The 114,996-nt window shown below is 42.1% G+C and overlaps 5 protein-coding genes, 1 long non-coding RNA gene and 1 pseudogene across 7 annotated transcripts; 3 read left to right on the top strand and 4 right to left on the bottom strand.

Annotated features, from left to right (window-relative positions):
- Window positions 1-34,401: 34,401 nt before the first annotated feature.
- dhrsx (dehydrogenase/reductase (SDR family) X-linked) lies at window positions 34,402-44,409 on the bottom strand. The gene is made up of 7 exons (XM_029451025.1): window positions 44,232-44,409; window positions 38,136-38,243; window positions 37,645-37,713; window positions 36,336-36,437; window positions 36,043-36,250; window positions 35,734-35,941; window positions 34,402-35,599 (listed from the first exon to the last, which is right to left on the bottom strand). Exons 1-7 carry the CDS (start codon window positions 44,329-44,331, stop codon window positions 35,417-35,419), a joined length of 978 nt encoding a protein of 325 aa, XP_029306885.1. The 5' UTR covers window positions 44,332-44,409; the 3' UTR covers window positions 34,402-35,416.
- LOC115020929 (zinc finger BED domain-containing protein 1-like) lies at window positions 38,646-44,367 on the bottom strand. Its single transcript, XM_029451015.1, is given in 3 exon segments — window positions 38,646-41,298; window positions 41,300-41,489; window positions 44,232-44,367. Coding segments are annotated over 2 exon segments (2,049 nt in total). The 5' UTR covers window positions 41,441-41,489; window positions 44,232-44,367; the 3' UTR covers window positions 38,646-39,390.
- A 3,557-nt stretch (window positions 44,410-47,966) lies between the features above and the next one.
- LOC115021114 (uncharacterized) lies at window positions 47,967-50,582 on the top strand. Its single transcript, XR_003833700.1, has 9 exons — window positions 47,967-47,997; window positions 48,379-48,426; window positions 48,666-48,698; window positions 48,994-49,047; window positions 49,218-49,247; window positions 49,470-49,499; window positions 49,719-49,757; window positions 50,309-50,329; window positions 50,449-50,582. It is a non-coding gene; the product is annotated as an uncharacterized LOC115021114 (long non-coding RNA).
- A 1,200-nt stretch (window positions 50,583-51,782) lies between these two features.
- Window positions 51,783-64,850, top strand: cd99 (CD99 molecule). 2 transcript variants are annotated; one of them, XM_029451088.1, is made up of 13 exons: window positions 51,783-51,957; window positions 53,818-53,850; window positions 54,727-54,786; window positions 55,175-55,207; window positions 55,401-55,445; window positions 55,603-55,635; window positions 58,219-58,272; window positions 58,361-58,441; window positions 59,373-59,405; window positions 59,512-59,532; window positions 62,548-62,664; window positions 62,752-62,805; window positions 63,216-64,850. In XM_029451088.1, the coding sequence occupies exons 1-13, from the start codon at window positions 51,894-51,896 to the stop codon at window positions 63,242-63,244; spliced, it is 657 nt and encodes a 218-aa protein (XP_029306948.1). In that variant the 5' UTR covers window positions 51,783-51,893; the 3' UTR covers window positions 63,245-64,850. The 2 variants fall into 2 exon arrangements, with proteins under 2 accessions (XP_029306948.1, XP_029306955.1); XM_029451095.1 differs by lacking the exons at window positions 62,548-62,664; window positions 62,752-62,805; window positions 63,216-64,850 and adding an exon at window positions 59,913-62,505.
- Window positions 64,851-65,297: 447 nt separating this feature from the next.
- On the top strand, window positions 65,298-75,431 carry gyg2 (glycogenin 2). The gene is made up of 9 exons (XM_029450455.1): window positions 65,298-65,377; window positions 68,202-68,340; window positions 68,432-68,606; window positions 69,684-69,846; window positions 70,653-70,779; window positions 71,801-71,969; window positions 73,046-73,162; window positions 74,243-74,374; window positions 74,802-75,431. Exons 1-9 carry the CDS (start codon window positions 65,371-65,373, stop codon window positions 74,925-74,927), a joined length of 1,155 nt encoding a protein of 384 aa, XP_029306315.1. The 5' UTR covers window positions 65,298-65,370; the 3' UTR covers window positions 74,928-75,431.
- Window positions 75,432-81,140: 5,709 nt separating this feature from the next.
- Window positions 81,141-93,468, bottom strand: mxra5a (matrix-remodelling associated 5a). Its single transcript, XM_029450444.1, is given in 10 exon segments — window positions 81,141-84,115; window positions 84,731-85,057; window positions 85,164-86,082; window positions 87,408-87,666; window positions 87,668-89,430; window positions 89,536-91,386; window positions 91,511-91,901; window positions 92,424-92,553; window positions 92,735-92,960; window positions 93,380-93,468. Coding segments are annotated over 9 exon segments (7,422 nt in total). The 5' UTR covers window positions 92,926-92,960; window positions 93,380-93,468; the 3' UTR covers window positions 81,141-82,524.
- Window positions 93,469-105,219: 11,751 nt separating this feature from the next.
- Window positions 105,220-106,112, bottom strand: LOC115016685 (uncharacterized; annotated as a pseudogene).
- Window positions 106,113-114,996: the final 8,884 nt, after the last annotated feature.

Below are 114,996 nucleotides of genomic sequence, written 5' to 3'. Positions count from 1 at the left end.
AATGGAGAAGGCGGAGGCATGATAGGATGTAGGGCTGAAGCCAAGGAGGGACCAAGCAGGCTGGAGACCTAGGAGGCAGGGGAAAAGCAAGCAGAAGCAGGGGCAGGATCCAGGAGATAAATGAGGTCTGGAGACAGAGGCAGGAGTCAGGCTGGAGGAAATGTAAATACAGAGTCAGTACCGGAGCATTATAGCAGAGTTGATTGGATTGTTGGCAGCTGGTGGCCTGCACACCTATCTCCACTCCTGCAGTCACACACACAGAGGGGGAGGAGGAGAGACTGCAGGCTAAGCCAAAGTGGTGGTCATGAAAGTACTCCCATCCACCTGCCACACGTCTGGGGAATCCCGGATACACCTGACGGAAATCTCTGTTGAGGGATGGGTCCAAACTTGGCTGCACAGAACCCAGCAGCGTTCCTCAGGTACGTAACCCTCCCAATCCACCAGGTTTTGAATGCCACGACCCCTGTGGCACATGTCCAGCAGCCGCTTAACTGTGTAGCATTTTGCATATTGGTTTGACTGTCGTCATTGCCTCTGATTCTTCTGATAGGAGCTTGAGCAGGCTGTCACACTGCTTTACGGTAAGTGCGTCAATTCCGGTTTTGTTTATATTTCTGTGTTGCTGGTAGCATACTTCAGCTGCTCTAGCTCGACTCAGTTAATGTTGCTATATTCTTGATCACATCGGCTAATTACCTGTCATTTATCTAAACCTACACTTGTACTCATCTCTGTGTGGTATGCTGGATGCTCAGCTGTGGACAAGAAAGCCCTGCAGAGAGTGATTAGGATGGCAGAGAAAATCGTTGGCTGCCCCCTGCTCTCTCTGGAACACATCTCCACCTTCCGCTGCCTCAGCAGAGCAAACAAAATAATAAAGGACAGCTCTCACCCAGGTCACAGACTGTTCTCTCTCCTGCCTTCTGGGAGAAGATACAGGAGCTTCAAATCACGGACAAACAGACTAAAAAACAGTTTCTACCCCTGGGCCGTCAGGCTGCTTAACCACCACACCTAATACAATAACCATAACCATCTTCACACATATACACACTCTGATTGCACTTTTAAAAAGTATAAACTATTTTCATATCAATATTTTTAACTATTTATTCCCCCGTATGATTGCTTATGTTGTCTGTCCTACTGCCATATTTTTAATGTTATGTATGTCTTTGTATTTTGTGCACACTGGGACAAAGTTGCACTCTGAATCTCGTTGTACTTTTTATATAATGACAATAACAGGCTTTAACTTTAACTTCCTAAGCACTTACAACTCTCTCCTTATCTCTTATCTCTTAGCGACTCTCGCTAAATCCTCAGTTCTTTACTCTCGTTTCGGCTCTGGTAACTTTAGCTGCTGTAGCTTGGCAGCTAGCGATGGCATCTCCATCTTCATTTTCTGCTCTCTCCTGCTTGCTGTGTTTCATGTTTAGCCATTGCTCTGCCTCCTTTAGTGATAATTATACGTGTATTAAATGTAGTTCATATGCAGGGTTGGAGGTGAGTTGTAGAGGGACAGATGAGCGGCTCCGCACCATGGTTAGTCAGTGGTTAGCAAATGTAGCTGTTAGCAAACCCCCTGTAACCGGTGCGGGCCAACCAGTGGTATCTCCTGTTAGCTGTCCCTCGGCAGGGCCTGAGTAGCCGGGAGACTGGGTGACTGTCCGAAAGAAGTATTATCAGAAGCCCACACTTCACCACCAACCGCTTGCTGTTTCTAACAGGTTCTCCCCACTCAGTGACACACCAGCTGAGAAGCCAACTCTGGTTATCGGTAGCTCAATTTTGAGATGCGTTCATTTTGAGACAGCGACGACAGTCACGTGCATTCCTGGGGCCAGAGCGGGTGACATAGAAAAACTGCTGGCTAAGGCTAAACGTAAATATAGTAAAATTGTTATTCACGTCGGCGGTAATGACACAGAATTGCGTCAATCAGAGTGTACTAAAGTTAATGTGGAGTCGGTGTGTACATTTGCCAAAACAATGTCGGACTCCGTAGTTTTCTCTGGTCCTCTGCCAAATCTAACGATTGATGACATGTTTAGCCGCATGTCATCATTCTGTTGCTGGCTCTCATGGTGTTGTCCAGATAATGATGTGGGCTTCGTAGATAATTGGCGGACTTTCTGGGGAACTCCTGGTCTGATTAGGAGTGACGGCATCCATCCTACTTTGGCTGGAGCAGATCTCATATCCAATAATATTACACAGTCTATTAGTGGACCTAATCCATGACAACCCGGAGTTGAGACCAGGAAGCAGAGTTGCAGTCTTACACACTTCTCTGTGCTTCTTTCCGGGCAATCACCCACTCAAATCCCCATAGTGACTGTGTCTGCCCCACGACCACTGAAATTAATCAAATCAATGGTTAACAGAAGAGGAGTTATACATGAAAACCTAATTAAAATAAACACCACCGCTGCAAAAGTGCAACTAAATCAAAAAATGTAATGTGAGCTTTTAAACATCAGATCTTTATCAACGAAAGCTGGATTGGTAAATGATTTAATTTCAGATAATTTGTTTAGATTTATTTGTCAGATTTATTTATTTTGTCTCACTGAAACCTGGCTGAGACATTATTAAAATGACCAGGTGGAGTTGATTCATTTAGACTGACATATTCTTCTTCACATTCCTCGAGGCATTGGAGGTGGAGCTGCAGCCATATTTGACACAAACCTCTTGATCAATCCGAAACCTAAACTAAACTATAACTCTTTTGAAAGCCTTGTTCTTACGCTCTCAAACCCAACATGGAAAATAATAAAGCCAATTTTATTTGCCCTCCTAGTCCGTATTCTGAATTTCTATCTGAATTCTCAGAATTTTTATCAAGTTTAGTCCTTAAAACAGATAAAGTAATTATTGTAGGTGACTTTAATATTCATGTGGATATTGATAGTGACAGCCTTAATAATGCATTTATCTCAATATTAGATTCAATTGGGTTCAGTCAAAATGTACATCAACCAACTCACTGTTTAAACCACACTCTGGACCTTGTTCTGGGATATGGTGTTGAAATTGACAGTTTCAGTGTGTCCACATAATCCTCTTCTGTCAGACCATTTTTTAACAACTTTTGAAGTCCTGTTACTGGACTACAAGCCAGTAGGCAAAATATCCTACCCTCGATGTCTATCTGAAAGTGCTGTGACTAAATTTAAGGAAATTATTCCATCAGCACTTAATTCAATACCAGGAATCAATATAGCGGAGGACTCCAATACTAACTTTATCCATCCATCCATCCATCCATCCATCCATCCATCCATCATCTACCGCTTATCCGGGATCGGGTCGCGGGGGCAGCAGCTCCAGTAAGGAACCCCAATCTTCCCTTCTCCGGGCCACATCCTCCAGCTCCGACTGGGGGATCCTGAGGCGTTCCCAGGCCAGTGAGGAGATATAATCTCTCTACCGAGTCCTGGGTCTTCCCCGGGGTCTCCTCCCAGCTGGACGTGCCTGGAACACCTCCCTAGGGAGGCACCCAGGTGGCATCCTTACTAGATGCCCGAACCACCTCAACTGGCTCCTTTCAACGTAAAGGAGCAGCGGCTCTACTCCAAGTCTCTCACGGATGGCTGAGCTTCTCACCCTATCTCTAAGGGAGACGCCAGCCACCCGTCTGAGAAAATCCATTTCGGCCGCTTGTACCCGTGGTATCGTTCTTTCGGTCATGACCCAGCCTTCATGACCATAGGTGAGGGTAGGAACGAAGATCGACCGGTATATTGAGAGCTTTGCCTTCTGGCTCAGCTCTCTTTTCGTCACAACGGTGCGGTAAAGTGACTGTAATACCGCCTCCGCTGCTCCGATTCTCCGGCCAATCTCTAACTCCATCGTCCCCTCACTCGCGAACAAGACCCCGAGGTACTTGAACTCCTTCACTTGGGGTAATGGCTCATTCCCTACCCGGAGTAGGCAATCCACCGGTTTCCTGCTGAGAGCCATGGCCTCAGATTTAGAGGTGCTGATCCTCATCCCAACCGCTTCACACTCGGCTGCGAACCGATCCAGTGACTGTTGAAGGTCACAGACCGATGATGCCATAAGGACCACATCATCTGCAAAGAGCAGCGATGAGATCCTCAGGTCACCGAACTGCAACCCCTCTCCTCCACGACTACGCCTCGATATCCTATCCATGAAAATCACGAATAGGATTGGTGATAAAGCGCAGCCCTGGCGGAGGCCAACATTCACTGGAAACGAGTCCGACTTACTGCCGAGTATCCGGACACAACTCTCGCTTTGGGTGTACAGGGATTGGATGGCCCTCAAAAGTGACCCCCTCACCCCATACTCCCGCAGCACCTCCCACAGTATCACCCGGGGGACCCGGTCATACGCCTTCTCCAGATCCACAAAACACATGTAGACCGGATGGGCGTACTCCCAGGCCCCCTCCAGGATCCTTGCAAGAGTAAAGAGTTGGTCTGTTGTTCCACGACCAGGACGGAATCCGCATTGTTCCTCTTCAATCAGAGGTTCGACTACCGGCCGAATACTCCTTTCCAGTACCTTGGAGTAGACTTTACCAGGGAGGCTGAGAAGTGTGATACCCCTGTAGTTGGCACACACTCTCTGGTCCCCCTTTTTAAATAGGGGAACCACCACCCTGGTCTGCCAACCCCTAGGCACTGTCCCAGACTTCCACGCAATGTTGACGAGGCGTGTCAACCAAGACAGCCCCTCAACACCCAAAGCCTTCAGCATTTCTGGACGGATCTCATCAACCCCTGCGGCTTTGCCACTGTGGAGTTGTTTGACTACCTCAGTGACTTCCATCAGGGAAATTGACGATGATCCCCCATCAGCTTCCAGCTCTGCCTCTACCATAGAGCGCGTGTTAGTCGGATTCAGGAGTTCCTCAAAGTGCTCCTTCCACCGGCCGATAACCTTCTCAGTTGAAGTCAGCAGGGTCCCACCCTTGCTGTACACAGCTTGGATGGTTCCTCGCTTCCCCCTCCTGAGGTGCCGGATGGTTTTCCAGAAGCACCTTGGTGCCAACCAAAAGTCCTTCTCCATAGCTTCTTCGAACTTCTCCCACACCCGCTGCTTTGCCTCTGACACGGCAGAAGCTGCCGCCCTTCTAGTCCTTCGATACCCTGCAACTGTTTCCGGAGTCCTCCCGGATAACATAACCCGGAAGGACTCCTTCTTCAGTCGGACGGCTTCCCTGACCACCGGGGTCCACCACGGAGTTCGAGGGTTACCGCCCCTTGAGGCCCCTTCAGCAATAGAGGTTTTGAACATCGCCCACTCAGGTTCAATGCCCCCAACCTCCACAGGGATATCTGAAAAGCTCCGCCAGAGGTGTGAGTTAAAGATCCCCAGGACAGGGGCTTCCTCCAGACGTTCCCAGTTCACCCACACTACCCGTTTGGGTTTACCAGGTCTGTCCAGAGTCTTCCCCCACCCCTTGATCCAACTCACCACCAGATGGTGATCAGTCGACAGCTCCGCCCCTCTCTTCATCCGAGTGTCCAAAACATGCGGCCTCAGATCAGATGATACGATTACAAAATCGATCATTGACCTTTGGCCTAGGGTGCTCTGATACCACGTGCACTTATGAGCATCCTTATGTTCGAACATGGTGTTTGTTATGGCCATTCCATGACTAGCACAGAAGTCCAACAACAAACAACCGTTCGGGTTTAGATCAGGGAGGCCCTTCCTCCCAATCATGCCTCTCCAGGTGTCTCCATCATTTCCCACGTGTGCGTTGAAGTCTCCCAGCAAGACTACGGAGTCCCCTACTGGAGCCCTCTGCAGGGCTCCATTCAGGGTCTCCAAGAAGGCCAAATATTCAGAACTGCGGTTTGGGGCATAGGCACAAACAACAGTCAGAGTTTTCCCCCCCATAACCCGAAGGCGTAGGGAGGCGACCCTCTCGTCCACCGGGATAAACTCCAACGTATCGGCGCTCAGCCGGGGGCTAGTGAGTATCCCCACCCCGGCCTGACGCCTCACACCTTGGGCAACTCCAGAGAAGAATAGAGTCCAACCCCTATCCAGGAGTACGGTTCCAGAACCAAGACTGTGCGTGGAGGTAAGCCCCACCAGATCCAACTGGTAGCGATCCACCTCCCGCACTAGTTCCGGCTCCTTCCCCCACAGAGAGGTGACGTTCCACGTCCCCAGAGCCAGCCTCTGCTGCCCGGGTCTGGTCCGTCGAGGTCCCTGACCATCACTGCCACCCGTGTGACAGCGCACCCGATCCCAGCGGTTTTTCCCATGAGTGGTGGGCCCACAGGATGGATGGATGGGAGGCACCACGTAGCTTCTTCGGGCTGTGCCCGACCGGGCTCCGTGGCAAACCCGGCCACCAGGCGCTCGCTGTCGGGCCCTCCCTCTGGGCCTGGTTCCAGACGGGGGCCCCGGGCTTCATCCGAGCAGGGTCTCTCCATTCCTTTCCCTTTCTTTCATGAAGTCGTTTTTGAACCATTCTCACCTCACCTGAGACCAATTTGCCTTGGGAGTGTTGGGTTTTGAAGCCCAAAGGGCGCTGAGATAGTCTTTCAATTGAATCCAGTAAACTTCTAGTTGATCAAGATACTTATTTATTTAAAGTGATGATGACAGCAATGTCAAAAAATACCCTCAGCCGAGGACACTTTCGCACACCAAGTCCACAGTCCGAATCAATAAAGAGCCAGTTAGCTGTCTGTTGGTACAAGTGAAAGTGTTACAAAAACATCATAAATATTTTGCTATATTCTCTACAGAAGGGTGTCGTCATCTCTCATTGGTCCATGTTGGCGCGGTTATGCCCCTTGGTGGGCCGTCTTGTTGTGGCGAGATGGAGGTGGACCTGAAACTCTTTGAAGAGAACCTACAGTGCTTCACATTCATAACTAAATAGTGCTCGTTATACATTTGTGCAGAAATACATGTTGTGCAATAATACATTTTGATTGAGGTGTACGAGTACATGTGATAATCATTAAATGTGACACAATACATAAGGAGTTTATTTACTTCACAAATTCCCTCTGTACACACCATTTATGGTGTGTATATCATTCAGTAAATATAAAGCACCAATTGGTGCAAGAATACAGCATATGGTATGAAATAATACATTCTTAGTTGTTTGGTTTTTATTTCAATCAAAAACGTACCAGAATTAGACAACAATGACTATAAAATAGGGAATACTTCAATCAAATAACGTACCTGAATTTAGAGAATGACTATAAAATAGAGAATACCTCAATCAAATAACATATCTGAATTTAGAGAACAATGACTTATAAAAATAAGTATAAAAAATACCTTCGGTAATGTGACTTTGTCTTTGATAAAAAATACCTTTAGTAGCAGCCTTGTCTTTAATAAAGAATACCTTTAGTAACAGCTTTGTATTCTAGTATAAAAATCTCTTTTAGCTTCACCTTTTATTCCAGTATAAAAATCCCTTTTAGCTTCATTTTTTATAAAAACACTTTTGGTATAAGACTGTAAATTTCAGCACACTTATAACATCAATAAAAAACAGTAGAAAACAGTAGAAAAACAGTAAATCTCAGTATACCTGGAACATCAGTAAAAGACTGTAAATATAGGTAACTTGCAATGTCTATGTAAGACTGAGGTAGCTGTATTAGACTGTACCTACAGTGTGAGACTAACTACAGTAAAATCAGTAGCTGAGGTATGGCAGGAGTGATCATTTAGTGGAATTTATTCACACGAAAACATCTACCTGCAGACTTTGTCTTTCCTCCTCTAAGAGGAACTCGCCTTCTCCGTGCATCAAAAACTGACCTGCTTCAGCTCTCTCTTTGGTCAGGGCGGTGGTGATCAGCTTAGTGGTTAGGGTGCGGATGCATGGGATGCAGCAACATTCACACAGGATTAGTATACCTATCATTATCGGTTTGATCAACAGAACGCTCAACACCATCATCTTATACTGACCAAACCAACGCTCCATGGAGCTTGTGAAGTAATTCTCTACCCCACTGTTTGAGGCTAGCTCTTTGCTGAGTGCGCTGAGTCCTTCCAAGGCTTTGGTAATGGATCCATCAGGGGCTGTGTTATTTGGGATGAAAGTACAACACATAGATCCAAACAATTAGCAGACACCCCCTTTTTCAGCCAACAACATGTCTAATGCAATTCTGTTCTGATATGACATCAGGCTAGTCTGCCCTAATTGCTCATGCACTCCAGTGAAAGCATCTACGGTGTTGTTTGCATATCTCTGCTATAATAATAATAATAATTAGTAATAAAGGTAATTAATCCAAGCTACATTTTTGTTGACAGTCACTTGAACGAAAATGGACTCAAAACCCGCTGCAATTTCATTTCTAGCTTTGAATTCGTCAGGGACACCACGTGGTACTCCCATGGAGTCCATGTAAATTGTGGAGCTGAAACTTCCACTGGGAATAATACGTTTACCTCGACTCAGGAGCTCATTCCCACTAGACCGACCGGAGAGTTCTTCAGCAGAGATTGGCAGGATGTAGAAAGGCATTACCAACTGTATCAATGCACAGGTACCTACCCAGTCTGGCGGTAGGGCTGGATGCAAAGTGTTTGTACCACCATACGTCAGCTCTGGCAAATTCCATGACAGACATCTTTGCTCCAAACAACATCCCTCCGTGGGAAACCCTTAGAGTGGAATTACACCATTTCAAATGTCCTACCTGAGTGCCTGCGCCACTGGTCTTGGTGATACACTCATAATCGCCATCATAGGCCGAAAAATGAGGTGGAATGAAGTCAATTCTGGTCACTGGATACAACAGGGCCAGAGAGGTGCATCCTGCGGGACTGACAAGAGTGTACAAAGCATACATACACTGGAGACCTGCTGGGTCATTACTCAGATTCAATGGAAATGGAATAGTAGCTAAACTAGGTCTAGCAGCGGCGCATGCAACACAGTTTGCTTGACCACTCTGTTCAACGGAGTATCTCACCCAATCCAGCCATGCATTACTGTCCTGATATCCTGTCTCCACTGCCATTGTTTCTTTAAGATTAGTGATGTTCAGATAAGTCACACTCATTTTCTTCTTTGCTAGTTCGGTGTACGTTTTCTGGGTCTTTTTCTCAAGAGGGATTAAGCTTGGCTCTATTACCTTCAACCAAAACATGAACAGTGGGTCTTTGGGATTCTTTGATTCCATTATCTGATCGTATGCAACGTGGAACTCCATACCTTAGTTCATTTTTTAACCATTTGATTACAGAATTGGCATCTTCTTTTTTGCAGGGAATTGCTTCAATCCACTTAGTGAAACGATCGACCATTACCAAAACATATCTGTACCCTCTTACCACATTTTCTGCTCCCATGTCTGTATAGTCAATACATATCTTTTTGAATGGTGCATCTGGCACTGGAAAACGACCCATAGGACACTTGTATGTTCTTTTATTGTTAAATTTACAACAGGTATCACATTCTGTTACAAAGTTTTCAACCATCTCTTTCATAAATGGGTGCCACCATTCTACCTCTATGTCCCTTGTTGTTCTTAGTTTTCCAACATGCGTGGGGTCATGGGCTTGTTTGATCAACAGGTGACATAGTTTAGCTGGTGCCACGAGTCTGCCATCATGAGCTCTCCAGATTCCTTCAGTCTTGGTGGCTCCCTTATGAGCCCATTGATTATGCTCATAGACTCCTGCTTGTGCTTGCATTTCTTTGATGCTCTCCAAAGTGAGTTGCTCTTGATTTTCACTGTTCAAAAAAATCATTTGCTGAGTGTAGCCGCCTGCTACTTTAGCTGCCTTGTCTGCTGCATCATTTCCTTTTGCCACTGCTGTATCAGTTTTCTGATGACCTTTGCATTTCATTATAGCAACATGTGATGGCAGCAGTGCCGCTTTCAGTAGGGCTCTTAATGCTTCAGCATGTTTGACAGGATTTTTGGATGAAGTCAGGAAACCTCTTCTCATCCACTGGGGGCCGTCAATATGGACAGCGCCATATGCATAAGCAGAGTCTGTGTATACATTTATTCTCTGGCCTTCTCCGTGTTTCAATGCTTGTGTTAACGCGACTATTTCTGCAAGTTGTGCAGAGGCTGGCTGTGGAATGATGTGTGCTTCCAAAGTTTGTGTGTTTTCTCCACTTTGTTGCACTACAGCATAGGAAGCTACATTTCCTTCATCTCCTTTGTAGCAGCAGCCATCACTGTATAGAATTTTATCTGGATTATTCAATGGTTCGGTTTCCAAATCTGATCTAATTTTAAGATCTTGTTGTGAGACAAATGCACAGTCATGTGGGTCATGGTTTTCTGAATTCAGTCCTGTTGCCATGTTGATTGTCCCTGCCACATATGTGATGTGGGGCTTAGTTAGTGTTTCTTCTATCTTTACTTTTCTAACTGGAGAAAAAGTGAACGCTTGTGAGTTTAGAAACGCCACTACACCATGTGTAGTGTTTACTTTGAGAGGGTGGCACATCACCACGTGTGCAGTCTTTTGAATTGTCTTTGCTAGAGCAGCCAGGTGTCTTGTACAACCTGTTTGTCCTTTTTCAACATTGTCCAATTTTGAGCTGTGATACATCAGTACATGTCTTTCTCCCCCTTTTTTCTGAAACAGGACTCCATTTACCATCCCTCCTGTTTCAGAAACATCCAAATGAAAATCATCATTGTAGTCTGGGGAGCATAGATGTGCAGCTTGTCCCAAAGCTTGTTTAGTCTTAGTGAAAGCTTCTTCGCCTTCTGTAGTCCAGATGAGCTCAGCAGTGAGGTTTCTGTTTCCTGCTTCTGAGAGCATGTCTCTGAGTAGTTGAGTCAGATTTCCATAATCTGGTACATGAGTCCTACTGTAACCCGTCAATCCAAGAAATGCCAACATGTGTTGTACTGTCTTTGGTTTTCCATGTGATAGGATTGAGGTCCTTTGTGCATTGGTTAGAGTCAGGCTGTTTGCAGAAATGAGTCTTCCCAAGAAAGTGACTGATCTTCTTGAGTTTTTTCTTTCTTGACTTTGTATCCTGCTTCTGCAAGTAGTGTAAGGAGATTTGCTGTGGCTTCCAGGCAGGATTCAGCACTAGTGCCTGCGAGCAGCAAATCATCAACGTACTGTATCAGAGTTACACCTGGTGGCAGTTGTAAGCTGCTTAAGTCTTTTTTCAGAGCTTGATTGAACAGTCCTGGGCTGTCTTTGTAGCCTTGTGGCATTCTGTTGTAGGTGTATTTCTGTCCTTTATATGTGAAAGAAAATATGTCTTGGACTTCAGGGTCCAATGGTAGACAAAAGAAAGCATTAGCCAGATCTATGACTGAAGTATTTGTGTTCAGGATTGAGATTTTGAAGCGCCACATATGGGTCTGGAACAGGTATATTTTGTGACACTGTAGCAGAGTTGATTTTTCTTAGATCATGAACCATTCTCCAGCCTTTGTTGCCAGCTTTTGGGACTGGTAAAATGGGTGTGTTCCAGATGGAGTTTGAGTGTCTGATTACGCCAGCTTCTAGGAGTCCATTGATTGTTGCTCCTATTCCTTCAACCTGCTCTCTTTTTAGGTTATATTGCGGTAACCAACATGATGATTGTTCTGTTTTGAGAGTCACTGAGACCTCATGATGAGGCACAAAATCTACATCATAGTCTCCAGTTGTCCACAAATATGATGGGATATCTTTGAGTGTTTCTTCTGTGTCAGGATGGTTGGTGTGTTCTCTTCCATGGTCTCTTTTCAATTCTTGTTCTTCCAAGATGCCAACATCCATACTGTGGTGAGTGATTTTCCACATAGTCTCATCTTCTGCTCTCCATACGCTGGCAATATTGGTTGGGAGCCAGTTGATTGACAAGGCTCTCTTTATCATGGGACCTAGGGACCTTGCTTCAGATCCTACTGCCAATGCCAGTGTGATATGTGGCACTGCTTCAGCTGATAATGCATACCATTGCAGTTGTTCTTTAGTGAGAGCACAGAATGCAGCTACACCTTGAGGTCCCACGTAGATGTCCTTGACTTCTATTTGCTCCTTTGTCATGTTTCTTTCTTCCTTCCAGGCTTGTTGATACTCTTCGTCAGGTTGACGCAAGTAGTTATAGGTGCAGTGTAAAGGATCAAGTGGAGGTCCATATGGAGCTAATGTGTTGATCCAAGGCTTCCATTCCATGTAAGTCTTCTGGACTCCTGGAGTGTCTTGACCTTCTGTCAACAGGCGGCTCCAATACACTGTTGTGGTAGTTTCTTCAATGTCTTGGGTAGGGCTTGATGTCATCACCAAGATCCTTTGATCTGTTTGATACTGTCCATGCAGAGGTATTTGTCCAGGAAACTGTAGAGTCAGTCCATCACTGGAACATAGAATTTGTGCTCCAGTTTTAACCAGCAGGTCTCTACCCATCAGGTTTACAGGACACTTTGGGGAGAAGAGGAAAGGGTGTAGCAGGGATTGTTTACCAAGTACAGTGACCAATGGTATGGTATACTTTTGTTCTTCTGTTCTTCCCGAGTATCCAACGGTTCGAAGGGTCTTTGTAGAGAGAGGTGGTGTTTTTCCTTTCAAGGAAGTTATACAGGACGCTGTTGCTCCTGTGTCCACCATCAGTTCCATTTTTTCTCCTTCTATCGTACAGGTGACCATTGGTTCATTCTGAGCTGGAATAGCTTCACCTGCAGTTGGATCCTCTGGGCATCTTCATTGTGAGGAACCATCCCATTCCTGGGAATGTTCCCATGCAGAGAGTGGCATTTGGTGAGTGTTGGGAGGATTTCTTCCTCTTCCTCTACCAAAACTTTGCTGTCCTCTTCCTCCTGCAGGACCTTGCTGTCCTCTTCCTCCTCTTCCATAGGTGGGATATCCTCCTCCTCTACTGTTAGGGAATCCTCCTCTTCCTTGGTAGGGGTTTCCTCCTCCTTGGTAGGGGTTTCCTCCTCCTTGTTGCCCATACTGGTGGCAATCTTTGACCCAGTGAGATGCGCTTCCACAATTAAAGCATCCCTGTGGCGGAGCTCTTTCATAATTCTGTAGCGGTTGTTACCCCCTCTCCATGCTCCTCTGTTTGGTACTTGCCATGGAGGTCCATTCTGAGGAACTTGTTGCTGTGTATGAGTCTGTATTGTTGTTTCTGGGAATTCTCCAGTTTTTCCAGGCTGTCATAGCCCGTTCTATGGCGTGTACCAGCATGTTTGATGATTTCTCCCCTTCTTATTGCATCGTCTTTGCGTCTTTCATCCATTCGTACTGCTTCAGCTACCAGTATTTGCTGTTTGTTTGAAATGGTGTAATCATGGGAAACTGAGTATGAATCTGGGGTGTGTAGTACCTCTTTATGTGGATTTGGAGCAGGGTGAGCAGAATGAGAGGGAGAGTGAGCGTTGAGTAGCTTTTCCTCGAGTAGTTGGACATGTTTCATCAGGTGCTCTAGTCGTTTCTCTGTTTCTCCCTCCTCAACTTCCAGACATCCTCCCTTTATGCCCATCATGGGTGCCTGTATTGGAGTGGGATTAACAGGATTGTGACTGGGTGCATATGCTGGAGGGGCAGAGACTTGTGTCAAATCTGGGTAGAGTTGAGGTGTAGGCTGGATAGGTGTAGTTTCTTCATGTTTGGTGCCTTTTTCTTCTTCTTTTGCTTCCCTGATTACACAAATTGTCTCAGGTGCGGTCTGAGGTATGTTCTTGAAGAGTAGAAGGAGATGCATAGCTCTGGATTTTCTGTTTGCAGCTTTCAATGCGGCTTTCTTTACAGCTCCAAATCTTTGTTTTTCTCCTGTCTTCTCCCATGCTGCCATCTTTTGTTGATATTCGCCATTTTCAAATTCGTAAACTGCCCTTCTTTGGTCCTCACTTGGACCTGGTTGATCATCAGTTGGAAACAATCCTCTTTCTTGCCATGCGAGTAGTAGCTTTTCTGTCTTTGCTCGAACCTTTTTTCTTTCACTCGGTTTGGTGCAGGCATCCAATCGTTGGTACATTTGTTCTTTGTACTGTGCTGTGGACACAACCTTGACTTGCTTTGAGCTTTCAGATGGATCCATCATGTTGAAAATTTGAAATTCCTCAAATGTCGTTCAGTCAGTGGAGATACTCAAAATTCAAATAAATTGAGCGCAAAATGAAAATAAAAATTAGAAATAAAAAATGTTTAAAGTTCAAAAATTAATTGAGCGTGAAATAAAATTAAACGCAAAAAATGTTTACGTTTTAAATCTAAAATAGAAATGAAATAATAAAAAAAAATGTTTATGTTTAAATCTGAAATAGAAAATAAAAATTGGAAGTGTAAATTTCCTAAGTTTAAATCTGGAATCAGAAATAAAAAGAAAACATGGAAATCAAAACCATAAAATGTAAATCTGAAATATAAGTATAATCAAAGGTAAATCAAAGACAGGACTTATTCAAACTTTTTCTCTAATGGGCAATTTGTGACAATTATTATAACTCTTAGTAGTTATTTGAATTTTGGGTGTAAATTCAATTTTGTCCACCAGATGGAGGCATATGTCCACAACAAGAGGGTCAAAGTTCAACTTAAATGTACTCGGTCAAAGGTCAATGGTACCGGAAACCAAAAAACTTTTTACTCCTTGTGGAGAACTTACGGAAATACAAAAACAGGAAATGGACTACAAGTCAAATCAATGAAGCTACAAATTTTCTTTTTTACTCCTTGTGGAGGACTTACAGAATTACAGAAACAGGAAATGGACTACAAGTCAAATCAATGAAACTACAAATTTTCTTGCGGCTTTGTCCCTTTGGAACTCCTAGTGGAGAACTTACTGTATTACAAAAACAGGAAATGGAATCGAATCAATGGAGCTACTGTTACAGCAAGCACACTCCGTCGTAGGAGTACATTCCCTGGAGCCGGAGCCTTGTATTCGTTACTTTTTATCAATACACAAACTCTTTGTTGTAATGCCCAACCCCAAATGTTATCAGTGTGAGACTCAAGGTTCTGTTTGTTCCGAGGTGCTTTCGAAAGTCGAACAGCTTCTTGGCGTTTGTATACGCTCAAGTTGCTGGCCTTGTTAAGCACTCGTACCAACTAGTTCCTTCTGGTGAGACTTTTTTCAACTTTTAATAACACCAACACCTTCCCGTGATTCCCCTTTATCTATCGATAGTCAAACAGTCAGTTTGCACGGTTAAATCTTCCGCTACAAACGTAAATGTAACCCCAAACAAGCGTTAGCTCCACGTTAGCTTCAGGCGGGCGCCTGGAGCTGTATAGACGTTAGCTCTAAAATAGCTTGACTTTGACGCCTCAATTCATTCACTTACAAACAACATTGCTTTTCAACAACTCACACACACATTCATCAACATATAGTTTCCAAACCACACTGCATTGATACTCGTTCTATGCCGTTATCGTTGGATTAAATAGGGTTTTTATAGCCCCCGCTAAGAGAAGTTCACTTTTCTCTCACACAGCCGAATTCCGCGATCTTTTAAACCACTTCAAAATGCTTACTTACTTTAAACTATGTGTCTATGGTCGTCTACGGAAGATGAATAAATATATAGTGAGACAATGGGGAATTCGTCAACCTCCTCCACGCAGTCACATCAAAATATTCACTGTTAAGGCTCTCTCTTTTTAGCCAGAACAGGCCGCGTTGGCCTTTTCCTCCGCAGACACCAGCAGTCACTCAGACTGCGCTCTCTTTTCCCAAAGACTTGATATTCTAACTTTACACTATCAAATCGAGCGCTACTCGAAAACCTTATTTCTTAACCTTATTTCTTACACCGGTGTCACTTTTTAAAACCTTTTCTGTGCACAGTTTCATATGGTATTTTTCAAAATTTTGTCACCATCACTTCATCAATATGCAAACAGCATGGATAGTATATTTTATGAGACAGCGTTCAGAGTGTGTTCTTTGACATTTACAAGTACTATTATTCTACAATAAACTATTGCAATTTCGTTTATAACAGGTTTGCTCACCTTATCGTTTGTCAGGCCTGTTGTAAATATCATTGAACGCACTCCTCTGGCTTCTCTTCCAGTCGCCCTCGTGTCCAGAACTTTCAGATCATCACGTCGGGGTCACCAGGTTTTGAAGCCCAAAGGGCGCTGAGATAGTCTTTCGATTGAATCCAGTAAACTTCTAGTTGATCAAGATACTTATTTATTTAAAGTGATGATGACAGCAATGTCAAAAAATACCCTCAGCCGAGGACACTTTCACACACCAAGTCCACAGTCCGAATCAATAAAGAGCCAGTTAGCTGTCTGTTGGTACAAGTGAAAGTGTTACAAAAACATCATAAACATTTTGCTATAGTCTCTACAGAAGGGTGTCGTCGTCCCTCATTGGTCCATGTTGGCGCGGTTATGCCCCTTGGTGGGCCGTCTTGTTGTGGCGAGATGGAGGTGGACCTGAAACTCTTTGAAGAAAACCTACAGTGCTTCACATTCATAACTAAATAGTGCTCATTATACATTTGTGCAGAAATACATGTTGTGCAATAATACATTTTGATTGAGGTGTACGAGTACATGTGATAATCATTAAATGTGACACAATACATAAGGAGTTTATTTACTTCACAGGAGACCCTACCAGGAGCACTAGGCTCCAGACAACACAGCTCTCAGGTTCATAGGGACACACAAACCTCTCCACCACGATAAGGTGATGGTTCCCAGAAAGAACTTTAGTCCCTCCCAAATTAATCATCTTGTTGATAGCGCTGCAGCCTCACTGCGAATAACACTCGACTCTGTCGCTCCTCTAAAAAAGAAGATAATAAAACAATAAAAGAAACCTCCATGGCTAAATTTACAAATCCGCAAACTAAAACAAAAGTTGAGAAATCTTGAAAGCAAATGGCGTTCCACAAAATTGGAAGAATCTCGTTTAGTCTGGTTAGATAATCTTAAAACGTATAAGAAGGCTCCGTAATGCCAGAGCAGCATATTACTCTTCATTAATAGAAGAAAATAAGAACAACCCCAGGTTTCTTTTTAGCACTGTCGCCAGGCGGACAGAGATCCACAGCTCTACAGAGCCTTCTATTCCTATATCTCTCAGCAGTGACGACTTCATGAGCTTCTTTAATGATACAATTATACTTATTAGAGACTAAATTAATCTCCTCCTCCTTCAACCTCCGGAATTTCAAAAACAGCTGTAAGTCCTGAAATATATCTAGATTGTTTTACTCCAATCAACCTTAACCAACTAACTCATCTTCTAAGCCATCAACCTGTCTTTTAGACCCGATTCCAACTAAACTGTTTAAAGACCTTTTACCCTTAATTAACACCTCGTTATTAAATATGATCAACCTGTCTCTATTATCTGGCTACGCACCACAATCCTTTAAAGTAGCCGTAATAAAACCACTTCTTAAAAAGCCTACTCTTGATCCAGAGGTTTTAGTCAGCTATAGAATAATATCTAACCTTCCCTTTCTCGCTAAGATCCTTGAGAAAGCAGTTGCAAACCAGTCGTGTGATTTTTTACATAATAATAGTTTATATGAGGTTTTTCAATCTGGATTTAGAGTTCATCATAGCACAGAGACGGCATGGGTGAAAGTTACCAATGACCTTCTAATGGCATCAGACAAAGGACTTCAGTGCTGCTTTCGACACTGTTGATCATGACATTCTACTACAGAGACTGGAACATTGTGTTGGCATAAAAGGATCCGCACTAAGCTGGTTCAAGTCCTATTTATCTGAGCGATCTCAATTTGTACGTGTTAACGATAAATCCTCTATGACAGCCAAAGTCAGTCTTGGAGTCCCGCAAGGTTCTGTACAAGTTGCTGCCGTGCCTCCACCGTGTTCTGTTTGTTTGTTCTGTTCTGTTTTTCTTTGTTGTAACTTGTGTTGTTTGTCTCATGTCATCATTCAAAAGATTTGGCAGAGGACCAGAGAAAACTATGGAGTCCAACATTGTTTTGGCAAATGTACACACCGACTCCACATTAACTTTAGTACACTCCGATTGACGCAATCGCGTGTCATTACCGCCGACGTGAATAACAATCTTACTGTATTTACATTTAGCCTTAGCCAGCAGTTTCAAATGTGTTTCTATGACGCCCGCTATGGCCCCTGGAATGCACGTGACTGTCGTCGCTGGTGTCTCAAAATGAACGTATCTCAAAATTGAGCTACCGATAACCAGAGTTGGCTTCTCAGCTGGTGTGTCACAGAGTGGGGAGAATCTGTTAGAAACAGCAAGCGGTTGGTGGTGAACCGTGGGCTTCTGATAACACTTCTTTCGGACAGTCACCCAGTCTCCCGGCTACTCGGGCCCGCCGGGGGACAGCTAACAGGAGATACCACTGATCTGCCCGCACCGGCTACAGGGGGCTTGCTAACAGCTACACTTGCTAACCGCTGACTAACCAGGGTGCGAAGCCGCTCATCTATCCCTCTGAAACTCGCCTCCAACCCTACGTATAAACTACATTTAATACACGTACCATTATCACTAAAGGAGGCAGAGCAATAGCTAAACATGAAACACACCGAGCAGGAGAGAGCAGAACAGGAAGAGGAAGATGCTATCGCTAGCTGCCGAGCTGCAGCAGCTAACGTTAGCAGAGCCGAAAGGAGCGTAAAGAATTGAGGATTTAGCGAGAGTCGCTAAGAGAAGGAGGATAAGGAAAGAGTTGTAAGTGCTTAGGAAGTACAAGTATATGTTTAGATAGATAAACATGTAGACAGGTAATTAGCCGACGTGATCAAGAATATAACAACATCACTACAACAACCTGCTAAACTAGTGTTTCTAACAAAGAAGTCTCTATGCGGATGAAAATGTACAGGGTACCCCAACTTACCTAAATCCACAACCTCACACCACACACACATTACTACATTGTATAGAATTTGCTTGGTCAAAGACGTCAGCAGCAGACCACGACGCAGGCTGAAGAGAGTAGGCCAGCTCTTCCTGGTCCTCCTTTATTGAGGGCCATTCCTCCATATAGGCCAGCCAATCAGGTAATCAACACCTAATTAGAGCACATGTGAGAGAAGAGGGGGAGGAGAGAGAAAAACACAGCAAGACCAAAATACAACCTGCCTGGCACGTAACACCCCCACCCATATAATTCCAAAACCTCTTTGGAACTGCTAATTAACATATACCAAGCACGTGACAGTGCATCAGCGAGAATGTTGTCAGACCCCTTTTTATGATTTATCTTGAGATTAAAGTGCTGCACAATCAGTGCCCAACGCATGAGACGTTGGTTGCTGTTGTACATCCTGGACAAAAACACGAGGGGATTGTGGTCAGTGAACACTTTAATAGGATTCACACTTGAACCAAGATACACTTTGAAATGCCAACAACAGGGCCAAGGCTTCCGTACTTCAGTTGATGCGTGTTAAACTTACGGCAAAAGTAACTCACTGGGTGATCAATGCCCTGGGCGTCTTCTTGCAGAAGGACAGCCCCTCCCCCAACTCCACTGTCATCAACCTCAAGCTTGAAAGGTAACGAGAAATCTGGGGCAGTGAGGACAGGAGTACAACATAGTACACCTTTAATAATAATAATAATAATAATAATAATAATAATACATTTTATTTGTAAACCGCCTTTCTAAGCTAAAAGCAATCTCAAGGCGCTACAATGCAGGACAACAACAACAATAACAGACATAAGATTTTACGGAAAGGCTTTTTTGAAAAGAAAGGTTTTAGACTTTCAAAAGATTGTTGGCACTCACTGGACCAGACAAATGAAGGACTAGCCAAGGTAGACAGTGGTGCTGCCACAGAAGAAAAGATTCTGCAGAAATGCCGATAGTACCCATTAATTTCAAGGAAGCGGCGAAGTTCCCTCCTGGTGGTTGGCACCGGAAAAGCAGCAATGGCCTTTACTTTTGCATCAACGGGACACACCTGCCCTTGACCAACAAGTTGACCAAGATAGAGAACAGTTCCTTTTCCAAACTCACATTTGGCAAGGTTAAGTGTCAAGGACGCAGCAGACAAGCGTGTAAAAACTTCTCTCAAAGTAGACCACTCGTCAGAATAAACAACATTGACATCTAAATATGCTTTACAGTTTGAAATATCTCCCAGGTTTACTAGCCTCTGAAAGGTGGCAGGTGAATTGCACATCCCAAAAGGCATTACTGTGTACTGAAGAAAGTTGTTAGGTGTCACAAAAGCTGCCTCTCTGGGAACCATCACCTTATCGTGGTGGAGAGGTTTGTGTGTCCCTATGAACCTGAGAGCTGTGTTGTCTGGAGCCAGGCCCAGAGGGAGGGCCCGACAGCGAGCGCCTGGTGGCCGGGTTTGCCACGGAGCCCGGTCGGGCACAGCCCGAAGAAGCTACGTGGTGCCTCCCATCCATCCATCCTGTGGGCCCACCACTCATGGGAAAAACCGCTGGGGTCGGGTGCGCTGTCACACGGGTGGCAGTGATGGTCAGGGACCTCGACGGACCAGACCCGGGCAGCAGAGGCTGGCTCTGGGGATGTGGAACGTCACCTCTCTGTGGGGGAAGGAGCCGGAACTAGTGCGGGAGGTGGATCGCTACCAGTTGGATCTGGTGGGGCTTACGCACAGTCTTGGCTCTGGAACCGTACTCCTGGATAGGGGTTGGACTCTATTCTTCTCTGGAGTTGCCCAAGGTGTGAGGTGTCGGGCCGGGGTGGGGATACTCACTAGCCCCCGGCTGAGCGCCGCTACGTTGGAGTTTATCCCGGTGGACGAGAGGGTCGCCTCCCTACGCCTTCGGGTTATGGGGGGGAAAACTCTGACTGTTGTTTGTGCCTATGCCCCAAACCGCAGTTCTGAGTATTCGGCCTTCTTGGAGACCCTGAATGGAGCCCTGCAGAGGGCTCCAGTAGGGGACTCCGTAGTCTTGCTGGGAGACTTCAACGCACACGTGGGAAACGATGGAGACACATGGAGAGGCGTGATTGGGAGGAAGGGCCTCCCTGATCTAAACCCGAATGGTTGTTTGTTGTTGGACTTCTGTGCTAGTCATGGAATGGCCATAACAAACACCATGTTCGAACATAAGGATGCTCATAAGTGCACGTGGTACCAGAGCACCCTAGGCCAAAGGTCAATGATCGATTTTGTAATCGTATCATCTGATCTGAGGCCGCATGTTTTGGACACTCGGATGAAGAGAGGGGCGGAGCTGTCGACTGATCACCATCTGGTGGTGAGTTGGATCAAGGGGTGGGGGAAGACTCTGGACAGACCTGGTAAACCCAAACGGGTAGTGTGGGTGAACTGGGAACGTCTGGAGGAAGCCCCTGTCCTGGGGATCTTTAACTCACACCTCCGGCGGAGCTTTTCAGACATCCCTGTGGAGGTTGGGGGCATTGAACCTGAGTGGGCGATGTTCAAAACCTCTATTGCTGAAGGGGCCTCAAGGGGCGGTAACCCTCAAACACCGTGGTGGACCCTGGTGGTCAGGGAAGCCGTCCGACTAAAGAAGGAGTCTTTCCGGGTTATGCTATCCGGGAAGACTCCGGAAACAGTTGGCTTTCGGTTGGCACCAAGGTGCTTCTGGAAAACCATCCGGCACCTCAGGAGGGGGAAGTGAGGAACCATCCAAGCTGTGTACAGCAAGGGTGGGACTCTGCTGACTTCAACTGAGAAGGTTATCGGCCAGTGGAAGGAGCACTTTGAGGAACTCCTGAATCCGACTAAGGTAGACCATGAATCCCTCTATGGTAGAGGCAAAGCTGGAAGCTGATGGGGGATCATCGTCAATTTCCCTGATGGAAGTCACTGAGGTAGTCAAACAACTCCACAGTGGCAAAGCCGCAGGGGTTGATGAGATCCGTCCAGAAATGCTGAAGGCTTTGGGTGTTGAGGGGCTGTCTTGGTTGACACGCCTCGTCAACATTGCGTGGAAGTCTGGGACAGTGCCTAGGGGTTGGCAGACCAGGGTGGTGGTTCCCCTATTTAAAAAGGGGGACCAGAGAGTGTGTGCCAACTACAGGGGTATCACACTTCTCAGCCTCCCTGGTAAAGTCTACTCCAAGGTACTGGAAAGGAGTGTTCGGCCGGTAGTCGAACCTCTGATTGAAGAGGAACAATGCGGATCCCGTCTTGGTCGTGGAACAACAGACCAACTCTTTACTCTTGCAAGGATCCTGGAGGGGGCCTGGGAGTACGCCCATCCGGTCTATATGTGTTTTGTGGATCTGGAGAAGGCGTATGACCGAGTCCCCCGGGTGATACTGTGGGAGGTGCTGCGGGAGTATGGGGTGAGGGGGTCACTTTTGAGGGCCATCCAATCCCTGTATGCCCAAAGCGAGAGTTGTGTCCGGTTACTCGGCAGTAAGTCGGACTCGTTTCCAGTGAATGTTGGCCTCCGCCAGGGCTGCGCTTTATCCCCAATCCTGTTTGTAATTTTCATGGACAGGATATCGAGGCATAGTCGTGGAGGAGAGGGGTTGCAGTTCGGTGGCCTGAGGATCTCATCGCTGTTCTTTGCAGATGATGTGGTCCTTATGGCATCATCGATCTGTGACCTTCAGCAGTCACTGGATTGGTTCGCAACCGAATGTGAAGCGGTTGGGATGAGGATCAGCACCTCTAAATCTGAGGCCATGGCTCTCAGCAGGAAACCGTTGGATTGCCTACTCCGGGTAGGGAATGAGCCATTACTCCAAGTGAAGGAGTTCAAGTACCTTGGGGTCTTGTTCGCGAGTGAGTGGACGATGGAGCGAGAAATTGGTCGGAGAATCAGAGCAGCGGGGGCGGTATTACAGTCACTTTACCGCACCGTTGTGACAAAAAGAGAGCTGAGCCAGAAGGCAAAGCTCTCAATATACCGGTCGATCTTCGTTCCTACCCTCACCTATGGGAATGAAGGCTGGGTCATGACCGAAAGAACGAGATCACGGGTACAAGCGGCCGAAATGGGTTTTCTCAGACGGGTGGCTGGCGTCTCCCTTAGAGATAGGGTGAGAAGCTCAGCCATCCGTGAGAGACTCGGAGTAGAGTCGCTGCTCCTTTACGTTGAAAGGAGCCAGTTGAGGTGGTTCGGGCATCTAGTAAGGATGCCACCTGGGCGCCTCCCTAGGGAGGTGCTCCAGGCACGTCCAGCTGGGAGGAGACCCCGGGGAAGACCCAGGACTCGGTGGAGAGATTATATCTCCTCACTGGCCTGGGAACGCCTCAGGATTCCCCAGTCGGAGCTGGAGGATGTGGCCCGGAGAAGGGAAGATTGGGGTTCCTTACTGGAGCTTCTGCCCCCGCGACCTGATCCCGGATAAGCGGTAGACGATGGATGGATGGATGGACAAAAGCTGAAATGTTGGACGAACAGGGAGTTAAAGGAACTTGCCAGTATCCTTTTAACATCAGCTTACTGACACATGTTGCAGGACCAATCTCATCAATGCAATCATCAATGAGTGGTAATATATATGCATCTGGGACAGTGACCGCATTGACCTTGCGAAAGTCAGTACAAAATCTGGGACCTCCATCCGACTTTGTGTCTAGAAGACAAGGGGAACTCCAAGGACTAGAACAAGACCCTGCAAATCCATTGTGCCGAAGATATTCAACCTCCCTTTTCATGACCTCCCTTTTAACTGGATTAACCCTCTAAGCACGCCGTTTGATTGGCGAAGGGTTAGTCAATACGATGTCATGAGCTATTACAGAAGTTTCGGTAGGAATATCATTAAACAGGCTTGGGAACTCAATTATGAGGTTTTGAAGATCAGAACGCTCTTCATCAGGGAGATGAAATAAGTAGTGGGATAAGTAGTGGGGTAAATCAGACAATACTTCTGTATTACTAAGCCTTGCCCCCTGTGGAAATGCATTACGCATAACCAGGTCATCTTCATCAATACTTGAGCTCACCTTGGTAATAGAAACCTGATGGGAAAAATACAGATACTGAGTGCTTAGCACAGCAGGAGACAGGAGGTGAACTACTGACAAACTGCTTATGAACTATAGATCAAAGAACAGTCCTCAGTTGATTGATCAGTACAATGCTTTGGTAACTGACCCGTCTGGGGCAGTGTTGTTTGGAATAAAAGTGCAACATGCATCACCGAAGAGCGCACACACCTCTTGCTAGGAGCATGTCCAGTGCCATTCTGTTTTGCCATGCCATAAGGGTGGTGGCTCTAATTGTAATATATATAATTTATCCAATCTACGTTCTTATTCGTCGAGATCCAGTGAAAGAGAGATTCGAAGCCGGCTGCAATATGATTCCGGGCTTTGTATTCGTCCGGAACGCCCCTGGGTATTCCTATGGCGTCTAAATATACCTTGTCATCATAATTACTAAAGGGGACGGCTCTTTTGCTACGAGAATGAGCCTCCTGGGACGCACCTGAAAGTTGTCCAATGGCAACAGGCAAAACATAGCATTATTGGTGTACAGGTTCCTGACCAGTTAGTGGGCAATGTTTGTGTCATTCTTACTCCCACGCCACATGCCCACCAGATATCCGATCTGGCTGAGGGTGCAAAGGATGTAGTGACGGGACTATAGGCTGTACTCACATGGGAAGTGTTTCCTGGGACACGTGCAGTCATACCTCCTGCTGAGTTCATGTACCATGTTAGGGTACAAAAAGGAACATGTCCTCTAGGGACTATTTTTGGGCCGGTACGACTAACTGAAAAACAATTTCCTTTTTCCTGGGGCAAATTCGCAGGGCGGAGGTGTTTTTGGATGTTTCAGGATGGGAAATAAAAGGTGTAAGTCATTACATTCTGGAGCGATAAGGCCTGCGGAGGTCAACATGTAGCATTTACAGAATTGGTGGAATTGAGTGGAAATGGCATGGTTATTAGATTTGGTCTACCTGTGGCGCAGATATAACAGTTTTCTTTAGAATGTTGTTTAGCGGTGAATTTTGCCCACTGCAACCCGTGGTTAGAGGTTAATACAGTCTCTGGTCCATTTGAGACTACATCAGAAAAATCCTCAATTTCTAATGTCTTAAATTGCGCCAGTTGTGCGGCTGAATTTTGGCTATCCTGCGTGTTTGGTCTGGAGGAGGGTTTGTTGGCGGTGGGTTCGGGTTTACCCGACGGAAGTGGGTTTACTATTTTTACTTCTATTTCGGTTAGTGAATCTTCCCATATCCTATCTACCCCTACGTAATAAATTCCTGCGTCTGAATCCTGGGGATTCTTTTACTGTCACTATGACTTTATTACATATATTTTGGTTTGGGCAATGTTTTCTCAACACCAACCAGGAATTTCTGCTACCGAATGCGTCCAGAGTCCATTTATCTGCCAGCCTATGGGCTGAGTTTATGTTACTTGGGTTGGATGCAGCGAATACGTCATTCCAGCTTTTACAAAGTCTGGTGCACAAATATTTGCCCCTTGGTGCCATTTTTCTAGACAAGTAGAGTGATGCTTCAACTGCCTGCCCTATGTCAAATGAGAAAACAGTATCTTGTCCTTTAATGAGAGTAATTGTTACTGGTTTTGCATCTACCTGTGATGGATTTGTCAATATAAAAAATAAGCAGCAGAGGAAAAGGGTTGTTGTTGTGTCACTATGTCCTAGTGCTCTCTGTCTCTGCTCTCGGGTGTGGGGACATTGTTGTAAACATTGAATTATCCTTACGGTGAACTTTAGAAGTAAAAAGAATATTATCGTGCAGGCTGCTGTTATACCAAAATCGGGTAGAGTTGAATCATTGTGTCGGTTGTGGCAATAGACCTGGTGGTGTCTAGGTGTGGGAACATTATAGGTAGGCAAAACCATATTATAGGTGTCAACAGAATGGTTGGTACAAATGCAGCACATAGTATCTTACTCCATGGTAGAAGTGGACGGTTCAAACATTTTTCAATCAGTCTGTCTATCATACGACCTGGGTGAGGGTTATTATCCTCAGTCATCTTTTCTTCTGTTGGAGATCCCTCGATGATGACACAGAGTCTCGTCTGCATGTCACTTGATGGCTTCTCCTAAGTTGGATGATTTTGAGGGCAGTGTAACTGCGTACGTCAAAAGACGCTTGTTGCTCAAACTGAGGCTAACCCCTTCCAGTTAGGTGCAACGACACCCTCTGCGATTCTCTAGAAGTTCAGGCAGTGTGAGGTGTTTCGGGATTTGTGAGGAGGATTTGAAACGGGCCCAGGCACCTCGTGAAACGTCAATTATTTCACCTGAAGTCCTTCACTACCACATAGTCACCGGGCTGTAACTTGTGTAGTGGCTGTGTGGCCGGTTGGGGTAGGGCTGCTTCAACCTGTTTTCTGATGGAGGAGAGAGTGGGACAGTTTGATACAATAGGTTAGCATGTCATGTTCACAGAGAGTGGTGGAGAGAGGGAGAGCGTTTGGAGGTCTCACACCAATGTGAGGAGGGATCACAAACAGGACTTCAAAGGGTGAAAGGTTTACTTTTGTACATTTCCGCATTCTCAGGTACATCAGCACAATAGGCAGTGCCTTGATCCATGGGAGACCTGTTGTCACTTGAAATTGTATTCGTGGTGTTATTTTTCCAACAAAACCATAGGAGAGACAGAAGTCTCCACCTGATGAGATGGGGAAGATCTCATTTGGTCTTCTCGGGAGCAATACTTTTTCAACATGTTGACATGACACACTCTGGTACGACGCCTGTGGTCAGGCAGGTAGTTTGTGTCACTGAGCCTCTTACCTACAACATAAGGACCAACACATTTAGTAGACAAAGCAGAACCAGGTACAGGCAAGAGAATCAAAACTTTTTCACCCGGCTGAAACAAGCGAGCTTCTGTCTTCTGGTCGTAGTGTTTCTTCAACTTCTCTTGGGAAGATTTCAGAGCATCTTTAGCCAATGAGAAGGCCCAATGTAGGCCCAATATCTGACCTCATGTCCAAATACTAGCTCAGCAGGACTAAAACCTAAGGACTCCTGAACTGCTTCACGGGCAGCAAAGGGGAAGACCATCATCCCAATCTTTTTGAGATTCATGGCAATGTTTTCTTAACATAGATTTCATAGTCTGATGAAATCTCTCTAGTGCCCCCTGGCTTTCAGGATGATACGGACTAGATGTTACATGCTTAATGCCTAAGGTTTCAAGTACCTGGGCAAACACTTAAGACATGAAGTTGGTACCTTGGTCAGTTTGAATCACTTTAGGTAGACCAAACAGGGAGAAGAACTTCACAAGTGACTTGGAGATGACTGGAGTAGTGATCTTACGCAATCTCTCGCTCCATCGTGCCCTCACTCACGAACAAGACTCCAAGGTACTTGAACTCCTTCACTTGGGGTAAGGGCTCATTCCCTACACGGAGCAATCCAACGGTTTCCTGCTGAGAGCCATGGCCTCAGATTTTGAGGTGCTGATCCTCATCTCAACCGCTTCACATTCGGCTGCAAACCGATCCAGTGACTGCTGAAGGTCACAGACCGATGATGCCATTAGGACCACATCCTCTGCAAAGAGCAGCGATGAGATCCTCAGGCCACCGAACTGCAACCCCTCTCCTCCACGACTATGCCTCGATATCCTGTCCATGAAAATTACAAACATGATTGGTGATAAAGCGCAGCCTTGGCGGAGGCCAACATTCACTGGGAACGAGACTTACTGCCGAGTATCCGGACACAACTCTCGCTTTGGGCGTATAAGGATTGGATGGCCCTCAGAAGTGACCCCCTCACCCCATACTCCCGCAGCACCTCCCACAGTATCACCCGGGGGACCCAGTCATACACCTTCTCCAGATCCCAGCAAGACTTACGGAGTTCCCTACTGGAGCTCCCTGCAGGGCTCCATTCAGGGTCTCCAAGAAGGCTGAATACTCCGAACTATGGTTTGGGGCATAGGCACAGTCAGTTTTCCCCCCATAACCCGAAGGTGTATGGAGGCGACCCTCTCGTCCACTGTGGTGAACTCCAACATAGCGGCGCTCAACCGAGGGCTTGTGAGTTTCACCACACCCGCCCAACGCCTCACACCTTGGGCAACTCCAGAGAAGAATAGAGTCCAACCCCTATCCAGGAGTACGGTTCCAGAGCCAAGACTGTGCGTAGAGGTAAGCCCCACCAGATCCAACTGGTAGCGCTTCACCTCCCGCACTAGTTCCAGCTCCTTCCCCCACAGAGAGGTGACATTCCACGTCCCCAGAGCCAGCCTCTGCTGCCCGGGTCTGGTCCGTCGAGGTCCCTGACCATCACTGCCACCCGTGTGACAGCGCACCCGACCCCAGCAGTTCTTCCTGTGAGTGGTGGGCCCACAGGATGGATGGATGGGAGGCACCACGTAGCTTCTTCGGGCTGTGCCTGACCGGGCTCCGTGGCAAACCCGGCCACCATGCACTCGCTGTCGGGCCCTCCCTCTGGGCCTGGCTCCAGACGGGGGCCCCGGGCTTCATCCGAGCAGGGTCTCTCTTTCTCTTTCCCTTTTTTTCATGAGGTAGTTTTGAACCATTCTTAGTCTGGCCGCATACATCCCCATACATTATGGTGTTTACATCAAATTCAAACGAGGTGATCTTGCCTTTCTCTACTGTGACGGTTATTCTGCCTTCCTTAATATCTACGGCTTCGTCGCGTTTCATGCGTTTCATTAGTAGGGTGTTAGGGGGTGAAGTCTCATTTTGGAATTGTTTAGTTGTTAGATTGTCTGGTTCTTTACTTGATTCATGCAGCCCAAACTCCTACCATGTCAAGGGGAGTACTACAAGAATTGCAAGCAGTGCTAACCCAGCTAACACCAAAGTGTTTCCCCACAGAGAAATATTCTTTTTAATTTTGTTGTCTATTTTTGGTTACTGGTTTTATCTGCTTACTTCGACGGACATGCAAGTAATTGTGACAGGTGTAAAATGTGTGTAATCTAAGGAAAATGTATCCTCTGATGCTGATTCTAGATTCACAAATCAATACTCATACTTGTTCCAGCAGGTTCAAATCTTGTCTAACTTCTGCTAATGAGTGAGAAGGCGCCAGTGCAGGTACACAATGTGTGAGGTGGTGCCAATTAGCTCTTGTTTTACCTTTTACTCGGAGCGCGTGTGAAGTGCATTCTGTCACCTCCCAAGGTCCACCTCCCGAGATCATATTTCAGGTAATGGTTACAGTGAAAAACACTGGCTGTCAGAAGTGGGATTTTGAACCCATGCCTCCAGGGGAGACTGCGACCTGAATGCTGCGCCTTAGATCTCTTGGCCATCCTGACTGTAAAATTAGTATCTACAGTAAAACAAATTGTAAAATTACATCAAATACAGTTAAAGTCTTTGTGCATTTTGGTAAGAGCAAAAAATAGGAGTTTAAAATCCCAAAGAAAATAAGACTAGAGATTCTGAATTTTACCAAACCAAATAAATTGTACTAGCTACAAGGGACGTCATAAGAAAAGATACCTCCGAAGATCATATTTCAGGTAACGGTTACAGTGAAAAACACTGGCTTACATTTTGGTAAGAGCAAAAAATAGAAGTTTAAAATCCCAAAGGAAATAAGACTATGCAGAGATTCTGAATTTTACCAAACCAGGTGGGTCCAGGCTCAGTGTTACAGGGGCACTGGCCCCTGTTGGTCCCATTCTCCAACCTTTGTTACCGGCTTTCGGGACTGGCAAAATAGGAGTCCAGAGATTGTTGCCCCTATCCTTCAATCTGGTCTTTCTTGAGGTTGTATTGTGATAAACAACATGATGGCTGTTCGGATTTCAGAGTGACTGAGACCTGATGATTAGGTACATATCCCATGTCATAGTCTCCAGTGGTCCACAAATAAGATGGTATTGTTTTGAGTATTTCTTTGGTGTCGGGATGATCGGTGTGTTCTCTCCCGTGATCGCTTTCCTGTTCTTGTTCTTCCAGGATGCCAACATTCACACTGTTGAGTGTGATTTTCCACATTGTCTCGTCTTCTGATCTCCATACGCAGGCAATAGTGGTGGGGAGCCAGTTGGTTGACAGGGCTCTCTGTCAACCAACTGTGGTCTCTTCAATATCATGTGTGGGGCTGGTGGCTATTACCATAATTCTTTGATCATTTTGGTAATGTTCATGCAGGGGTATTTGTCCTGGAAACTGTATGGTCAGCCCGTCGCAGGAACATAGCATTTGTGCTCCTGTTTTGACCAGTAGGTCTCTGCCCATTAGGTTTACAGGACATTTAGGGGAGTAGAGGAAGGGGTGTAGCAGGGATTGTTTGCCAACTACAGTGACCAATGGTATGGTATACTTTTGTGCTTCTGTTATTCCCGAGTATCCAATTGTCCGAAGGGTCTTGGAGGAGAGAGGTGGTCTTTTCCCTTTCAGGGAAGTTAGGCAGGATGCTGTAGCCCCTGTGTCCACCATCAATTCCAGTTTTTCTCCTTTTATCGTACAGGTGACCATTGGTTTATTCTGAGCTGGAATAGCTTCACCTGCAGTTGGATCCTCTGGGCACCCTCATTGGGAGGTGTGATTGGTTTAGGTCCAATCTCACGATGGACAGTGAGCCGCATGATTGGCTTAGGTCAAGGTACAGAGGAGTGAAGGGAGAGAAACCCGGAAGGGCGCGTATTTTCAACAATTATTAAAACAGAGGCAGAATAGATTTAAAGCTTTGTCTTATTTCAGGGGCTGCAGCCTTTTTCATTCAATCGTGGTTGAAGAAATGGTTTATCGCCAAAGCCACTGGCACATGATATATTTTAGGCTGAGACGAGACCATTTTCAGGTAAGCCTATTAAAGTAATATTGGTTAAGCCCTGTACTTTTAGCTAACATGAATGATAACATTAGCATTAACAGTCAGTAACGTAGTTTATATGGTAATGTCATTTAACTTTGACATGTTAAAAAACAATATATACACACACTTCCCATTATTGTTTATTTAAGTTTGCTTGTCCTTGACCAGCCCAGACCCCAGTACTGCAGGATTAAATTAAGCGTCCCTGTCCAGTTTTTATATTGACCAGGACACACGCCCTGACTTTCAGCTGATCAGGGAGGCTGTGCTGTTGGACCTTCTGAACCAGCATCAGAGGCATGGATGGGGTGTCACAATTGAAACCTTGGTGTTTCTGTACTGGCTGGCAAGTGGGCCGTCATACAGGGTGGTCTCGAGGGTGTTTGGGATGCCTCGGTCCACTGTCCACCGCATTGTCCACAGAGTCACTGAGGAGGTGGTGGCCATTCGCCACCAGGTCATCCACCTCCCGAAGACTACAGAAGACCTGGAAGCAGTATCTCGTGCGTTTGCAGAGCTGGCAAGACACAGAGCCTTCAGGAAAGCTTTTCAAATTTTCAGAATAAAGCCCAAATTTCAAGAATAAAGTTTTAATGTCCAGAATAAAGTCAAAATCTTAAGAATAAAGTCCTAAATCATGGTTTCTTCTCAAAAATATGAATTTAAAATGTAATGAAATCCTTAGAAAAGACATGTTTATTTCCTAACTTGTCTTTCTTCCTTTCTTTATCCATGCATACATGTGCTGAATGCATATAGAATATGTTCTTTTGGAGTTGAATTGATGGATTAAAATATGTATTCATTCACTTGTGTATTTCAGCATTTGCATATGCATTGGTCCACACTGTTTGTTGTCACTCCATTGAAGAAGGACCAGCGCCCTCTGCTGGTATAAAGAATCAAATGAAAAGCTTATAGAACTGGGTCTCACATCCAAGTACTAACCCGGCCTGAAGCTGCTCAGTTTACGAGATCGGGCGTGTTCAGGGTATCATGACCGAAAGCGAAGACTGAGCACATACACAGGCTATTTATACAGGGTGAAACACCTCTCGTGCTTCTCCACACACTTGGCTGACATGAGTAAAATGTTTTTTCTTCGTCAATCAAGTCTCATGAAAACAACAAAAACTCAAATGTATTCATCCTTCTAACACATACTCTCTACAGAAGACTAATAGGGCCGAGCATAAGGGGAGAGAATCAGAGGATATCAATAATAAAGTCCAAATGTCCAGAATGAATTCCAAATATTTAGAATAAAGTCCAAATTTCCAGAGAAAAGTTCATATTTCTGATCCTGAGGCAAGTACCGGTGCCATCACCACCCTAGTCTAGTTAGTTGGAAAAAAAGTCTATAGCATGTAGAAAAGAAAAAAAAAAGTCATAGTCCCCTTGGAGCAACAATGAAAAAAAGATCATAGTCTAGTACTAGTCTAGTATGGATTAATTTAAATAACGAGCAGCTACAGCTGTGACAAGCTGTTGCTTTTTGTATTGGCACTTTTACTTGGTAATACCTCCTCCACCACTGGTAATAAAAAGTATCAGGGTCTCATCTGTAGAGCTGAGGGAAACGGATCATTCTTGGTGGGGTTGTCACCATGGTAATTTGATCCATTGTTAATATAAATCATAGATATTGATTGAAGTGCAGCTTTGAAGTTAAATGATTAGTTATCATTCTATCACAGTTTCACCTAGAGGAACTGTGTGTGTAAGAATTTTCTCGAACACGTTTGGACACTTTTCCTCTACATAATTTTTGTCAGTTTTTACACTTTGTACAAATTCAGTATTTTAGAATTGATTGTCAAAGTAAAAGGTTCGATAGGTTGGATCGCTGCAGACTTCAACCAAATAAACCTTTACATTTCCTGGAGTTATTTCATTTTACATATTAAGTAAAGGCCCTGTCACACATATCCGTATGACAGAAACGTATGCCGGCGCATACGAAATATCGGCAATAGATTAATATAAATTAAGGGTAAGTTGTGATCGTTTGAAGGACGCAGACGATACGCCGAACATGCCAGACATACGGCCCTGTCACACAGTTCCGTATGTGTATATGCGTATATGAAAATTAGCTCAAAATGTGTCAGAGTCCAAATACGTCCAACTTTTCCACAGCGGTATTGTAGCTGACGTATACATAACGCATACATAACAAATTATACGTATACGTATGTCAAACATTGATAGCTTATCACTTTAAAACGTATCAGAGCGTCTGGCCAACGGAGCTGGAAAAGTGCCATCTGGTTCACGTCATGCTGATGCTGGAGAACGGCTAAAATGCTGAACGCTAGCTGTACTGTAGAAACACGTTTAATAAGTTACTCCGTCGTCAGGCATAATGTGAACATAGGGTAGGAATAGGGTATCCACTCGTTATCAATAAATTGGCTGTAGGATTCACAGTCAGCCGATGTAGCCTATATCTAACGTACCTCTAACGTAGTCACATAGGTATTCACGTAGGTATTTCCGTACTATATTTCCGTAGGTAAGTATTCACATACTGTATTTACGTAGGTAAATATTCAACTACGTATTCCGTATGTCTAACGTCACGTAACGTCTGCATATTTTATGAAACACATGGCGAGTAAGTCCGGTAATTTTGAACATGCTCAAAACATCAGCGTTCAACAACGCACCCCAGCGTAACGCAGTGAGCTCTTAACGAATACTAACTTAAAATTAACTTATACCTTCCCTTATATCAACGTAAACCAGCGTGTTGCCGATGTTTTGTATACGCCATATTTTTGTATATCCTATGCATTCGTTTGATACATTTTGTATTAGGAAGTGATGCGCTATCAATAGGTTAGACATGCGTATCTGTATATGTTCACCTTTCCGATGAAAAGTTGGACGTATTTGGATTTTCGTATGCGCCGGCATATGTTTCTGTCATACGGATATGTGTGACACACAGTTTACCACACATTCTCTGGCTGTGCGGAATCAAAACAGTTATTTTAAATTACAAATGGCACGTTTTTAATCTTTTTGTATTAAATCTTTGCACAATTGAACATAAACAGCTCTTAGACTATAAGATATTACCTACGTTTACTTTAAAAGAATAGTAAATATTTACTCTAGTTTACTTGTACTGGGTTTTAATGATGTTTTTCCTCTGATTAAATAAATAATACTGCACATCAGTTCAGATTTATAAACTGTGTCTGATTGTTGGTGCAAATGTGAAGATATGGATGAATATTTCATCACCTAAACTCAGTATGTGAACATGTAGCTTATTGGGATGGAGGTCAGGGCTCTGTGCAGGCCACTAGATGGTAGCAGAGAAATCATCTTCTTATTACGAGTTAGCAGAGGTGATCACTGGTTCTGCACATGAAGACAGTTTGTGTTGAATAAAAGCTTTTCATTGTATCCTTAACTCTCCCTTAGTGCAGTAGATTCCCAGTGAGCCGGCCTTCACGTGATCACAAACACCAATGTTTGTCTTGAGGGAAATCTGAGCAAGACTCTGAAGAATAATGTAATCAGTGTAAAGCTGAAGGTCAACAGAAATGTGGAACAATTCTAGTGAAGTAGATGAATGAATCAGCCAGAGGCAGAATTTCGAAGGAAAAGAAAGCCTGATTTGACTCTTCAGCCAAAAACTCAGACATGATATTCATGATTATCCTCTAAACAAATGGATAAAACAAAGCAAAAGAAAATTCTATATAGGCGTAAAATATTTACAAAAATAGGTAAAACATTAAGTCAAAAACATCAGATAGATGGGACTCTCAAAAGCAATTAGTTTAATAACATATAGTATATATATATAATACATTTGACATCTTAATCTGTTGATATAATAAATATAATAGACATTAATGCACACTGGAAAAAGGCATCATTCACAGTGATCGTGGTAAACGTGTGCACTATACTGTATCAATAAAATGGACAATGGTGAAACAGTGAAGTGTATAGATTATATTATAGAGAAACAGTCTTATATGAATGATTTTTATAATGGAAAGTACAACACAGCCTTTAGTTTGGCGGATGACTTTGGTAAGTAACAATCTTTTTTTGACTTCATCTGTTCGCTCAGACCTTTGCTGAATGGACACCTGCACGTTAAATAAATTAATAATCACTTTAAGCAGGCAGGAAACACTGTGCGGCCCTCAAAAGGGCACATAGAGGCATATCGTGATGCAGCAGCACATGTATCCATTGAACAACAACACTGGAATTGAGATTTGATAGACAGTAATTCATAAAGTTATGACTAACATATTTTAAATGGATCAACAAAGTAAATGCTAAAGGTTAAGGCTGGAGTTATTCTTTATTTCTCTCAGTACTTTCTTGGTTCACAAATACATATCTTATCTTTAAAAAAGACAATTTCCTAAGAAGTTACTAAAACAGCTGCTCATTGTAGTTTATAACAAAGTTACTCAAACAGAAGGAAATAGTGCATTTGCTCGGGACTATTTCAGAGGCGGATTAATCCACATTTTGTGCTTTAGTGAGTATTTCCAACAGCAGCATGGTGTGTGTGGATTGATGTTTTGTTCTCTATAAATAGAAAAATATATCAAGCCTTAGCCTTATTAATTATAGTAATTCTAATCTTTACCACACGCTCTAAGCAAACATTTTGGATTGTCAACTAAAGATAAAGCCTTTAGTATGTGGGGTTTTGCACTCTAAAAGCTGATTCATAATATGAATGTAATAATTAGTTAAGGCAAAAAACATAGAAGTACATTTTGTGGGCTCCAAATGGGAAAGTCAGGCCTCCTGAAGGCCCACCAGCTCGCAGCTCTTCTTCCACAGCTCGGCCTGGAGCTCAGAGTCATAGGAAACGGAGGACGACTGCATCTTGTGGCTGTTGTACAGGTAACAGCCCCCCACCCCCTCCATCTCACAGGCAGCCGCAGCGTAGATGGAGATGGACGCTCCTTCTGCTGGAGTCTGAGAAGACATGAGGAGAAAAGAACCATGGATCAGAAAATACGTTTAGTTCCTGAGAAGTCTACCTTAAGAAGCAAAACTAACATGCAAGAACATTCAGAATCAGTAAAAAAAAAAGAAAAAAAGAAAAGTACCCTGAACAGGATCTTGGCCACAGGTCTCTTCAGCGTCTGTGCGAGGGTCCACAGGTTGTCGTACAGCGCTGTGTCCACCATGCCAGGGTCCACGGCGTTGACGATCACTGGGAAGCCGCCGGCAGTCAGCTGCTCCTGCAGGTAGTATGTGAAGAGGACCAGAGCCAGTTTGCTTTGGGAGTAGGCGCCATGGGAACTGTAGCAGATCCTGTAGAGAGGGAGAGGATGTATCATCAATCTGACATCTTTGACGTGCGATTAAAAAAAACAAAAAAAACAGCCGTGCTAGCTGCTCGGCTGACGACGTACCTCCTGTTCAAGTCGTCCATGTGCATCACTCCTGCGAAGTGTGTGGCCGAGGACATGTTGATGATTCGGGAGCAGCTGCCCTGCCGTCCCGACCTCTTCAGCGTGTCCAGCAGCAGGTTGGTCAGCAGGAAGTGGCCGAGGTAGTTGAGCTCAAAGTGGAACTCAAAGCCGTCGTCCGTCTGCCTCTCAGGAACCATCATGGTTCCAGCTGCACCAGAAGATAGAAAGGTGTTTCTTTTTTTTAACACTATGTTAGTACGGGAGTAGTTACGACGACCATCTCTGCAGCCTACCATTGTTAACGAGCACATGGAGGGGGAGACGTCGCTGCTTGAACGCCTGAACAAAGTGTCGTACTGACTTCAGGGAGGTCAGGTCCATGTAGACAAACTCAGCTGTGAACACAAAGCAATGCGTTTGAAGATGAAGATAAATCGCTCATTATACGCATCGTCAGTGCTGGAACACACAGATACAACACAAGTCATAGTATAGTACAGTATGTCCAAAACAAGAAAAAAAAAGTGCTTCGTATGGGATATTGTCTTAGATTTGTTCATTCTTACATATCCAGCAATCAGAGCAACTTTCATGTAAAAAATCCAAAACAAATGTACGCACAGATTTGAAGTACTTGAGTATTTCATTTTTTGCTACTTTACACTCTCACTTACATTTCAGAGGAGTAATCTGTACTTTTCATTATTACTAATTTGATAGCTATAGTTACTAGTTATTTTACAGATTTAGATATCCTTTTAAAACATTATGTTTTGTGACCTCTTCCTAAAAGAAAAGTAAAGCTTGGACTTCTTGTCATGTCTCAGATATGTATGAGTGGTTAGCAGTTCCATCAAAGAGACATTCTTCCTCTAAACTTCTCACATGGATTCATTTAAATAACTGCGGCCCGGAGGTCAAATTATCCAACATATGGAGCAGCTACAGCTGTGACAAGCTGTTGCTTTTACTTTACTTTAACTACATGTATTTACAGCCGTACAATAGTTACTTCTATGCAGAACAATTATTAGTTTTTAGAATTTCAAAAATATTGAACGCTACATTGTTGATTAAACTACTCCGTAAAAAAAAGAAGTTAAAATACACCTCAACTAAAACATGTTTACGTATCAGTAATAGTAATCAAATTATAATTATAATAATATGCCTAAGGACTACTTTCACATTTTGTTTTGTTTCTAATATTTACACACCTTTACTTTTTTACCTAAAATGTATCAAAATATATATATATAAAATAAAAAAGCTAAATAAGGTGTAATTGAGCATTTTTACATTGTGGTAACTACTTTTATTAGAAGTAAAACTATGTAACTATGTCACCAGGGCCACAGGTGCTAATTTAAAAATAAATGCACATTTGATTTATATTCAAAATCAGCGGAATATAAAAGCTTTTTATTAATTATTGATATTATTGATTGAATTGGGTTGAAAACTATTTTAGATTTAGATTTTTTTCTGGCTGTTTTCAAAAATAGAATTGAATCTGAATAATTCAGAGCACTTCAAATCTGCATTTCATTAAAAAAATGTTTATGTATGTATTTTATACCAGAGCTGTTGACAGATGATTACCTTTCCCCTCGCTGACTTCGTCATTGATCCTCCTGACGGCCACTGCACCCTCTTCTCTCTCGTTCCCAGCTGGAGATGGAGATCACAGAGACTTGTTGGGCTGATGTGCAGCAGAAATCTACTCTAACTCAGCTAAAGCTCATGTCACCCGTTTACAGCGCTACTAAAATATATTCTTTTTAACCGTCAAATGTAAAACTTAAATCAAACTCTGATACATTGTAAATACAAAACATTGGGTTTGGCCAGAATACTTATTACATTACAGTTTATTTGTAATGTAATAAGTCAATATGATGCTCAAGCAATATCTCAAATTAGCCACCAATCAGGAGCATGTGCAGCTATAAGCTACCTTCCCAAAGAGGACAGTGAGTGTCTTCTTTTGACAGCATTTGTTTATTCATTTACAGTTAAGATGACAATAATTGCAATTTGAAGCTAGACTGCATTGAAGCAGCTCTATGTAATGTGAATGGACAGTAGCCTACCTATAACCACATGCATGCCAAGGCTTGCCAGGTGTCTCGCCGTCTCAAAACCCATCCCTCTGGTTCCCCCAGTCACAATGGCAACCCTTCCATCCTGCCTGAGTAGGACTGTGTAGGAGGAGAGAGGGCACCACATGATTTTTATGCAATCGTTCATTTCCTGCTTTTTTTGGAATTTTTTGTGTCAATATTCGTTTTTTTCTTAGGGTTAAATGTAGTTACATTAACTATGTTAGGGCAGGAAGGTGTCATCTGTAATTAAGACAAGAATAAATAAATACAATTAAAAATGTGAAAGATTAATAATTGTGATTGGATTCATAGAAAAGCATCAAATGTTGAAAACAAATATTTAACTTTCCTAAATTAATTTTACATTATAAATGTGCCAGTGTGTCATATTTTCAAAACATATCCATTACAATGCAATATCCATATACAGTAAGTATTTACAAAATCCAGCCCAAACAATACGAACAAATTTGAATCCTAGAACAGATTGATCCAATATGAAGGTATCAGCATTTTAATGTTCTTATCTCATTTGTGCAATAGCAAAAATAAGAAAAAGTTATTTGTATAGTTGATTTATAATCTTTAATATACTGCTTCCATCTTGAAGTTTTTGAGATGGCAGAAATCTGCGTCGAGTACAGAGCTGGCGTCAGGACGTGGTTAGCCTAGCTTAGCATTAAGACTGGAAGCAGGGGGAAACAGATAGCCTGGCACCTCAACAGCTAATTCACACGACAGGTCTTATTTTTTTAACCCGAAACATGTACAGAACTGTCGCGTCAGCAGCCATGCTAGGGGCTCTGTAAATGTGTACTTCTGCACGGGATCTATTTAAGCTACATGCTAACATCAGCAATGCCAATGCTAAAATTGAGATGTTGTCAGTTAGTCTTAGTTTAGCGTGTTAGCATGCTAATTAGCACTGAGCACAGTGTATAGCTGAGGCTGACGGAATCAGTTCTGCAGGTATTTGGCCAGAAACCAAATTATTGGACACGTTAAAACTTTCACCCGATTATGGCGCTAGATGGAAAAGTAAGAGGATCATTGAGATTCATCCACAGACATGAGTTATAACAATCTTATCTCTGGAACTTTCTTAAAGAATACAAATAAGCATTTTCTCCCCAAAATATTACAAAATGCTTTTAATACGACAATATAGGAAAAACTCTTTATTATTACCAGTAGAAGAACAGGTCCATTATAATTTCATACTACTGACATGTAGGCCACACAGTCATTCAAGTGGCTGACCCAGACTACAATTTCCCTCCCAAACATTGTCCAAATCCTCTTCACAGGGTTCCGGCTCATAATAGCTGCGCGAGTTCTCATACAAGAAGACCTGCTGATCTACTAAAGCTGGAGCTATGCGGTTCCTTTTCCCACACAGAACAGTCCCAGAGGAGCTCAACAGCCTGTGACAAGGAACACTTGTGGCGGGAACACACCAGTACTTTTGAAGCACCTTGGGGAGGGTCGGGAACAAGAGTGCATGACTCGACCACCACAGCAAAGGGTCTTCATTCAGACCCAGGACTCTTTGTGATTTGTAGTTGCTCAGCTCCTCTACCACCTGTGCATGCAGCTCCTCCTGGCTCTGGTCAGCATTAGACTGGCAAAATATGGCAGCCAAAGGGTTGTCTTGGGTTGCACTGCTAGCGGACTCTCTTAGAGGCGTCTGCTTCTTGCTAGGTGGCTCTTCGGATACCAAGGAGAAATCTTCGTGGCATGGTCGCTCTGCAATCTGCTTCTCCAGAAATGCTTTTGCCTCCTCTATGATGTTACTCTCAACTTTGGAGCGCTCCTGAGTGGACAGGAAAGGCAACTTCTTGTAACGAGGATCCAGGAAGGTCGCAATGTTGAGGAACGTTGAAATTTCTTGCGATAGTTGTGTGTTTTGTGAATAAGTGCTTGATAGGACCTTTGCAAGGACTTCTTTGGTCATGCTGATCTCTTTGAGGTCCCCTTCATTGACCTTGAGGGTAGTGTTCAACAACATATGAAGCACAGGCCTAACCATGCTAATGGTTGGGTACCTGCAAGAAGTGAACATGTTCGCCACAACTTTAAAAGGCTGGAGGACTTCAATCAAGCACTCTAAAAACGTCCAGTTGGGGCCATCAAAGCTGAAATGATGGCTGTTGGAACTCTCTATAAGTGTTGCAGTTACAGCAACCTGTTGCTCTTTCAGTCTTTGTAACATTGCCAACGTGGCCAACCAAGACCTGCCCCTGTCTGTGATGAGCGCGCATTGAGCGAGGCCGTGCTGCTTCTGCTTTTCCCTTAACAGATAGATCGCCGGTTCTCTGAAATGATCGACAAGTTTGCGGCAACATCCCAAAAAGCTGTCTACTCGCGGCAGCTGGAGCGCTTCGTCCATCGCGCGATTGACGGTATGTCCGAGGCATGGCATTTCCACCGACAGTTCCAGGAGCGAGCATGCTTTGACAATGTCCACTGAACCATTCGTGGTGGCCCCGCTGACTTTATGAGTTATCCCCCATTCAACAAATGCTTCATACATCGCTCTGGTGATATTCTCAGCGATGTTGTCCTCTTGTACTTCAAACGTTTTAAGGCACTTGTTGGTCATAGAGAAGCCAGTTGTACTGTTGTAATTAACTGAATGCATTGAGAGGGAAATATATGTCCTGTTCTGGGTTTGGCTTTGCCAAAGGTCTGTGGTAACGCCACAGTTGACAACCCCAGCAAGCTCATTGAAGACCATGTCCCGGGTTCGGCAGTACATCTGAGGTAGCATCTTAACTGCCAGGTCGCTTTTGCTTGGGGGAGAGAATCCAGGATCGACGGTACTCATTAAGGTTTTGAAAGTCGGCTCTTCAACTACAGATACAGGGTACAGCCCCTCACAGATGAAGTTGATGACAGCTATAGTCAGATCATTGTGTCGTCTGTTTTCATAGTGTAAGCTCTGCCTTAAGTTTGTGTCCTGGGATTGTTGCTGAACATGTAGACCTGAAGGCTCGGTCTTTATCCTAGAGAACGCTGTGGCAAACGCCTCGCGCATCTGATCAGTGTTGCTCTTCACGAACTCGCTGAACTCTACTGGGTGGTTCTTTTCGAGGTGGTACGAAAGATTAGACGTGTTTCCAGAGTAAGCTATTTGACTCATGCATACGCGGACAGTATATCCGTTTCCAGTGCAATATGCAGCCATCTGCATCCGTATCAAAGCCAAAGTATTTCCAGACTTTGCTTTTTGCCCGTGGGTGTGCGACCAGATTGAGGCCAGAGCATGAAGGTCCTGAATTTTTACCCTCCATTGGTTCCTTTGGTAAGTAATCCACTTGAATGCCTTCACTTATTGAGAACCTAACAAGAATAGTGAAATAGACATTTGAGGATATTGATAAAAAACATTATTGCCACTTTAGAATTGTATTGATCGTAAGTTGTACAAGAAGATAAAAAAACAACAACATGGAGGCCGGAATATATTTCCCATATTGTTATCATATTATTTTTTGGTTAGTTTCAATCTTAGTTGATATCAAATTCAGGATTTATTCATTTTTTAACAGCTCAACAAAAAGTCATATTTTGTTTACTGCAGGATTTTCCTTTAACACAATGTAAAAAATATCTAAAGAGTAAGTCCACAGTAGATTTCAGAAGGAGGAACACATTGCTGCTCTGAGTGCAACGCCAAATAATCAGTTTTCTCAGAAAAATGCGCATTTGCTTTCTTGAAAACAGTTAAACAATATCAGTCTCATATCTGTCCGTGCATTATGAAGCTGCAGGCATGAAAACAGAGGGAAACCCAGCGTATGACATGTGTGTGTTTTTTACACTTTGTACAGAGTAAACTGTATTAGTGAGCTAAAAAAGGAGCTGATTGGTGGATTTAGTGACCTTTGGACAGAGCCAGGCTAGCAGTTTCTGTGCTAAGCTATGCTAACCGCCTGCTGGCCGTAGCTTCATATCTCACAAGAAAGCCAATTTCCCAAAATGTTGAACTATTTATTTAATTTAATTTAGATATTAAGATTGTTGTAAAACATGCCTGACTATCTCATTCAACAAGACAAACTGGAAGACACACAGGAAGCTAATCTAATAAGTAGTATTTTATAAACTATTATTGAAATTGTACTTTCTGTAATTTTTTTCTTTATAACTTTTTTAGTAATAAAAGATTTTTAGGCACATTTTGGGGCAAAGCTAAACACAGCTTTACAACGCTGTTGGGTGAACATTGCAAAAACAAGAACCATTTTATCTCGAGATTAACTGATTAATTATAAATAAATAAGCATTTATTTGAAGGATAAAATAGAGTTAGATCTAACTACTTCTACACTTTAATTTCCAATGTTGGACAAGTGGTTTTAAATAATTGGCTGACTTATGTGAATGTTGCCCAGAGGATATTTCCAAAAGAAAAACACACAAACGGACAGAAAAAAAAGAAAATAAGCTGGGCTGTAAAATTGGAATTTTTGCTTCACAGATTATCTTTTAGTCATGATGCGGGATCATTCGTGCACAATAACAAGAATTTAAGAAATCCACTTACTTCTTGTTAAATAGCCTACATTCTTTGTGAGATTATAAGAGCATAAACCTCATGTCTAACCCATTTCACAGTGGTCAATGGTCTTTTTATGACTCTCACTCTATGATCACATGCTTTAGAAGCTACATTTCCTCTTGGTTTGTAGCTTTAAATGCAGCCGTTCATGTGTTCAGTGTCATCAGACCCATTTGATCTCAAGGTCCCCTCACTGGCTTTTTCCACAGCTTTTAAATCACATTTAATATGTGTGTAAGGTTATATGTAATGTATGTATGTGTACATACATACATACATACATACATACATACATACATACATACATACATACATACATACATACACACACACACGCATATATATATATATATATATATATATATATATATATATTCATTACTCCTCAAAAGCTATACTTTTGATATTTTCCTGTCCATGTTCAATTTAAATCATTTGCAATACTGTATATTACTTTACTTATGTTTATATTGTAGCCCTATGTTTTAACTTGCACTATTTTATGTGTTAGATTCTTGCTTTTACTTGCATGATTTAAAAAAAAAAAAAAAAAAAATAATAATAATAATAATAATAATAATAATAATACATATATAATGAGCATTGTTGGAGGGTACTTGAGATCTCAGATTTGCATTGCCAAAAACTGCTGTATTTGTTGTGCACATGATAATAATGAACTTCATTCTTGATTTTTTAAGTTTGGATTTCAAAATCGCATGATGTCAAATGAACTCAGTATGTAGCCTAAAGTTCACATGCTTCTAGTTACTGTTATACCATATAAGGGCACGTTTAATTTATGCCTATTTGACAAAAAACACAGCATTATTCTAGCAGCTAGATACAATATGAGATACTGCTGGGCCTCAATGGTATATTAGCTATTCTGACATTAACTGTGAATTTTTCAATGTTCATATGGTCACCTGATTATTGTTTTAAGACAGACCAAAGACATGTGAACCTGTCCTTTAACTGTGACCATAGCCGACAAAGTAGATTGGTGACGGATTGTACAAAGTCTCACCAAACTCCTTTAAGATAATCACCAATTTAACGTTGGCTTGACGTGCCTTTAACCGTAAAACACATTCAAGAATTTGGCTTTATCTCTTACAATAGTTGCTTTTCTAGTTATCTATCTAGCTATCCCTCTGGCTGTATTTATGTCCACTACAGTCGCATTTTTTCAGATTTAGCTCACAAGGTTCCTGTCATTATTTTTGTTAGAATATTATAATGAGATAACGTTATATCGAGTGAACCAATCCATAAGCTTTTATCAGATGCATACCGAAATGTTCAGAAGACACCGCTATGACACTTTTAGCTCAGGTTCCATCAACTATGTTCACTTGTCGATAAAATAAGCTAATCTATTTGTAAACGGTCACATTTGTAACGGAGTTCGGCATGGAAACGGCACGTACTATGGACACCGGGAAAATTAAACTTTAAAAAAGATAAAGTTAGATAAGCAAAGTAACAGACATTTGGGAAATATGAATTGACCTGACCTGGTAGCGTAAAAGACCTGTTGAACATCTGATAGAGAAGCACTTTCATGCCGCACAAATAGAGCCTGAGCAGAGGCACCAACACTGTCACCAGCCACATCCCTCTGTTTGTTTCAGAAAGAACAGCTTCCGCGTCCCGCAGTGCTTCACTTCAATGTGTCCGGTTCGGAGCCTGCATGATTTATCTGTCCATGGTTCCGCCTCCAAGCAAATTGGGTCACAAGATTATGCACAAGATGCCATAAATAGTGCAGATTAAATGTTGAGACAAGAAAAGCTTTTATTTGGGGGGGTGGGGGTAATTCTCTTCATCGTACTACACTTTATCAAAGCAGTGCATTGTAATGCAGCCTAAAGCGGTTGTGAAGTTCTGAATAATCAATGTATTACGGTGGAGGGGAAACTTCTTTAAATCCATATTCACATCCTTTCATATAAACAATGAAGAAAAAATGTAAAACATTATTATGATATGCAGACTCATGAAATAAATGTACAAGTTTCTAATATCTATAGTGTATTGTACTGAGCAAAAATATAATTGTATTCGCTTTACACTGCAGCTAGATGAATGCAAATGCTGGACAAGGTCGTACAAGTACAGTCATCACAGATTGGTCGCTTTTTCGCACTGCTGCTGCACTTTGTACTGATGTGCTTTCACTGAGTAGCAGACACAGCGTGAAGACTGATCCATTCAAAAAAAAACCTGTGATTGTGCAAATAAAAGAAGTGATTTCACATCAGGCTGCCTTTTCCTGTACACTCTTTAAAACGACAAATAAATGTTTATTTATTTTTAAAAAATGTTTGTTTAAGGAGTTTGGATATTATATATATATATATACCCATTCCTATCATGATTTGAACAGAGTCTTTTTTTGTGCAACCGTTTGCTTCAGGGCAGTCTTGGTCTTGATGAATGAATATGAATCATTCGTTATGGCGATAGAGTGTATAATGAGTGTAATACATTCAGGCTGTATTTGACATTTGGTACCATATCTACATATATTAAGCTTGACATATTGATAAACACCAGTTGAATTGTGACTTGTCATGCTCATGATTTGTTCATGTTTTCTGTGGATTCATTTAGACTTTCTCACTGGGAAACGTACGAGATGATGAACACTGATGATGCGTTTTAATCATCAAAGGTTTAAGTTTGTTGTTTTGTCATTTGGTCGGTCGATCAAACAATTTGTTCCAGAGCAAGCTCTCACAACTACAGGCCAGAGAACTATGAAAATAGGTGTTTATATTCAAAGTCCCCAGAAGATGACCCCCTGAACTTTCCTTCCATTTCAACTTTTTGTAGGTCGCTTTGGACAAAAGTGTCAGCTAAATGAACTGTTATGTAATGTATACATCACCTCAACATCACCCTCTACTGGACTATACAACACTTTATTTGCCATTATTTGCCTTTCACAACCTTCAAATATTGTCTACTTCTTCGTTTGTCTTTTTTGGACTGGCACCTTCCTTATGGAGACATTCTCCTTTAGTTCCTTTAGAATTAACTATGTGTGTCACACTAAATGAACTAAATGAAATGTTTTCAGTGTCTTCACCAGCCAGGACAAACTGACAATGATAATTCTTTTAATAAATAATTGAATGTATCTCACATTCCCACAATTTACAAGACACGAATAATAACCCATTATTGTGGTGGACAGCGTTACACAAAGTTTATTAAGTTTATCCTAACTCAACAACTCACAAAGCGATGTGATTGTTGAGGGAGTGTGGGGGGATTCTCCCCACCTGCGACCCAGTGGTTTCTGTTTATTGTGTTATTCGTTACATTTAGCATGTTGTGATGATAAAACCAGTTGAAACAGGGAATGTAAAACATATTTTTCGCTTCCAAAGTAAAGCCTTTTTTATAAAAGCAGGCCTGCTGTCGAAGCTCCGCGCTCCGATTTCCCCAGAATCATACACAGTCCCTGAATGAAGACTATGACATTAGATTTACATGTCTTACTTTAAATGTTATCAAAGCGCATTTTAATACAGACACTATATTAAAATATATAATAAATAAAATATTGCAAGCAGAGGCTACCTTTAATGATTATATCAGGTCAGCTCATGAAAACATTATGCTGCATTATTATTCTTTTTTTGCAGTTTGGTCAACAAGTTTGTGTTTTCTGTTTTTGTTTAATACTGTATTTTATCGGCATGTTTTTATCACCTATTATAGCTTGTTTTTATTGTCTGTTAATGCAGTCTTGTGTGTGCGTGTGTGTGTGTGGTTGTGTGTGTGTTTGTGTGTGTGTGTTTGCAATTACTAACTGCTATATAAATAAAATATCAATATTTTTTTTATTTTTAACATTAAAAAAGAATGAACAACTAAAGCACAGGATCGACATTACAGAATAATACCTGCTAATAAATTAAACATACAAAGTCATTTCACAATGGTTACCAATGGTGCATAACATAGAGAAGTAACGAGACCACAGGGCGTTAATGTTATATAATAAGTCATTCTAACCACTAATTGTTCTGTTTGTTTTGAACTAATCTGTTTTTGTCTGGTTTGTTAAGAATTATTTTTCACAATCTCCCTTTTGTAACAGACCGCCAACACCCAGTGTGTTCTTTAAAAGGTGGGAGTCAGCTGCACACCTGAAGCTCCTGCTGCTGTCCAGAGAAGAAGCTACAGTGACAATGAAGTCTGGTTTGAGGGTTGCGTTCCTTCTACTCCTGGTTACAGTGACAGTGAAAGGTAAGATATGCTTTCATCTTTACTCCATTATCATGTTGGTTTGTTATTCTCATCAGGTCATCACATCATTACGTAAGGTGTTGTAATGGTCAATGGACTCAGGACAGGTAGAAGCCCACAGTAACTCAGAGACACACAAGTAAAAGTCCAAATCCAAAGATTTGTTTTAAAAACAGGCAGGTGTCAAATTTCCAATCTTTCCAATTGCTTTACAACACATGTCAGCATTCTCACAGAATCAGAGGCTAGCTCAGGTGCACATCAGCTCATCAATAGCGATAATCATTCACACACCGTTGCAATTTGGTGTTCAGTATCTCCCCCAAGGACACTTCGACATGTTGACTGCAGGGTCTGGGGATCGAATCGCCGACCCTGTCGAAGAGAGTGCCGGGAGGGCAGACAGAGAAAGAGAAACTTAGCCAGGTAGGTAGTAGAGAGAGGTTTAGTTGGTCAGAATCGAGGCCAGGCTGAAGCTAGTGATGCTGAAAGCTCAGCTAACACACATCATCATCAACAAAGATCATTTGTGTATGAATTGCTCCGCCCATTGTTCCGTTTGAATTCTTGACGAAAGCCTTGTTTTTCGGTGAACGAAGAATAATTTAAAAAAGAATAATATATTAATATAAACGATAATACGACAAACTCTCACACAACTCGTATAGAATAACAGTCTCATTTATCCTGTCGTATGCTCACTACATCACGAGCACTGAAACCTTACTATTTAAAATATTTTGGATGAGTAGCGCGCGCTCATGCCGAAGTGCTTTAAATAGTGGAGGCAAGTGAGAAAAAACAAAACGTTTTCTTCAAGAATTCAAGGTAAACGAATGATTACATGTGAGGATCAAGTTAAGAATCTCATTATGAATTGAAGTATTTGAATGTTTTAGTACTCAGTACTTGGTAGTACAGGCAGAGTGTTGCAAAGACACGGACAGTTTATACCAGTCATGACTAATGTGTTTCCTTGTCTTACAGGATCGGACCTGTCTGATTCCGTCAATGACGATGGTGAGTTCAAAACCATACTAAACATATCATTTGGTCAACTGAGATATTAAAGGTAGTATAACTACATCTTGTGGTTCAGTGGAGCGTATTGCCTCACACACACACACACACACACACACACACACACACACACACACACACACACTCATTGTCACACAGACACCGTTTTGTAACACTTTTTCTTGAGAAAAATATTTCCCTCACGCGGTCAAAGGCGATAAATCTAAAGTAGAAGTAATGTGACTTCATATAACTGTCTTTATCAATGTCAAATCCATCAGTAATATTACCTTCATAAGAACACCTGTTAGGGCTAAACTGAAGGAGTCAAAAACATGAGAAGCAAAAAGCAGCAGTTTGTGTTTTCTGTACTTCTCCCAGATTCCAACCACGAGGCGGCGGCTAACCGACTGAAGCGCTGGAGTCCTAGTGAGTGTGCAAATGCATCTGTAATAGATTACTCAAATGCATCAAATGCATTAAATGTAATACATTTCATAGATACACGCCCTGATTTTTCCAATAGCAACCACATATCCCTAAATCCATCCCAGCTCCCACACTTGTTTCACAACATCCCAGAGATTACTGCAGGATGTTGCACCTGAAGCAGGGAGGGGATATTTAAATGGTGTTTTGTAATAAATGTTCACGTCTTTCTCAAACAGGATTCAACCTGTTTGATCATCTTTCTGGCAAAGGTGGGTAGTATATTAACAAACACTTTCATTTTTGATTTGCTGGGGTTGAATTTGTGATTCCATCCCCCCCTCTGGTTAAAGACTTTGCCAATTTATTTGCCTGTATTACAGTTTAATTTCATTAAATTAAATTGTAATAATCTGGAGCATTTGAATGTCTTTTTCTTAACATTATCGGAAGAAAATAAGAATAAAATGACAAGATCGATTAGTGTTTATGTGTGTTTGCTAATACAATTAAATAAGGTATGTCATTGTTAACATAATGTTGTATTGATGCGTCTGTATCTTACAGGAGCTTCGGCAAATCCCAAACCTGCGGCTGCTAAACCCACTCCCGGAGGAGGAGGTGAAACGTCTTACTAATACTAATACATTTCCACCTTATCACACACACATATATATATATATATATATATATATATATATATATATATATATATATATATATATATATATATATATATATATATATTACGTTTTTGAAATTTAATTTAATAATCATTCTGTATTCTTTAGGGTTCAATCTGGCAGATGGTCTTCTCCCAGGTAATGATTCTCTGATAAAGAAAACTGCAACTGTTTCTAACTAAGCGTTGACTAATATGGATTTATTAATTGAGTTTCTGCCCACTAGGGGGCAGCAGAGCAAGCTGTACACACAGCACTGACAGACCTTGACTGTGTTTGACTGAAATATTTACTGGTTAATAACAGTCATTATACTGCAGTTTGAATGTTTATCATACTTTGTCTGTTTATGATCCATAGAGCCCAAACCTTCCAAGCCTTCTGGAGGAAGTGAGTAAAGCTCCCACTTGCTAATTTCTTACCGACTGTTGACATACAGACGAAAATAAAAACATGAAGTGTATCTATGTCAGCTATTTTAATGATGGTGGTCATTTGTCATCTGTCTGTGGGTCTTTATTGCGTTGTATTACATGTAATAACACCTCAAATGTATATGATAAAGTTTTGCCAAGAAGACATTTATTTAGAGTCAATTCTTCATTGCAGATGATTTTGGATTCAACCTGGACGATGCTCTCCGTCCAGGTAAAGTTATGAGTTCAAGTTTTATAAGGACTTTTTTCCTGTTAGATTTCATATTGTATTTTGTAAATTTAATTAGCTCACTGACTGAAAGCATTGATTTCCTGATTGTTATTGATCAGTGATTATGATGATTATAATATGTGATTATGAGGATTATTGATCAGTTATTATGATGATTATAAAACATGATTATGATGATTATAAAACAGGATTATGATGGTAGAAGCACTTCATGCTTCTTTTTCTATGTATGTGCATGCATGTCCACATACATAGAAAAAGAAGCATGAAGTGCTTCTACCATCATAATCCTGTTTTATAATCATCATAATCATGTTTTATAATCATCATAATAACTGATCAATAATCCTCATAATCACATATTATAAAATTGAAAATGTGTTTTCTTGTGTGCTGTAATAGTTGCATGATTATAACAAAATAAACATAATCAACTGTGTGATGGAATAATACGAGGTATGTGCTCACTTACTGCCTCCTGACATAACTGGTGTTATGTCATAATAATGTAAATGTTCTTGTCCCCACAGCTGTTAAACCCAGCGGTGGCGGTGAGTCTTCTTTTTATTCATTTACATAAAACTACCTCTCTTTTTTCTTATAGTCCTGTATGTAATCTCTTCCTATACGACCGAATGAATGATACTTTTCTAAACCCTTTTTTTCTCAGATTACCAGGAAAACCTGGTCCAAACACTGAGCAAGGTCATCGAGAATCAGAACCAGGAGCTCCGCCTCCTGCAGCAGCTCATGTCTCGCTCTTCCCGCTTCTGTGGAAAACGTTAAATGTGGAGATGCAGGAAGACATTTGCAATCAATAAATATTTTGCCATTTATATTCTTTTGTCGTTCATTCCTTCTTTCAAAACACTAATCTAAATTATGACATGTCATAATGAAAGGAGGAGGATCCTTTATCAATAAAGATGATCTGTGTCCAATTGCATTCAACTGAATTGTATGTGCCTAAAATGTCATTTACAGGGGTTGTGCATGTATGTATATATTTTGGCCAGAGAGCTTTCAATGAGCTAAAGATAATAATTTGAATTGAATATGTTAATGAATATTTAAAGTTAATTTTAAGTTAATTATTTAGTGGGGGGGGGGGGGGGGTATTTTAGTTCACCCCTCTCCTTTCCTCCACTCTGTCTCTGACTGTAGGTGTGTGTCGCGCGGAGGGCGGAATGTGAATGCGCAAAGCAAAACAAAAAAATTGTAATAAAAAAGAAAATACTTTAACTTTTTTTTTTATTGCTTTATCTACAATCAATTTCGCGACCCCGCTGTTGAAGACCTATGCACTAGATGGCACACATGTTTCAGCAGAAAGTGTTGGTTCATGTTGCCAGCTGAGCAGTCCACACCCATACAACTCCTCCTACTTCTATTCCATGTAAAAAATAGGTTGATTTGAATAGTTTGGACTATGCCCATAGACATTTTGGCCCCTACCTGCATACCCTGCAATGTGACTTCAATGTTGCATGACAAACATTCATGAATAGCCAACTATAACTCAAAAAAAATCCTTACCGCCATACAACACTTAGTTACGCTGTTGTGCCCTTGTCAAGTCTGTAGACAAATTATAACGTGAACATTTTATATGAAAGTTGTAATTTCATCAAAGTAAGAGCTGCAGTAACATACGGATGTATGCCGAATCGAGTACCATCTTGTATTAATTTGTTTGCAAATGTTAAAGTTTTCCAAAGTCTGTATTTTTATTGAGAACACTATTATTGCACTTTTTGTAAATACAGTTCGGCGTGAAATGATAGAATACATTTTGGGGGCGGTAACCGAACTAGGTCAGTAAAAAGTTAGACTTAAATTGGTTTTATCCTTACGTATGTTTACATGTGTCTCATAGATAAAGTAACATTATGCTCACGGGTTAATTTAACATTCTTTAATAGTTAGTGACGCCCCTCTGAATGGCTGCCACACCTTGTCCGTCCTTCATAGGCAAAGTTGACTCATAACTAAATGTAACAGGACACCAGACGGGCTTTGCTGTGCAGTCTAGTCCAGAGCTGTGTGCACAAATACCTGCCAGCTAAAGCGAGACACAGTTTTAAAGTAAGCTAACCTCGTATAATTATACTCAACATGAAGTTTTGTTTGAGGATTGGTTTACTTCTGTTTCTTGTTACTGGAACATTAACACAGAACGGTAAGCTCACAGTTCTTATTTTTATCAGAAATAATAGATCATGTAATGATTACTTTATGGTTATGGTATGTATTTTTGTGGTCTTGTCTTTTTAAGGTGAAGCAGGAAAGCTCATTTAAGTATCTTGAGTATTTTAGCTAGGGGTTAGGGTCTAACAAGGGCATTTTATATTAGCATGACAGAGGCTGCAAAGTGTAATTCTTGTAGCATATGCTACACAATAATTAGCTATGTAATTATGAGTGCTTATTAGTAGTCATGGTTGTGAAACCTGTCCCATTGTCCATCATGTGGAGAGTTAATGTCGGCTACAGTACGTGGTTCATTGTGTTGAATGATGCCTATTACTGAGGACATGCTAGTATTTGTATACTTTATTTATTCAGTTTAACTGTTACATTGGGTCATTCTCCAATATGAAGGTCTAGATGCTATATATATATATATATATATATATATATATATATATATATATATATATATATATATATGTTGGTTTGTATGTATGTTTTACATATAAAATACCCACTATTTGTAAGTTCTAAGTTCTGGACTTAAAACTCCACCCAGGTTGTTAAAACCCGCGAATACTTCAATCGGAAGAAGAAGAAAAGAATCACTTAAAATACTGAAACCACAACAAAGAAAAAAAAAAAAACATGTGCAGAACTCAACTAGAAGCAGAACATATGACAGATTCCAGGTAAAAGATATGAAACATCACAGTCTATCTTAGTTTAGATAACAAGTACAGATAATTGTCTGTGTGCCTCTGCTTCCTGTTTAGAGGGCTGGTAGAGAAAACCACAGGCATGCAAGTTGGAGGAAGATGGCATGTTGTCTGGTTGAAGTAGGTTAGGCCGATATTTTGTCAAGGCTGATGTTTGAGATGTAATTTCTGTCAAATTTGGCCATATTCATAACTTATTATACTTAACCTTTCACTGAGATTTTGTCATTTGTTCTGGAATAGCATCTGGAACATATTACACATAATACTGAACTATTTTGGTCTGGTTTCACTCAGGAGAGGAGAAAAAAGATGTCTTAAAATTAGATTTAAATAACATCAACGGTGTTAGGAGTGAGAGAGACATTTATTTTAATTTTTGAGGTACATACCTAACCCTAACCTCCAAAAACATATTTAAATCAAGAAAACTACTATAGCTTCATATGGAGCCTGGGAAAACATATTTCAGGTTCAACCAAATAAAAATAGTTACTCAAACTTTCTTCTCTTGTGAAAATCCATTGTCAAAAAACCAGTAACTAAATATTCAAATTTGTTAAAACCTACAGCTGTGACTCATGAGCAGAAAGTATAAAATAATGGAAAATCTATAAAACTTAAGAGGAATGTGCTCATTTAGAGTCGGGACCATACAAAATAAGTGCAATAAATTGCTGATGATGTTATAAAAGTACTTCAAGACTGAAATGAATACATTCATAACATTTCATTTCAGTTTTCCTGCAGCTGCTTTAATTGTAAAAGCCGGTTATCATTTTTAGTTGCTGGAAGGCTTTGGATTGTGAAGGCGCTTTAAGAAGTATTGTATTCTGAACATGGTGCCGCGCCTGCGTGTGTACAGTTATGACACAGAACCAGAATGTGCTTGTAGGATTACCCTGTGAGGTAAAAAAAAAGTGTTGACGTCTGCTTCTCTGTGGGGAAACAACTCAGTCGTGACTCAGTGTGTCAGTCAGAGTTGCCATAGCTACACACGCAAACACACTGTCTGACTCCCCGCAGCAGCCAAACACACAACACGTGTGCTTCCACGGAGCACTGGTGCCGTTTCTCCTGGTGGTCTAAATGTGTGATTAATGGTGCTCCTCGTGTCTTTCCTCACACAGGATTTGACCTCTCCGATGCTTTCGATGATCTAGGTGAGCCACTTTCTCTGTAATGTCATCATGTTTTACAGCCATGTTTTTACATCATGTTTTAAGGTTTAGGTAAATTTAGGATTTGAAAAACACAGTGTCTCACGTGTAGGGCATGTACTCTTTTCTAAAAATCCCACAATGCAATCCTCTGCCTTTTGTTAGGCGGCTCCTGACAGTGATGAAGCAGAAGGATGATGATTCATTAGTGTATGAAGGAAATGTATCTATTATTAAAGGGAATTGAGGCAATATAAACCGCACACTGGATAACTTTTACAGCAGACACTATAGAGAGAGAGAGAGAGAGATTTTAATACAGTACAGATATCCCTTTAAGGGTGCTTCAAAGTTAAATAAGGCTGAGTTTAATTTAAAAAAACAAACACATTTTTTTTTTCCCAGAGCTTTCATCCACATCTCATGGTTGTCTTTAGGGGATGGATTTTGCTCAGTTGTCAGTGTGAGTCATGTCCTAACATGTGATAAATATCTATCTCCATGACATCTGAGCAAACTCTGTCTGCTGGGGAAGACTGAGAATGCGGCGGAAAAAGCTGGTCGGTGGACTCAAGTTTCCTAAAAAAAACTCAGAGAACAATAATCTCTCTACAAGACCAGAAGCGTGTGGCGGCGTCTGTATCTGCAGAGACCCTGCAGGATTTTCTTAGTTTGCTATTTTCGGGAATGTTTTTGGGTGTCAGCCTCTACAACAATATTATATACAAAGAGGAAGCTACGAGAACGGCGGACACAGCGCAGGAAAATAACGCAAATATAGCGAGGCGAAACAGCAAGCGGACAAAGCTCTCTCTGTGACAGCCGACAAATCCTACGAAATGTTAATTATGTTAATGCTCAATTATTTGTGTTCCTTAGATCCGACACCTGCAAAGCCCAAAGAGCAGCCGAAGGCGCCAGAGAAGCCCAAACATGACGGTTTGTATCCTTCCACCATCGATTATCAGTATTACTATTTATCAAAGCGTCTGACTTTCAACGTGTTCTGGGCTGTTAAAGCTTTTCATATTATTGTACATCAATAAGGATAAAAGTAGTGACATATGAGACTGCGGCAGCACAGTGTGTTTCACCAATGGCTCGTATAACTCAGACCTACTAACTGTATACCGACTGCACCTGCCACACTGTATCGACTAAGATACAAACCATGCCCACATGCTGTCATGCAGAGGGTGGAAATGTGGAAGTGACTTATAGGATGTGGTTAAACCTGATGTAAAAATGTAGCTTCATCTACACATCTCAGCCATGAACATACACTAATCCATGTGTTTAAAGCTCTTCTACTTCCTCTTCCCAACAGGTGGACTCGACCTTTCTGATGCATTTGCACCAGGTAAAGTTAACGCCTTTTGTTTCTCTTGAGTTTTCACGTGTGTCAGTTAAAATTTGAACCGTAACGCAAGTGTGAGCTGTAGTTTCAAACACATGATGAAGCTTCTTCCTTTGACATTTCTTTCTATATCGTGTTGATATCATTTAAATGCGATATGCACGTTTTAGACTCAACGATGGTTTAACTTCCACAGATGAGCCCACTAAGGAACCCAAGAAACCAAGTTCTAGAGATTCTGGTAGGTTTAATATTTTCCCACTCACCTCTCCTGGTGATCCATATACATATAGATACTGGGGCTCCAGCATCTCTCTCCTCATGTTTCTGGTCTCAATAAAATCCCATTGATATCGATATTGATACAGTATTATTTGATGTGTGTTTGTGTATTACAGGTGGCTTTGATCTGGAGGATGCTTTCGGCCCAGGTAAGGCTGGGTCAGAGTCTCTGATATGACATTTTAAATGCTTCTAATTAGGAGTTTTAATGGCTGATGCTTTTCCTGTTTGTATTTTTGAAAAGCATACATACGTTTTTTGCACTGTAATGCCTACAGTAGTAAGCGTTACTTTCACAGTTTGTCCATTCTGCAGTACTGATGCTCCTGGATGCTCATGTTACTATTACCAGAGTTATGCTCAAGTGTCCTGAAGTTCACACTCCAGCAGCCCCAGTCTCATGTGTTACATTTGTTACATAAAGCATGCTTTCTATTTTAATCCAAATATGTAAGCTATGTAGCCAAACAGGGAGGTGTTAGAGTGAAATAACTAGGAAACAAAAGAACAAGGCTGTTTTCTTTAATTCCATTTATTCCGCATGGAACTGCTGAGCCCTTTTTGCCTCAGATATGTAGCTTTAAGCTTTAAAACATTTCACTACAGTATCCCATGTGTAGCCATAATTTGATTGATTTACAATTAGCAACTAATGAAGCTCATTAGCTAGCTAGAGCTGAGTTTACTTTGTCTTATTCTGTCTGTTACAAGAACGGCTATGAAGTTTGAATGTATATATGCCACCGTCATCTTTAGAAACTGCATATTTGCCGTGTGAAAATGGAAAGGGTGTGACAGGTGTAGTTATCTAAGTAAGTGAGCGGTGTCTTTAAACCCCACTATATATTTACTTTTCTTATGCCTTAAAGCAGGGGTCGGGAACCTATGGCTCGCGAGCCATATGTGGCTCTTTCGATGACGCAAAATGGCTCGCGACAATTTTGAGCTGACATTTTTTAACATGATTAACAAGTAATAAATAATTATACTGTGTAATTTTAAAGTAAAACATTTAGCAGCGGATTTTCTTTAGTTCTCCCCTCTCATTTCCTCCGCTCTGTCTCTGACTGTAAGTGTGTCTCAGGGGCGGATGCCTTGCCCTTCGGGAGAAACTGCGCAAAGCAAGTAGTAGACCGGGCGTGTCAAACTCAATCACAGAGAGGGCCAAAATTAAAAACTGGGACTACGTCAAGGGCCAAACACGGTCCACATTTATTGAACAGGATAGACACATTGGAGAAAGTGCAAATAGATATGGAACATATTTAGGTAGTCTACATTCTCCTAGTATGCACATGTGTCAGAGCCAGATGTTTGGGATCTTTTCTTAACTGCCAGTTTAATGTTTGGGGTTCTGTGGAAACCCTCAGTGAGTGAAAGTGTGCATCAGTGAGACTCCTGTGTGGGTTTTTGTTCATCTTCATCACAGAGAAAAGCTGCTCACACAGGTATGTGCTTCTAAACATGCAAAGCATCTGAGCGGCATGAAGGAAGGTTGAGGCATCGTTTCAGAGATGAACCTTGGAAACTGTGCAGCGCTCACCGAGTCATACTTTGCCTTGAGTGTGTCATTACACTGGAGGTCAATCAGCGCCATTTGGATGTTCACATGTGCTGTTTCCACGTCAACTGCAAACGGATTGCTGAGCAGTTCATTTCTGAGCTGCAAAGTCGGCAAATGCGCTCAGTTTATCAGCAGAATGCGGTCGGGAACACAGCGGTGGAGATGGTTTGTCAGTGTTTGGAAACACGTAGTGACCAAATTTTCCTTCTGCATCCGAGTCTCCCACAGGCCGCTTGGCATACATGTCCGTGATCACACGGCCCTGAAGTTGGAGGTTGGAGCTTGGTTATGTCGCACAAAAAGACCAGCTCACATCGACACTTTTCGTCGCAGAGATCTGTGGTGTCTTTCCCTTTGCTTTCCAAAAACTGACAGATTTTCTCACGCAACTCGAAAAATCTATTCAGCACTTTCCCTCGACTCCGCCATCGCACCGCCATGTTCAGAAAAGACTTAAATGGTCTCTTATAAAGTTTCCTGTCTGTGTTACGGTGCTTATTACATGTTCCATCTCCAGAGCTTCCTGGTGTATGATGCAGTGATACACCGTCAGTTCACCTGCACAGGTCTCCCGCTGCATCTTCTCCCGCATCCTGCCCACTAATCTGCTCTTTTCACCGCATCGCAGACTCTCCATCTGTCGTCAGTCCCGTCAGTTTGTCCCGGGGCAGTTTAATTTCTCACACATTTAGATACTTCCTCAAATATGTATTTTCCCGTGGTTGTGCCATGCATTGATTGAATTACCAAAACCGGCGGGCCAGTTATGATTGACGTATGATATTTTCTCGCGGGCCGGATATAATTGCCTTGAGTTTGACACCCGTGCAGTGAACACTGAAACGTGCTCATAAATGAGATAAATAACGTAAGCGTTTAGTTTATTTAATAAAAGAGCACCTTTAGTACTCGGAGACGTGTTATACTTAAAAAATGCACGCATAAAGTTGCATTCCATTTTATTAAATATATGGCTCTCAATGAAATACATAAAAACATATTTGGCTTTTATGGCTCTCCCAGCCCAAAAGGTTCTCGACCCCTGCCTTAAAGGTATAGACTTCTCTCAAAAAAAGAATTTCTCCTTGATGCAAACGCACAATATTGCATCTGCTTTCTTTCTGTATGTACTTAATGATTGTTGCTAATAAAGTTTTTGTACCTACAGACCTAAACCCCAAAACTGACAAACCTGCTGTTAAACCACCGAACAGCGGAGGAGGTGAGTCAGTCCCACAGATCCATGGACTTGGAGTGAATTGTATGTGAGATGTGAGATTGATGAGTTCTTTTCTTCTTTTCTTAAAAAGGTGGAGGAACTTTTGATGACTCGGACTTATTTGATGCTGGTGCTGACGGCTACAAGCCTGACGCAGGCCGCCCAGGAGGAGGTGAGACATCAGTGCCTCCCTCAACATTTTTCATTTGGCTTCGAATTCCTCTGCTTCTGCTCTTTTTTTAATTCTTGCTTGATCAAATGCCACACGAGCCAGTGTTCACACTGCAGAGCTCTGTGGTTGAATTTACACTGTGTGATTTATTACAGCACCCTCACGTTCTAAAAGTGTGAGACCCTCAGACATCAGAGAGACATCATATCTGATTGTGTCTTGTTATTATGCTTATAGAAGATGTTAGATATATATGTATATAAATACCCCTGAACAATGGTTGTAGTTTTCTTTCCCTTTAATTCTTTCATTTCTTTAATTTCACAAATGGCAAAAATAACAGCATAATTATTCAAATTGAAAATCAATCAAATTAATCACAATTAGATAATTGTTCCGGCTTAATGACCAAAGAGACTTAAATATGTCAATCTGTAACAGATTAAAAAACAAAACAGTTATTGTCAGATAATGGAAACCTGTGTGTGTGTGTGTGTGTGTGTGTGTGTGTGTGTGTGTGTGGACAGTTTTGTTTTTAAAACTGTGATAGGATTGTAAACGTGCAAGATGCATTCAGGAAACTTTACGTGTGCGTAGTTGAGATCAAAATGATAATGCTCAGACTGGTGCACTTAAAGGAACAGTGATACTAACACACAGACGCTGCCTTTGTTTTGTGGCTCTATACTGTTGTTTGGTCAGAGCCTGGAAGCCATTAGTTGTTCTTCTACCAAAGGGAGAAGAAGAAAAAGCCACAGGCTTTCAGCCGCCATTAGAGCCACATGGTTGGTTTTCAGATCAGATTCTGCTGGATGGTACACGAAGCAGCAGCGACACTGCTCTGTTATTAACAGCTGGAGCTTTACTCATGGTGAATACACTCCTGCCTCGGGTCTAACGTGACTTTTCTTCTTCTGTTCTCTGAATACAGGCGGTGGGGCCGACCCTGACTACAATCCTAACGGTACGTTTGCAAATGTTTGCCATAAGTAGGATTAAACAGTATAAATCTAGCAATTATTCTGTATAATTCACAAAAATATCTGACAATGGTTGTGTCTTCCTCACAGGTGGTGCTGATCAGCCTCAAGGTAAACCCTGTTCTGTACTTCCTGTCTTTGCGTGGTTGCTTGGTTGCGTAGGCATCGTTATTTCTCCCTGAAGAGTTTGTCGTGTTCTTGAGTTCTTGTTGGGCATTTCCTGTTTATTGTCTTAGAGGAAGTTGTGTAGGCCGCTTCAGTTTCATTGCTGATCCATCACTTGCTGTGTTGGTGTTTTACTTGGGTTAGGCATCCTCGCTGTACATTTGTCACACTCTAGTGTAGGAATTGTCAGCTGGATCACGTCATATATTGAATCAGTTGTAATTTAGTTTCATGTCTTTGACGATGAATTGACGCTTTACGTAGTTTCATATTAGAACCCCGGTCTGGTGTCTTTGGCTAAAACACTGCTACGATTGTCGTTGCAGATCCAGACCTTCTGTGGGGCCAAATCCTGAAGATGCTAAATGCTAACATGCCAGAGGAATTCTATATGTGGATGTCCAACTTAAAGCAGATCGTGACCCCTCTGTTAGAGCGGGCCATGGCTCTGCTGCAAGCTGTGCCCTGAACCATTTCAGATCGTACGGGCTCTCAGGTGTACATTGACTGACGGACTTGGTCTAGAAAAAGAAATATAGTCGAGTGTTTAAACAGATGAAGCTAAGAGTGACGTGATCTCTGGGATACTTTTTTTCTCTTTTTTTTAATACTTTCTCACATTTGTTTTGGGGGGGATTCTGTGCGCTCTGCAATGCTGCCCCCACTTCCTGTGCCCTTTGACCTCTGGCGTGTTACGGACACTCACAGCTGCAGGTCTGAGCTAGAAAATCTGTGTTTGGTGAACCGCCGCTCTAAGACTAAAAGTGCTTTTGTGTGTGAGGTTAAAACTAGCAGCGCGGCAAGAAATAATAAAGCGTTGACTTTGTCCTTGTTATTCCAGATTTACCAGACACCCTGCTGTATTTGGGCATGTACATACATTCAGATTTTCTCTCACTCCACCCAGCAGTGCCATGACTCATTCTGTTGTTAGTTTACAGCAGTGAGAACTCTATGATATGTGACTACACCAGACATTTATACATGGAGCCGGTACTTTTTCTGAAAATGGAATATATTTGTTATGTTGGTTGTTGTCCTGGTGTTTTATTTAGCACTTAATAATCCCATATGACTCTGACTCTGTTACTGGATTATTAGATGTTCTGTTTTGAAGGAGTTCTGAAAATAACGTATGTTTTTATAGAAGCAAAGTGTGTCAGAGCAGCAGTCTGCACACATTCTTTACACAGCCAGCACTGTAAGCACTCTGCTGACAGATCTTCTCTTCTAGTCCTCTCTTTGTCTTTGGATAAATGTTGAAATATTAGATCAGATGATGGGTTTTCCCTGCAGCACTTTTCAGCTCATGAGTAGCTCTCTGTGTACTCTTCGGTTACGGTCAACATATTTATTTTTGGTGGGTTCTTTGTAGTTGAAGCTTTTCTTACTTCTGCCCCGAGTCCTTATGGAATCTACAACGTTGCTGCAGTGAATGCGATGTTAGGTAGAGATGTACGATGCATAATGAATAAAACAAACGTGGAATCAGAGTTTGTGTGTCTGATTTATGATCCATGGAAGGCTGGAGAACCAGACCCTCATGTCGTCTGTCAGGCAGTTACTAACTGATTGCATTTTGTTTGGCATAATGCATCACTAAGCACATTTTAAAACTATTCTGTCAACCGCTGACCATAAACTGTAGAATGATGATAAATATGAGGATGTTTTTATGTCATGCAATAACAATCTTCTTTTAAAACCCCACTTTGTTCTGCTGCTCTGTCCCGCTTCACCTCAAATGACCCGTCGCAGGATTCTTATTAGTCATTAATGTTTGGTGTTTTTAAAACTTCTACATAAAAAAACAGTCCCAGAACACATAAAGCGCAACCCTCTAACCCCTAACTAATGAAAACAATATGTTTGATCATATTATGAGCTCAAACAGAGAGTGTGTGTGCGTGTGTGTGATCACATAATTACAGCAAACGTGGGCAGTTTAAGACTGATCCCCTTGTGGGATCATGATTGACACAGAAGCAGACACTTCAGGTGTCTTGCATGTGTGTGGGGAAGAAGAGCGCTGACTCCATGTCGGCATCCTGTGATTCTTTTATCTGCTTTTATGTCGAGGCAACGCCCTATTTTTACACACTGCACAATCACAAGACACACCTCTCCCTCATGACTCACTGGGGTGTTAGCCAGCAGAAGAGACAGGCTTATTATATATGCAGCCAGTGTGTGTGTGTTTCACTGTGTGTGTGTGTGTGTGTGTGTGTGTGTGTGTGTGTGTGTGTGTGTGTGCCCCACCCTGCCTTGGAGCCTGGGTGTGTTCACTTTTAATCCAGCTCTCTCTCCCTTTTTAGAAACCATGTAGATTTGACCACTTTCTTTTAATTCTCTGTTTGACATTCAATGTCTTTGTGTTGCTTTTGTGTTACTACATTTTAACTTGAGTCTCTCTGTACAGTGTGTTCTGGGAACATTTTGTCAGAGCAGGTTTATCCAGAGTTATTGAACGCCCCCTTGTGGAAGACTGAGGTTATGACAGGTCACAGTTTAGTAACGATGACCCTACTGTAAGAGTTACACTTAAGACTGATATTAAGATCATCTTTAGGAGTGATCACATGATTAATCACATGTGTGCACAAGGATTTAACAAACGGTTTGCATTTTTTTGAAGAAGAATTCTTAAAAAAACTTTTTATTTATGATCATTTCTGAAAACAAAAGAAAATATATTTGAAAGTAAATGTTTTCTGAATTATTTTACATCTCAGTAGAAATGAACTTGTAATAGGTTTACACTATAAATGTATATGAATACATATAAAATTGTTGAAAAATTGCTGAAATTGTAACAAAAATAACTTTAGTAAGGATGATATTGTAGCTGGTTGAGGAGGTACGTCAGAGAAATAATAAAGATACTGTTCCTGTGTGTGTGTGTGTGTGTGTGTGTGTGTGTGTGTGTGTGTGTGTGTGTGTGTGTTTGTGTACGTGTATCAGAAGCTGGATCCGGACAGATTGCAGGTATTGCCAGCGCCATAGGAGTCGCTCTGTTGGGAGCAGCAACCAGTTACTTTGCTTACCAGAAGAAAAAGCTCTGCTTCAAGTTACAAGGAGGTCACTACGCTTGTCTTTACTTATAGAAACAATATATAAAAGTCCAATAAAACGAAGCATATCACTGATTAAATGTTCTGTATTCAGGTGCAGATCCAGAGAGCGGTAAAGGCCGTCATAATACTCAGAACGATCCTCAAGGTAGGTGAAAAAGATCCAGGATACTTACTGTAAAACACTGTTATTTCTTCCATGGTGCGTTTGAGTGACAAAAGGAAAAATCAGTGTTAGTATGATTAAAATATTTCCCTCCTGCCATCCTGATCTGAAAAGAGGATTCTTACTTTATCATGTCGTGTTATCTGTATAATTCGTTTTTAAATATTAATCCACCCAATTTATTCAAGTTTGCCCTTTAATTTCTCACCTTGCATTATCAACGGGATGTGAACAAATCTTGTGGTTGAAGAAGTATCTACTCATTATGCAGATTGGCCTGTTGTTGTAATTTAAACTACTTTAAACACTGGTGGGAAGTTTAATCCATAACTATGCGTTGTCATTATGTTTGTAAAAAGTCAACTCTTTAACTCAGTCACACTCTTCTTCAGTTTTCAGCGACCTGCTCAGGACGTCCTAGACACCTTCTGGTTTCTGCACACGCACAAGACAAGTCAGTTTCCTTCTCTACAAAACTCAACTTCATCCAATCAACTGTCATTTGTCATCTTTTCTCGGGGTCTTTCTGTAGCCTTAGTATACAACTTAAAGGAGCAGTGTGTAGGATTTAAAGGGGATTAAACAGCAGAAATATGTTTGAAAAAACACGTTGCACCGCCGTAGTTCTCTACACGCTCCATGCCACTTAATCCTACACACTGCTCCTTTAAACCTAACTTGAAAACTTTAAACTTTAGTACTATGTAAGTTGCGTATCGTTATGTCTCTGTTGTTACGTCAGTGATGATAGTGGTTTCGCACAGAGCTCTGAGCTGTGTAACTACTGTACACACTAATACATTGTCTTACAATATAATAACAAAGAAGTGTTTCCTTCTATGGTATCGAGCCATTCGTTGCATGTTCCCAGATGCTCTTGAGTCTGCGATTTCTACTCCAACATTTCTTTCTGTTTTCTGTGTGTCAGAGTGTGCCTAAATACTTCTCAAATAAAAGGTATTCAAAGCGAAATGTCAAAAGGAACAAGTATTCAAAGAACATGCATGGACAGATAGAGGCTGGCTGTGGAGTCAGCTGTACCGTAGTGACTCGCTTTCAGTCATGTGATGTTCACCCAGAAAAGCCCAGGGTGTATTTAATAATAATAATCACCATTCGAGACGACATGTATTAGTGTACAGATATCTTCAGCATGACACAACGATTGTTTTCCAGTTGTGTGTCATCGTGTAACTGGATATAGAATCCAGCAGAAGGAGCTTTTTAATATGAAATGCTGATTGTGATGTGAGCAAATGTAGGTTATGTAAGTAGTTGAGTGACATCGCTTAAGATCTTTTGTGACACATAAATGTAAACGTACACTTGTTTGTTGTTCTGTTACAGAAGTTTGTGCACTGCAAAATTCATTTTGTCTGTCATTTGATTCCTTTAAAGTTTTATTTTTCTTAAAGCTGCACCAATCAATATTTTTATACTGACAAAGAATCTATTGTATCATAGCTCACAAATACAATAATAATACACAATGTACTTCATTAACATAACCACTGTATAAGGTTCAATGCTTTACTGCCCCCTAGTGTTTAAAAAGTGCAGTGACATTTGTTTGCCACACTTTACTGTGTTTCTTTTAGGAATCAACCGTAGACAGAAATGTGTTGATAATGGAGAGTCTTTGCAGTGTGTGTGTGTGTGTGTGTGTGTGTGTGTTTTATCAGTTGTTATTTCTCAGCTCTTACTGCTTGCAGAGCAGCACCTTCTCATGCTCTTTGATCCACAGTTATGATAATCACCATCGTGTCATCAAATCTGAACATTTGTGTCTCATGATGCTCAAATATGTGTAAATACAGGAGATGTTTGCTTCAGGCTTCATGCTGCAGTGTGCTTTGAGCTTCAGTATCAACAACCATGATCTCAATTTGAAGTGTTTTCTGGTTTTTTTGGGAGATTGTTTTGTCATTGTCTCAGTTTTACGAGCATATACTTAATCCAGGTATATTACATCTGATGTGTTACTTTTGTCTGTGTACATGTTTTCAATAAAGTGGTGTTGTACAGTTTGCTGGTTGTAGAATTTGCTTTATCGTGTTAAAACAAGAACAAGTGTATATTTCTATAAACACTACACTGTAAATGTACCGTATCCTGTATCCGAATACTTTCATACTAATTATTTCCTTCAGAGTGTAACAGTACGGAGGGAAGCGAGCAGAGCTTTGTGAAGGTCCACACTGTTGCACAACACCAAAGCTCGCTATCTTCTAGTTGAATGACCAGTTGAGCAAACAGACGCACACACACACACACACACACACACACACACACACACACACACACACACACGCTTCACTCTCAAAGCAGAATAGGGATGTGACTTCACGGTGCAGCGTCAGATACTAAACTCATCCTCTCAGTATTTAAGGTTCTGGGAGCAGCTGCTGGTGCAAAGATGCGATGTACCTCGGAGCCGTCTTGACTTGACCGTTTCCTCAAAGCCCGTAAGAGAGAGAGAGGACCCTTCTGCGGGCAAAGTGAAGCCAGCTCCTCTTCTTCTTTGTGGATTCTGGATCTGCTCCAAAAATGTCAGGTGGGTGAATGTCAATAATATAAACAAGGATTTAAATTTGTTTTTGTAAAATGCAAATTGCACTCTTCATGTTTCCTGATTTTCAGTTGTGAAACCTTTGGTACAGAATTGTTAAATTATAAAAGGAGCGCACTGTAGTGACCCAGTTTGACTTGGAATCAGAAGAGACTCTGCAGACAAACGCTTCACAAGCCTCTGCTTCTGACTGCAGGCCAGGAACACGACACTGTCATGACTACACTTAATATTCTGCTTTTCCCCCTCGCGGGAAAACCATTATGGGGAAAAAAGAAAAGAAAAAAGCATCAAAAGAACCATTAGTGAGAAGCCTTTTGTATGAAAATGCTATTACAGTCTTTATAGAGCCAAAGACATTTTTAATTAAATTGGTTGGTATGACACTGATGTTAACACGTTCATGTCTGGACTGATGTCGGCTCTCGGTAATAAGAGTTTACTCGTGGGAGTAAAATCAAAGTTACAGATCAGAAAGTTACACAGATAGGACCGGGCATGTTGCCACTTTTGCCATTTTGCATGCTAAGGGAGGGAGGGAGGGCGTCTGAATAAAGAGTTCCATTGGAGAGCCGTTCTGCTCCTGAATTGTGCTTTTAGATGATTCTGCAAGCGTCCATACGGAGCAGAATCTGAGTCCGTGTGCTTCAGTGCTGGCAGGCTGCATAGAGCTTTTAATCAGGGAAGAAAAGAGAAACTCTTCCATTTTTCCCCCTTTAATTTTGGGGTTTCTTTTAAGAAGTTTTTCCTTGTGCGATGCGAGGGTCTAAGGACAGAGGGTGTCGTAACCTGTAGAGTCTGTAAAGCACACTGTCACAAATGTATAATTTGTGAAATTGGGCTATACAAATAAATTTGATTTGATTTGATTTGAAACTCTTGCACATGGGCCAATGTTTAGCTCGCATTTTCATTTGCACAAAAGAAATTTAGCAACGATGATGGAATAGAAAGAAAATATTAATGGGACTGTAATATTATTTCAATGGAAGTGTAACCTGATGATTTTATAGTCACGTGCAAGTTCCAATATCAAAAGTCCAGGAATAAAGATGCTGCCACTTCAAAACCTTGTTATTGTTCTTAATGTCTTTGAGTTTATAGAAAAGCGCTATACAAATCTAATGTATTATGATTATTATTATTATTAAATGATGATGATTTGAAGATAATGTGCTTGTTAGTTGTATCCTCATGATTGTTTGCACCTTTTGTAAGTCGCTTTGGACAAAAGCGTCGGCTAAATGAACTGTAATGTAAGAAAGTAGATATTTTGTTAATATCATATTTTTGCCTCACAATTGTGTCATGCAGAGGTAGAAAGATAATACAATTAGTGTAAATTAAATAGCGTAGTTTAGGGATACTCGACTTGTTTTGTCCGGGGGCCACTTCTGCAAAATGACAGGAGGCCAGGGGCCAACATGTGGGACTTAGCTCCTCTGGCACTTTTTTCTCTATTCGTCTATTTTGATGCACTCCAGCGTTATTTACATTAAAAGTACAAAAAAAAGTCCCAAATACGAATAATAAATACATTTGTCTTCATTGTTAATTAAAAAATTATTGGCGCCCAGCAGCACCCTGTCCCATACACCACAAAGTCCTGGCCTGACATTGGGCTCGAGATTCGGCCTCATTACTACGAAGAGAACCAGTTGTACCAGCTGTTCCTAACTTCAAACTTTGCCTGGTTCTAACACAAGTGGAGTTTTTTTTACACATCACTGAATTAAACATGCGTTGCCCCACACAAACTAGTTGTTAAAAAAGGTGCTTACTAAATACTTACAGCTGCTGTATCTGACTGGCAAAGCTAACGTTAGCATGTTAACATGTGACCCGTTCAGAGTAAGAAAGTTCATACGGAGCCACGTCTCACCTGAAACGAGACAAACGCTGTTTAATAATGACGTACATTTTATTCACAAAGAAAACACTCAAATTGCCAAACGTTCTGCTGATAACATTTAACCAACATTGAAAGAGTAAATAATGCTACGTCAGTTATCTTAGCGTAATCCTATATGTCTATCCTATATGTATATATGTAAAGCACACTGAGACAAATGTATAATTTGTGATATTGGGCTATACAAATACATTTGATTTGATTTGATTTGATTTGATATATATATTTCTCATTCTAAAGTGTATAAATACTCAAACTGAAAAAAAGATGTACGTAGACGTAAGGATCTACTGAAAAGACCTCAGGTACAAATAGGTGGAACCCAAAAGCACGACGCGGATACGGACAGGTTGTATGATGAGAAGTTTACTTGGTCAAAAAAACAGACAAGGTCAAAACAGGGAGATCAATCATAAAGGCAAACAATATCAACAAGAACAAGGCAGGTAACCCAAGATCCAAAAACAGGCAGAGTCAAAACAAATCAGTAATGCAGGCAAAGATCAAACAGGAAACACTGGAGAGCTTTGCAAAAACACAAAACAGTCTGGGACCAAAGGGAAGTGAGCTGGTATATATGCTGATGGGCTGGGAATGAGCTTCAGGTGAGGAGATGGGCGGCAAAACCCAGGTGAAGGAATGAGGTGATTGCAGGGCAGGAGAATAAATCTGAATGACATGAGAGTTAGTGAAACAACAAGAAACAAAAACCAGATGAAAGAAAATAACTAAGAGTCAGTAGTATTATTCACAGTAGACATTTATATTTGTGCTTCCTGTTTACATCCTCGCAACCGATTTACAGACATTTCTTAAATTTTAATGGCGCACATATTTAGCTACAAATAACTTTATATTAAAACAATGACATCACCCTGTCATGTGACCATTGTGTAGGTGGGGAGGCCTTCGTCACCCTGGCAACCACAGACTCATACTGCATGGGTGCCACGGTGGTTGGCAGAAGTTTACAGCGCCACAGGACGACGCGCAGCATCGTCGTCATGGTTACACCAAACGTTTCAGAGCAGTCGAGGTGGGTGATAATCAAAAATGACTGTGTGAATATTCAGCATGTGTTTCAGCTGGATGGAACTATTTAAATGTTTACACGTCATCACCACCAGGCTTGCCCTCGAGCATGTGTTTGATGAGGTGATCACGGTGGACGTGATGGACAGTGAGGACCGTCTCAACCTGTCCCTGCTGGGACGTCCCGAGCTCGGTGTCACCTTCACCAAGATCCACTGCTGGTCTCTGACCCACTACAGCAAATGTGTCTTCCTGGATGCTGACACGCTTGTGAGTTGTGAACATACAGAAACATAATGTGACCGCTATGCGTAATATTTTATGTCAGAGATACCATGATTAGCAGCTTTCTACAGCTTGTGCCTGAATCTATATTTATATATATATATATATATATATATATATATATATATATATATATATATATATATATCTCAGAGCTGTTAACCTACAAACCAAACATTTCCTGTTGCAGCTCCTTCACAATAAAAGCATTCCACTGGCAAAATATCAAAATTAGATCTGCTGTTAAAAACAAAAGCAGTTTTATACTTGAATTAAGAGAACTAATTGTGCTGTAAGCTTAGCAGAATCCCAGCGTATGAAAAAAGTCAATATATATTTTATGCCTAATACACTAAAATAGATCCGATCACTATTGCTAATAACCAATAATTAATCATTTATTGACCATCAATTATTGAAACCATTAGTTAAACGTTATAAATGTAATAAAGGAAAAATATCAATGAAAGTGAAAGAAATAATATTAATAAGGTTCCATGTTTCTAACAACAATAATACACATTCGCTACACATTACTGTCTTCATAGCAACACACACACACACAAAGTGATACAAAGAAGATGTTCACATGTAGCACGTGAGCATGCCGGCTCATTGACCCTGCTATACTATCTCATTACTCAGTCAGCACACAGTCAGTCTCTTTTAAGTGTCATCCATTCATGTTGTGAACTGCAGGCCGGTGATGTCCAACATGTTCATTTGGAATCAATACCAGCGTGCATGTTAGTGGACATTGAGGAGCATGTTCCTCAGTCTCTGTGTGCACAGTGTAAACATGTTCTCATGTTAAACACAGATGAACGTAGAGTTCAAGGTTGCACATACATCTGTACTTGTGCACACACTCGGTGTTGTTGCTCATCTTGCTCAACCAAATATCTCTACTCCCTTGGATCTACATTACATACAACTGTTGTTATTGGTATCTTACTTCATTCTTAGGAAATACAACTGGAATGTTTCCTGTTTCTCCCCCTAATCTCTCCATCTACACTATTATTTTATTTATATATGTATATTGTATCCCTCCTCTCTCAGGTTCTGTGTAACGTGGACGAGCTGTTCGACAGAGATGAGCTGTCGGCGGCTCCTGATCCCGGCTGGCCCGACTGCTTCAACTCTGGCGTGTTTGTCTTCAGCCCGTCCCTCCACACTCACAGGAGCCTCCTGGATCATGCCCTGCAGCACGGCAGCTTTGATGGTAAACACATGACTTGCACTGTGTGCTCTGAATACCCACAACTCAACTGAATACAATCCTACAAAATTAAAAGAGGACATGTTTGTTTGTTAATCCCAGGATTTTGAGTTTGAATACTCGCAGTGACTGATCCTCAGGGTTCCAAAAACCCCAATACTCCGAAAACAATGCCCATTGTTCCAAAACAATCCACACTCTCCCTGCAACAAACAGAAGCACATGGCTAATTATTATGCAGAATGACAGGGGATGCTCCCGCCCTCTGATTGGCTAGTATTGGTTGGGTTGTTTAGGTTTAGGTATGAGCAGTGAGATTAGTTAGATAATTATTATTAGCAATGTGCTTCTGTTTGTTGCAGGCAGAGTGAGTATTTTCAGAGAAATGGGCCTTTAGTTTTCGGGGTAACGGACAGAGGGACCAATGAGCTTTAGAGCCAATGGGACATTTTTCGGGCATTCGGGGTTTCGGAATAATGTGCCTTTATGACCCAGAATTTAAAGAGTAATTTCCCCTGTAATTCCTCTTTACTTAAGATGTAATATCGTTGTTGGAATCAGTACATATTTACACGTGTATATGTACTGATTCATAAGACGATATTTCACCGTAAGTAAAGAGGACTTACGCGTTAAATTACTGGATGCATGTATTATAAAGTATTACCTACGTTTTGTAACTGATGCATATACTGCTACATATATTATATGGGAGACATCTACTGTTAACCCACATTCAACTTTACATCAATACATCTCCATTTACACACATAGACATGGCAGGTACATATACTTGTTTTATGTACTAGGAGGGGACCAGGGCCTGTTGAACTCGTTCTTCAGCAGCTGGCCGGTGGAAGACATCAATAAACATCTGCCGTTTGTCTACAACCTCAGTGCCAGCTCCCTCTACAGCTACCTGCCCGCTTTCCAACAGTGAGTGTGTGCACGGCCTGTGTGTGTTTGCACATTTACAGGCCGACACAAAAGTTTCACGTGCATTAGCCCATTTCAGTTCATACCTGTCAATCCTCCCGTTTTTCTCGGGATTATCCCGTATTTTTAACCTTTCAAAAAAAAAGGCCTAATTAAAAAAAGTGTAAAGTGGCCTCCGGTAAAGCAGATGGCAGTATTATGTTTAACATGAGCTGAAAAACGTTATCCGGCAGTAAACACACAGAAGAAGAAAACAGGAACAATAACACAGAAGAAGACGAAAACATATGATGAGAGTCACAGTGAACGGGAGATAGATGGAGACGCAGTTGTACCTGCCAAACAAGTTAAAACGTTATGTAAGTACCTAGCCAAATGGGAGGAGACCTTCCCTTATTTAATAAAAAGCAGAGTCGGGCAAACTCGTGCTTTTTGTAAAGTGTGCCATTCAGATGTTAGCATCGCACACGGCCGAATAAGCGATGTTCGCCAGCAAGAAAAATCGTCCAAGCACAAGCACGAGGCACAAAAACATACACTGTCAATGACTTCATGCGTGACAAGAACTGTGTCGGAGGCAGACCAAGTGACCAAAGCTGAGGGAAAGATGTCGATGTTTTGCGCCAAAAATAATGTAGCCTTCAGCTTCTGCGTTGATTTCAGTCGCAGTGTAGCGGACATGTTCCCCGACTCTGACATCGCAAGGAAGTCCTCGTGGGGGAAACACAAGCCACACAACTCATCAATCATCAAATAAATTGATGATAATAACTAATAAATATAATACATACTTTACATAAACATGCATTTCCTGAATGTATGGGCCTATACCCGTCCCTTATGTGTTTACATTTACATTATATGGGTGGGGGCTGGGGGGCTGAGAGCTGTTAAAATATGGACGGAATCCGCCAAAAAATTTCCCTTATTTTGAAATTCCAATGTTGACCGGTATGTTTCAGTTACACCATGTACTTTGTGACGTACAAGCACAGTGTTTAGGAAAGTTTTGCTCCTGCAGGTTTGGCCACGATGCAAAGATCGTGCACTTCTTAGGAGCAGTGAAACCCTGGAGCTCCAGCAGCCTGAGGGGTGACAGGAACAGCTCACACCTGCAACAGTTTGTGTCTCAGTGGTGGAAGGAATACCTCAGCTACACAACATCATCTGTAGCAGAGACACCACAGCAGGTACCAAACATCTATGTGATCTGAAATCTCTAAACCAGACAGGGAGCCAGCATACACAGTACCAGGGTGGTGGAAAAGTCCCACCTGAATGGAATACAGCCATGATTCATGTTATTAGTAAAAAGAAACCTGGTGTTTTTCTTTCTATGTCAAAATATCTGCGTGAACAAAATACATCAGTCTGGTAACTGGAAGGTTCCTGCTTCCATATCCGGCTCTTCTACTATACAGTTTCATTTCTGTTAATATCTGTCATTCCTGTTTGAGTTAACAGGGGAAAACAGTGCATTTGTCGTGGGACTATTTTTCAGCGGCGGATTAATTCCACATTTGGTGCTCTAATGAGTATTTGTGTCAGCAGAACCGTGCGTGTAGGATTGAGTGAAAATAAAGTGTCGCGTGTGTGTTCATGGTAATGAAGGAACATGTCAGTGCTACAGTGTGGCTCACTGATGAGTTTTTAACAAGAAGATACATCAGGCTGTGATACGCACACAGTAGTTGTCAGGACATGCACAAGGGAGTTGATGACAAGAAGGAAAATATATGACAAAAATATGACCTCACTAACCCACGTACATATTCAGGCACTATTAATTTATTATTGGACTTTTTTCTCCTCCACATCTGTCATTAAACAGCATTAATTAACTGGAAGTGAAATCTCTATCTGCCCTGTAGTCATTTCCAGGAACTTTAATATAAATATACGGTAGAATTTTGAAAATTATGGGCTGGGACCAGTAAAATAAAGTGATAATTTCCCTGTAATGCATTGTTAAAAAAATGTCTAGGTATTAGTTTGACTAACTGGTTGTGATCATAAATGTAGAGTTCAGCAGTAAAGTCAACCATGTGCCATATCTGGCGGACGCTCTGCAGGTTCTCTCCAAACACTCGAGCAGAACATTTCCCTGATGTTTACCTCCCCTCCCTCTGTAGTTAATCAGTCACATAAGCTGCTGCAGAGTTTTGGCGGGAACATAAACACGCAGCCGGGCAGCCGGGCAGCCGGGCAGCCGGGCCCCACACACACACGGCTGCCCAACACTCAACATCCTCCATTGTCTTCGCAGATCCAAGAAAGAGAAGCCGAGATGCCAGTGAGAAAAAACTTGGACAGTTCCGATCCACCGCTCGCGCATCTTCCCCTGCCTTCAGAGAGGCTCCATTCACCGCCTGAACCAGAGACAGTGAGCTGAGCACCAACACTTGGATCTGTGTGTTCAGGGGCCAGAGATTAGTTCAACATGACTAGTGGAGGGGCAGCAATCACACCTTTAGCAGCTCGTCTGTCAGAAACACAGGGCAAATACATATATCAAGCTTAATATCCAGTACGGAGACTGTTAGGATCTCAGACACAGGGCAGGAAGACTCAAATGCACAACACCAGAAACAGTAAAGTGTAAACTAAAATACTTCACTTGCAAAACACTGGTTCATGACACAGGAACATAACAAGACAAACTGGCACAAGACCAGGGGAGACTATTTATACATGAGTTGAGTGGGAACAGATGGAAACAATCAGGGGCGGGGCAGACCCTGATGATGGTGGGAAACCACAAAGACAGGAAGTAAAGGGATCTGGAATGAGGGACAAGATGTAAGTACAAAATAAAACAGGAAGTGCAATGACAGACAGTGACTGACGAGACTGGAAGTAAAACTTTAACAAACTGGACGAGACATGATAGAGACGGGTCTGGGGCACGTTAGCCTAGTTTAGCACAAAGAATGGGAGCAGGGGGAAACTGCTAGCTTCTCCAAAGAAAAGAAAATCCTTAACTCAGAGTTCAATTGAAGTCACAAATATTCTTTGTGAAGCCAAGTAAGTAGAAATTAGAAATATTTTCAATCAATCCATGAATTAGCTTAATGAATGACCTTATTAGCGTGGCGGCATTTGTTTATAATACATCATGGTGATTGTTATTGTCTGGCAGCTCCAGGGCCTCTTGTTAGTTCCTGTTAATTTACTTTTTCCGCTTGACTGCATTTGACTGGAGCAAGAAAAGAAAAAATGAACACAGATGCCATTATCTGTCACAGGCCTCTGAGCTTCATTTTCTTGTCACTTGTTTCATTCGTTTCCACTTGATGTATTGTGCTTAAAAGGGAGCTTGTAAGATAAGCCCGAGCACACCGTGAACATACATCAACACAGTTATCAAGCACTCCGCAGTGAGAGTGAAGCAAGAAGTCAAACCTCTCGCTCTGCCGCTGCGACATGAGTGCACTGAAGAGTCACGCGCCTGTGGTGTCTGCAGTGTTCCCACACAGGGAGCACAGCGGTGGAGGAAGAGTCCGGGACACCTGAGAGGACAGAGGTCCAGGACTCAGCTTTAGGAGCAGAGGGGCTGGAGGACAGCGCTGAGCCCTCCGACACTGACGCACATCCTGTATGTTATGTGATGTCTACATATTTCCAACCGCTCGCTATTCATATCTTGAAACTTTGTTTGTGCATTTGATGATAAAGTACAAAAGAAGTCAAACCCCAAGTAGAGGAGTTAACTATGACTCCCAAGTTGCATTGCGGTACGAATTGATGTAAATTGCAAAAAATGCACTGCAGGAATGCAATACTGTTTTTGGTTGTTTTGTCATGTTTTTAATGTGTATAGTGGAATCCCTGAACTTTATATTTTGTTACATAACGACACATATTGAACGTAATATAAGACACTGGTTAGCTGTGTAGGTTAGTGTTCATAAGATGAGGATCTTTCATTTGTGATTTTAACTTTCTGTGTGTGCAAAAAGATAAGATGAGGCCTGTGCAGAGATTCTGATGTTTCTTCTTACTGTCCCACTTGATCACGGCAGAGTGCTGCGGAGACAGAGGCAGAGCGACTGCAGCATCGCAGGTTGTGGGAGGCCGGCCAGGCCGACTACCTGGGCAGAGACTCTTTCCAGAACATCCAGATGATGCTGGACCGCTTCCTGGATTGACTGATCACACGCAGGAACAACTCGAACACACCCGAGGCCAGAGTTCAGTTTGACTGATGTGTGTTTTACAGGCAGACAAAAATACAGATTTTTTTGTATCAGGATGTATCAACAGGATTGTTTTATTTTTCTACAAACAACAACGTTCGATCAATTAATTTGAAATATGATGAAACAGGAGAAATTCTACTCATATGGGCTTTGACACTGATATTTTGTGACACTTAGTAAATTCATGAAGGGTAGAAATCAGTGTGTAGTACCTGCTGAACATTTCTAATACCACCCGATTTATCTTTCAAATTTATATAGAATAACTGTTTAAACATATTTATATAGTTAAAACATACATATTTAAAGTACTCCAGGTAAACCTTTGTCATGTCTTTATTTTGTTAACAACCACTGATAGGATTTAGATTATGTGTTGTAGTATCAAACAATCATCTTTCTTCAAACATCATTTGGCTTCAATGGACCTGGATTAAAATTCTAAATCGGAATAATTAGGACTAAATTAAATTGTTATTATTCCCAAAAAACCTTCCAGGAAATGATGGGATTCTTAAAATAAAGCATTAAAAAATGTCCAAAAAAATAAATAATTTAAGTTAATGATTCAACATCTCTGTACACATGTATTTATGTTTGGCATGTTATATTCTTTCCTTGAATTACCTCATGTCAACATGGCACATAGCATTGTGTTATCTCCTCCAGCAGGGGGCACTGTGGCTCTTCTTTTCAGAACTCTCCCCATCATGGCAGCAAACGAGATGAATAGATGTCTGACTGTGGTCGACAGTCTGCCGTGTGATCCTGATCCACCGGGCACATGGTGCACTTCGTTTTCACGGGCATCCCTACTCATAATGTTGTGACACAGTGAAGGAAGACCGTATACAAAGCAAAGCAGGAGGTGAGCAGATTAAAGTGCGAGCACCGATCTGGTTTCTCTTGACTAAGCTCCGAAAAACTTATTAACTAATAGAAGAAGCCGCAATATCCATAAATATGCAGGTTTTATTCTAACAAACAGACAGCACCTGAGTCGCCTCCTCTCGGGTTGAATGTGTGTAAATGTGTGAAATCCGTCCCTGTGATGATTAGCTGGCAGGCTACCTCTGCGTTTGTGTTGTGTGTGTGATTTAGAATAAATACGAGCTGTCAGCTGGGAGAAGTCTTCATGTCAGCCTCCTGGTGCTAATTACAAGGAGGGATTGACAAAGTGTGTCAACACATGCAGCACACACTGATGCTGATTAACCCAAAGTGGCAACATAATCGCACATTCTGCATAATCACAGGAGTATTATTTAAAGCAGCGAGGAATGTCAAGCAAAGTCTGCTGCAGTCTGTTTATGGCTCCAGAAATTAAAGTCACTTTGGATTGTGGGTCACTTCCTGGCTGAAATGTCCGCTCAACCACTGGGCCAAGAAGTACTTCCAAAACGTTGGGGGGACAAACACGGGTTTAAAACAAAAACGGTCAAAATCGAAGCAGCAGAGGCCGAGATGTCCTGCCTTAATATAAGTTCAGCTCCAAATAGATCTAGTTCCTACATTTCCCATGATTCAATTTGTTTGCTGTCGCTGGTAAATATCCATGTAAACCTCCAAACCCCCCTTCTGTTAAATCAGTCTCCAAGCTTCAACTGAGAGGACCCTGATGACATCATCATGACATCATCTGGGTTCTTTTTTCTTCCAGAAGACATTAAACAACTGTTTCCACATGTACGTTCAACATCACTGAAGAGTTATGTGTCAGCCGTATTATTGATGTGTTATCATCTATCCCCAATCATGACTCATAATCAAATACATATTCAGACGGTGAGTGTGTTTTGGTGAGCTCTATGAACTTCATGAATCACACAAACACTTAGACCCAGATACCATAAATGCACACCCAAAAACATTAACAGAACATAATTAAAAAACTACAACAGTAACAGTCCATAACAAAGTCCCATGAGCCTTTGCATTTACTGGATGACCCCACAGTGTTGCATGATGGGAAAATGGATTTAAAATGTTATTTCCAGTCCAGGAAAGTGTAGGTGACCCTCGACCCTTATTGAGACTTTGAATATGGAGTTGTTGTGTTTCTCTTTGGGCCCTCTGCAGTCTGCTCAGTGTTACAGTGAAGAGGTTTAACCTGTGACTCGTTTCTATAGAACGTTCCGCTGATGTTCCAGCAGTGCTAAACCCACACTCACCTTCTGTTTGTGTTGTGAAGTCTGAAGAAGAACACACTGGCATTATTCCAGGCATTATTGTGCACTTGACCCTGAAACAGGAAGCTGCTCCCGTTTTAAGCTGCACACATTTTGATGCTAAGCTTCGTATTCAACCGTTTCTTCCCTTTACATTGTCTTCAGACGTATAGAGCGGTCCTCTCATGACCACTAAACTGATCTTGATGTTTAAAATTGGTAGAGTGACCCTTTAACAAACCCTCCCTCAGTCCCTAAGGGAAAAATCTTCCATTACTTTAAAAACTCGACTACATCGACCCTTCAATGGATCATTCTAAATGACTCGCCCTGCTTGAGGGTAGCTTTGATTTCCAGTCCTCCGCTCTCAGACCATGCTCTGCTGCTCCGTATGATGTATGGAGCTAAGAATTACCAAGGCTGGAGGAGGAAGTAACGGAGGTTGATGTTAAATGATTATTAAATTGCACCATGAGTCACAACGAGAAAAGGAAAATTATATTGTAAATGCCTTCTACTTAAACTGCAGTCTGAAGTGTCTGCAGTCGTGTTCGAGGCTCACACACACACACACACACACACACACGATGTTCAGGTATAATGTTAACCATGTAGGCCAACAACAACAACACTGCTTTCATATCCGGATGTTCTGAAGGTAGCCTACCGTGTGTTAGAATGCTAACGTTAGCTAATTAGCACTAAAGAGAGGCTGATGGGAATGTCATTAGTTCTGCAGGTACTTGGTGATGAACTAAAGTATTTGACACATTAACATGTTGATGGCCGATAACAAAGGCCAGTTATACATTTGTCCACCTTTTGTCGGGGAAGATTTACAATAAATTAGCAATCTGCTGCTAGTTTAAATGTAATCAGATGCATAACTCACTGAGAGCCTTCAGCCTCACTTACGTCACTCGCACTGACACCTCACTGACCCCAACAAAGAATTTGCCTTGTACTGACCCCGTCTCTTTGTTTTGTTTCTGTCTGTTTGAGTGGGACTGACACCCATATGTGGGGTGCATCAAGGTAAATCTCAAGGAGGATGGAACCAGAACAACACGCTTGGTCAAATAACCAGGAGCTCTGAGGTTCTCTTCCCCTTCACTTGTTTATTCTTTATCCCCCTGCTCTCCCACCACTTTTCAGTGTGTGTGTATATGAACAAATAGTCCCGATAATGTCCCCATCTGGAACTCCTCTGCGGCTTGATGAGTACACTCGGGGACGATTGCGATTGTGTGTGTGAGAGAGAAGAGAGGAATTAGTGTGTGTGTGCAGGTGTAGGCTCCAGCTGGCATTTAAGACAAACGCTGTAAGCGCCTTTCAGGTACACAGTGTGGACGAGGAAGAAATGCGAGAGAGCCGTCGGATAATTCTAAGCACCTCCGTATGTTTTCGGGGTTAACAGCTTTGCACCGCCTCCTCCGTGTGCGGGAGCCGTTGCATGACTCTGTTCACGCTCAAACTCGTGCGGATAATTTGATCAGCGGTCAATCGGCGGCTTCAGATTCTAATGAACCACAATCTGTGCGATCAGGCTAATTGGGGATTGCAGGAGTAATGACAGTCAGCTGTGAAGCAGATTTGGATTCGAGGCTCCTGGCGGGGCGGTGCAGGTGGGTGGAGCTGCTGATTGAAACTGGGCCACAAACCAAACCCGTCTTCCCACAATTACACCAGCAAGCACTCTATTTAATGGACATCTTTTGGAACATTCAAGGTCAATGCGTTATCTCTTGACTTAGCGAAGATACATTTTTCAGAAGATTTCACAGTTGGAGTGTTTGGCTACAGGCGTCCAAAACTTGTAAATTACAGAGCGGTTCTGTAAATCCTTTCTAACTCGGGCAGAATAGAAAAACAACATTCAGCTGCTTGTTGGCCTGCAAACATGTTCACATCTGCCCGTAGACTTAGACACTAATTCCTCAAGGGGCAGATGAACCAAAAGGTCCAAAGTTTACAGCACAGCTGCTGGAACCTGAGAGAATCTTTGGGAAAGTATCTGTTATACAGTTGAAACAACGTATCACAAAGAAACTATGTGGAAGGTTGGAATTTTAAGGCTCAATTAACGTTGTCTTTATTAATTTTCTTTTACATATGTGACCAATAAATTGAAAAACACTAGAACAAAGCAACATTAACAGATGGAAATATGGACGCATGATAAATCCTTTATAATCAACATTGCTTAAATAATAACAAATATTAAATATATATTTAAAATCTACTTAGAAGAAGATAATATTCCCATGCCGTAGCCTACATCTTATTCCGGTAAAAAATAATAATAAAAAGTATAAATATTGCAGCTTTAAAGCTTTAATCCTTAAAAATGTTCATGAAATCAAATCATTCTGTTTCCATCTGCTAACACTGTATTTACATATTCAGTAACTATACTAGTTTTCCTTATTAGTGGCAGGGTCCGCCAAATCAATCATCTTTTCTCAATGCTCCAGATACATTTACGTTGATGCTGAAAAAGTCTCAGCACAAAATACCATCAAGGCCACAAACATTTTGCGTCACCTCTTTTCAATTACGCATCTTATTTACCGAGACCGATGATGACATGATTTACTACGAACACATGACGGCAGTATATCACACTTACAGTTAGCTCGCAGTGCTTGAATGTAAGCCTGATTGGAAAAAACGACATCACAGCGGTCGCAGAGGAAGAAAGCTGTTAGCTCGCTGCCGCTTTCATCACCAACATATCTACACCACGCACGCTCATGCACTGAAGAAAGAAGCCACTGCGTCTGATGGAGCAGTCCTTTCAACTTTGCTTTAAATTCAGTTTCTCTGTTGCTCAGACATTGAAGTGCTTTGATGTTCAGATGTATTGATGGTGTTGCTGTAGGACACAATTTCTCAACAGCCAGAGCTCCCTCGTACTGTCTTTGATTCGTCAATCAGCTACGTGAATATCTTGAGTCATTCACAGATCATAGTTCCCTCAATGAAGCTTCTTACTGTTGCATTTGAGCAGACTTGATTAGCACTAATCCCTTAATGTCCAACGTCGATTTCCTTAATAGGCCACATGAAGTCGGAGCAGATAATCACAGGGAAGTGCTTGTGAAGAGCGTAAACATCCGAGAGCGTGGCGTTGCTTAACGGTGTTCTCTTTCCGTAATGAGAGCAAACTACAGTCACACGTAAAAGGAAAACAGGTGGGCACAAGATGTGAGCTCTTCCAATCTGAATCAAGCAGGTTCTGGGTCACAGACAGACAGCTTCATAACACAAAGAGATCATGGCAAAGTGGAGCGCTGTTAGCAATCTGTGTACGCTGTCAGGCTTCTTTAGTCACAGGGGGGAAAACATGCATCACTGCAGCCTAATCACGTCTCACAGTGGAAAATGTTGATTTCATCAGCGAGAAGAAAACTAAAGAGCATCGGGGGGAAGTCCTTTGCTTTGGTGCATTCTCGCAGTGTATCTGGATTTCTTCGTGTGACTTTACCTGTAAATGTAGGGATGTACAATTACGAACGTTTGAAAGAAAATAATCAAAAAGTGCACAAAAGACTTTGTTGCAGTAATGAGAGTAAATGCAGTTTGCTGCTTCCTCTTTCTGCTGAACTAATGGGGAGTTTCCTCATGGCTCTAGAGGTTTGTTCTTTCTGGAAGACGAGACTTGCTGTATTCCCAGAGCGATGATCGCAAGTTTCTAGTCCTCGAGAATGATGGTAACCTACTTCCTTCAGCCAAAATGCTAAATTGAGTATTTTCTCAGATTTTTAAGTCTGTGTTCTGCTTTCTAAGGCCTGCTGAACAAAAAAAAACTACATTCAACTATAGTATATATGTGTATAAAGTCACAAACACTATATGTTTCTATTTCTAAGTTCATTAAAAAGCATTATTCTCAGTTATGGATAAACATTCTTGAGTCATCATTTTTCCAATACTTTGCTTTTCCTACCTCAGCAATAAAAAGTTTTTGCTTTCTGACTATGAGTTTAGGAGAAACAGCTGGAAATGTTTTATTAAAATATGGGAAAATAGCTATGCATCACAGTATGTCAAGGACAAATCATTTACAAATGAGGACGTCGAACCTGCATCAGCAATTCTTTTTAGAAGCAGATACAAAGACACTGCTGAGAGCAGGAAACAATCTCTTATTGAAATATGTGCAGTTATGGAAACACAGAAACTACTTACAATGGACGTTTATCAAAAAGGCACTGGGTAGCAACTGGCTTGGAGTAAAATAAAAAAAATAAAAATCATATGCCTTAAAAAATCTGCATAGCAACATTATATATACTTTCAATCAATTCTGTAATTAAGTTAAACAATATGTTCTAGTTAGAAAATGAGAAGTTATGCAATTCTTTAAAGCCTGACATAATATGTCATTGTCCGAAGCCTCCGTACCAACTTAGATTGCCAACTTGACACATTACGCAGTTCACTGGCTGTATAATGGTGTGTTATCTCCTCCACGCAGGTTCCGTTTTTGGTCCCATTTGTCTTTTAGAAGTATATCTCAAAAGTTATTGAATTGTCCTCTGACCCTACGATTCCCTGGTAGTAACTGGTGGTGGACAAATGATGCGGGCTATTTGACCTGTGTAAACATTATAGAGTACGATGATAATGGCATAGAAGAGCAGTAGTCTTTACCAGATTGGTTGTTTTTTTTCCTAGTATGGAATATAGACACACTTGTTTTTCACCCGTGCGCCACTCCTCCCTGAGGGATTTGAAATATATATATATAGAAAATGTGTCCATTTCCATTACATTTGGTTGTGTATAGCCAATCAGGTAACTACAATTATTCATCAGTGCCATTACCTTACAGGATGAGGTGCCAATCATTTTACAGTTACTAATTATTTCTAGTAAAATGCAAATCATTCGGTAAAGGGCGATAATTCTGCACTTTCCAAATGACTACTTACTGGTATACAAAAATAATGAGAACATGGCAACAACAACTGTCCATGAGTAACAAAAAAAAATATATGCAATGCAACAACATAGGCAAACTGGAGCATGTGACTATGTCAAACCAAGGCAATATTGCTTTCCCACACAATTAGCATTTCTTTAGCAAACATTGCTATTAAAAAGTATCTAAATGCTCAAAATGGGAGGCCCATTGATAATTCCCAGTGATGTGGATTATGCCAATATGACGGAAATGGTAAACAATATAGCATAAAATACCATCAACTTCTTGCCCCGATTTAGCACACACTCAAAGCACGACTGCAGGTTTTAAGTAACTAATTGTAACAGCATTTTAACACCATGTTTGATAATTAAAAACACATGCTTTTAACTAGGCAGTTGATTGGGCATACAGTATGGCAATGGAGTATTATGAAGATTGAAATTCTTCAGAACACATTGAGAATGGTAGTTTTAGAGTCTATGCCAATGGCATTTCTAGCTGTGCATCGATAGACGCCTGCATCCCGTTGTGTCGGGTTCTGGATGATGAGGGAACCTTGCGGATGTAGGTACTTGTTTCCAAAAAGGCGTGGCTGTGCACTGACAGCCAAGCGTGTTTTATCCGGTGTTTCCCATGCTACCTCCACTCTAGGGATCCCAGTTGCTACGCAGTTCAACTGAACAGCAACTCCATGTTTAGCGTAAGTCACAGAGGGAGGACCATTGGTAATTCGAGGTGGATAGGCAATGACTATTACTGATACAGAAAGCTGAGAGCTGCCGTACTCGTTTGCAGCTCGGCAAACGTAGGAACCCCGATCATAAACTGATAGTTGTTGGATGGCAAGTGTCCCATTAGGCAGTACTGCGTATCGTCCAGCTCTCTGTGGCCTGTTGAGGACGACTCCACTGGGGAGTGTCCATGTTAGTCTGAGAGGTTCGCCACTTGTTGGACAATGAAGCAAAAGTCTTTCCCCATTCACAACGCTGACAGGAGAGCTGTATCTGTTGTTGATCTCTGGCTTTCTCCCAGGGGACAATGTGAGTGTGCGCTCCACAAGCCCTCGAGAATTATGCCCCAGACAACGGTACATACCAGCTTCGGCAACAGAGGGGTTGCTGATGATTAAAGAGCCATCGGATTGGTGGAAAAACTTAGAGAACCGAGCACCACGATGTAAAGGCGTGCCGTTGGGTAAGATCCAAGTGACGTGAGGTAGTGTCGAGCCCTCAAAGGAGCAATTCAAAGTCATGGCATTCCCCACAGTCAGCGACAGGCTATCTTCTTTGAAACCTCTGATTTGTGGCCGCTCGACAACTTCCTTCACATCCAAGTTGACTACCAGCCTGACCTCCCCTCCTTCATTACGAGCGATACAAACTAGCTGCCCCGAGTCCGTCCTCTTGGCTGACCGGATTTCCAAGGTACCGTTTTGGTGAACTGTCATTCTGTTGCTGTAGTAAGGTGCAGGAAGGATCACATTTCCTGGTAGAACCCACATGACTCGAGGGGTGGGGGTTCCCTTTGCCACGCAATCCAGCAGCTTCCGCTGATCCGGGACTGCAGTCACTTTAATGTCGTTAACAGTTCCTCTTAAGCCGTTAATCATTGGAGATGTTACTAGAACCTCCAGCCTAAGAACTTTATGGTCTTGTCCTGCATTGTTCCTGGACATGCAGGTGTAGTTACCTCCATCAAAACGCTGGACTTTTTGAACCACCAATGTCCCGTCATCCAGGACCTGATATTTGTCTAATGCAGGGGAGATCACTCTATTTGTAGGGGATATCCATGTGATGACTGGCATTGGTTCCCCTTTGGCGTTACATCTCAGTGTAACGGTCTCACCATAGAAAACCCTGATGATCTTTTGGTCTTTATCCTGGATCTGTGGTGGAGAAGTTGCAACCTTGACCTTGACTCGAACCTTCATCTCATCTTTTCCAAGTTGGTTCTCTGCGTAGCAGGTGTAATCGCCTTCTTCTGGCATGCCGACACGGTTGAAGAACAGCGTCCCATTGTCAAACACCACATACCTGCATACAGTTCAGAGAGGTAAGGAGAGGAGGGACATAGTGATTGATACACTTTGATGACTAGCTGTCAGTTAAGAGTTATGTACATTAATGGAAATGGAAATTTATGATTATATGCAATTATTTGCTGTGCACACAACATCTATTCAGACAGATTCCTCCTCTTTCTGAGGTTTCTTCAATTATGTCTCCATTAAAGCTTTTTTTCCCCTTTTCTTTCCTTATCTGAAGCAAGGGTCAGAGGTCAGAGAGTTTTGTATGCTTACAGATTATAAAGCACCTTGAGGCAAATCTGTGATTAGTGATATTGGGCTATATAAATACACATTGACTTGATTTGAAGGATATAATTTAAGAGAGCATGTCAAACTGGTTTCCCAACAGAAATGAGTTCAGTGTTACAGTTGGACTGTACTCTGGATGAAGAGAAGTGGATGTAATAACCATATTTACAACTAATTCAGAACTTCCCATACATCCTTTTTCATTAATTCCAATGTCACCAAGGCTACAACTTCTTAACACTTATTTTTTGTTGATTCAACACCTCTGAATGGACCAATGGAGGTATTTTTAAGAGTTCATTCTAAGAGTCTACTACTAAGTAGCGCTCACCTGCGACTGCGCCCCCTGCTGACACTATCTTTTTGTTTGACTGGGTTGACCATGGTGCCATCTGGCAGTGCCCAGCTGATCTCGGGGTTGGGGAGACCCGAGGCCACGCAGTCCACCTTCAGGTCCCCCCCGTACACCACCTCCTGACTAGATCTCTGCTGCTTGTGCTCGATCTTGGCCGGCCTGGTGAGCACGTCGACCCGCAGCAGAACAAAGTCATCCCCCATCTTGTTACGTGCCACACACAGGTAGTCACCACTGTCCTTGTCGGTCACAGAATGAATGGTTATAGTGCCATTGGGGAAAACCTTGATCCTGCTGTCAAAACTGCAAACATAATAGAAATAATAGCATTTAGAGGTAATTACATGTATGCATTTCTTTAAACATTTAATCTTTGTAGAAAAATGATTAATTTGCTTGTATTTGTTACCTGTACTGAGCATCCACCAGCTTCTTAGAGGGTGTCCTCCAGATGATCCGGGGCTCCGGCTCTCCTGTTGCCACACAGTTGAGCAGCAGCCTCCCCCCATAGATCACATCAGTTATCTGAGGGGACGACAAGGTGATCCTGGCCTTGGCAGAGGACGGATTTCTCCTTATGTTCAAGATCACTGTTCTTGTGGTGGATGCCACCGCATTACTGGCTAAGCACTCATATCTCCCAGCATTTCCCTGGCGAAATCCCCGTATGTACAGGGTCCCATTTGGGAAGACCATGAGGTTGCGTGCAGTAACAAGCTGGGTAGCTGTGAGCTGTACACCATCAGGTGTGATCCAGCGGATGACAGGTTCAGGGGCGCCTGTGGCAGTGCAGTGGATGTAGGCAGTGCTGCCCTCTGGAAGGGTGTTGTTCTCATGTTGTGTCTGCTGAATTGTAGGTGGCAACACTGACACGTAAAGGCGGACCGAGACTGTGTCGGCTCCAGCTGCACTGCTGCCAATGCACTTATAAATCCCTCGGTCTGCGTAAGTGGCCTGGCTGATCCGGAGGGTTCCGTTACTGAAGACGGCCACATGCTGCTGAGGGGTAACACCCAATGGGGCAGCAGCCACGTGGACTTGATTAGGGAGCACCCATGTGACTCGAGGCGTAGGGTGCCCCTCTACATTACACTCCAAATTTACTTTGCCACCTAGGTGCACAGTGATGTCTCTGTGTCGGGGCTGGAGGACCCGCGGATGCAGAGACTGAACCACAAGGTTGACCAAGATCTTGTCTGTGCCATACTGGTTCTGGATTGTGCAGAGGTACTGGCCTCTGTCCAGGGGCTGTGTGTTTCTGATGATTAATGTACCATTTGGATGAACCTCAAACCTTTGGACCCGAGTATTTTGTGCAATACTTGCCCCTGCATGAATGGAAAGAGAGAAATGTAAAATATGATGTGTTTTCCTACACATAGTATAACATTTAAAAGGTCAGGTGTCTAACTTAAAAACACAAAAGGCCCTAGAGCCTGTTTTGGTTTGTCCATTCTTGGTTACTGTAAAAACATGGTGGTGCAACATGGCAGGCTCAGTGACGATATGAAGGGCTCATTCTAAGGTAACAAAAACACAACAATTCTTAGTTTCAGGAAATTGTACACTAATGGAAAACATTAACTAAATCTCAAAAACTGGTCCTTTAAGGTGAACAAGTCGTTAATGTAGAAAATCCTTTTGTGTGGATGCCATATCTTACAAAAAAAAGTATAACATTCCCATACAACAAAACTGCATATTCAAAAAAAGGTTTCAAGGAAAACGTATTTTGTCCCTGATTACGTTTGTTTTTGACATATCACAATTAATTTATTTTATTTTATTTTTTATTTTAAGCCAAACCATCATCTTTACCTAAACTTAATCAAATCAACTCAAATCAAATCAAATTTATTTGTATAGCCCAATATCACAAATTATACATTTGTCTCAGTGTGCTTTACAGACTGTACAGGTTACGACACCCTCTGTCCTTAGACCCTCGCATCGCACAAGGAAAAACTTCCTAAAAGAAACCCCAAAATTAAAGGGGGAAAAATCGAAGAAACCTCAGGGAGAGCAACTGAGGAGAGATCCCTCTCCCAGTCACGTTTTTGTGTTGTTTTGTTAACATTTACAACGTAAACCACATGTTTAACCATACCACAATTACCTTCCATAGATACTGTGGGATCTGTTTTTCAATATTAAAAGAATATCCATATCAACATTCTGTCTGTTGGATTTTGAAGTTGCCGTGCTATAAGCGTGAACATTTTCTGCTACTTTTACCACAGCAGTAATACTGCCGCTTCTTATGAAAACATTTTTTTTCATGTTCTATAACAATAAAGTACATCTAATATATTATTTTCATATTCCTTACTGTTATTATCTCTGAATCTGGAGTCTGTACATGGGACTCAGTATACAGTAGGACCCAAAGTAACTATATCTTAAGCTTCACTGTACATATCTTCACTGATGATGAATGTCTAACCATATTGAACAATGATAACTGCACTTTTATATATTTATAATATTCATAATGTATCAGTGCATTTAGCAAACTTAAAAACATTTTCTGGGGTGCTACATACTATGTGATTACACTGATCTAATAATTAATTTCTATTTTCCAAAGAGAAGGACGTGCCAAGCCTTCACTGATGTAACATAGTGAGTTGTTATGAGGTTGAGTCATACATACCACTGGCAACTTTAGTCCATGACAGGAAGGGCATTGGCTCACCCTCAGCCACGCAGGGAAGCTGAGCATCTGTTTCAGCTTCCACAGTGAAAGTCTGGAAATTGCTCTCAGTTATCCTTGGCTTTCCTCTTGGAATAGTTCCTCGTGCAGGTAGCTGGTGCTTTCTGGACACATCCCGAGTGCTTGTTAGGAGTCCCTCTCTGAATGGAGTAGTTTGGATTGTTGGGGCAGGAGGGGCAGTCTGCGTTATTGTCTGCCCTGCTGGTCAACTTTAGAGCTGGGGAAGTTGGATTTGTACTAATAAATGGAGCCAATTTGTGGTCAGTTGACTGGGTTGCAGGACGGATGTCTGATGTTTTCCTCGGCTCTGATGTGATGATGGATTGGACTTGTTGGTCTTGATTTTGCGCATCAGGAATGTTGTTTATCCTAGGAGCCTCCTGAGTGGTGGCCCTCAATGAAGGGCCCATTTTGGCTACGGTGGGAGACGTGTTTGGTGACGTGACATGTACCGCCACTCTAGAATCGGGCCTTGATGAAGTAGCGGAGGGAGGTTTTGGGATGACAATACTTGTAAAAGGAACATCAACGTCATTTACTATGTTTGCAGTTTCTTTAAGATGCCGATCTACCTCTGACTCGCTACTCATGATTTTATTTTTACTCTGATTGGATCTTTCAGTTACTGTAGATTTATCTGTGGTTATCTGTTCTTTTGAGTCCTCAAAAGGCATGCTCCGTGTCGTAATTAAGCCAATTGAAGTGTATCCAGAGGTTGTCTCGACTTCATCTTTGATCAAGGAAGCAGCTGAGGCGAGTGGGGGTGGCAGCAGTGAAAAATGCACGTCAGCCTCTTTCAAAAGCATCTTTTCACCTTTTTCCATGGGTACGTATTGATAGTCTGATTGATTCTGCGTCACAGTATGAAAACCCCCAGAGGAATTGTCAGAGCGCAAAGGTCCAAGGTCTCCCGTAACGCTGACTCTTTGTGTCTCCTCTAAGGGTTTAACAGGTGGAAGAGTGCTGCCCGTAAACCTCTGCTGAGTGATTGACGTGACCGTATCCAAGGCCTCCGGAGGAGACGCACTCTCTGAGATTCTCAGGGCTGTTTGAGAACTTGTCTTTCCATGACCCACTCCTGGAGAGACTGTTGGAAATGATGGTGCCGCTGATGTGCTTTCGAGGAGTGGTTTGGCCAAGGGTAGATGGCTGTCCATTGTTTCCGAGGGAGAAGCTGGTCGTGAAGAGAGTTTGGTGGCTGCCTCGTCGTCATGCCCTGAGACTGTGCTTTCTTCATGACTCAGTGATGCTGCTTGGCTGCTGCTGAATGGAACAGTGGTATTGAAATTGGCTGTTGTAACTTCTACGGGTTCTATTTTTAGCTGTGTGGAGGCAGTGGTCCTTACTGTTGCTAGGGGAGCATTCGCAGGTGTGTTGGCAATAAACTGGGGTTTGTTCAGCTTTTGTTTCCTTTTGTTCGGCTTTCTCCGACGACCCCCATTCCTTCTGCTCGAGCTAGGTTGTCGTAGGCGCGGAAGCGATTGTCCTTCAGACTCCTTCCTCCCTGTTGTGGCGAGTACAAGTGTAGTTGTTGGAGATACTGCTTGAGATTGCAAATCATCAAGTGTTGTGTCCTTTAGCTGAGTAGGCAACTGTGAAGCTGCTGCAGTCGCACTAAGATATTTTCCATTTTCCTCTTGGATTGTTTCTGACTCATTTGGGTTGACCGAAGGGATAATTTGACTTCCCCTTGAAGAAAGTTCTCTGTCATTATCAGAGCTGGAAACGACATTTGTTCTATCCATATTCTCGCTCCTCTCCAATGCCTTGGATCCATCAGCTGTTTTGACTCCATCGACATCTGTATTTGTTCTATGGTTCTCTTGTAAAGAAAATGTACTGCTGCCGCTTGCAGTGTTTGTGTTAGCCTGCCAGAAAGTGACAGCGTGTATGGGAACAGATGTGGTCTGCTGTGGGAGGAAAAATACACTGTTTGAAGTTGTGAGTAGATCCAAGTTTGTATCTTGAATTGTTTGCGTTGTATGTAGCTCTGCTATCAAATGTATGCTGTTTGCTGTCATATCATGTGTATTATGTGTGGTGGGGGTATTAGATGTCACATGTGTGCCTTGTGTATTGTGTTTATTCGCTTTTATTTGTGTATATTTTATTGGAATTGCTGTGAAGTAATCCTGGCCCTCCTTTTCCTGCACAGTCATGGCATCTGATGATCCCTCAACAGTATCTTGTGATTGTGTCGTCTGCTTGGTCCGTCTCCTCTCAGTTGTATGCTGAACTGGCAGTGGTGTCACAGTACTCTGAGCTTTTCGATCCCTAATCTTAGACAAAATATCAGCCCATTTCTCTGGGTCTATTTTATTCTTTGACACATTAATCTTCCTCCTGCTCTCAACTATATTCTTCCTGTCTTCAACACGTGCTCCCGTTGGTTTTCGAAGCACTGACGGCCTCCGCCTCATACCCCTCGATGGATGGACGCCCCTCCTGCCGGGGGACACACCTCCTGGAATTCTCCTTCTCAAAGGATCCAAGCGGCTCATTGGAGCCCCCCCCTGCGTGACCTCAATTTCCCCAGAAGCCTCCTCTGTTTCGTCTGTGGGAACTTTAATCTGAGTGTTCACCCCTGACGCCGACTGAGGTCTTGCTGGAAACTTCCTCAAAGGCCTTATCGTCCCTTTGCGTCGGACCAAAGTGATTTTTGTAGCCAGTGTATCCACCCCATGTTGATTAATGGCGATACATTTATAATGACCACTGTCCAATAACTGAGTCTGTGGGATATGTAGAGTGCCATTAGAATAGACCAAAACTCTAGAGGAGTTGGCTTGGAAATTAACAATGTTGCTGTTTGGTAAAATCCAGTTAATTTCAGCATCAGGAGAACCAGATGCCGTGCAAGGCAGGGACATTGGGCTGCCTGCAAATCCCTCGGTAGGTGAAATTGAGGCATCCTCCCCTGGGGGAGGGCTGGAGGATTCCTGCACCGTCAGATGAAATGGCATGACAGCAAGGTCTCCATGAACCTTGGCAATGCAGTAATAAATTCCAGTGTCTGTGTGGCTGACAGCTTTAATAACCAGGCTTCCGTCATTAGACACAGACAACCTGTTGTCTGGACTGCTATATAGGGCCTCCACCTGAGAGCCATCTGGCAGCATCCAGTGGATGACCGGTTGGCCAGAACTGTGCACGTTACAGTGCATTTGACTTGGACTTCCCAGGATAGCACTCAACACTTTACGAGTCGTGTTTGTTGACTCGATCATGACCCATGTCCTTTTCTGTCTGCGCACCAGCTCTGACTCCACTGTCTCTGAGAAGTCCGTGCTCAGGGTCAATTTTACCATCTTGGCTGATGATTGAAGTCTGTTCAGCTGAAGGCCTACAGATGTCTGCATCAGCCAAGCTGGCTGGGCCATGATATTAGCTTTAACACCTGTGTAGTAATGGGCATCCTTCTCAGAGTCCTGTCTGTACACATAGGTTGGATGAGGCTCTTTTTTTAGCATAATCCCCATTTGCAAGTGGGCTGGCACACTGCTGTAGTATGCAATTAGCCTCCACAGTTGCTCATACTTTTCTCTATCAACAGGACATTCAAGATCCACTGAAAAGGTGATGTTGGAGTCCAATTGGAGCTGGTTGACCTGCTCCCAGTTGATCTTGGTAAACTGCCTCGGATCACTGATTCCACACTCCAGATCTACTTTATTCCCATGTTCGTCCGACAGGCCCAGGGAGATGTTTCCAAATGGTTCCCTGAAGTCATCCGCCGTCATGACCTCACTCTCCACGTCATCGGGTGGGGTAGTCCTGTGAGGGGAGCTGATGACGGGGCTGCTGCAGACCAGGTTCTCCACAGTCTGGAGCTCCTTCCTCTGGAGATGCCTGGGGGAGGAGCACATGGGACACAGCTGGCCACCAGGAAGAGCCCTATCCTTTTTACATTTCAAGACACCTGGGGACACAATCAACACAGATGTCAAATAAAACATAATCTAAATTATCAGTTCACTAGTCTTTAACCACAAGAACAAAGATACATCTACATCAAACTGCAGTGCAGGAATTTATAGTCTAACCTGGTGAGGTTTTATCCCAGACACGGAGCCATCTCATGTCGCAGTCGCACGTCCATGGGTTTCCATGGAGGTACAGGTTCTCCAGCTGAGGCATGGTCGCCACCAGCCTGGAGGGCAGCGATGTCAGCCCGTTGTCCGACAGATAGAGGTGCCTCAGAGTGGAGACGTGGAAGTGGCCCATCAGAGTGAAGGTGGAGAAAGATGCTGGGTGCAGCTGCTGAAGCCGGTTGCCTTCCAGCTGCAGCAGCCGCAGAGAGGTGAGGCCCTGGAAGGCGTCTGGGTGGATGAACTCTAAACGGTTGTGGTCCAGGTGTAACCTAGCCAGGGCCCACAGACCCTGAAGGGTGTTTCTGTTTATCTCCGTCAGCTTGTTGTAGCTCATCTTCAACATCTTAATGAGGAGAAAGAGAGTCAGGATTAGTAATCATGACCACCAAGATAAAATCCCACATTTTCTTAGGATGAGACCCGTTTTTTTTCAATTGTTTTACTTAATATATACTGCATATAGCAACATTAAAAGTCATGGAGAATCCGGGGTTGAACTATTACATCACTTTTATGTCATGGGTTGTACTATGTCTCTATTACAGCAGCAATGTTATGATGCAGATGACATTTTATTAATATTCCAATTGAAAAATATTTTAAGACATTTATCATTTTTAGAATTGAGTGGGGAGTCCAGGTGCAGGTTTCTTGTTTATTTTTGGTATTTAACCAATACAATTCAAAAAGTCAAAGTCAGTAGTAAAGTGTTTGACTTTAGGGAACCAAATTTGTAAAGGCTTAAATGTGTCACAAGGCTGGACACGCCCTGTTTCAAATGTGCTGATGATAGCGCTAAAGCTTTGCGTTCTACTGTAAATTCGTTTATTCCCGACATTTTATATGATGCGTTGAGTCAGTGAACCTGAAGTGAAGTCAGATCCTTGAATACTCCATGGGGTAGACTGTGGATGTCGTTCCCATGGACCATCAGAAGCTCCAGTTTCCTCAGACCAGCCAGCGATTTGTCTGTAATCTTATTAATGCTGTTGAACCTGAAACAACAAAACCAGAGTGAGCGCTATAATAACCTATAAACCCATTCATGAGGAACACATTTCATGCCATAAACTTGAATCCCTTTCTTATATTGCATTCCACTGACAGTATAGCAAAAACAACAGACATGCAACAAGTCAATGCTGAGGATGCAACAAAAAGAAAAAAAGGGCTGACCCCAGATTCACTCGCTCCACGTGTTTGGACACAGCAGCTGGGATGGTGATGAGGGAGCGGAAGGTGCAGTGGAGCTCAACGGGCTGGGGACAGGAGCAGGGCCGGGGGCAGGGGACTGAGACAACAGGGGGCAAGATGAGCAGCACCAGCAGAGTGTGGAGGACGCACACGGCGCGAGGGTCCATCTTCATTCACGAGAGGAGCAGCCACAGCAACCGTGTAGCAACTACAATAAAAGTAACATATACTTGTATTATTATTATTATTATTATTATTATTATTATTATTATTATTATTATTATTATTATTATTATTGTTATGTATATTATTATAGATTGCGTTTTAAGAACCCTTTCAAGGAAAGTAAGTGTAAAAAAATAACATACAATAAACGGATTCACATTCAAAACATTTCACATTCTTGATCAAATAAAACTGGAATTGAGAATTGTATTTATTTATTTTAATCTCATATGGCAAATCATATTCTGCAGCGGGCTGCTGCGCTGATCCGAGTTTGGCTCAAGTTTCGTGGTGAAATTACGCACTCACTGCGCTGCAAGCTGGGAGTTTCAGTCAAAGTGCTCCATACATATTTCATAACTTCAGCTTAAATCATAGTAGAGAAATATAAAATGCTCTTACCTCAAGATCTTGATAGCCTCTCTTGAGGGAACTCCTGATATTCCATTTTAACTTGGATAAAGTCCAGAAACCGCACAGTTGAGTTAAAAATGGAACGCAAACAGAAAGCTATGAAGAGGCAATGAAGAAAGAAACTGAACACAGATTTGAATATAAATTCCTCAGGGAAAAGTTTGTGTCTAACTCCTAAAAGCCAGCGTGCTCTGCTGGACCTCCAGTGAGGAGTGAGTGAAGGCGCTTCTCAGCGCGCACACGGCGGAGACGCAACAGGAGGAGCCAGAAAGTTTTTTTTTTGTGGAGAGGACAGAAGAGACTGGAGAGAGTTTCAGTAGATGGTCTTGATACAGATACGGGCTTGGTTAGTGTTGCTGGGATATATGTTGGATGAGTCATATTTAAACTATGATAAATTATATTAACCTCAAAAGCTGAGAGTTTCAAGAGCAGCTGGATAGAAGAAGCAGACATCTAAAGCTAAACAAACTGGATGAATTAAGGCATCAGAGCTGCAGCTGACACCAGAGTGTTTGGAGCCATGAGCTAAAGTAAGAACCCTAAAAAAGTGACGTATCGGTCTTAAATAGACATTCCTTTCCAGAGGGAATGCTAGTATTATTAATAAAGCAGCCCTGATTTTCCACACACCTACATCAGGGTTCAGCAACCTGTCAACACAGCCATTTCCCCCTAAAAAACAACAACAGTAAATGCAGTGTGCTTTCTCTGGCAATGCCTTTAATATTACTTTTCTGTTGTTTGCTAATGTCTCGTTGAAGATAAAGCAAATGTATGTCATTCGCTCATAAATTCTCTTTTTTTTTCTCCGACACTTTCCTTTAAAAAAAATGAATAATAATTGGATATGGAATCCAAAAGCTAGCCGAAGCAAGGGAAACTAAAAGCCATCGCTGTTGAGGTTGGGCAAAACGAGAGGATACGGCGCCATGGTCGTAGACGTATCCAAACATATACATTTCACTTTAGAAATAAGAATAATGTACGTCTTAAAAAAAAAATCAGCTCGGCTTCATCAGTTAACTTGATTTAAAAAAAAAAAGGTGTTAATCGTCTGAGCCATAAAATGTAAAGTCAGCATAAAATGTGTGTGTGTGTGTGTGTGTGTGTGTGTGTGGGGGGGGGGCTAAAGGTACACTTCAAAGCCCTTTCATTAACCCTGACTCACATATATGCACAGCATGCAGTCTAGACACACACCCATTGGGGGAAAACAAAAAAAAGCATACTCAGACAAACACACAGCGCATAGCAACAATGGAGCACACATCAGAAAGTTGACAGGACGGCCTGAGGGAGAGGAAGTCTGCTACTGCGCCATTTCATCTCAAAGGGGACTTTATGTACTGCGCATGATATCAAATGTGGGCTCGTTTATGCTGAATTTCTGCTCGTCCTTCTTCAAACAAAAAAAATCCCCATCACATAAGTGCTGCAGAGTCGCAAACTTTATGACAATGTTTACGTTAAATGTGTTGGTCGAAAGGTGACGGAGGGAGAAGAGAGTCCCCACGACAATAACACAGCTGCACCGAAAGCACATGGAGGGAAGTGAGAGGAAGCAATAAAGAAACAAAAACAGGAGTGAATTATTGTACTAAATCGGTATATCTGTAAATATATGTACCATTAGGTCGCTTATGGTTCAGTCCATTGCTACCGCTGCTAGGGCGGACGTGGAATGGTCCACGTCGCGGCAGAAATACTGTAGTTTTTTTTTTACACAGCGATTGGTGCAGGGGCGACAAAGTGATGCAGGACTTCTAGCTCTCTTTTTTCATTGGTTTCAGTCCGTGTTGAAGTCTCCTCAAGAGATGCAGCTATTTTGCAATTATTTTTTTCTTTGCAGAGGAGTGGCTCGAAATGAAAAATGGCCAATTTCCAAATTAGGATCCAATAAACTAACAGTGAAAACAGTTTACGGCTGTCAGCTCCAATTCAAACAACATTATTCTCCATTTTCCTGGAACTCCTCACCACTCCTCAGAGTTACGGCCTGAGAAGGAGGAGGAAGAGGGTCTCCTCACGACTGGGGAGTTTAGTTCCAAGATATTTGATTGACTTGGCTTCCAATGAGCAGGCGGAAGGCAACGCTAAAAGCAGCCCATCGGACTCCAGCATGTGTCATCCTGAGCTCTCATCACCGAAAATGTTTTTTGTCACTGTGATACTTACTGTCAATCACTCACACTGTCTGAGTTTCTTCTTTCTTTCTTTTTTAACAGTCCATCCTGTTGGCTGGAAACCTCAAACACATCACTCAAAGGATTGTTTTATCACAACTCTGATAGGATGTCAAACTACTTTCTGCTTCATGTCCCAGATATAATAATTTGAGGCCTAAAATGTTAAGTTTCGTATACAATGCAATTATTTACTGTAGATGGAGACGTGGCAGGCTGATGTGCAAACAGGAATCTTGCAGTAAAGGGAACAAAAAAGCATTCATTTGGGTAACAAGAAGAAACTTTTCAGCCTGAGCGTAGCTCCCACTGTGACTGAGCAGGAGGGAAGCTGACTGTGTTGATAAGCAATAAGTCTTGATGAGCTGATAGCTGGCAGGTGTGCTGGAAGGCAGGGTACACACACACACACACACACGCACACACACACACACACACACACACGCACGCACACACACACACACACACACACACACACACACACAGACACACATGTAAAAACAGAGGCAAAGCGGGGACCATGGCTGTAACACAAGACATGATTGTGACATTTTTCATTTATGTTTTTGCAAGTATACTTTAAAGGTTTAAATATGTTTTTAAAAAACATTAGAGTTAGTTGCTAAAAGAAAATTGTATTTTAAGGAACAAATGGAAAAGTAGTAGATGCCAGTTTTGTTAATTTTATTTAGAAGGGAAGAGAAGGGTGAACAGTAAAGTAAGATGAGAATGATGATGATGATGAAAACCTGGCTTAAATTCTCTTTATCGTGTCACAGAGATATCTACTGAAGTTAGCATGCTAACAGCCAGCTGCGCTCCGTCCAGTCTGTAATACCACTTGTTCCTCTAGAGGTGATACTGAGTCAGTGAAGCTGCAGTCTCAGTACAGAGGGAGAAGAAGTACAGCTGTCTGACTCTTGTACATATTACAGCGATGTTCCGTCTGTTTTATAGATTGTTTATTGGATTACATTCAAAGTGGCAGAAAACTGTGGCTGTTTCGCCGAGTGTAGAGCAGTTGGTAGCCCCCGGGAGATGGACGTAGCTTCACTTAGCAGTTAGTAAACATACAGATGGGTAACGTAAACTACAGGTGGCTCTGAACTACAAATAACGTTTGCTGTTATACATTTTTTTTAATTCAGCAACCAGGAAGTGCTCTGACTACAGACAGGAAGTGGGAATGTGTAAGTGGACATCTTCTGGCTGTGATCAGATTTATAATACAACATACTTTCTTCTACAGTCAGACAAACATCCTCTGTATAGAGACGCTGTGTTTAGTGTTTATTTTTACACCAAAAGCACAGGTATTAACAGCACAATCTAAAAAGGGACATAAAGCTGTCAGAAAAGCTTTTTGGAATTGAGAGTTTAATTGTGTTACAACAATCAGCAAGAGAGCAGCAAAGGGACATTTAATTATGTAAGTCATGATGATTATCATGCAAAAATCCTTCTAGCTGACATGCTGTCAATCACACAGCAGACATACGGAGCGGATTGACGTATTTAGTGTTTCTGTCAAACTGCATCGTCCCTGCAGTGGAGGAACACGTAAGCCATCTGTACTGCTGAATATATCAGGGTAAACCACAGCTGTGCAGCCGTCTGTAAATATAACGATAGATAATTTCTGGATTTCTACCATAAACAAATGGTTTTTCATCAGAACACTATTTAGCATTTGCTGATTTCTCCGTGTTTCATCTTTTACAACAAGGGATTCCGTCCGTGAGGTTTTGGTCTACGATGAGAGGTTCATGGGCCGCAGGAATTTGCTTCAATTGCTAAAAGTACATACAGCCTGAGACCCAATCTATAAAAACGCAAGAGGAAAAAATGCTGCAGTTGGAAAATTCTGTCATCAGTAATTCAGCAGAGGAAGTGGTGGCTTTAATGGGCCTCTCTTATCATCTCAGAGTATTCTCAAGTTATTACTATGTTTAGTTTACCAATGCAAGATGTTTGGAATGGGTTATTCCATTATTTTCACATTAGAATAAACACTTCTATTCAAGGAGTTATAAAGTTACAGCACACAATAGTGACCTGGATTCCAAAATGTCTTCCAAGCTTGGCTGTGTGTTTTAAAACTTAACTGGGAAATTGGGAAATTGGGAATTTGGTGGAACTGCTGGGCTCTATCGGACCGATATCTTTAACCTCTTCATCTTCAGTTGGCATCAGTCCAATCGTAACACACACGATCATGTGTTCATATGAACACATATGGCCAAACTCATATCATAAAACATGACTTTCTCAACAGTGTCTCATCACAGGGACTTTGGCATGTACAACTGTAAGTGAACGCATCACCTCAGTCCAGTCCAGGCTGTAAGTATCCTATACAAGCATCGTTAATGATGCCACTTCCTGATGTGTCTTCATTCTAAGCTAGGCTAACTGCAGCTCTGTACTTTACAAGCAGACACGAGAATAATATTGATCTTCTATATTAATCTATCCCAAAACTATTCCTTAAACTGTGACCGCCATCAATCGTGGAAGCCCGAGGCGAACACGCGTACGCACATTTTGACACATAGACAGGTACCTTTATTTCATAACATGCTAGCACTAGCTTATTTGAAGCTAATGTACTTTGGCGTTTGTATCCTCATGATTGTTTGCACTTATTGTAAGTCGCTTTGGACAAAAGCGTCAGCTAAATGAACTGTAATGTACCATAATGTGTGGGACAGGAGGTCGTACAGTTGATGCACTTCCCCCCTCGGTCCAGTGCTGTGACATATGACGGCCTGTGAATGAGGAGACCCTCTGTACGCTGCCAGCTGCCGTGACACACCTGAAAATAAATTGAGTTTAAGAGAAAGGCTGAGTGTATAAATATGTCTGCCTGTGTGAGAGAGACAGGCAATAAAAGAAGGAGAAGTGAAAGGAATCAGCGAGAGTATTCCTGCCTTTACACACTCTATAAATCTCTTTCTCCGTCAGACATGTGGCTCTCGCGTGCGCTCACGGTAACTTTCTGCCATCGAATGACAATTTGCTTGGAGGAGAAAAAAAGCCCACGAAGACTGCGCCAGAGAGGAGTGCTTGGATACAGTTTGGACATTACGTAAACACCAAGGGAAAGCCTGGAAAGTTAGAAGGTGAAATCCTCAACATCTGCAGATGCATATCCCGGGCTGCGGTGTCGGTGGCTGACGAGGCAGCAGAAGGTAAAGGGATTAGCGCTTCATCCTTCTTCCCTCCAGACTGTGAGGTGAAAGCAGAATCCCTCAAGATTTATTCACACGCCCACGCCAGTTTTTAGCCTCCGAGCACAGAGGCAGAAATTGGGCAGAAGGCACAGATATGAGAAGCTTCGCTGAGCTTAAGTCATTATCGAGTAATAAAGGCTTTACAGTCCGAGGAGAGGAGGGGAAAAAAGTAACTCATTGCCTGATGGAAAATCCCTCCATGACCTTGTGACCTCTGGACATATTTTGGAACGTTAACATGTGTCAGCTTTTACAACATGATCCTCGACTGATTCCCTCCCCCCACACATCCTCCTCAACTCGGTCGGTGATGACCTCATGTTAGAGCCTGACCCATAGGAGATGACGGCGGGGGAGGATGGGGGGGGAGGAGCTGATATATGTCACTCAAGCTCCAGCAGTGAGTGTTATCCACCAGACAGGATTGTGAAAGTCGGACATGTTCTCTACAATCAGAGGTGTGGAACATGGTTTGACACGTCTTTTTGTGGGGGGGCATTGAAATCTGTTGCAATTGAATTGAAGTTACCAACAGCTGCTACCAGATAGACTTTTGGTGGACTTCGACCTCACACTACTTTTTTCAGGATATCTTTCGACAGACTATTTTTCAGTCTCCATGAGAGCAACTCATTTCAAATGTCCCCCACTATCATCCACTATCTTCCACTTCAGATGGAGAAGATACTTGGAGCGTACTTTACTTTGCACCCAGACAGACAATGTCCTCTTGGTTGAATAATTGTCTGATGGTATCTGCCTACTGTAATCCCTGTAATGTGCTGCCTCAATATGCTCTTGATCTTGCCCTAGCTAGAAATCACTGAAGTTTCCATGCTCCGTGATGTAGTAGGCCAGGCCCTCTCCGCCACGAACACACACACACACACACACACACACACACACACACACACACACACACACACACACACACACACACACACACACACACACACACACACACACACACACACACACACACACACACACACACACACCGAGGGAGCAGGAATAACATCTGTTCCTCTGTTCTTCAGACACACCTAGCAGGAACAGAGCTGCAGAATAAAGCAAACAGCACACAACCACACAGGACCAAACACAAGCACCCGCATCCCAATATTACCAAACATCCGCTGCATTAATATGTCACCACCACAACACATGTTTATTTATTTTAAGATCAAAGCATTCTGTTTGGTAAGCGTCAATATGTATAATGTGTGCGGGATTTCTTTTGATGGCTTTTTTTTCACGTGAAAAATTATTATTAAAATAAATGAGCATGTCAGTGAGCTTACTGCTGACCAAGAAATATGTATTCTTGAATTAATTTAAAAGATAAGGTTGCCGTTATTCTGTATCTTTCTTATTGTCATCAAATCCTACCGAAAAAACCCAAATCAACAACATGTTTCTCCGGAGCTTCTTAACGTTTTGAGGACTGAGATTGAGAGGTCAGCACAGGAAAACAAATAATTCCAAAACCAATCATTTATTTATTACACATTTAGATTCACAGGGGAACTTGCAGAGGGAAAAACAGCCCTACATTTGGAATCATATAAGAAAAAAATAACCCTCTGCTTACTCCATGACTACCTCAGCCTTAGGACACATCTGCTCAGAAAATTAGGCCCAGCCAAATTATGATGAATTATTGGACAGAACTAAGAAATCCCAGAACAAATTGGAAACACCATAGACAATCCATGCTGTGATCTGATATCAAAAACTTTTTTTGCAATTGGATGGTGAACACTTCTGTTCTGGAAACTGATCAGAAACCCACTTTATTGTCAAACTAAGCCCAAAACAGTAACGTTGGCCGGGGACTGCCGGAGATCCCGGGGTTCTCAGAGGGTTAATATGTATAGTTCCTTAACTATGTGTCTGTTCTCTTACTGGTGTGAAACTTTAATTTCCCTGCATAGGATGAACAAAGTGGATGTTATCTCATATTTACAGACATCTCTGGAACGGTTCTGGGCAAAACAGAGACTCGCCAGGTCAACCACGTCGGAGATGGCAAAGAGACCGATATACCCGGAAGCCAACTTGCGAGCCTCAGGGTGAAGTTGGAGATCCTGAGTGGAAAGCCAGAAGAAGAGATGCTGGCTGCGCGCTGAGTAACTTCCAGAACTCCTTCAAGAATAGGGAAGCAAACTGGGGACCCGTCAGAAACCGATCCTGGGGAAGGCCATGTAGTTGGAAAACACGAGAGCAAGACCTCTCCCGTCTCCTTAGCTGAAGGGAGTTTCGGCAGAGGTACAAAATGTGCCATCTTTGAAAACCAATAGTTGGATAACTGTATTAGCTTCTGAGGGAGGAATACCGGAAATTAAGTCTAGAAAGATGTGGGACCAGGGTTGCCTAGGCAAGGGACGAGGCGCTGATGGAACAACTTGTTTTGTGCACAGACCCAACAAAGCTTGTCTGGTTTGGTGTTGCTGGAGTCAGGGCGATATGTGATGCTGATTTATTCCAGGTTCTTGTCGTCCGTCCATGCCAGGAATGGCTGTTCGGCCCCTTCCAGCCAGTGTCTTCTCCCTTTCATTACCAATTTAAGGGCCAGTTGAGTACTGCCCCCACCCCCACGTCAGAAGCGTCAACTTCAACGATGGTCTGGAGCTTGAGGTATGACAGGGTGAGGACTGATGCCAACGTGAAGCGGCGTTTCAGGATATGAAGAGCCTCATCAACGGGTTCAACTGGAATCTAGTACTGGGGGGAGGTAAGCGCACAGACAGCAGAATCATATCCCTCTTATCCACAAAGAAGAATCCAGCACCCTCAGGAGACAAGGAGGGGCGGATGGTTCCACTGGCCAGGATATTCTGGATGTGCTCATTTGTTGCCTCCATCTCCGGAGCTGACAGAGAGTAGAGGCGGCCCATGGGAGGAAATCATACATTCTCAAGCACTCGGACATCATTGATCTATGCCAGGGGTATTCAACTAAAATTCAAAGAGGTCCAGTTAGAGAAGATTTCCTCAAGCAAAGGTCCGGAACATCATAATGTCTAACTTGCATTATGAATTAATGTGATATATATTGAAGTAGCCTAGTAGCTGGATCAACGTCTGCATGTCATCAACAACTGACTGTCAAATCTAATAAAGAAAGTACAATTATATTTATTGTCACTTAACATTGAGCTATACAGATATATAATATTGTAGATATGTATAATGTTCTTCTCGGGCTGCATTTAAAAATAAAATAGAGAAAATAAATAAAATAGCTTCTGAAAAATTGTGCATCTTAAAATAAAGTGCTTAATGATGCAGTTGAAATAAAGCGGACTCTTTAATACGGCTACATACGCTCAGCAAATGTCTATCAGTAGTCCTGAGGAAGCTGCCGCCAGCTATTTTCCCCTCCTTGTGTTTCTGTAGCTGTGTATGCTCAGTCACAGGTTTCTAGGTCAGTTCCTCATTTCAATGAGAGCCTTTTTCACCGTTTTGTATTCTGCTGGCTTGCAGCCTCACTTCAGAGAATAAACAGCCTCCCCCTGCCTGCTGTGCTGCAGCTGTGCTCAGACCCTACAGGAGCCTCGTGTCGACTGGCTGGTGGGCAGCAGAAAAAGAAAAAAAAAGGAACGGCTCGGCCCGCCATCATAAAGCAGCCGCTAACACATAGAGAGACGGAAGAGCAGCAGGTCAGACTGGAGCCAGGTGTGGGGGAGCCCGACGAAGTCTCATTAAACATACACACTCATAATTACAGGAATGTGAAGACACACACATACATATGCCAACAGGCACGCACAAAGGATGCTGACTCAAACATTAACATACACACGTTCCTGTCCCTTTGATTGTATTTGTAGGGGCACTTTAGTGCTTTCACTATTGTGTATTTCACATTTTAAAACAAAACAGTATATATAAATTATATATAACATAATAAACTTTTTCTCCTGCTTCAGGATGTGTGCTTGCTTCTGATAACAAACAAATTTTCCTGCCTAAAAACACACTAGAAAAACAAAAACTATAGAATCCTGAAAACAAAGCATATGTTAAACAAATTGAATGAACATTTCTCATTGATTCTATGTTTACCCCTAAAGCTGGATTTTTGCATATATTTTTACTGATGTTTAATTAATTTAATCAACCTGCCCATAATAAAATTCAAGTTTTATTAGTAATTAGTAATTAGTAATCTATGGATTAATATTGGACATTTAATGTATGTGTTGTTTTTTGTGTTGTTTGCCTCTGTGTATATTATTGAAACATATTAGCACATATTATTTTAATCAGCATTCATTTTTCAATTTTACTGTAGTGCTCTGCATGCTGTCTAGTACCGAACAATGTAGCATAATGTCCCGTATAAAATATTTACTTCCATTACTTTATAAAACAGATTATTAACTAATTATTTACCTAATAATATAAAGTAACCCTGGGACAATACCTCATATTCGTACACTTTTTCTCTAGTTATAGTAAGCATAATATGTTCACTTTACTCCAGTTATAGTGCAAATTATAATTGCAAAATTATTGGCAATTTTTAGTGATTTTACACCCTTTGCTGTGTAAAGTGACTGTAAATTACGGCCTTAAGTTGCTTATTGCTTCATGCATTATTTCTCTACATACTTGGTAAGGTCTTTAACTAGACAAACAAACAAGTAGTGTGTGAATATCGATCTGGAGGATTTTGTGCTCGAGTTACTTTATTTTCAGTTTTATCTACAAAACTCGAAAACTTCCACGACATCATCAACAGGTTCTATCGAAATAGGGTGTGAGTTGAAGTCATGTGGGGAAAACTTTCAACACTCAGGGGAGTAACACATCAGCTGTAAATGACTCCCTCGTCTGGCATTTTCAGTGCACAAAGAAGAGGAAGACAGCTGGATCATAAGAAAGCTATGCAGTGGAACAATGATGTGCAAGCTCCAGTTTCATGGGAGAGCAGACCACCTGTTATAGAACAGGATACATGCATTCTGTAATGTTTAGTTGTCTCATTGCTGAAAGATCTCATCCCACTTTTGACAACAAGGGTTCATAGTTGGATTTTCTCTTAATGTCGTAGAAAAGTTGTCCTTATAACCTGAATGCATCAGTCCTGGGGTTACTCAAAGATCCAGGAGACAGAGATAAAGCAGACTCTATAATGAAATCCCCTCGGAGCTATCAGTATCAGGAAGCATCATTTCAAATGGAAGGCACGTCCGCTCATTCGGCAAATCTCCTCTCCGTTGAGTGTCTCCCTTCGGCAGCGAACCAGCCGCTTTGTTTCCTCAGCTGGGAACGGAGAAATTCAGCCAGGTCCAATTGTTTCCATCAGCAGCGAGATCCATCTCCATAGAATAATTCTTAGCGATCCAGAACCGCTCAGAGTTTGCAAACTGACAGACGTTTGCGGAGCCGCTGGCTGTTTGAAAACTGCCGAACACACACACACACACACACACACACACACACACACACACACAGTACTTTATTTGAAAAAAAAGTAAACTACTTGCGCAGCTGAGGGCTGGAGGCGAACAGCGATGTCCGTCTCCAGCCCTGGACCCACGGCTCCGAAATGTAGGGAGTGGAGCCGGCTCAGTTCCTGGGTTTAACCCCAAGGTTTGGGCAGACGTTCCAATTCAAGGCCAGGGCATTGATTAAGAGGATCGGGTCTCCTCCAGTGGTGGCCGAACCGGACCAGGGTAGAGTCACGTCTTCGAGAGAAGTGGCCACGCACGAAAAACCAAGGATTATACGGTTCGTCTTTAAGGTCACGTTTCAGCCGTCTGATGTTAAATCAAATCAAATCAAATCAAATTTATTTATATAGCCCAAAATCACAAATTATACATTTGTCTCAGTGTGCTTTACAGACTGTACAGGTTACGACACCCTCTGTCCTTAGACCCTCGCATCGCACAAGGAAAAACAAAGAAACCCCATAATTAAAGGGGGAAAAATGGAAGAAACCTCAGGGAGAGCAACTGAGGAGGGATCCCTCTCCCAGGACGGACAGACGTGCAATAGATGTCTTGTGTACAGGATAAACAACATAGTACAAATACAACATTTGACAGAAATGATGTTGTGTTGAAAAAGAGAAAGTATGGATGATTCCAGGAAAATGTCAAAAAGGCTTCCCGGTGTCCAGCAGGACCAGGGCAGCAGGTGCAGTCACGATTCCTGATCCTGACGTAAACTTTATCAGTGGCAACCTGCCACATGAGACACAGAAACTCCGGGGATGATACCCCGGATGATGAGTTAGTAACATACATTTACATAAATGCATACAGATAGAGAGGGAGAAGAAGAGAGGGAGGGGAGGAGAGAGGAAGAGAAGGAGGAAAGCAGGGAGGTGTCCCCCGGCAGTCTAAGCCTATAGCAGCATAACTAGGGGCTGATCCAAGGCAAACCTGAGCCAGCCCTAACTATAAGCTTTATCAAAAAGGAAAGTCTTTAGCCTGCTCTTAAATGTGGAGAGTGTGTCTGCCTCCCGAACACAAACTGGAAGCTGGTTCCACTGGAGAGGAGCTTGATAGCTGAAGGCTCTGGCTCCCATTGTACTCTTAGAGACTCTAGGAACTACAAGTAACCCTGCAGTCTGGGAGCGTAATGCTCTAGTTGGTTTATAAGGTACTATGAGATCTTTAAGATATGCTGGAGCCTGACCATTAATTGCTTTGTAAATCAGGAGAAGGATTTTGAATTCTATTCTGTATTTTACCGGGAGCCAGTGCAGAGCAGCTAATACAGGAGTAATATGATCCCGTTTCCTTGTTCTTGTCAATACACGTGCTGCTGCATTTTGGATCAACTGAAGAGTCTTAAGCGAACTTTTTGGGACAACCTGATAACAATGAGTTGCAGTAATCCAGCCTTGAAGTAACAAATGCATGGACTAGTTTTTCTGCATCATTTTGAAACAGGATGTGTCTTATTTTTGAAATGTTACGTAGATGAAAGAAGGCAGTCCTTGAGATTTGTTTTATGTGGGAGTTAAAAGACAGATCCTGATCAAAGATGACGCCAAGATTCCTTGGTGCTGGAGGCCAAATTAATGCCATCCAGAGCTTCTATGTCATTAGAAAATGCATTTCGGAGGCGTTTAGGGCCAAGTATAATGACTTCAGTTTTGTCTGTGTTTAACATCAAAAAGTTGCTAAACATCCAAGTTTTTATGTCCTTAAGGCATGCTTGAAGTTTAGCCAATTGATTGGTTTCGTCTGGTTTAATTGATAGATATAATTGGGTATCATCTGCATAACAATGAAAGTTTATAGAGTGATTCCTTATAATATTGCCCAAAGGAAGCATATATAAGGTGAATAGAATCGGTTCAAGCACAGAACCCTGCGGAACTCCAAGACTGACTTTGGCTGTCATGGAGGATTTATCGTTAACACGTACAAATTGAGATCGCTCAGATAAATAGGACTTGAACCAGCTTAGTGCGGTTCCTTTCATGCCAACACAATGTTCCAGTCTCTGTAGTAGAATGTAATGATCAACAGTGTTGAAAGCACCACTGAGGTCTAACAAGACAGTAACAGTTGGTAAATCGGCTGGCAAAGTCCGCAAATAGCCATGATGAAAGTTTAACAAGAGTCTGCAGTCAGGCTGGCAGCTGTGTGAGCTAAGCTAAACTAAGCTAAGCTAAATAACAACCGTGTGAAAGATCTTAACTGTCTCAGTGCCCCTTGCAGTGGTCCTTTGTTATTTCACTATCTATCGGCAAGTTAACCCTCCGCTGCTGAAACAGTCCCAAAGAAATGCACCTGATATTGCTTTAGGTGAGGATTTGAGGCCATAACTCACAGAGCTCAAACAGGAAGATAGATATTGTGTTTATGTGTAAAAATATCTGACAGTTGCAAATAGAAGTCGATACAAGGTAATTCTCGGCCCATGTAATGCCTATAAGAGTAGTAATATATGTGTCGCACCTCGCTCTAATATCGGAACAACAGGACAGAGTTGTCGGAGTCACACCTAAGCAGAAAAACTACCAGGAGCTGATGGAAGCCATCTGTCCACACAACATTTTAATGCATTACTCTTAGATTTCTTAGGTTCCTCATCGGAATAAGGTGAGCGGCAAGAGCTCATTAGCAAAGGATGGAGGCCTTTGGAGGGGGTTAAATAAAACAGAGATCAACTTTATAAAGAAAGCAGGAGTACTGCCAATGAGATCCCAAAGCGGGCGAACAGAAAGAAAAGAGAAGCTGTTAGTGAAAAGATGTGAAGCTAAAATTAATGTGACCTCTCTGCAGAGACTATAGAGAGAGAGAAAAAAGACGATGAACTCATACTTAACTGCTTACAGCTGCTGGAAGGATACTGAGGTCCATTTATTATAGGAGAAATGAACCTGATGATCAAAGACAGGATGTATAGACATTCGCACTGGACGTGGATCAGAAATCTGATTTTTACTGTAATGTCCCATGGCCTGACACAACCTGAAAAGGAGCACACTGCTTCTCCCATAGACTAATAAAGAGAGACAGAGATGTAAATTCACTCCAGTAAAACCACAGGGGTCAGGCAAACACGCTCAGCCCAGGCCAACAGTGAGACTGTCGCTGACAATTCATGTGATGATAACAGCCTGTTTGTGTTATCGTGCTCACCCCCGGGTAATGAAATCATAGTTATATTCAAGCTGACCTGAGTTTGCCTAGCACAGTGGAGGCTCTGCAGCCAGCCAAAGATAAAAAACATAGAATATATCGCTCAAGGTAAAGCATTGCTTGGGTCTCCTGTGATGCCTTTCAATGACTGTCACCGCACTGTAAGCTAGCAGTGGTTTTCAAACTTGCAAGCCAAAATCTCAAGGCACACCTGTATTCATATCCATGCGAAATAACCACTTTAGTGGGTGGTATCACTCTGTAAATGTCATTTTTTTTACTAATGACGAAAATAAAATGCCCCACGTCACACAAGACTTCTGTAAAGTTAAGCTAAAGTAACTTTCTTTTCTACTTCACTTTAAAGCTGCACTTTTACATTTTTACATCAACAATTGTCGGTTAAGACTCTTCAGTTGATCCAAAATGCAGCGGCACGTGTATTGACTAGAACAAGGAAATGGGATCATATTACTCCTGTATTAGCTGCTCTGCACTGGCTCCCGGTAAAATACAGAATAGAATTCAAAATCCTTCTCCTGACTTACAAATCAATTAAAGGTCAGGCTCCAGCATATCTTAAAGATCTCATAGTACCTTATAAACCAACTAGAGCATTACGCTCCCAGACTGCAGGGTTACTTGTGGTTCCTAGAGTCTCTAAGAGTACAATGGGAGCCAGAGCCTTCAGCTATCAAGCTCCTCTCCAGTGGAACCAGCTTCCAGTTTGTGTTCGGGAGGCAGACACACTCTCCACATTTAAGAGTAGGCTAAAGACTTTCCTTTTTGATAAAGCTTATAGTTAGGGCTGGCTCAGGTTTGCCCTGGATCAGCCCCTAGTTATGCTGCTATAGGCTTAGACTGCCGGGGGACACCTCCCTGCTCTCTTCCTTCTCTCCCTCTCTCTTCTTCTCCCTCTCTTCTTCTCCCTCTCTATCTGTATGCATTTATGTAAATGTATGTTACTAACTCACCATCCGGGGTATCATCCCCGGAGTGTCTGTCTCTCATGTGGCAGGTTGCCACTGATAAAGTTTACGTCAGGATCATGAATCGTGACAGCGCCTGCTGACCTGGTCCTGCTGGACACCGGGAAGCCTTATTGACATTTTCCTGGATTCATCCAAACTTTCTATTTCTTTTTTTTTTTTTCCAACACAACATAATTTCTGTCAAATGTTGTATTTGTACTATGTTGTTTATCCTGTACACACGACATCTATTGCACGTCTGTCCGTCCTGGGAGAGGGATCCCTCCTCAGTTGCTCTCCCTGAGGTTTCTTCCATTTTTTCCCCTTTAATTTTGGGGTTTCTTTTAGGAAGTTTTTCCTTGTGCGATGCGAGGGTCTAAGGACAGAGGATGTTGTAACCTGTACAGTCTGTAAAGCACACTGAGACAAATGTATAATTTGTGATATTGGGCTATACAAATAAATTTGATTTGATTTGATTTGAATTGATTAAACGATTATGTGTAACATGAGAAAAAACCCTGCATGTCAACTCAGCCCAGATATTATGAGCCTCTTTTAGCTAATTGTTTTGGTTTAATGGCACACAACGCAACGCAACCACCGATCATGAGTCCATGATCAGGCTGATGTCTCCTGTGTCAGTGCCAGGCTGCAAGCCCATGCATAAAGCAGCCTCCAGAGGGTTATCCACCCCCATGGGTTCAATCTGAAAGCAATGCACCGCCGGCGCTGGTTAAACACATATTTGGTGCGCTTGTCTATCTGCAGTCAAATGGAGTTATTGTTGGGACAGAGGATTGGGAGGTGGTGGAAGCAGAGGGTCCAATTGTAACAAACTCTTATTCAAACAATTCTAGGGCTGTACCGAATAGTTTGACACTTCGAAGCTTCATTAATAACGTTGATATTCTGATTTCTTTTTTGCATGTCTCACCAGCTTTTCCCTTCGGTCCATTTCACGTTGATGAGAAACACGACGGTGTCCGATGAAAAGAGGGGATGAACACCTGGAAATAATTAAAATAATACTTTAACACATGCTCTTTGGTGGATTATGTGTTTGCCGAATTACAGGAAATGTTTGGACATACTAAGAAAACGATGGTGAATGTAATTTTATCGATACATTTGGTCGATAATTAGAGCAGCATTTTTATTTTCCATGTTTTTTTACGGAGTTTTGCTGATACAGACATCTGACTGAGATTACTCAGAGCAGCATGCATGGGAATAAATTAAAATAAAATAGATTTGTGTATATTTCTCGCTTTCCCCCTGATTGTCTCTTGCTGCTGCACGAACGCTCCGGGCACCTGTACCATAACTGTACGGATAAATGTACAACATGTTCAACACAAACACACAGATCCACATTTCATTACACTGTTATTTATTATTATGAAAGAAAACATACAAAGACCTCTTATCATGGCTGATAGCGGACGTGGCCGCGCTTTTGTTGAACTTTGACTCTTCACTTCATGATCGTTTTAACTCTCTACAAATTGAGACTGATAGCTAAACACAAATCATATTTGGAACTAAAGTAAAGATGATTCCCATCTCTCCTCCTCCCAGCTGAAACATAAAAGATTATGTACTCGCAAAAAAAACAGATACAGGTTCATCATAAAAAAAACAGGGATGCTCAGGAGGAGGCAGATGGAACAGCAGGCCTCCGAGTGTTGGGAGTTAAGCGGATGCATTTCTGAAACAGAAGCACATGGACGCCTTGTGAGCAGTGCAGCAGAGGAGGCTGGATGAGCATATGGAAAGGAGATCGCAGGGAGCAACGGCAGACATACACATGGAGACAGAAAGGAAGAGGAGAAACAAGCTACAACAACTCAGTAACACCTGCTTCAGGGCAGAAATTCCATGCATACATATATGCCACAATCCGGATCTCGGTCTTTATACATCCACATTATCAGCATATAATTCACTTTGGCAATCACAAGTACGAGAAGGCAACGTTTAGTACTGTTGGGATCCTAACAGTATGGAGGTATTGGACTCAATTTCCCAAAATCCTTTGAGTCAAGCCCGTCCCTTACTTCCTGCAACCGTACGTCACCTTATTGCACGTAGATGTGAAAACTCAGCTGAGAAAACCAAATAAAACAAGGAAACAGCATGATGATTAGGATTCGCCAGCTGATCTAAGAGCTAAGTAGCCTTTCCATTCATGAATTCATGTGTTAGTATTGTACACACAAACTGAGTGGCATGCACACAAACATCTCCTTAACCCAGCACCTTTATCATACACGTTACGATCTCATAATAATTTGTGAATTTGCCTTTTAACATAGCGACACAGCTAAGGACTCAAAGCTCCGGCTTCATATGTCCCCTTTGTTCTACACACTTATGTGCACGTGTACGCAGAGCACGTAGAGATGGCTGACACATTATTTTCAGCGCGTCCCTATCAGCTATTTACGATTTTAGGAATATTAATAGTTTTATTAATATAAATTGTTATTAACATTTGTTAATAACCAGACTTGCTCATACCAGAACCTCATATATAATGGTGACACTACCGTGAGGCGTGGCAGTATTCCAGCAGCACTACTTTTAAAATGTTGGTGCTGTCAGCCCAAAACACCTGCACTTATAATATTTAATAATCAACGCAGGAAGTAGTGTGTTCTTTATGTAGTAAAAACACAATCTTTCCCTAACCTTAACCAACTGTTTAAGTACCCGTAGTTTATTTGCCTTTCTCTAACTGTAGCCATACTTCAGTTGCCTTGCATAGATATTGTAGAAAGGGACTATTATTAATATAAAAAGATGCCCTTATTGAAGGTAATCCAGGGTTGGTATTTAATTAAGTAAAAGTACCAATAAATTAATGTATGGAAGTTTTATCAGCTGAAGGAAAAGTTTGGCATTTTGAAAAATACCCTTTCTGGTGGACAGTAATGAGATGATCAACACCACAAGCAGCTAGCTTAGCTTAGCACAAAACCTGGAAACTTGTGGAAACAGCTAGACCGTCTGAAAGTAACAAAAACACCTCCTACCAATTTCAAACATTGAGCAATTGACTTTTGCAAAGGACAATATTCTTTTAAATTAGATTAGTTGCAGAGAACGTTTGACAGTTCCTTAAGGAAGTGCAGACTATAAAACACATGCACACGTCTAACAAAACAGCAACCCGAGCAGCGCCGGTACCTCCACCAGCACATAACCCGCCGTAAACCAAAAAGGCACTTCTTTCCACAATAATAAGTTTCACCCATCAGCACTCTGTATAGAACTGTCCTCAGTGCAAAGATGCAACATCTCCAAACACATTTCAAAGACACACAAGAAGAAGAGGATCACAGTGCATAGAGTGTGAGGTAACCAGATTTCCATGATAACACGTTGGCAATGTGTCTGGGACACTTTCAGTGAGTTATTCATGATTCGTAAAGGGATAGACGGGGATTTGCAGGGGGATGAATTTCTTTCCAGGACCTTTCAAGGAGTACATATCAGAACCCTCCCTGGCAGTGTGGCAGCTATTCTTTGTGACCTGCTTGCTGAATGAGCCATGTAACACGGCCACAGTTCTGTAAGGAAGACACATTATCCGTCAGGAATTAGGATGATTCATTGACTTGTGGTGGGCCAACTGAACTAGGCAGCAGTGTTTGGATGTGTTCCTGGCCAGCCGGATGATGAATCTCTGAATATCTCTCTCTTGTCTTACAGTCATCAGCCTGTGTATAATGTTTCATTCCTCCGGTGCCAAGAAGATGTCTCCAATAGCGCTGAATCCCACATTGCGCTCGACAGCGAAGCGTCCGCCGAGCGCCAAGGCAACACTTACTGTGTGTGTATTCAGGGGTCACAAGGCTAAGTGGGCTTAATGTGCAAACAAGCATGGCCGAACAGCTAAGTAGCATCTGGGGCGAAGAAAGGGGGGGCGGGAAGCTAATATGAAAATCCATCAATGAAATGATTTCTAGGGATAATAGAGCTTGGGGAAGAAATGTCAGGCGTACATTCATAACACATGGGAGGAATGTGAGGGAAGCCTGGGTGATTGAGCTTGAAAATGGGCTTTTAGAGAGAAGGTTGGGAGGAGACAGCAAGACTGGAGGACTTAAGGTCGGAGCAGAGAAAACTCAATGTCATCCAGCTGTTGAGCCGATATGTTGATGGATGGGAACACCAGGCATGTGTGTCTGTTTACCAGTGTGATGTGCACACAGAGACACAAGCTGGCTCGGCACTCTTTATCAAATCAAAAACAAGTTAAGTTCAAACACATAAAAAAAAAGCCAAATGTATATAGTGGTGGTTGAGTCATGCTTACCAGCATGTAATTAGTCTCAGATATTTGATTTACAGCTCCATCAAGCAATATTTTTGACGTATTTTGCAACTTACCATAACGGTATTTATCATGCACGTAGTTTTGAGACATCTGTATCGGAAATTTCATGTGGTTGTGATCAGGTTGTGTCACAGTCATCACATAATCGCCTGATCGTGTTTGCATGATCCTTAGATTCCACAATGAAGAGAATTAATGTTACAATGTGGGGAAAAAAAGGATGTGAATTAAGTGCATTTCCATCAGAGTCTATTAGTAGATTATTAATTAATAGAGATGGAAACAGCTCAGTGCTACTTATATAAGTATACGTTGAAGCCTTTTAAATATATTTATATTGTATTATTCAGTGATCCAGTCCCCTGAATAATAAGCGTGATGAAGACGATCTGGAGGTCATGCAGGACCACGGCCGGGCAGCTACAATTAACTGCCTCTCAAATCAAAGCGAAGCACACTTTGTTCCAACACCTGGTCCCCTCTTATAGATCCATCAAAAGACAGGCTCCTCTCAGCTCATGAACTGAGCTTCCATGATTCTCGTGGAGGAAATGAATTTACTGAAGCAGGAAATTGTCGCAGAAGAGAGCACAAGAAAAGTGCATGGGAGTTATGAAAAATATCTTCTTACTCCCATCTACTGATGAAGACCGTGGGATGCACTGGAAAGCTCTGGAAAGAAGTAAACCACGAGTTTCAGTTATGTTGTATTTATTTTCTTAACTTTGACCTAATTCTCAAAATTCGTACTTTATCCTCCGACCTTTCTAACGCAGGAGTTTCTTTTTCTTTTTCTCTCTTTTAAATGTTGTTCTCACTTGGCCATAATAATGTAGAAGAGAGTTTGTCTGTGGATGTGGACAATGCTCCTGCATAGTTGTGCTGTACTTCAGAGTGGGTGGTGCGACCCTGGAGGGGAGTGGTGCATTCACGACGTGCGCTGATGACAGGAAGCCAAGGTGAGCTGCTGCTGACATGACCTGACCCGAGCGCTGACTTGTTATTAGAGCGATATCACAAGGCACGTAAACAAGCGCACCCTGTTGTTTTGGCTTGGTCTGATGTCTGATGAATGACTTGAGCGTGCGGAGACATAAAGAAGCTTCAAACTCATCACAGGACTTTCATTAGTTTGGCTCTTAACTCTCAACCTTTCCTGCAGAGTCCATCAAACCAAGTATTTATGTAGGTGTCTAAAAGCATGTATGATCTGAATAGATCCATTTGATGGAATAAGGCAGTTTAAAAGTGTCAACAAAGTGTGAAGTAAAAGTGAAACGGGCAGATGCCAAGTAGTTAGTCAAGTGAATTAAAATGTTGTATAAAGTTACTTCAAGGTATTTTCATTTGTAGATGATTTTGGTGGACAAAAGCGGTCGTTTGACCCGGTGGCACCGATGACGAGCCTTTGGAATATCTTCTTCGCTGATGATCTCGTTACTTATGTAGGTCATAGAGGCAGCAGTATTACAATGAGACTCTTTCATAAGCAGTTTAGAAGGGCCTCGTAGTAACTCTAATATTGCATCATTTCATACAAAAGCAGTTCAAGGTTCTTTACATGCCAATACAAGAAAAAGGCAAACTAAAGGGGAATTTTAAAGTGTATAACATACATCTGTAGAGTATGTCTAATAATATGAGGGCTCGAATATAAAAATATCAGCCTGAGAAATCTCTCACGACACGGTATTTTATTTGCGTAAAATACATTTCCACTGTTATACTGATTTTTTTTTATCAACAAGCTGAAAACACATCTCGCGTCATGACCATATCTAGACATTTAGCGATAAAACTTATTTTTCCACCTGCGGCTGGCGGAACGCGGCTGGCGACAGCAAAAAACCGAAACTCATTACACACAGATCCAGTAGTAATAATAATAATAATAATAATAATAATAATAATAATAATAATAATATTTACAAACCAATCTTACATTGCAGCCTATTGAAGACATTATTGCCAAAAACTTTTTCAGATCACTTTAATATGTAATATGCAGAAACTTGAAAGTGGCTTGTTTGCCCTCTGGGAAAATGTACCATTGGAGTTGAGTTTAGGACAGAAACCATTACATTTGCATGAATAACGACAGACTCTAATAAAGGGGTAAAATAGTCATTTAGTGTCAACATTGAAGTTTTTCTTATTGCGTCACACTACATACTGGGTCTATTCCTGTCACAGAGGCCTTCTGGGTAATATCCCCCTGCACTCAAATCCTTGTGGAAAGCACTTCTCAAGGCTTT

The sequence above is a fragment of the Cottoperca gobio genome, chromosome 2 (assembly GCF_900634415.1).
Source record: "Cottoperca gobio chromosome 2, fCotGob3.1, whole genome shotgun sequence".
Lineage (NCBI taxonomy): Eukaryota > Metazoa > Chordata > Actinopteri > Perciformes > Bovichtidae > Cottoperca > Cottoperca gobio.
Note: the sequence above shows the minus strand (reverse complement) of the source record. Positions and strands in the feature narration are given on the sequence as shown.

Coding starts and splice junctions, on each gene's coding strand:
- cd99 (XM_029451088.1), top strand. CDS start 51,894: ATGAAGTTTTGTTTGAGGATTGGTTTACTTCTGTTTCTTGTTACTGGA. Junction 54,787..55,174: donor AGAGAAGCCCAAACATGACG/GTTTGTATCCTT, acceptor TCTTCCCAACAG/GTGGACTCGACCTTTCTGAT. Junction 55,446..55,602: donor ACCAAGTTCTAGAGATTCTG/GTAGGTTTAATA, acceptor TGTGTATTACAG/GTGGCTTTGATCTGGAGGAT.
- dhrsx (XM_029451025.1), bottom strand. CDS start 44,331: ATGTGGCTGGTGACAGTGTTGGTGCCTCTGCTCAGGCTCTATTTGTGC. Junction 37,714..38,135: donor TGGCATGCATGTGGTTATAG/GTAGGCTACTGT, acceptor CTCCATCTCCAG/CTGGGAACGAGAGAGAAGAG. Junction 35,942..36,042: donor ATGGACGACTTGAACAGGAG/GTACGTCGTCAG, acceptor CCCTCTCTACAG/GATCTGCTACAGTTCCCATG.
- gyg2 (XM_029450455.1), top strand. Junction 68,341..68,431: donor AACGTTTCAGAGCAGTCGAG/GTGGGTGATAAT, acceptor CATCACCACCAG/GCTTGCCCTCGAGCATGTGT. Junction 71,970..73,045: donor TAGCAGAGACACCACAGCAG/GTACCAAACATC, acceptor TTGTCTTCGCAG/ATCCAAGAAAGAGAAGCCGA.